The following is a 144179-nucleotide window of genomic DNA, read 5'->3' as shown; positions in this document are numbered from 1 at the left end:
AGCTCTTTTATTGCTCTCAAGCTTCATCCACCCGGGATGAGTGGAGTTTATCTTTCTCAAATTAACGGCGTTTCCCAGAGTAGAGCAGAACAGAGAGGAAAGCCAGTGCCACGCTAGAGCGCTTCCTGCATGCTTTCACGAGAGTAGACTTGCTTCATAAACTTAAAAATGTGTCAACACTGTTTTCCTAGCCTGTGGTTTCCGATCTAACTGGACGAGTATTCGCGGTGCCTGGAGGTTTATGCGCACCTGTACTTGGAAGGAACCTCCCGAGGACTCCGGCTCCGAGGCGGGAGGAGGAGTTAGAAAGATTCTCCTTACCCCTCTTTCCTGCGCTCCATGATTTAGTCAATCAGAGTCTGTTGGGTAGAAGGTAAATTGAGACTTTGACTCCCTTTGTTGCTGATGAAAGCAAGGAGCATTTCAGAGCTTGGAAAGACTGAGCCAAGCCCTTGTTCCATCCACGACCTGCATCCATTCTCCCTTACCGCGTGTGCCTGCATCCGATGTCCTCAGAGCCAGCCCTGGAAGCTAGATATCTTACCTAACTCAGCACTGCTAATTATTTTGGTCACACTATCAGGATAGTGTAAGATGGCTGGCATCCTCTCCTTTTCAAGAAGAGGCGATGTGGACTCGGAGGTCGAGTGCTTTGTGCACAATAACACACGGCAGAGTCCGGAATCAAATCCCTGCCAATCTCACCCCAAAGCCTAGGTTTCTCAGTGGTACCAAGCTGCCGCCTGTACTTCCGGGTCAGCGGAAAGTATCATTGTGCCTTCTGTTTATGTGACTCAGTCAGTTACGAAGATCATGATTCCACTGTCTTTGGTGTGTAGCAGACCAAACCAGGCTCGCAAAGGGTTGCAGCAGAACCCGTCCACAGGCTAACCACAGTGTTGCTTACAGAAGACAGACTTCAGAGCAAGATAAATTCCACAAAGCGCCTTGTTTCTGTGAAGCCAAGCCATGAGGAAGTTCCTTTTTAAAACTTTTTTCCTGTTTATAACATTACACAATCAGTGAAAGAAATCTAGGAAAATACAGGGAAAAAGATAAAAACCACCTATAATAACATTACGGTATATTACTATTTGTACATATATATGTATATATGCATATACATATATATCTTTTAATAAATATATAATGTATTAATACAGCTTATATATTTAATAGATGCATAATATATAATATATTGTATATATAAAATATATATCTTTTAATAAAATTAGATTATTGTTTTATATATATATATGGCTGGGGTTTCTTTTAACCATGACATTGCCTCTGACCATATGGCCAGCCATTAGCCACTCCATGGATCAATTCAGGGTCTTACTCTAGGCCATCTCCCCTTACAGGCAAAGTACTGCTCATGGGAGGATTTCCTTTCCCCCATGTCCAGGGCTGCCCCTAAGTGGGGCTACAATGACGGATAGCCCACTTTGGGCTGGTGCTGGCATCTGGTCCAGGGCCATCTAAGTCTGGTTTGAATTGCTGTCTTTCTTCATCAGTTGGTCATTGGGAATTTGCCATGAGGCCATGGGTACCGGCCGAGGCTTGCCAGTGTGGCCAGGGCAAGCATGCTGGGTTGCGACTGGCTTGCTCCTGGGCCTAATTTCTGCCTTCAGGAGCAGTTAGGCATCAACCTGTATATATCACCTTTCTGGAATGCTTGAGCACTTCTTGAAATTTCCAATTCTATGGCCAGGTGGGCCAGATAACACTAGTTCATGAATGGCAAGTATCAGGTGTCTGGTCACCTGGTGGATCATAGTGAGTTGTCCCCCCAGCACCAGGGTCTAATGACAAGCCAGGACCTGTTACCTCCCAAAAGGAGACGAGTTAGTTGTTGGAGCCTAGCTTTAATCATAAATCTTAAGGTCCTTTATTTCTGATGCTCCACTGAAGCTTGAGATAGGCTCCAAACATGTCCTATCCATCAGCTGGTGAATGGATATGGTGTATTCATACAATGGAATGTTATTCAGCCATAAAAAGAACGAAGTACCAATATATGCTACAAAGTGGATGAAACTTGAAAGCATTATGCCAAGTGAAAGAAGCCAGACACAAGAGACCACATATTGTATGATTCCATTTATATGAAATACCCAGAATAGGCAAGTCCGTAGAGACAGAAAGCAGAAAAGTGGCTGCTGGAGCTGGGAGAAGGTGGGAATGAGGTGGGGAGGGGGCATGACTGCTTCCTGGGCATGGGGTTTCCTTTTGGAGTGATAAAAAGTACTGAAATGATTCAATAGATAGAGGTGATGGTTGCACAACATTGTCAATATACCAAACACCACTGTATAATGGTTAAAAAGGTGAATTTTATATTATGTGCATTTTACCGCAATTTTTAAAAATTCACAAAATTACATATGAGATTTCTTTTTGTAAACAGCCTTTTATTTATCCTGGCGTTTTAAGTTATTATTATTTTTTGCATACCTTTTCTTTATTATGTCCTCAAGCTTTTCAAATGTTCTATAACAGTAGGTATTTCTCTTCTGCCCAGTGTTTTCCAGGAAATCCCCCTTTCACAGCTCTGATTCTCCTGCTGTAAGCTTGCTTACTTTCTCTGCAGACTTGTTACATGGAAATTTCCTTGACCTACCTCCATCTGTACTTTGCCTGAATGTCTGTTTCCCCTCACCTTTTATTTTCCTGTTCTTTGCTTAATTTAAGCATATCTTCAAGTAATTGCAGATTGTCCCATCTGGAAATGACTATAATCCACCCTCAAAACTGATTATTTGCCTGGGTTAAGTATACTTTTCCCTCTACTTTTTCCTAGGCTGCAGTGTTGCTTCTGTTTTCTGATATTTTGTATGTTACTTGATTTTCCTCCCAAGAAGTTATTAGATTCTTCTTGTTATCCATAGTATTCTGAAATTTCATTATGATGTGCTTGGATACAAGTCTTTTTTCATACATCCATTTGTTCATTTATTAAAGTGGGCTCTTTAAATGTGGAGACTGATTTTTCAACTCAGAAATTTTTCTGTATTATATCTTTGCTAATTTTCACTCCATTTTCTCTAGTCTCTCTTCCCAAAATCCCTATTTGTTAGATGTAAGACCTCATGTATATTTCTCTTAGTTTCTTATAGTTTCTCTTACACCATGTCTTTGCCAGTTTTATTTTTTAGGAGATTTCCTTGACCTCTTCCTCCAATTACACTACTGATTTATTTCATTTTGGCTCCACACTTTTAATTTGTAATAGTTTTCAACTTATTTCATACCCATTCCTTTATCAAAACATCCTGCTTTCATTTTATAGATACAATGTAATTCTTCAATGTCTTTGGGAATGCCAAAGTTGTATGTTTATTTAGTTCTTTCCCTATTTTCCACATTATCCTTTCCTTCTGGGATCACATTTTCAATCTGTTTATTATGAACTCTCTTTTTTATGCTTTTTATTGCTCCCAGGTTGTCCATTCATATTTAAGAGTAAGATTCTAAAAGTAGGTTGAGAACTTTATTTATTGGGATAAGGTTGGGTTTTTGTTTTATTTTGTTTTGTTTTGTTTTTTTAGGTCTATCAGTCAGGAAGGCAGCTGTTATGCTGGGAGCCCATCAAAAGCCAGAATGTGGAGGTCTTTTGAGGACAGGGTGGCTATTTCATTTTCCAAAAAAGAAACTATGATTCTTCAGCTTTGGAATGCTTAGGTTAATAGTATTCTATGTAATAGAATTGATTGCTTAATTTACTGATCTTTAAAGAAGCCACATGTTTGCGGCCTCAAGTTTCACCCCCCTTTTGCCATTCTGAAGTCTCCAGTTCCTAAGCCCCGGAGGAGTCCTGCTGGGCATGCCATCTCTCCCTCCCTTTGATCCAAATTCCCACAGGTAGGCACTTGCTGCTTCTTCCTCCTCCTTGCCTGGTCCATCCATCACTTTCCACGGGCTTTCTGCCTCACAGAATTTGGTGGAAATCCCTCATCTGCACATAGCCCCTCTCCAGTCTCTTTGACACTGCAGGTTAATATATTTTTAATCTTTTATTATCCTTACGTTATAGGGAGTCCCAAGAGAGAAGATGTTTTTTTTTCTTTTCTTTTTGCTGTGGATTTAACCTGTCAATTTATTAATTTCTCTCAACTGCAAAATGATCATTTCTAAAGTCACTTGTAATTTTTAAATTCTCTTATAAATCTCTTCCCTACTTATGAGTTGACCTTATATCCCAAAAGCCTGTGCTTCACCACGTTTCATCGTCTCCCTCAGACTTAAAGTTGAGTGAGTGAATAATTTCACTTTTTTTTTTCTAAAGGGACTGATTTAGTTTTACCTAATCCAGGATCGGCCTAGAGTTGCTTTGGAGAAGCATTAACCATTATGTAACAACTCCCCTCTCTCACCTGGGTCAGCCTGCACAGAGTTACTCATATGAAAGTAGCTTGAAAGCAACTCAGTATCTGCATTTAGGAGTGTTTGCCCTTGTGATTTGCAGTTTAGGTCTTACGTTCAAAATGTCTCCGATTTTCTCTGTCAGTGGCATCTTAATATGTGTAGCACGTCTCTCCTAATTTTCAGTCCTAGGAGACTTTTGTTATACTCGAGTTTCTGCTGTTCTGGACAAAGACCGCCTATCATTCTGAAATTTCCTTTGGCATTTTCCCAAAGTGAATTTTGACCATACCACTGACACTGTATTGAAGTCAGATGATTCCACATTTGGTGAAAACCTGTCTGGATATTTTGTGTGATGCAGAAAGACAGAAGTTTTATTTTTGCTTTGCTTTATTTTTGGTTCTGTTGATCTATATAATTTAAAACCAAGTTAAACTAATAAAGTGTATATCTAACAAAAAAATTTCTTCATGATGCAATAATATTGACAGGAAATATAGCTAACACTTAGCTCTTGTTACATGCCAGGTACTGTTCTGGAGAATTTGTGTTAATTCCTTTAATCTTCAAACGACCGCGTATTATTATGTTGTACAGATGAGGAAAGGGAAGCCAGGTACAAACCCAGGCTGTTGGGCTCCAGAAGGACATTTTTGTGGGACGTTGTTTTCTTTTAGAAATTGTCCAGAAAATACCTGGTCCTAAGGAAGAGACATGAATCCTGGAGTTATTTTGGTGGAGAAACAGGAGGAAGAGGTGAATAATTATCTCAGAAATCAGACGATGATACACTTGTTTGTTAGGAATTGTAAAAGTTCTGTTAAAAAAAAACCAGATAGAGGAACCACCAGAGCAGAATATCCAAAGAGACTAAGCCTTCTTAGTTTTAGAAGCAACACCCTCATATAAAAGTCCTCCATATCCTACATTCAATACCACTTTTTGATGTATTATTGAAAAGTGTTGAAAAGATTTTGTACCCGAATTCACTTATCTTCTCACTCATTCAAATATTTTTTATTCAGTTTTATATATATGTATATACATATATATATACACACACACACATTCTTTTTTAAAATATCCTTTTCCATTATGGTTTAACACAGCAGCAGTATTCACAGTAACCAAGACATGGAAACAACCTCAGCGTCCATCGACAGATGAATGCATAAAGCTGATGTGGTACATATATACAATGGAATACTACTCGGCTGTAAAAAAGAAGAATGAAATAATGCCATTTGCAGCAACATGGATGCAACTAAAGATTATCATCCTAAGTGAAGTAAGTCATTCCACAAATATTTACCAAGCACCGCCTGTGTGGCCGATGTCAGTCTAGGAGGCAGTGATGCATTTGGGAACAAACACAGAGCTGACCTCGAGCAGGTTGTAGGCAGGTGGGGCAGCACCAGCAATAAACATCCGAAACGGATGGCGTGCTGGAGGGCGCCATGGGAGGAAGGAAGAGCAGCCCAGGGCAAGGGAGATTTGGAATCCCCAGAGAGGGGACAGGTTTCCAAATGGTGGCTGGGATAAGCCTTTTAGAGAAGGTTAGATTTGAGCTTAGACTTGAAGGAGGTCAGGGCGTTAGGCTTCCTCTATCTAGGGGAAGGCTGTTCCCAGCGGAGGGAATTGCTAAAGCAAGAGCACCCAACGCGTTGGAAAAACAGCAAGGAGGCCCCCGAGACTGGGCAAGGGGGAGAGAGGAACCCCAAGAGGGAGCAGGGAGCCAGGATGCTGTGGGCTTTGTAGGTTGTTTGGGGGCCTTGGCTTCTACTCTGAGTGAACTGGAAAAGCATGACAGGGTTTGACGTGGTCGAACTGAGATTTACAAAGACTGCGCTGGCTGCTGTGTTGAGAAGAGATTACGGAGAGGGAGACAAGACTTGGGTCAAAGAGATTGTCAGGAGACCAGCGCAGTCACCAGGCTGGAGGGAACGGGGACTCTACCATTGCAGGGGAGGAGGTGAGAAGTGTTCAGATATGAATGTGTTTTGAAGTTGGAGCCGGAAGGATTTCCTTGTATTGGATTTGGGTTGAGAGAAAACTCAGGACCCAGGATTGGACCCCCTGGTTTTTGACTTGACCGCTATGAGGACGAAGGGGAAAGTTGTGGGTGGAGCAGGTTTGGGGCTTTGTACCTGTTGAGGTTGACACGTCAGGTAGACATCTGAATGTCAAACAGGCCGTTAGATTATACAGCTGTGGCGTTTGGAAGGGAAGTATGGGCTAGAAATATAAATCGCTCCCATGAATACTTGTCTACAAGTAATTCATCTAGTTTACAATTGGGCATAATTTTTATATGCGGAGCACTTAGGAATTTATATAAAGTGAGAACCTTTAAAATCTATAAACTATCTCAAGTAAATAAAATAATTGTAGATTCTAAGTTTAATAATCATATGGACATAATGTGTTTTATAAATATTTTATAAATATCCCCCAAATTCATATGTTGAAGTTCTAACCCCCAGTATCTCAGAATGTGACTGTGTTTAGAGATGGGCCTTTAAAGAGGTAATTAAGGTAAAATGAAGGTATGGGGTGGGCCTTAATCCAATATGATTGGCGTCCTTCTAAGAAGAGATTAGGACACAAACACATGTGCAGGGAAGCACATATGGAAACACAAGGAGAAGACGGCCATCTACAAGCCAAGGAGAGAGGCCTCAGAAGAAGCCAGCCCTGTCGACACCTTGATCGATCTGAGACTTCTAGCTTCCAGAATGGTGAGAAAATAAATTTCTCTGTTAAATACCCAATCTGTGGTTCTTTATTATGTATTAGTAAAATAATACAATAGATATCTAATTGAATTTGAAATAATTTTGTAGTTTCATTTTCGTATTTTTATGGCAGTTAATTTTTTCTTTTTTTTAATTTCACAGCATTTTGTAAGCACTGAATCTGGGCATTGAGCCTGAGGCTGAAATGGCACTGGGGGTGTGATCAAGACAGAGAAGGCTTTAAGAGAAGGCTTGGAAGTTTAGACTTTCCTCAGAAGAGGATGGACTTTCCTGGTTTTTGATGTGTATCTGTAGGGATGAAACCTTGGTGTTTTCTTTATTTTCAAGTTCTGTCTTTTCACTCTTTTCCTGTCTGGGTGTTGCCTTTCACAGGGAGAGCAGGGGAAACAATTACTTTTTAACTCCTTTCAGAATAAGGCTTTATTAGCATATGTATCTTACCAAAGGCTAGGAGAGTCATTGTAATTTAATATAGTTTATTACCCAGAATCTGGTGTGTACTGTGTGTCGATTTAAATTTGTCAGTGGGCAAAATATTGTGAAAACAGTTGTTAGGAGATTTAACTTAGTGCAATTAAAAGCCAGGCAGTTGGGGTGCAGCATGTTTCTGCCTGTTCATTACTCACAGGTAAACAGATGAGTCACTCGGTAATGTGCTAAATATCATCATCTGATCAGTGTTGTAGAGCCATGAAAGAGAATATGGTCAGCTGGGATCCGTGCCCGGAATTGGCCTTGCAAAGATATGAGGGTCTGGAAAACTGGCCCTGAACTGCTGGTGACATCGGATATTCCTTGAAGGGAGGATAAAATAAAACATTCTCATTCACTCTCAGAGATAAGGCTTAGAACGGAACCAGCTGGTGGAGATAGCACTCACCAGTGGGAGTCTCGGCTCCCTGCGGGCCAGGAGTGAAGCACCCAGTAGTAGCTTCCAGAACATTCCCTGGAGCGCAGCACACAGAAAGCCTTGACTATGTTGGCTAAATAAATAGATCTGATTTTTTTCTTAGGAGTGAGTTTTGTTAGGAGGTAGGGGGAAAGAGCCTAGAATGTAAGATCACCACTTTCCTAGTAAAACTAACGTCCTAATGAAAATTAAATAAATCCAGAACTGAGTATGAGAATCCAAAATCCAGAGTCAAGGGTTAGAGCCAGGAGGAGAATCTCTAGGTGGAGAGGGACCCCCGGGCTCCCTTCTTTGTAAAGGTTTCACTTCTATGTCACTGGGCTCTGCTGCCGCCCTGGCCCCAGGGGTGTACGTACTTGAAAGTTCTTGCCCAAGCCTGGGCACCACTGCCTTCTCCGTGTTCCCGTTAATACAGCTACAGCGGACTGGGCCCTTCAAACAGGGTTCTAGAAGGTGAAGCAGATGAAAAAGAAAACACTGTGCATGTGAACATTGAAACAGGCTTACTTTCAAAGGCTGAGCTCATTCCTTTCCGTCTCCAAAGACCTGGCACAAACCGGGTCAGCCCGTCTGCGTTGCTGAGTCCCAGCTCTTGGCTTACCTTCCGAGAACATGCTCACCCATCAAGATCGTGGCCCCGAAAACCAGGGTCCCTTTCTTTGTCCTATCTGAGGCTCTCCCTCCAAATTTCAGGTTCAAATTTGAGGCTCCCTCCCCTGATGACTGACCCGCGGCCCCCGTTACTCTTTCTCCAGGGAGTCCTCCATCCTTAGAAGCAGAGAGGGGCCCTCTGCAGCACAAGGCACCCGCATCAGCACCACAAGCCAGAGCAGCATCGAAGGGCATCTATCAAACACAGCCAAGGGAGGACCTGCCAGCTCCGTTCCATGTCACACGCAGACCCCAACACATTTGGAGGTAGAGAGGAAAGAAAACAGCTCAGTGACAGACAGCTGCGGCCACCCAAGAAACTAGCTTTGCCTACTTTACAGTTCAACCCCCGGCCTGCTCTGCGTTTATGATATTTGAGCTGGTAACCTGAGGATTGAAGCGGAGAGATTGTGTCTTTAAAGTGGTCGCAGGAATGTCAAAAACAAGTAGCAACTCAGTTTTGATGGTTTTTCACAGGGAGTAGGCAGCCTGGCCTCCAGTGCCACAACCTCCACGTGTCCTTGCGTCCCGAGTCAGGTCCCCCTTCCTGGGAAGGAGAAGGCTGTCTCCGGAGAGCAGGTGGGTCCAATTCTTTCTTCCCTGGTTGGGATCTTGGATGTAAAGCTCTCAAAACAATACTGGCCTCTCACACCTGTCATTCCCGCAGCCGGTTTGTGGGTTTTCCTGGGCCTTTCTGGAGCTGTCATTGGCTAACAGATGACAAATAGTTTCATGTTATAATCCCCCCTCCACCAACTTTTCCATCAGCACGACACCCACCTTTGTAATGGGCCCCAACTTGCCGTTGTCCAAACATGAGCTACTGAACTGAAAACTCAACTTTATGATTTAGTGCACAGGGTGTTTTTTTTTTTCCTAAGAAATTTATCTGATCTTGGCCAGGTTTTAGTTTGTCATTATGCTGCGTGTAATATTCTTAGATTAATCATCCTTCTCACTCTCTTAGCTTTGGTTTACATTAAGTCATGCCTTGTTCAAAAACACTTTATTTCTTCATATTCTGAATACTAATATTTCAGATAGACATGGACAATCTCTTTGAAATGGGTCAGAGAGTCTTTATTTGGCCAGGTAAGGGGTTGAGGAGAAATATCTTCCTGTCATATGTAAGATATAGAAAGTGCTTCTCTGAGTTTTAGTTTAGTTTTGTTTTTTTTAAAGGATGACTTGGGCTATACTTGAGACTTCTTGAGAGTTTGAGTCCGTCTTAGGATAGATCTTGGTTTTCTCGTCATCTGGCACTTTTATCTTTTACTACTTCCTGTCTCAATTTTATTCGGTGCAGGGCAAAAAAAATGTCACAAAACTTTAACACAAAAACATTAGTCAGAGACGAACTCTTTGTTCTTTGCCATAAACCTAGGAGAGAAGGGAGGTTCAGTATTTGGATTTTTCTCCTTTTTCTTCCTATTAAGAGCTCTTCTCCGGAAACAGCTGAAGACCACTGACTCTCCTTAATCCCACCTGTCTTTGAATCTTTGTGACTTTTAGTCTAAATAAAGTAAATGTCCTTGAATTTCAGTTCAGTTTCTAAATGGGGAAACCATGTGCAAAGTCCCTCTGCGGGGCTTTTTGGTATTTTAAACTTTTGTTCTCTCCTAGATGATGACAGTTCCTCAGTGAGTCTTGACAATAATTTCTAAATTAGCCTTGTCTGAACTTGTGCTTGGTAATCTCAGGTATTTAATTGTGAGTGTCACAGATTCCTAGCATTTCCAGTGCAGGTGTCAGATTAAAAAAGACAGTTTGACATCCTCGTTGCGTGGGTCATTTTAGTCATTTTCCACACCAGGAGTAAGGTAATTAATATTGTCCCCTCACTGCAGGGCTAGAGTAGTGACTTTGTAAATGTGACACTTCCATATATGGGCTGTGATGCACATTCTACCGGCTATTTATCTAATGTGGGACCACAGAGGGTACCATGCTTAGAAAGCCATACCATGGAAGGCAATGAGATAATTCTATCAAGAAGCGGGACAGCCAAAGCTAATACACAGTCCTGTCTGCTGAAATGTTTATGTTGCATAGTTCTTGAAAAGTGAACGGAAACCATGCTTTTAAGTTGGATTAAGGGAGATTGTGTTCTGGGAGAAATCAGATGCGCAGTGTTTCAAGGAGAAGAGTTTGGAGCTTAGAGTCAGATTTGTTGTTGTTCATCTTCTTACAAATTGCTTCCCAAAGCTCACGGCTGGTTTTGAAATCCATCGGAGTTCTGGACGGAGTAGGAGAAGAATCAACCATGGGAAATAGAGATTTCTGGGTACCGATTCTGAAGTTGTTTCACAGTCAACATTTTTCAGTGCCTCCCAAATATTTATCCCTTTCCGGGCATCAGAATGCTCAGGTCTCTACCCCTTTCCCAGTTTGAATTTCGCCTGAGAATTTAAATAAGCGATTAGTAGATTGCTTGGTGAGCAAAGGATTCAGAGGCAAGGGAAGTGAACTGTTTCAGGAGAGGCTGTATCCAGGCGCGGGAGCGACCTGTTACTAGTGCCTGAAGACAGCAGCCTGGCCATCTCTTCTGACTCCATCTGTGTCCATCGATTCCCCGCTTGTCCGCATGGGTTGTGCCTCATCATTCTTGTCAATCCCTGGTTATTTGGCCTTTCCTCTGTTTCCAAGTTCTGGATGTATATTCACCCGCTGGCCAAGCTGTGCACATGAAAAAGTTTATTGAGCGCTTGCCTGCCAGGCTTTGGCTCCCAATCTTTCTCCAATCAAGGCACCATACAGTTGATTTTCTGTCTCTTTATTAAATCATATCCTAGTCCCTGCCTTCTGAGATTGCCCCATATTCAGTTTAATTGGATTAGAGAGAGTTTCAAACTCAGTTTAATGAATGAAAGTTTACTGGGCATATACCATTGAAACTGAAAACATCCAATGTCTCTTTCAGAGGTATTCAAAAGGAAATCAGAGCCCGGTGAAGATGAGTAGAATGGAAAACTGCTTCCAATTTCCTAAGTAGCATTGCTTACTTCATGGAATCATATAATTACGATTATTTTATATTACGGAAAAATTTCCAGTCCATCACATTTCTCACTGTGAAAAAAAAATCAGTGAATGGTGCATTTTGGACAAAATTTGAAATAGATGAGCTATTCCTTTTCTGATTACCCGCATGTAGAGTTGATGGCCATGGATAAGAGAAATCAGTGGCCAACTTCAGAAGATCCCAAATTAATGTTCTCAAATAGAGGAATACGTAAGGATCTGAATTTTTTTCCAGCTTTACTGAAGTATAATTGACAAATAGAATTGTAAGATAAAGTGGACAATGTGGTGATTTGTCATGTGCATACGTTATGCAAGGATTCTCCCCAATGAGTCAATTAAGGCATCCATCACCCCCCATATTTAAATTTCTCTTGTGTGTGTGAGAACATTTAAGTTCTACTCTCTTAGCAAATTTCAATTATAAAACTGTTATCAATTGTAGTCACTGTACTATACATTGGGTTCTCAGAAATTATTCATCTTATAGCTGAACGTCTGTTCCCTATTTTCCCCACCCCCCCAGCCCCTGGAAACCACTTTTCTACTCTCTGTTTCTATGAGTTCAACTTTTTTTTTTGAAGATTCCACATATAAGTGATACCATGTGGTATTTGTCTTTCTCTGTCTGGCTTATTTCACTTAGCGTAATACCCTCTAGGTTCATCCACGTTATTGCAAATGATAGGATTTCCTTCCTTTTTCTAAGAATATATATATATATAATTCACTTATATATACATTATATTTATATATATATGTATCTCACATTTACTTTATCCATTCCTCTATTGACACACACTTATGCTGTTTCCATCTTTTGGCTGTGTGAATAATGCCACTAGGAACACAGAAGAACAGAAACTTCTTCGAGATAATGATTTCCTTTCCTTTGGCTCTATACCCAGAAGTGGAATTGCCAAATCATATGGTAGTTCTATGTTTAATTTATCCAATGTGCTTTAGATACATAGAAGATGCCTTTGGCGCCTACCATGTCTATAGCCCCTTCTGGGGAGTTCAGAGGAGCAGAGAAAGGCAGCGAGCAGAGCCTCTAGGCAGTGGAAGCCCTGGGTGAGTAGAAGCAGGAAGGAGAGTTGGTTACTCAGGCATGGCCTTGGAAAGCCTGGATCTCCAGAACGACAGAGCTGTAGCGTGGAGAGCCAAGGGCAGATCCCACCAAAGGGACTGAGGACGGCACCTCTAGAAGTGTGTTGCCTTTAGCTTCCCTGCCAGGACTGGATGCAGTCTGGCTGTGATGCCACCGCGGGTGCCCTCCCCAGCCCAAATGTCTGAGACCGAGGGCACCTGAGTGGGTCCCGCTCCTCACTGCGTAAAAGAGCGAATTTACCAGCAAGTGTCAGGAGCTTCAGGGGATCAGGGTCCTAGGAGGGTGGCTTGGCCTGTGGCGAGGCCTGTCCTGTCACTGAAACGTTGGGGCTTCACTTTCTCATCGTACGGCAGTTTTTGGAAGAGGGCCTCTCGTCTGTAGGGGCTCCCTGTGCGCGAGGCACAAGGCTGAGCGCTTTCCGCTTGTCTCTTCCTGTAGCTGCAGCAGCGCTGTGCAGCGGGGTCACGGCTGGTACCCCACAGGCGAGGAAGCAGGCACGGAGGGCCCGGGGACTCGCCCAGAGTCGTTCACGAGGGGAGGGATAGAGCCAGGTTTTGCATCCGAATACGATTAAATACAAAGCCAGTATGTTTAACCACTGTGTTGGGCTATTCTGTGGTCTATTTTTGTCATTTATGCTTATCATGGGTATTGATATAGGAGTCTCCTAGAGACACCATGGATTGAGAGTGTCAAACATGAAAGCAAAACACTTTGTGTTTTTATTAGGATGTCATCCTTCATGTATGAAGATAAGGCTCAACTTTGCGCATACAGCATACACGTTGAGCTTTTTTTCCTTAAAAACAGTAGGAGAATTTTGCTTATTCATCTATATTCTGAGTGGATTTCACTTGTCTTGTGCCCAACAGCTTATGTGTTGCAATGCCTGGCATTTAAAGAGGAGCTTCCTGAAATAAAGAACGGAGGTGGGTAGCCTAAGGGGAGAGTAGGGAAAGACTAGAAAGGGGATTTTCTCTTCGCATCCAGTGAATGTGATATTTTCTATTCCAAACAGTAAGTCTAATTCACCAATTGATAGGTCAGGGAATGATTGGATAAAGATGGACAGAGAGAACCACTGAGTTGTCCATAACAGGGTTGTGTGTGTGTGTTATGTTGTGTTCACCAAGATAAAATCTTCCCAGCCAGTTCCCGTGGGTGTTGGGGTCCAGGAAACGTGTGTCAGGATTGGGGGGAGGGGTCACAGGACTAAAATGCATATGATTCTCAGGGAAGAATTACTGGTTTTACAGTTAATGGAGATGGAAATTTGCTTTTAATTCGACATTTTTCTTTTCTTCTTTATACTAAAAACCTTACTTTATAATCTTATTACAAAGGTAACATACCTTCATTTTATTTTGTTTTTTTTTTTGGCTGCGTTGGGTCTTTTTTTTATATATATATAAATTTATTTATTTATTTATATTTTATTTTTGGCTGCGTTGGGTCTTCGTTGCTGTGCGCGGGCTTTCTCTACTTGTGGCGAGCAGGGGCTACTCTTCGTTGTGGTGCACGGGCTTCTCATTACAGTGGCTTCTCTTGTTGCGGAGCACAGGCTCTAGGAGTGCAGGCTTCAGCAGTTGTGGCTCGCGGGCTCTAGAGCGCAGGCTCAGTAGTTGTGGCGCACGGGTTAGTTGCTCCGCAGCATGTGGGATCTTCCCAGACCACGGCTCGAACCCGTGTCCTCTGCATTGGCAGGCGGATTCTTAACCACTGTGCCACCAGGGAAGTCCTAAAATCTTGACTTTCATTCTTGGTCCCTTGATTGTTCCTCCAAAGCGCGAATAAGAAATTTCCAAAAAAATAGAAAGCCCAAATCTAGATCTTGCCTTCTCAACACTTGCTGCCCTTGAGGGAACTGACTTTTCACTGTCCCTGCACCAGCCCCTATTTGCCAAGGGACAGCGAAGCTCTAGGTGGACCCCTCTCCTCCCTCCCCTGCAGGCTCTCATGGTTTCAAATATCACCTCTTGACTCCAAAATCTGGATTTCCAATCTCAACAGTCCATGTCATCAATCTTCTACAGAAAATGCACTGTTCACTCCACTTTCCTCTCTCCTTCTATCGTGCTAAGACATCTCTATTACCAAATGCCAAGACTGTGACAACATCCTCTAGACTGGTCTCCCTCACTCTAGGGCCTTCTTCTAACCCATCCTTTATCCTGGGATTAGTTTTAATTTTCTAAAGCAACACTTTGAACGTTGGCCTTTTCCTTGTGCCTCTTTGGTGCCTCTTTGATGCCTCCAGGGTAATGTGCTAACACTTGACCCTGGAAATCAAAATGCTTTGCAGTCTTGACCTTATTTACTTGATGGACGCACCTTTCTCATTGCGATCCGGGTAGGACAGAAACGATTCGCTTTTACTGCAAATCCTCATGCTCCCCTGCGTCTCTCAGCCTCTCTCGCTGTTAGACTGGGCCCAGGTGGCTCAGTTCTGCCTGAAGAGACGTGGGTAGAAATAAGGTTTGTCATTTCAAGGCTTGGCCTCGACAGCCCCTACCTGGCTCTCCAGTTCTCTCTTCATGTTTCGTGGTGTCTCCAGAGGCCACTTATTTAGAAGGTTCAGCTACAATATGGTGGCATCTCCATCAGCCTGGGTCCCCGAGTGTCCATGTGGAGTAGAGCCAAGTTGACCATTGTTGGATGTGTAATATGAGTAAGAAATAGGTTTGCTTTTGTGTTAAGCCTTTGAGATTTTAGGCTTAGGTTGTTAGTAGACCTCTTGATTCTAAGTTAAGAGGCAGGAGCACTCTTTTTTTTGGCCACGCCACACGGCTTGTGGGATCTTGAACTCCCTGACCAGGGATCGAACCCGCATCCCCTGAATTGGAAGCATGAAGTCCTAACTACTGGACCGCCAGGGCAGTCCCTAGAGGTGGGAACACTCTTGAGCAGTTACACCAAGATGTGTGTGCATGTATGGGGTCAAGGGTGCATGGGGTGGGGAAAAGCTTCTTACACAGCTAATAAGTGGCAGGGGTGGGATTTGAACCCGGGTCTCACTCTACCATCTGAGAGGCACACTGCTCTCGAGACACTGAAGACTCAAGTCTGCAGGGCTAGCCCACAGAACTACCCGAGTTTCCCGGAATGTCTCTGGGGCCCTCATTCGGTTCCCATGTTGCTGACTCCCTTGCCTCAACTTACCGCCTTGTGCCTGGTTAGGTCTTTCTAGGTTCAGCAGTGGGTGTCACTTCTCCTGGGAATGTTCCCTAACCCGAAACTGAAGACATGAGTCTTTTCCCTCTCACAGCATCCTGGATATGTATCATAGTAGAGTACTTCCTGTCTGCTAATTATCTACTTCCTGTGTTCACTGATGAAGTCACTCTGGGCAGCATGGAGATCCTACCCCTGTATTCCCACTGCCTCCTTAATTTGCCCATCCTAAACCTTTGACACGTTTGTTCAATAAATGAATGAACACGTGTCTGAATGACCACATCTAGAAGATGCCTCCCTGTTATTACGCTGTCTTGCATTAGAAGAAAGGTGTGCTAAGTGTTTGAGATTCTTTTTTTTATCATGGTTACTTCAAAGGGTTGCAATTTTCTTCTTTCCATTACCTCTGGCTATAACTTATTGACAACTTCAGCCTAAAATAGTATCTAGCAGCTTTTCACTGTGCCTGTTTGGGGAACTTCCTGACGGCACATTTCAGAAGGTGAATTACTTATAAATGCCCTTGCTCCATGTCTTAAACAAGTGTCTGCTTTCTGCTATCTTTTACGGTTATTGAAGGCACTAAAGATTTTAAACCTTGCCTTTTTGACCTGAATCTGAAAATGATGGCTTTCTCCTCCCAGTTCTAATTCTGACACTTGGAGTGACAGAAGAGGGAGCTCCGAGTTAGGTAATCGTGGCCCACCTTTGGGGAAGCTTCTCCTTGCTCTAGGCCCGGATGATGGACGGCTCAGTAACTCTTGAGGATGGAAACGAATCTGCGAGGGAGCAAGGATCCATCGGTGTTGAGCTCCTCGCCGGAGGACCGTCCTGGGTGTGGAGGAGGTGACTGCCAGCGTGGGGAGAGAGACCTCAGAGCCCCCGCCTCCAGCGTAATGCCCGGACCTCCCAGGCGGTAGGTCCCCTTGCCAGTGGTGGTGAATCCGTCCTCACTGGCGTCGCCCATCCAGAAAAGGACGTTGTGGTGCAGAGGGAGGGGAAGCAGCAGTCTCTTGAGCCCCCTGGTCCACACCCTAAGCCCTTCACCCGTGGAGGGCTTCCTTGGTTGTACCCAACACAGGGAAGAACGGGCCGGGCCCCCTTGCTTCTCCCCTGCGGCAGCGTGCACGCCCTGATCTGTGGTTGCCCGAGAGGCTGATGGAAAGGGAACGGGGGCCCTCAAACCAGGCGCAAGATTCAACCGCTCCCAGCTCGTCCTTCTGAAAACCACCAGATCCCAGGACCTTGATGCATGGCCGAAGGGCCGCAAGAAACTGGTGAGACAGAGGCCCTGTCGCAGGTGGAACCGCCCACAGCGCGTGGCCTGGCTCTGCCACTGGGTTTGCACAAGGCCAGGACAACCGGTCAGTTCAGGGAAGGCCGTCACCTGTGCCCTCAGTCAGCGGGCCGCTGGCGCAAGGCCCCTTTCCCCCTGTCCCTCACCCCTGCTGACATCCACACACACCGACGGTCTAAAACTTTGCAGGAGAACCCTTGGATTTTTCTTCCTGGGAAGGTCTTCTAATGTTCACCCTGGCTTTCTCCTCTCGATTTACAGAGACAGTGAGAACCACAGAATTCAAGTTATTCCCTGAAGGACAGAGCCGGGATGGGAACTCCGGCCCATCCTCCTGCTACCGCATCAACAGACCACATCTACCAGCCGAAATGTGGTCCCCTGGCCACACCCCCTTTTTGTCATATAACTGCTCCCTGACTTTCTTCTTCCAAATGACAAGGGCTTTTATTTTATTTGGTCATTTATAGTTTTTACAGTAATGCTAAATTAACGTTCAGAATTCTGACAAAGAAAAAAAATAGCAGATAAACCAAAAGCACAGCATTTATATTCTTATTATTTTTATCACTAATTATTTTATTATCATACTTAAACTATTTCTTTAAAAATTATTTTAAAATTATTACATTATTATCATTAATTAGTTTTGATTGGTGTAAAATTTGCTTAACATAAATTTAACCATTTTCAAGGGAGCGACTCAGTGGCATTTGGTACAATCACAATGTTGTGCGACCATCACCTCTATGGATTCCAAACCATTTTCATCAGCCCCAAAGGAGCCCCCATACCCACTGGCAGTCCCCCTCCCCCCTTCCTTCTTCTCCTTGGCCTCTGGCAACTATTAATCTGATTTCTGTCCCTATGGATTTACCTATATTTGATATTTCATATGAATGGAATCACACAATATGTGATCTTTGTGCCTGACTTTTTCGTTAATTATTTTAAAGCACTGTTTTCTACTTTAAGAAGTAGATAAAGTGGAAAACATTAAACTTAGTAGGATTATTGTGTTCACTCCGTAGTAGACTTTCATGTTCAAGGCTGTGGTGGTATTTTATTTATTCTTTTTAAATAAGTAAATAAATGTATTTATTTATTTATTTATTTTTGGCTGCGTTGGGTCTTCGTTGCTGCACGCGGGCTTTCTCTAGTTGCAGGGAGCGGGGGCTACTCTTCGTTGTGGTGCGTGTGCTTCTCATTGCAGTGGCTTCTCTTGTTGTGGAGCACGGGCTCTAGGCGTGCAGGCTTCAGTAGTTGTGGCACACGGGCTCAGTAGTTGTGGCTCGCGGGCTCTAGAGCACAGGCTCAGTATTTGTGGTGCAGGGGTAAGTTGCTCCACGGCATGTGGTATCTTCCTGGACCAGGGCTCGAACCCATGTCCCTGCATTGGCAGGTGGATTCTCAACCACTGTGCCACCAGGGAAGTCCCCTTTTTTTTTAAAACCATGCTGTACTTTACATCCCCAGGACTAATTTGTCTTATTACTGGAAGTTTGTTCCTTTTGACCCCTTCACCCATCCCCCACTCCCCGCCTCTAGCAACCCCAATCTCTTCTCCACATCTATGAGTTCATTTTTTTTTAAGATGCCACACATAAATGAGATCATTCAGTATTTGTCTTTATCTGGCTTATTTCCCTTAACATAATGCCGTCAAGGTCTATTGAGGTCCAAAAAATAAACAAATATTTCCTTTATCCTTGATGCATCCCTCTGCCTGGGCAAACTAGTACCACTGCCTTATATGTATTTTATTACTATTATTATTATTATTATTAATATACTTTATTTTTAGAACAGTTTTAGATTCACAGGAAAGTTAAGCAGATAGTACAGAGAGTTAGTACAGAGAGCGTATAGGAATATACTACCCTACGCCCTTCACACAATTTCCCTTATCATTAACATCTTACGTTAGTACAGTACAATTAATGAGCCAGTATCAATACATCATTATTAAAATCCATAGTTTATTCAGATCTCCTTAGTTTTTACCTAATGTCCTTCTTCTGTTCTAGGATCCCATCCAGGATGCCACATTACATAGAGATGTCATGTCTCCTTAAGACTCCTTGTAGCTGGGACAGTTTCTCAGACTCTCCTTGTTTTTGAGGACCTTGGCAGTTTCAAGGAGGACTGGTCAGGTTTATCATAGGATACCCCGTTACTGGGATTTGTCTGATGTTTTTCTCACTATGAGACTGTTGTTACAGGTTTTTGAAAGGAAGGTCACAGATGTAAAGTGCCATTTTCGTCACATCATATTAAGGGTACAGATCAACATAATTTATGACTGTTGATCTTGACGTTGGTCACCTCGCTAAAGCAGTGTTTGTCAGGTTTCTCCACTGTAAAGTTACTCTTTGTCCATCCCTTCCTGACTTTTAAATTTCAAAAAATCTTACACCCGTGACTAGATTGCACTGCTTATGTAACCAAGTGGATGCTTTGTGTAGACACAGCCTTGAAGGTTTGCGTGGCCTTGCTGTCTGTTCTGTAGTGCAATGGTCCAAATGGAGGCAAACATATTCAGAGGTTGTGTGTGCCCCAAACTGCAGCTGTGGTGCTGAACACGGGGAACGAACCACATTGACAGGAAAACCAAAGTTTCTGCTGGAACGCTGGACACTTCCTGGGAACAGCCAGCAGTTCTTCTCTGCTTGAATTCTTATTTAAAACTCTTCCCCGTTTTATCAGTCATGGAATCACAGCCAGTATGAGAAGAAGCAGGAATGCAGGAGCAAATAACAGGGTCAAAGTTCATGTAGTCATTCAACAAACGTTCTTACAATGGGCCCGACATTCAGCAAGGGCACTTCATCTGGATAATTAAGCTCCCTGTGACAAACAGGGATTGTCCTTCTGCAGTGTCACAAACAACGCTTAACAAAGCGAGGGAATCCATTTAATACATGGTGTATAATGGAAAGCCCAAAAGTATAGCTGCAAAACCTATGAAAATAGTCATGCTGTTGTTTCCATGAAAATTCAAGTAATGAGGGACTAACTCAAGGCTCTTGACACTGAGATTTAGGAGTAAACCTTTGCCTGGATGTTTTCAGTTAGAGATAAAGGGTAACAAGGTCGATTTGGATGGTGGAGAGATTATGCCCAAGGTCCCCTTCACTATACTTGGTGATACCTCCAGAGTTCTTTGGTGAAAAACTGGAACATAGTACTTGCCATTCATAAAAACTTCTGAAAAGAGAGGACAGTAGGCACCCCTCCTTATCAAATAAGACTGAGAGGGAATTGAATAAAGTTAACTGGGTAATTGGAGACTTTGCACAATTATGTGGAAAATAACTTTCTGGGCCAGGAGCTTCAAATGCAGCACATCACTCCACTGACCCACGCTTTGGCTACAGCACCAGAGCATGGGAGCAGGGAGAGAGGGGAGGGAGGGCAGAGTATGTGGAGGAAGAGAATGTCTGGCAGATAGGCTGGGTAGTTTGTGTCTTGGGGGAGGTCATTCTGGGGCTCATTTGAAGGCACAGGTGACAGGTGACGAGCAGCAGACAAAAGCCATTGAATAGTAAACACACTTAGAAAGGTGGTCGAGAGGAAGACAAAAAGCACCAACCTGATGGCTGATTATCACCACCCTGATCATCACAGTATGATTAACTTGTACAGGGCATTCTGGTCTCCAAGGACTGTCATATCCATTTTCTCAATAGATCTTTAGGAATGGGGATTTAAAATTGGTCAGTTCATTTGAGTGACGTAACTGTTACAAACTGAATGTTTGGTATCTGCTCCGAATTCATATGTTGAAGCCCTAACCCCCTAACGTGACTGGAATGAAATGTAGCTTCTGAGGAAGGAACTAAGGTCAAATGAGATCATAAAGGTGAGGCCCTGATCCAGTAGGATTAGTGCCCTTATAATAAGAGTCATCCGAGAGCTTGCTTTCTCTCTCTCTCCCGGTACAGACACGCCGAGGAAAGGCCACATGAGGTCACAGTAGGAAGGTGGCCATGTGCAAGCCAGGAAGAAAGCCCTCACCAGAAACCGAACTGGCTAGAAACTTCGTCTTGGGCTTCTGGCCAACGTCTGTTGTTTAAGCCACCCGGCCTGGTATTTCGTTGTGGCAGCCCAAGCAGACTAAGACATTAGAGGCAGATGGAGCCTTTCAGCTGGAGCTTCAGGACTATGCCGTACTCGCCACCGGAGGTGAGGAACTAGGCTCAGAGTCTTAAATCAAAACCTTATATTGGGGGGCTTCCCTGGTGGCGCAGTGGTTGAGAGTCCGCCTGCCAATGCAGGGGACATGGGTTCGAGCCCTGGTCTGGGAGGGTCCCACATGCCGCGGAGCAACTGGGCCCGTGAGCCACAATTACTGAGCCTGCACGTCTGGAGCCTGTGCTCCGCAAAGAGAGGCCGCGATAGTGAGAGGCCCGCGCACCGCGATGAAGAGTGGCCCCCACTCGCCGCAACTAGAGAAAGCCCTCGCACAGAAACGAAGACCCAACACAGCCATAAATAAATAAATAAAATTTTAAAAAAACCCAAAAAAACCTTATATTGGGGTACTTTGCAGTCACTGCCCAAGACGTGTTTCAGTCTCCTTGGAGAGGGTGAAACGAGCACTGTGGTGGCTTTCGGTTAATGTCTCTGGTCCACCCGGTAGGGGGACCGGCTTATCTGGGTTTGTCAGGTTTCATCACTGTGAGCCCACCTCTGTCCCTGGCAAACCCAGACAGCTGGTCACCCTGCCACCCAGTAATCTGCCCTGCATATCTTCATTTTAAGCACCTGGTTTATGAATAATCTGGATTCTTTTTAGTCTGAAATGACTAACTGACCTTAGAGTGGGTCTCTCTGCCTGCTCCCGTAGGGCGTTCTAATGACGGAGCGGGCTGCAGGCACAGCTCCGCTGGGAACCACCTTAACATACCAAGGTCAGGTATTTGTCAGGAAACCAGGAAGGCCATCGCTACCATCTAGTGATCCAATAACACCATTGCTCTCATCGGCTGGTCACACTAACCCTGCAGAAAGCAAAATGCCCCAAAAGCTGGGACTTGGGACCAGAGAAAATTATGGTAGAAAAATTGGAAAGCTCCCAGGCTTGTGGGCGAGTTGGGGAATTCCTGAAGAGGAGTTCCTGGGAGAAACTGAGTTGCATCAGGGTCCCTAAGGCCTGGCTCTAATGCTCGGAGCAGGAAGGACGCTCCTGGAGAGGGGAGCAGGAGAGGGTGGGCTGATCCCATTTCTCGTGGAGTCGCCTTTGGGACTGTCAGCTGCTCCTGTGACTCCTACTAGCTTTGATCTCCAGGACAGGCCAAATGGACCCCTTCCATTTCCTTGAAATGGTAGGATTTATTTATGTCTATATCATCTCTGTAGACGTGTATGATGTGGGTTTCCAACACTGTGTTTCTTCAGCTGCGCTTTCATAATTTATTCTGCCAGGCTCGGCCTATCCTTGACATACCAAGCCATTAACTTGAAATCAGAAAAGGTCTGTGAGGCCTCTACATTCTTTCCTCTGATTATCAGGCCCTACGCTAGCTGGAAATAAAGTCACCAGGCTGGAAGGGGAGAAAGAATTGGTCTAAACGGTCATGGAAAAGTCTAAACAGAAGATTTTCTTTCTCTCTCCACTTGGAATGATTTATTTTCATGGTTTTATGAGACTTTAATGAGGAAACCTTATCTCTATGCCTGGTAATTATCAACCAAATTTCCATTTCCTGTCAGAAAATCCACAATAAGTAAAACAAAAATGGTGGAATCGGGAGACTCTTTGACCTCTGCGACCTGTACGGCTGAGGAAAAACTCACTGCCACACGGAGAAGGTGACAACGAAACACGTGCGTGACTTCCCTTGTACACCGCTGCTGCATCCGGACTGACGTGTAACTCAGTCAGTTTAGTGTAACTCAGTGCAAGCAGACGAAGTTGCCCTGGTCCTTCTGAATGCTACCCCACGACATAGCTGATGAGAACAAAGGAAAGTACAATTTCCCTCTCTATGAGTTAATGTAATTTCTAGGCTGGTAAACAGTTCCTTCTGCTGGATGAATGAGGTCACACCTGAAGCAAAGGCCTGACAAGACGCTATGGACTTTGCATTTTGAAAAGCTGAGTTTGGGGTTTTTTGTTTTGGGGGGTTTCTTTGGCCACAAATCTCAGCTCTTGCCTGTACATAAAGAAGCTACCATTTGGGTCACTCAGTGAAATTGCCATGATTCAAGCCATAAGGACGGATGCTCCCAGGATCTTGGGGTTCAAGCAGAGCGCTTGTCAAACCTCCCAAACCTCTAGGATGGAAGAGGAGCTCAGACGAGCTCACGAGAAAGATGGGGGCCCGTGGGAGCGTTAGGATCTTCTTAGAACTCTAAGGTGCTACAGCACCCAGAGCAGCCAGGAAGTCGGAACACATCAAATCTTTATGTTCAGTTCCAGTTTAGTTAACAAGGTGAGAATCTCTTCTTCTTACACTTTTCTCTAGGTGTAAAATTTGTCATGCTCCCAAATAACCTATGGATTTCTTTCTGCTTGTTCTGTCGTTTGAAAAGAATTATGCTCATACTTTATTGTATATTTATTAGCATCTGGGCCAGTGATAAGAGAACAGTGATAAGAGAACCTGAATAAGAATGTAATGACTTACTTTAAAGAAATACTCTTCAAAAAAGTATTTTCAAGTCACTGCAGATAGGACTGGATAGGCTTGTCTCAGGTTCAACAAAGTGAACTCCAGGAGGAAGTGAGATGGCTCTCGTTTGCTCTTGTCCCCCCTAGAGCTGGGTACCAACTCCCTCACCCCACATCTGCATCCCTCCCGTTCTTCCCTTCCCCACAGGGGTAGGTTGGAGCAGGATACCAGAAGACAGAGCTGCTCTGTAGCACGGGAGTGGCCACCAGCTTCAGACATCGCTGCTATTTTTATTATCTTTTCAGTGGTTAATTAATTTATACCCTTTGACTCTATATATTGGAGGGGTATTCATGTCTGGCAGGCTTTTTGGGCTAATGAATGAGCTGGGTCAGGCCTTTCTTTCCTCCTCTTTTCTCCCTTGAGGAGCCATTACAATTTAATCACCCTGTTAAGATCACAGTGAAGAACGGGGCTCTTGACACACCAGAATTAGCCAGAAGGAGCACACACCAAGATCAAGCACTTCTGTAAATTAAGACCCAGATGGTACACTGATCTAGAACCATACTGTCCAATAGAAATATAATGTGAGTCACAGAAGAAAATTAAAATTTTCTGGTAACCTTATTTACAAAAGAAAAACGAAACAAGTGAAATTCATTTTAATATATTTTAGCTCACAAAGTATTTCCAAAACATTACTATTTCCACAGTTATTGGATAAATTAGCATTTATCCAATGTAAAAATGTTAATTAAATCTTTTCTACTTTTTTGCATTAAATCTGTGAAATCTGGTGTGTCTTTTATTCTTACATTAAATCTCAGTTCGGACGAGCCACATTTTAAGTTCTCAGTAGCCACATGTGGCTAGCGGCTACCCGATTACACAGCATGAATACACAATATTTATCTGCTCCAACTAACTACACAACCTCAGTCACTTACCACTTGCTGTGCTGGGTACACAAGTGACTTAGCAATGGTGTGGAGTCGGCCCCAGAAAATTCTGCTTCCCCTGTTCTCTCCACTATCCATTCTGAAGCAGAATTTAGAACAAGGGTTAGAATTCAGATAGGCACAGCCCATCTCTGCCTTCAGAGAATTATGCGTTAGTTCACCTGCAGCCTGTAAAATTTAGATCCCTGATTCTCAGAGTTGGGGCTGCAGAAGAATCAGCTTAGTTAAATTCAGATTACTGGGCAGAACTCCATGCCAATCGATGATGGTTTCTGGAGGTAAGGCCTGGAAATCACCGCTCATCAAAATCACCAGGTGATTTTAATTCTCCCTGAACTTTGAGAACCACAGACCCTCAAACAACATATGACGGGGTTTCTCTAGAAACTTCTGGTTGCTGCTCATCCAGGCCTTTGTTCGGCTTCCCGCGGCAACTCACATCACACACGTCCCAGGCCCACAGAGCCTGCTGGGAAGGCTGTCGGTCAACTTCCGCCCTGCAGGTTATCATGGCCCGGCTCTCAGCCAGTTGCATCCGGAGACCTATATAACACCCACGACAACTGAGATACATCTCTGGGATGTATTTTTAAGACTCCAACTCTCCTTTTTGAACTTCTACCCTCTATTTTTGTGTGTGCCAACACAGCTGGGCATGTGCAACACATTATGCTTATACAACCGCCGTCCCCAGGGGCTTTCAGGATGTTATTTATAAACATCTTGTCATTAATCTTCATGGCACCCTTGTAAAGTAAATAACTAGTGAGATTGTCTTTATCTGGCAGGAGGGAAATGGAGGCGTTCGAGAGTTGATGTGTGAAGAAAATTGGGGTCTATGGTATAAACGGTTTGTAAAATCGCTTCTCTTTTTGGTGACCACCATGTGCCTTCCCTTCCCTGACCACTGAGCTCTGCCGTGGTCATGGAAACCCATTTGGAAACACTTCCGATAGAAACATTTTCCTGGACGTGTGCCAAGTCCCTGCCTCGGGTGAAGAGAGAGGATCCTTCTATGTCTATGTTGGGAGACTTCAGGTGGGAGGTATGTTCTTCTGTTTTGTATTTATTTGGAAAGGAATGATCTCTAGATCCCAATTCCCAGGAACCAAGGGGTAAGCATTTGAAATGAAGGGTGGTATCTTGCCGTGCTTACGTCCTCTTGCTCCCCAGCAGAGCTGGCGGAACATGATTAATTCAGGGCTCCCTGGGTGCCCCGAGTCCCCCACAGGGACCTCTGGGTGCACAGTTCCTCATGTGGCCCCAAGGCCGTTTCTGTCTGTAGACTTGAGGAATCTTTCTGTCAAGAGAGACAGATGTGTGTGTATAACTACCTCAGAGAAGGTGTCCTTTAAAAAAGATTTTTAAATTGCTTTATTTTGGCTGCCTGATAATCCTCTTTCAAAACATATACCTTAATACATTTATTTTCTTATGTGTGTTTTCATAGCATAATTTTGTTCTCTGTCTTTTTAAGCTCTATTTTTTCAATTACAAATTCATTATAGAAAATTTGTAATATATAGAAAATATGAAGAAGAAAATCAAAATCACTTACAATCCTACCACCCCCAGAAATAAGAAATACCTTATACTATTTTGGTGTAATTTTTTAAGGTTTTTTTCCTGGCTTTTGTTTTTTTGGGGAGGTACATATTTGAGAGGACATGTGGGAAGTGGTATTTAAAAAATCACAACATGGGTACTAGGAATACTACTGGATATATAATTGTTTCTAAGTCTTTTTAGCAGTTAGAGCTAGAAAATATATATTTAAAGATAAAATCCCTAAGAGTTTTTATTGACATTTCTTTTTTTTTACTTTCCACATCACTTTTTGAAAATTATAATTTTTTAAATTGAAGTATAGTTGGTGTACAGGATTATATGTTACAGGTGTACAATATAGTGATTCACAATTTTTAAAGGTTATACTCCATTTATAGTTATTATAAAAATGGGATATATTCCCCATGTTGTACAATGATATTTCTAATTCAAGTTCAGGACATAGGAGTTTTATTTACCCTCTTCCAGTTTATATCTGCATCTCTTTTCTTCCACTCTGCAAATCCTGGTTCTCAATGACACAGGAATGATATAATTAGAATATCCCATGTTAACTCTCATGCTTTACTCTACATTACTTACACAATAGTCTCAGGACAAGAGTACAGATATTCCCACCACCAATAAGACTACTGACAAGAGTTAATGTTTTTTTTTGCAAAGTCTCTCCCCATTTATCTTCCCTCCATTTAAAAAGTTATACCATATCTACATTGCCAAAGCACATAGACACTGCACACTGCCCTCTCTCCCTTGTTCTGTAGTAACTATTTATTTCATGTTCATCACTAAGCCTTATGTCCATGTGTCCTTGGTCAGTTTGGTTGTCTGAAGCTTGTTCTCCAATAGATTCATCAGAAAAGACTCGTGGGCACAGTATTTCCTAAATTCTTTCCTATTGATAACAATTTGAACCTTTCATACTTGAAAGTCAGTTTTGCTGGATATAAAAATCCTTGACTCGCATTTTCTTTTCATTAGTATCTCAAATATATTAGTCCATTTTCTTCTGTCCTATTGTGTTGGAAAAGGCATTTTTATTATAAATCACTTCCTCTTTTTGCTTAGATGCCCACAGGATTTTTTCTTGGTCTTAAAATCCAGTAATTTGTGGGTTTGATATTAGTGGTTCTGGTTGACAGTCTCAGATATGTGAAGTATTCTTTCAGTATATAGTGTTAGTTTTTTCTCTTTTTAATTTCAAAAAAGTTTCCTTGCATTACAGTTTTAATACTTATTCTATTCCTTTGCTTTGGTTTTCTTCTTCTTGGATTCGTGTTACTATATATTCAGCGTTCTTTACTTGTCTTCAGTATTTGTCACTTTCTCTTGAGTCTTTTTTTAAAATCTCTTAATTTTGATTTTTAACCCTCCCTTTTACCTTATATTCCTCCTAAAGCATTATTTGTTGTGATTATTAACTCTCTGGTCCATCTAGCTTAGATTTTATTTCTGAAATTATTTTTATCTCTTATTCTTTCTTTAGTTCAACCCTTTCTGCCTTCTTATAATTTGATTTATGTTGTTCTTTCGTATTGTTTTCTTAATGTATTTTGCCTCATCTTGAAATAGTAAGTCATGGTTTCAGTCTGCTTGGTGATCAGGTCTTTCTGGCATGATTTCACTGATTGTTGGACTATTATTCTGCTCCTTATTACCATTTAAAAATAGTATCTTAATATGGAATTTGACTTCAATACTTTTTACATTTTTATTTGAAATTAGTTTTTCTAAACTTTAGAAGGAGATGTGGTTCAGGATAGTCTTTCTGATTTTATATGGTATCTTCTTCTGTTGTTTTCATGTAGTATTAAAAAATATGACATTTCTGGCTAGAAATTCCTGGCTCTCTTTTTTTCTGACATGCTTATCTGGACCTTCTCTTTCTTTCATCTCTATTGTCCCTTTCTTGCTGGATTTTGATTTAACTTTCAGCAGCGTCTCCTCAGTTTAGGGTCTTGTCCCAGCATTGAGACCTGACTGGTCAGTTTCAAGGGCTTCTAGTGGATAGACTGCCCTCCACTGGGAGTGGAGGGGTCCTTCTGAACACCACCTGGTTCTGGAATATGGTGGAAATTCAGCTCCTGCCTGTCCTGCTGACACCACACTGAAGCCAGACTTTCCTAAGCAGCAGAAGGGCAGGGGTGCAAACACAGTTATTCCAGGAAGGGGATTTCATAAACACCGCTTTCCTCCCTCTGAAGGCTTTTCTCCACTTCCTCCTGTCATCCACTCCTCACTTCTCAGTAGCAAAGGCAGATCAGACTCAGAAGGCACGGGGGGGAGGGAGCCGATGACTGGGACTCTTCCTCCTTCTCCACATGCTACGTCTTGAGCGTCCAAGGCTCTGAACCCCCTTCTGCTGTCTCTTCCAAGCCGTAGGGAGATGACAGTACAGGCTTGTGTTAGCATCTTGTTGAAAAGTCGAATTAAGCATGGTGAAGACAGGGCTCATTTATCTTTTCTTCCTTTCTTCCCATCTGCTGCACTTCCTCGTGTTCATGGCTGAAGAGGGGGCCTGTTGAAATGTTGAAAAAGAAACCCCTGCCCTCTGGATTCCGTGTCACACATTAGTCATTTGTCAAATCCTTCTACTTTCTACAAAATGTTTCCTAACTCTGGCTTTTCCAACCCATTGCTACTGTGAAAAGCTCTGTCCAAATTTAGGTGACCTGACCAGAGTGTCCTAACCTTTGCCCCTCCTTCCTTCCTTCCTTCCTTCCATAATTCATTCATTTCATCAGCCAATTATCAACTATTTTGTGCCAGACTTTGTTGGTGCTGCAGATTTGGTTTGGAGACTCCAAAAAAGAAGATTCAATCCTGGCATTCTGCTTAGCTTACAGCCTAGTTGGAGAACACTTGACAACAAATTATTACAAGGCAATGTGACTTGCTTTGCAATAAACGAAACAAGAAAAGAATGTGAAAGCACAAAAGCCTTACAGAGAATCTAGGCTCTGAAGGATAAATGAAAGTTTGCTAGATGGAGAGTGGGAAGGTCCATCCCAGACATGGGGCCAACGTGAGAGAGTTGACAATGGCACATTCAGGGGCTAAGCTGAGAAATTTGAGATGAAGCATTGAGAGATGTAGGGGGAAGTCACACTGTAGAAAAGGATGGGAAGCAGAATTTGGAATTTAATTCCATAGGAAAGAGAGACAAGGGTGGTTTTTTAATCAGGTCAGTAATGTGATCAGCCTTGCTTTTGCTGCCAGATAATCCCGCAGGCCGGGCAAAGAGCCGACAGGCGTGGGGACATCAAATGGCCAAGAGCAAGATCCCAGAGGAGGCAGTGGGTGAGGTTCCTGACACCAGCTCCTCTGCTCTAGAGCTGATGCCTTCTTTCAGTAACAGGTGTTACTCCTGTTTTCTCTGAAATTCTCTCCATGCATTGCCCATAGCAACTGGAACGTTTTGTTCTACAGAAATGAGAATTCAACTGTGTTCAAAAATGGAAGAAATGACATATGGAACTATATTCAATATCTTGTAATAAACCATAATGGAAAAAAATGGAAGAAAGGAAATGACTCTATTGTGAGTTCTGTGAGGACAGTAATGGTCTTTTTTCCTCTATGCATCTCCAAAACATAGCCCAGTACCTGGTGTGAAGGAGGAGCTCAAGAAATCTTTGATGAACTAGATTGACTACTCTGAAAGCAATTTGAAGGGTCTATTAGTTTCCTGTAACAAATTACCAGAAACTGGGTGGCTTAAAACAACAGAAATGTATTCTCTCATGGTTCTGGAAGCGAGAAGTCTGGAATCAAGGTGTCAGCAGTGCTGTGCTCCCTCTAAAGGCTCTAGGGGAGGATCCTCACTTGCCTCTTCCAGCTACTAGTATTTTGATGGGTGGGGTTGCATGCGGCTGGTGTAGAGAGTGTACAGCCGGGGGGCCTAACCTGGTCAAGAGGAGTGTAAGGAAACATTTAGCCCAAGTTCTAAGGCAAGGGGACACTTACTAGATGAGGATGGGGGTACTAATCAAGGAGGAGAAAGTGATGTGAGGGAAGTGCCCTAAGGCAAGAAGAGCTTACAGAGTGAAAGGGAGAGTGACATGAGATCAGGTAGAGAGAAGGGCGGACATGTTGCCAGCCCCGATGAAGCTACAGGTGTGAGATTAAGACGGGGGGAGTCAATGTCGGGGTTTGGGCAGGGCCGTGACCTGGTCTGACTTGCATTTGAGAGATACCCTCAAATGGGAGAGAGGAGAACGAGCTGGAGCCAGCCCTAGGCATCTCAAGGAAGCCTGTCAGGAAGCCCACACACAATGATACGCAGAGCTTCTGGCTGGGATGCTGGTGAGAAGGGGCATGTGGGCTGTTACTGGTTTCCAGGGTGAAGCCGTAAGGGTGTTCTGGGAGAGACTGAGTATATTTGAGTGGTAACATTGGCTACAGACTGAACTCAGGCCGCCACAGGGATCGTGGTTATTGCATTTTCATGAAATATTCCAAATAGGCAAATCTGTAGAGATAGAGTGCAGCTTACAGGTTGCCTGGGAGCCAGGTGGGGGGAAAGGGGGAGTGGGTGCTAACATGCTCGTGGATATGGAGTTTCTTTTTGGGGTGATAAAAATGTTCTAAAGTTGATTGTGGTGATGGTTGCACAACTCTGTGACTCTACTGATGCTGTTAAACTGATACTTTAAAGGGAAGGACAGCATGTGAATTGAATCTCGATAAAACTGTTTTATTTTTAAAAAGTAAATATGCTTAGTATATTTAAAATCTAATCTCCTTCCTTCCTTCCTTCCTTCCATCCATCTGTCAAGTTTATAAGCTTGAGATGGAATATGCTTAGTCCATGAAATGAAGTATAATTATATTGTCAGCTGGGTGATAAGAAAAAATAACAACCCAAAAAGGAAAGGTTTGTTTAATTTGAGGAACTACAGACAAAGAGAGAGAATATCTGCTGTGTAAGCAAGTCTCCTCAGTGATATTCATTCTTTTTCTCATTCAACACATATTTATGGGACATTTATGAAACATTTGAGGTACTGCACTAGGTGCTATTTTATGATTTCAAAGCAACACACAAGCATAACTTCCATAGCAGAGCCCTGAGACCAAGTTTCCCATGTTTTATAACCAGGCTGTCAAGGCTACCATCTCTCTTCCTCCTAGTAAGTAGTTTACAAGAGCTGACTTTGGTCTATCACAGATTGCTTACAAAGATTAAACACACTATCACATTTGGAAATCTCTTGATATTTACAGAAATGTAAAACACTTTCACAGAAAATTCATAAAAGAGCTGTGTGTCTTGAAGAGCTAGTTTGTCTGATAGCACCGTTGGGGATCTTAGACTCACAGGGACTTGGGTGTGGAGAAGCCTCTCCATCACTGGGGCTTACAGACCCGCTTCGGTTTAAGAAGGGCGGGAATCTGACCCAGCTGGGATCAGTAGCCAATGCCAGCCTGATGGCTCCTGAAAAAACTGGCAGGTTATGAAGTTGCTGTCAGGAGACTCAGGTCTACCAAGGTCAGATCAGAACCCATCTCTCCTGAGAGCAAACCCAGACCTTAGAGTCATGTGACTTAAAAGTGCTGTCCACGCCAGATCCTCTGAACCTGCAGCTCTGGAAGACCACATGAAGACTGCAGTCCCAGGAAGTTTGCGAACTGCTGTCTGTGGCTGAATTCAGACCTGCTGTGGATTTCCAAGAGCCCTTTAAAAGTAAAGAAAGTTGGGACTTGAGCCCAAGTCTGGGCTCTTGAAGGCTAGAAAGAATTTCCTGGGCCTGCTCTTATTAAGTCTTCAGAAGTTCACTGAATTGGGTTCTGGCGATTAGGCCTATGGGCAGGGAAAGCAGCCATTCATCTTATCTTTAATTTAAAGATCATTCCTTTCATCTATCTTCGGTATTTGCAGGTCAGTCCAATTACCTTCCTCCTGGAATTAGCGATGAAGTAGTAAAATAATCCAGGAGAAAAGGTGTGTGTAATAGTCCTAGCAGATATTATTCCGATGGAACAAAATGTGTTTAGAGAAAGTAGAATTTTCCTTGGGAAAATGACATAACTTTAAAACAAAAATCAAAAGAAAAAATTCTGGCCAAATAATTGAGCCACTAAAATATATGCATTGCTTTAGGTAAAAAGTTTTTTTCTCCATTCAGTGTCTGAATTTTCTTTATTATTTACCAATAGTCATGATTCCAAAAGTATCTTATTCTCATTTATCTATGCAAGACTACTTATTGAGTAACTACACTTTGTCAGACAAATATCTGAAATTTTATTATGTAACTTGAAGATGTTAAGGATGAGGGAGGGGAAAAATTGGTAGAACAGAGCAGGAAGGACAAATCCAAGACCGTGTATCTGTTTGTACCCCTCTGGACTTGGATGATCCACTTTTAATTGAATCATTGGGTTTCTTTTAGGTCTCCTTCCTTCACAAGGGAGCACAGTGGGCTGCACTGGATTCATTAGAACCCAGTCCTTTAAGGAGAAAGAAAACTTTGAACAATAGATGCCTATTTCAACAACCAGCGCCAATGTTCTGAAAGCACTAATTGGCTTTCAGCCGGAGAACAAAGGCTGATTTGCCTTTCCAATTGATTCGATGGTCTGCTGGCAATTTAAAAACCCATTACATAAATCCTTAGAAATCTTTTGTGAAGATAAAACTGATATTTTTAAGCAGTGATCCTTTGCTCTCATGATTCAAGGCCCAGGAACGGTTCCCAACCTTCATGAATCAGGGTGAGCATAGATTTTCATTTTTCAAGGTAAACAACACATAAGGGCTTCATCGTCCTGACGAGACCTGATCTTTGCCTTTTCCTGACAAAAAGCCTCATTTGCAGATGTGCCTCATTTAGTGCAAACTCATTTTTAATGCGATGATATATGTATATGACTCTGATCATATAGAAATGCAGTTATCCCTTGTTTTGCAACAAGAGCTCCTACAGCAAACTTAGAAGACTAAACTAAAAACATTTCGTCTCAGGCTCGGTGCCTCTTCTCCGGGGTTTCTTAAGGTCTCTGAGGTGGCACTTTGACCAAACTGTTTCCTAATCCAGGGGCTAAGTGCTTAGTGATTGGGATCTGACTCCATCACGTTGCCTCCGTTCCCCGTGCCCCACCATTTTCCTTGGAATTCTGGGTCACTCAGGGGTCCACTTTGCTGTGGTGGTTGAATAAGCAGTGCTCCAGGACGCTGGTGCATCAAACTTAAGCTTAATTGCATCACCATTTCAAGCAATGAAGTGAGATTTCTTTAAGTATGTCCACACATCATCATCAGCCAGACACCCCTTTCCCCGCCCGTGATGATGTCAGGGGTCGCTGGTGTCTACACTCTGTATGGGGTCCAAAGGGAGGCAGCCTCTGGGTGAGCCTTCCCACAGGCAGACAGGCAGGCAGGCAATCCGATGCCTGCCGTGTGCACGTTCACAGCATGATACGCTACGAGAAGGCTCACAGAAGCCCGTGTCTATTGTAAACTTTTCTGCTCCTTAAGGCGGGGAGAAACTTTCGTGCACTCAAGACTTTGGGAAGGAACGCATATCTTTCACTTTGTTCCATGAATCCTGCAGTTCCCATTGATTTTGATTGCTGGGTGGGCCAAGCTAAGATATGCCCTTTCTGGGACTTTGTATAAGGTGAAGAAACCCCACGAGCTGAGTTAGAAATAGCAGCTACTGCTTCACATGGGCCTTTGTCCCAGACGGAAGGAGCAGTACGGGATGGTGGCCGTAGACCCTGACAGTGGCTCCCGGGTTTAGACAGGGCACAGACAAGGGCCTGCTTTGTGCAGAGCAGGACAGAGAGGGGCCGGGAGTCCACGGAATACCCGCCCAAGGTCTGGTCGCTACAGGGGTAGGCCCTGCTTAGGTCATCTGAGTACATGGAAAGAAAGGAGAAAATAACCTATAGTTGAACAAATGAAAAGCTAGGAGTTTCCTTACCTCTGGAAAAAGCAAAGTGTTTTTGTTTTTGTTTTTGTTTTTTTAAGAAATAGGGACTTTTATGTATAGAACCATCCAAGACTAATATATTTACAATTGTATGGCCTCGACTGAATTGACGAAGCTATTAGTGAAATAGGAAACGGCAAGGCCTCCCCCGCGGGGCACACACTGTGCTAGGAGTTCAGGACAGCAGCGCCAGCAGGACCAAGGCCAACGTGCAGGCGCCCGGCCGCGCTGCCAGGGCCGAGCTGGCCGGGTCCTTCAGCATGCACGTCACCCGGGACCAGGACCCGTTGTTGGGCAGGGGGGCGACACCTGCCACGTTGCACATGATGTTGTAGACATCCACGGATCTGATGGGAGCGGCTCTGAAGTTGGATTTGAAATCTGAAAGGGAAAGGCAAGCAAAGGAGTTGTCACGGTCACTCCTGGGCAGGGCAGAGACAGGGACTGAGTCACAAGGTGGAGGAATTACATTCAGCATCCAGGCATCTTGGGACTGGAAAATCCGCCTCGCCCGTGGGGCCTGGGCAAGGGATTGTGAACCTGGAAGGAGATCTGGAAGGTTCTAAGTTATGATAGGAGGTTGCTTTCTATGGCTCGTGGAGATGTTTCTTTGAAAGACAGATCAGACAACAAACTCTCTCTGTGCATAACTGTGCTTCCCTTGTGACAACAGAGCTTTCCCTGGGGACCCAAGGGCCGTCTGAAGCTGCTCATTTCTGCAAGCGCTGCGGAGCCGCTGTGGTCACAGAAGGCTGACGGTCCTGCCGGGCTCCCCAAACCCAATCCAGCTGCATACGCTTCTTCCAGGACACCTCTCTGGCAGGGACTGGTTAGCCTAGGTGCTCCCCAGTTCAAGAATGTTTCCCATTTTCCTGCCACATGGAGGTCCCAGGACTGGATGGAACCTGAAATTATACAGTTTCCTCAGTGTGCCTAATTCACAAGCAAAAGCAACGGTCTCCTAAATATGTTTGGAAGATCAGTTGAACATTCCCTGGGAGCCTTTCACTGGCAGATAAAGTAACTTAGCTGTGGGGAAAATAAAGAAACTGGTAGTGGAGTTAGAGACCTGAGTGAAGGCTCCAGGGAGCTCATGAGGGAGACGGCTGAGCCTCTACCCACGGCGACACGGGCCCCCGAGGGCCTGGCTGGCTATTCACGGCTTAGCAAGTAAGGGTGCTGAAGGAGGGACTTCAGTGCAAGGTGGACCCTCTCTTTCTCCACAGGAGGCAGAAAAGATGCTGAATGAAAAGTGTTTGTTTAAAGAGCGAGTATGAGACTTTAGTAATATTCATACGCAGCTTCACTTCTAGGTTCCCAACCAGAGCTTCCAACAAAGTACCCAAAACTTAAGAAGCTGTATTCAGGAAGGAGCTTTATCCATCAATAAAGGCCCATGCATGTGACTTTTGTCCCTCTAAAAAAAATTTTTTAAAACAGGTAGTTTGGGGGCTGTAAAGCCAAGTTTTCTATCTTAGAAAATAATCTTTATAATTGCTCTGCTAAAATGATCACATATACTTGATTTAAAAAGCAAACAAACACCAACAGCAACATAGCCCAGAAGTGTCCACACCAAATTCTACTCTTGTATTAACCCTGAAATTATAAATACAGAAGGAAGCTACACACTGAAAACTCTGCCACAGCGTATGTTAGACCCAGGGCAACTTCCCAAGTGGCGGGTTTTGCTTATTTTGAAGAATTAAAGTTGAATTCAGTAATAAAGAGGTTCACAGGCTCTACAACCAGCCTGTAGCCACTTACTAGCTGGGTAACCTCAGGGGACAGGCATGGAGGTGGTGCCTAAATCCTAGTTCCAGCCACACTGTATGTGCTCAATAAATGGGAGCTGTTGTTAGTAATAGAATAAACGCCCAGCAGGGGAAAGTACGGATTGAGAACAGTCACCCTATAGGTTATTTGCAGGGTTCACTTTACTTTTAGGGCAGGGAGGGTACGAGTCAGCATCACCTCAAGGTAAACACTTACTTTAAAAAATCCAGACCTCCCTGGAAAGGAGAATGCAGAGGTTGCCCTGGAATGCCAACCCTTCCAATATCAAGGAAAACTCTACAATCAGAGAGGGTGGTGGCAACGCTTCCCCAGAGAACAGTCAGCTGCAGCTGAGAAATCGGTGGCAAGGTTGCCCCAGGGACGTGGGAGCGACTGCTCTCCCTCTGACTTGCCGTGGACCTGGATGTGAGATCATCCTGCCACATCACCTGGTGGCCATGTCCTGTCACATGGGAGGGTGGCAGACAATAGCATATCCAAGACAGCCGTCCCCAGCCTTTCAAACATCTCCTTCTTTAACATTTGGCAAGAAAATTTGAGATCAAGCTCTACTGACAAAAAAAAAAATGTTAGAAAAGATCATCTTTTTATGTTGAAAGTACAAAATCAAATCCGGTACATGTAAGCAGGAAGGAGGATTGGGGTTTCTTTCCCACTCCATCTGGTTCACGGCTTCCCGGTCTGCAGGGCTGGGATTTTGGGCCCAATGAAGAGATGATCCAAACTGGAATGAGAGCTTCTAGAAAATTTCTGAACAGCAAAACAATACCTGATCCAATTGGGAGAGGCCAGTCAAGCCCTGTTAGCTCAAGATGGTGTCTGAACCTGGAATGGGAATCCAAGTTATTTCCATGGGTTTACATTCTTTGGATATTTTAAACTGTTTCTCCTAAAGAGAGAAGGTTCTGGAGGCTCCCGCTGTGCCTGACCACCTTGGGCTGCTTTCCAAGTGAGGCTTGCTAGCTCGCTGGCAGCTCACTGAATCACACTCCTGCTGTCTGATCTCGAATGTGGAGTTCTCCACGGCAAGATTAGGTTGTTCAAATTAGAAACTGGGATGAACCAGAGAGCGGCTATCTTCCAGAATTACTTCCCTTTCTCTTAGCTGGACCAGACTTCCTGGCTTCTGAAGCTGTACCTGGGCGGCCGGCCGCAGCGGTGCTCAGCGTCCTCCGTGAGCGAGAAGTACCTACAGTTAATCAGGAGGGAGGCACCTTTATCTCAAAGTGCAGCTAGATAGCTACGAAAGGCCTCGCTCTTAAATTTTCTTCTGAGTAAACAGTCAGTGTGTAAAGCTGTTCAGTCTTTCATGAGAATTAGAGCCAGAAACGTGATGGTTTGCGGGAGGCTCTCGAGGCTCTATCTGCCTGCAAACATTTTTGCAATTAGCCCAGTCCATTTTCATCAGGGGTCGTCTTTCTGTCTATAAAAGACTTAGGCTTTTAGTTTTAAAGGAACGGATGATGGGGGCCTTTGCTAATGGACAAAATCTCCCCACTGAATTTAAGCTATTGCAGCTTTGGGTACTTTGTTTAAAATTTTCGGTTTGACGCTAGATGTGCTTCTGCTTTAAAATCTGCCCGAGACTCTTACTCAGAAACACTCCAACTGACAACTGTTTTGCATTCATGATCTGATCCCTCTCTTCTGGGGAAGGAGGAGGCAATGTCTTTGAATGAGCGCCCTGCTGGCTAATGTTCCCCCATATAAAGGCCGTGGCCCTGGAATGTCTCTAACCTGACGGAGCAGCTGTCACCTCAACAACATCCTCAAGGCTCCATCCTGAGTTCACTTGGCCTTTGAGCTGCGCGGCTCTAGCCCGGGGCTTGGCTAACAGGGAGGGCCTGTTAACTGTTATCGGTTGATGGCATCATGCTGGGGCATCCTCTGAACTCGCGCTTAGGCCAATGTCATGACCCCAGTTGTGCTCTCTAAATGTTTGCTGCTACTGGTGCTGCTGCTTACTCAAGGACATGGGAACCTGGATGACACGTGGGCAATGATTTGGACCGACATGTTCCCTAAGCTCAGGCTCCCAGAGGCGCCCAAGGAGGGTGCAGAAGCTGACACCTCGTAGTTCTCAGCAGCTATTTTGTGGTAGGTAGAGTGACCTGAGGCGGATGGAATGAAGGGGGCTGACACACTTCTCTGTCCTGTTACATCAAGGAGAAGGGCAGGGCTTCCAGGCGTGATCTCTAACCTGTAATTTGAAAGGAAAGCATGGACTTTCATGGGCTGAAACATTTTGATCAACATCCAGAAAAAGGAACTTGGAATATGGATATTGGGGTAAGCTTATTATGTTTAATAAGGAGTGTGGACAGCAGGAAGGAAGATTAGTAGCTCACGAGCCAGTCCACTGATTGTTGATGGCTGTTGACGGCTTTTTACTCTATTGTTTTTAAAGGGGGTATTCAGATAGTAGTATGATCATTAGAGTGTTTGATAAACTTTTCTAAAATGTGAATTTACAGTGCTGTGTTTATTAAAGCAAATAACCAAAGAGGCTCTCTCCATCTCCCCTCTCTTCCTGCCCTGGGAATGTAGGTCAAGGAAGGCACAGTAAATTTGCTTTCATCCAAGACATCCCGAGTCATTCTGGCTCATTCTCAAAGTCAGTTACAGAATCATTTCCTAGCCTGCCCTTGAGCACATCCTAGCTTCTGGTGGGCCCTAAACCAAATGACCTGCACAGGGGTGGGTGCTCTAGCCAGGGAGGAACTGTGGAAGAGTCAGACCCTGTGAAGCGATCGCGTCAACTTCAGGACGCGCAGCTGTCAGTAACCTGGCGCCTGATAAGCTTTCCTGGGCATCAGATGGCTGTGAGAGAACACTTTGATGAATTAAGTAAAAAATGAATCATAAACATGTGGAGCACTTTTTTCACTGCGCTCGAGATTTAAAACTTACAAGGAAAAGTATTTGGCCACGTTTGCCAAAACCAAGAAGCATTTGAAAGCCAGCCAGCCAAAGACACTTCATGGAGACCGGCTGGGTTTGCTCAGCTTTGCTCATAAAGAGGGTCCATAAAGAAATCACTCCAGCTTTACTAGTGCCGTCAGCCCCTGCTGGCTGACGCTTCCTTAGGGAGGGATGACTAAGAGAATTTGGTCATGTCTTCCTACCGGGTCCGAAGGCCAGGAAGATGCCCCTCATGTCCCTGAGCTCGTTGTCGTAGCCGTGCCATCCGCGCTGCCAGCCTTCCCTCTTGCCAGTGCTGTTCATCCAGAATGGAAGCGTCTCTCGATTCTGAAATCAAGCCAGGCATTTACATCGCCCTGTGTCCAGACATCCGGATGAGTGAGCATCCGGTCCAAACTACCACCCAGCGGACTTCCTGCTCAGCGGTCTCAGTCAGGGTCATCCGACCTCAGCTGGATCACTTCCTACTCCAGGTAGCTTGGACCTTTGGAGACGGCCCATTAAATTGCCAAAGAGCTCTAGTTCTGAAGGTATCTCCTTATATCGGGCTGGACTGTACCTCGTAAGCAGTTTTAGAGTCACTAAATATAGCACGTCAGAGACAGAAGGGACGTGAAAGTCTACCTGTGGTATAATAAAAAATACAGTTGGCCTTTGTCCGGGGTTCCCTGGCCCAGAATGCCTAAACCCTTGGGATGTCCTGAGTGACGGGAGTGTTTTGTTATTGGAAGTGAGCCCGGGGCTGCGATACCTGAGCTTATGCTAACGAGGTGACTCACTGGGGCAGGGAGCTACAGAGCTTCAGGATAGGAACTGCTCACCTGAGGAACCAACCCCAGGAGGAGAGGGGTAGAGCTTTCAGCCACATCCTCTGACCTCTGAGATTGAGTTCAGTCACGTGGCCATGACTTAATGACCCACACGCCATCGCAGTGAAACCCCATATAAAACCCCGGGGACAGCGTGGTCCAGGGAGCTTCTGGATTAATGAACACACGGTTGTGACGGGAGGGTGGCGCACCCAGAGAGGGCCTGGGTTCTCCGCACCACTCACCCGCATACCTTGCCCTGTGCATCTCTTCCACTTGCCTGTCCCTGAGTAGCATCCTTTGTAATAAGATTGTAATCGTAAGCATGGCAGCTTTCTGAGTGCTGTGATTCATCCCAGTGAGTTATCGAACCCGGAGGGGGGTTGTGAGAACCCTCAAATTCGCAGCCAAGTCAGACACAAGAGTGGGCAGCCTGAGGACCCAGGACTTGCGGCCAGAATTCAGATGTGCAGGCCGTCTTGTGGGACGGAGCCCCTTAAAGTGTGTGTCTGCTCTAACTTGGGGTGATGTCAGAATTGAATCGAATGGTAGGACACCCAATTGCTATGGGAGAATTGTTGCTGGAAAACACAGCGTCTAATCGAATCACTTTGTTTCTTTAGTACAGCACGGAAGCCCTGAGGCAGCCGGCTCACCACAATCCCAGGGCGCCCATCGCAGGAACCACCCGTCCTGCTTTCTTCCAGCTCCACCCCGGGGGGTGACTCGGAGCATATTAGTCCCCTCCTCTCCATTTAGTCAACATTTGAAGATAGCACCCGTGTTCCTCTGCTCCAGGCCTTGTGTATCTTCACTTTCTTTGACCATTCTTCACTCAGGATGGCTTCCAGAACTGTCACTGCCCTGTCACCCTTCTTTCCTGCAAAACTAAATTTTCTTAGACTGCAGCTGCTTACTTGAGAGACAACAGGCTTAAAGAAGGTTTTGCAAATCCTAAGGAGGCTGCAGCCAGTTGGACACAACCTGAGCCCTTCTTGGCGGACTAAGCCTTCATTTCCAATATTCCAATCATCTTCTTGCTCAGCACAGGGTTTAATATTACAAGTTTTCCAAATGCAGGAGGTAGAACTGACTGGTCGTGATGACTGAGTGGAAGCAGAAGAGCTCAAGGACCAGGGATTTACAGGTTGGCTCACAAGACTCGTAACAACACGTGTATTTTGTGTGCTGTACGGTGCACCAAGAGCCTCCCCCAACATCCACTTAATCATCACCACCTCCCACTGTGGATGGTATTATTTTTCCTACCTTGGCACAGAGAGGTTAAGTGACACTCTTAAAGTCACACAGCTGTTGAGAGGCAGGGCTGGGATTGGAACCCAGGTCGACAGTCTCCTGGTCCTCATGTGCCTTCCAGGACCCCATAGCCAGAGGTCGCTGCAGGGCTCCTGCCAGCACTGGACAGTGGGCTGTCCCTGTCCCTTGCCTCTTGACTCACTGAGTGGTGGCCAGTTACAGAGTATGGAGATGAGATTTTGGAATAGGATGTGGGTTAAATTCCACTTTGCCACTTTCCAGCTCTGTGATCCTGGGCAAGCTGCGTAACTTCTCCAAGCTTCAGCTTCCTTGCTGGATGTGATAATACCTGCCTCACAGAGATTCTGGAGGATAAGCTGGCTGTGTGCTAAGCCCGGAACACAGTAGGTGCTCGATAAATGGCTGGGGATGGCCACCAGATGCCACTGGCTGCGGGGCGAGGCGCTCAGGTCCTGTGCAGCAGGGTCAAACCCTCCTTTGCTTATTTAGCTGTCATATCGCATTGCACACCCATCCAGTCTCACCCCATAAATCACTCCCTGGCATTACTGCTTTCCAAATCACACTGTTTCATTGACTCTCTGTTTCCTGAATTGCCATCATCCCCTATCCCGCCTTCTCCAGCTGTAGCTTGTATTTTTCAATGGGAATATATTTATTAACTTACTGCATTTCTGACTTATTCTGTTTTTTGTTCTTTGTCTGTGGTGATGATCACAACACATCCCAATTTAATCTCACATGCTGCCCCCCCTCCCCCAGTCTTTAGTGACTCCTGAAGAACTAGGTAGAACATATCACTAGTGCTGTCACTAACCATGAACCCCATGGGATATACGTGTCCCGTGACCAAGGGGCAGGTGGAAGAGAGATGAGGACTGACGGCCTGATTTTAAAATTCCAGCTTAATTCCACAGTTACACACACACAGCAACAACAAATCTCAGCCCTGAAGGTCACTGGGGGTCTGTCTGATCATAGGTCAATCCACTAGTTCTTATTAACACGACAGGTTGCTCCAGTGAAACAACTATTCTTACTGATTTTAAAAAGTAATAGTAAACTGGCTGGTTATGTGAGAAGCTAAGTGACTGAACGGATTACATGACACAATCTAATTACATTATGTAATTAACCTCAAGAAGGTGCAGGGACGATCTCCTTCCTTGTCCTCTCCTGGTGGCTTGCACCGTTTCGCTGGATTCTGTATCCCCACATTAGCATCGCAGCGCAGGCCTGTGCAGCCGTGACACACACCACACAGGGGCAGCCCTGCGGGTGAGGCGCCCCAGACCTCCCCGCTCCAGAGCACAGTCCCCAGGCTGGGGGTCCTCAAGCTACTGGCTGAGCCTCACCCCTCCTGACCCTACCAGGCCCAGGGACCACCACACAGCGCCACCTAGTGACATCCCGGGGAGGTGCCCGAACCCTCCAGGAGAGCAAGCGTAGAGGGGTCTGTGTGTGAGCGTGAGTGTGAGCGTGAGTCTGTGTGTGAGCATCTGTGTGTGTGAGCGTGTGTGTGAGTCTGTGTGTGTGAGCGTGAGTGAGCGTGAGTCTGTGTGTGAGTCTGTGTGTGAGCGTGTGTGTGAGCATGAGTCTGTGTGTGAGTCTGTGTGTGTGAGCATGAGTCTGTGAGCGTGAGTGTGTGAGCGTGAGTCTGTGTGTGAGCATGTGTGTGTGTGAGCATGAGTCTGTGTGAGCGTGAGTCTGTGTGTGTGTGAGCGTGTGTGTGTGTGAGCGTGAGTCTGTGTGAGCGTGAGTCCGTGTGTGTGAGCATGAGTCTGTGTGTGAGCGTGTCTGTGAGTGTGTGTGTGAGCGTGAGTGTGTGAGCGTGAGTCTGTGTGTGTGAGCATGAGTCTATGTGTGTGAGCGTGAGTCCGTGTGTGTGAGCATGAGTGTGTGTGTGTGAGCGTGTCTGTGTGAGTGTGTGTGTGAGCGTGAGTCTGTGTGAGCGTGAGTCCATGAGTGTGTGTGAGCATGAGTCTGTGTGTGTGTGAGCGTGAGTCTGTGTGAGCGTGTGTGTGTGAGTGTGAGTCTGTGTGAGCGTGAGTGTGTGAGCGTGAGTCTGTGTGTGAGCGTGAGTCTGTGTGAGCGTCAGTCTGTGTGAGCGAGTGTGAGTGCGAGCGTGAGTCTGTGTGTGAGCGTGTGTGAGCGTGAGTCTGGGTGAGCGTGAGTCTGTGTGTGTGTGAGCGTGAGTCTGTGTGTGTGTGAGCGTGAGTCTGTGTGTGTGTGTGTGTGTGTGTGTGTGAGAGAGAGAGAGAGAGAGAGGAGCCACTACGAGGAGGCCACCAGAGGCTCTAGCGCAGAGCGCAGGCAGCCCTGCGGGCCCCCGGTAGCGGCCCCCAGGGAGCTCTGAGCGGCGGAAGGGCTGGCACAGAGGAGGCCCTGCGAGGCCGGGGGACCTTGTGTAGTGACCGCACGTGGGGAGAGCGTGAGAAGAAAGCACCGTGAGGCTGGCGGAAGCAGTGAGGCGGTTTCTACCCGAGGTTGGGCCAGTCCCACAGGGTGACCGACTGTCCCGGTTTGTCGGGGACTGAGGGGGTCCAGGGATGCAAAACTTCCTGTTTTAAAACCAGGACAGGCCTAGGCGAACCAGGACAAGTTGGTCGCTCTGTAATGAACACTCTCTTGTCAATTCAAATAAAATCCTCACCAAGTCCATTTGTTCAGCACCTTCCAGTACCTTCCGGGACCCTCCTCTGTACCTGGGAGGACAGCAGTGCCGGGACGCCCCCCTTCAGGAGCCCCTAAACTAGTTCGTCACTTCCAACAGGAAGGACGCAGAAAGAGTTCACAGGAGGAACACCGCAAGGAATGGTTGTTATTATGTTTATAGACGTGGGTTCTTTTATTTGGTGCCTGCGTTGTATTTTAGTGCCTCACTCCACTACCAGCTCACCATGAAATGTCTACCGGAAGCTTGCTGAACTGGGGAAACCAGGAGATTACTTATGAGATCAGAGTTGTAGTTTCTAGACTAGATCTTTGTCTCATTCATCCGTGGCATTAAAAAAAAAAAAGTAGCCTTCACTGTTTACCCCCAAATCAGCAAACCAGTTAACGAAGTCTGTTCAACAATTACCTGGACCTATCTCTTTGACTTGCCATGTTTGGATTCCTTTCTGCTGCTGAGCTGCGATGTCTCGGTAGCACAGTCAGAAACGGGGGTGGCACTGGGAACGAGGGTCGGGGTGGAAGCGGGGATGGAAGGCTGGCAAGAAGCAGAGGGTGGCCTGAACAGTCTGTAGTCATTACTGTCTGTCTGCACGTGGCAGAGGCACTTGCTTCCATAAACTGTCTGGTCATTTACCAGCTTTGTACTGTTGCATTTGGGGAATATATTAGCCCATATAGTTCTTGCCGGCTCCTTCCGATTTCCCCTCGGCGTAGATCAGAAAATGGTTACTAAGCCACAGAGAAGAATACTCCTGAGGGGGCAGGAAATGCTTTCCAGCTCCAGGAAAACATCTGGACTCCCGGTCTTGCCTTGCACCCCAAAATGGCTTCTCTTGGGGCGGCCAAGGAGGTGGTAATCCGTTCTTCGTGGGTTCCCTCCCACGCCGGAGGCGCCGTTCGGGGTCTTGTCTGGGTCCCCCTGCTCCATCTGGGTGACCTCTTCTCCCGTCTTCCCCCTTGAAACTCTCCGTCTACACTGCTGGATCCCAAGCCGGCTGTGCACACAGTGCCCTGAGCGTATCCCGGCTCCCACCTTGGGTATTCGGATTCAGCAGGTCTGCAAGGCAGGGACTCTGTCTATTTATTCATCGTCCCCCAGGTGACTGGGATGCATCTTCTGGCCTGGAAACCGCTGGGAGTCATTCCCCTGGCCCTGTCCTGCGCTGTGTTCAGTGAGTAGCCATCGTTTCCTGAGAACGCTTCGCATTATGCTGGGGTAACACGCTGAGGTCAGAGGCCGTGCCTCAGGCCCCTTCGTGGGGTCCCACACAGCAGCGCAGGGCCTCCCTCCCAGAGAGAGCACAGGCCCTCCCCGCGGCAGGCGCGGAGTCCAGCACGGATCGCTCACACAGGCTGCTTTCCAAAGAGGAACCTGGGCGGCCGACCGGCTGTTCCCACCTGCCTTCCAGGCTCGCTGGCCGGCGCCAGGTTCACTGTTGGTTAAACATTTTGACCATCACCCCTCGGGTCAGCCACTAAAGGTGTAATTCCTGTCGAGGAGCAGGGTCAGGGGCCCGAGGGTCCCCTCCTCCTCTCTTGATGAGGCCTCTCACCCATCTCTAGGGCACTGGGGAACAAAGTTGAAAGCTGGTCCGATTAAAATCAATAAATAAAATGTGAACACCTGTCTAAGGTGTGTGAGGGGCCTGATACAAATGAAATCTATGTTATTCCCCTAGGACGGGGTTATAATAGCGACTTCCCACGCCCTCCACGTTGCAATAAACTCACATCATCTCAGGCTGGAAAAGGCACCCAGTGATGTAGCAGAAGTGGCTTCGATTGGAACTCTTGTGGAAGGGAGTGCAGTCTGGCTGGCTCTGGGCTTTTGCTGCTAGGGTTAAGGTCGAGCTAGGCGTCTATTACAAAGCACTGTGTCTCGTCATTTTAAACCCTCCTCCCGAGAGGCTTCCTGTGGGGACGACTCCTTGGAGCCCCCCAGGAATGGTGGTCATGAACCTTCAGATGTGTGTTTGCCATGCGCCACCGCAAAGGCTTGTCCCCCAACAGTTTCTCTTTCTCCATCTTAGAAGGCCGCCTCTTTCTAGAACAGAATTTAATTGCTCAGGCCTCAGGCCCTGGTCTGACCCTGGCAAGCCAAGCCCGCTGCCACACGCAGCCTAATCTTGGACATGGAAAATGCCAGACAGCAAAATCAGCAGGGACCAAGGGCGGCAGAATTCCTTGGAGTGGAGGGAAGTGTTGGAGGAGAGCGCCGAGCGGATGGGCTTTCTTTTATTCTTTTCTCCCCCCGGACCACGTTTACTGAAGCGTGCCAACAGCGAGAAGGGTGTCCATGTGCTCTCCGACATGCGTACTAATGACCCTAGTCACCCCGGAAAGCAAGCAGCTTCCAGCCCCCAACGCCAGCCTCCTGAAGCTCCACTACTTGGGCCTGGACAAAACCACTCCAGCTGCCACTAAAACCCAGAGGCCACATTCTCCAGCTTGTCTTGATTTCCCCAAATATTTTGGGTTCAGGCCTAACTGCCATTCAACCCCGGGCCTTAGAATTGAGCCCAGCATTTCATATCCTTTGCCAGTTTTCAAAGTAAATCTTTCCTCTGGAGACAAATTCGGGCCTCCCTTGGAAGCTTGGGCCTGAATTTGCCGCATTTCCCTCCACTCAGACGAGAGTCCAGAAGATCAACAATGAAGCACCCTGTCTCACAATCTTTCGCCAGCTTCTGGCTGCATCTGGCTGCCTTTTTTGAGCACGGTGGCATGAAGTGGGCACTGCTCAGGAGAGGCCGCACGAATTAGCCCCTGGAGCTGAGTAGGGACTGGGGAGAGCTGATGTATCCGCCCGCCCTTGGGCCCCAGCTGTGGGCTAACTGAAGCTAGGACAATTGCCATTAGTGGTTTCAACACCTTTTTTTCTGTTGAAATCTCTTCTAGGGCTACTAATAATTAGCCAAAGTTAAAGGCCTGACTCAGCTTTCCTCCCTGTCTACTTGGTCACTGATTTACTAACCTACAAAATAAACAACCTGTCAACAAGTAATCAAGAGCCAACTGTCTCAATTATTTATGAATTCATCTCTTAATTCATATATCACAAACATGTACCGAGTTTCTGCCGTGTACTAGGTTCCACAGAGGAAAACGAAGGTCAAGATGCCACAGACCTGCCCTCAGGGAGCTTCCACCCCAGGAAGGAAGAGTTCAAAAGCAGACAAACAAATGCAGCACCTGGGGAGTGATTCAGGATTTTGTGAGATTCCAAGATGGAGGAAATTAGGGAAGAGTTGGGTATTTCATGGAAGAGATGGTATTTGAGTTGGGCTTAAAAAACAGGCAGGAGTCAGGAAGGAGAAGGCATTCTGGATCCTACAGATGGTTTATTGGGCTACTGATGGTACCAGAACCCACTGAGTACAGGTGTGGACAGCAGGTCAGGAGAGCATGAAGTACGTTGGGATCCAACCACTTGACATCCAACGCTTGAGTCTTGCATTAGAAAAATCATTTTCACAAATATGAAAATTCTGGTTCAAGTATGTGCAAATCTCCCATGTTGGTGAGAGGAAAGGAGAGGGCTGGTTAGGAAGAGTTTTTTGCATTGTGACAAAAGCAAGAAAAAAATGAACGCCAACGTTAGAACTTTTGTGAAGGAGCTGAGACTTATCTCCAGACCCCACTAGGAATCAGAAGGGTGAGTCCATAATTCCAATCCACGAAATCAGAAATACCTTGAACATTTTAGTGGAAGATTTGAAGGCTCTTTGGAGAACCGGATGGACTTCGTGCTTAACAGTAACATCTGGGTTGTAATTCTTTGTCACTCCTAGCTCTGTGACCTTAGTCAAGACATTTAAAACTCTGAGCCTCACTTAACTCAGTAAAGTTGGGATAACATCCACAACGCAGAAACAGTAAGCAGGGGACACTTAATTCAAGGTAGCTATTATTACTGTTGCTGCTGTTGTTGTTGACCAACATTTTTAAAAGACAATTTTCTAGATACATTTATTATCTGAAAAATGCACAACAACTGGATGCACATGTCATTGAAACTTCTGGGGGGCGGTAGTGGGGAGCGCATTCTAAAGGTTCTAACGATCCGTGATAAAGAAAGATTAATTTTACAGTACTGTCACTGAGGAAAGGTGTATGAAAAAACACTGATGGTCTCTGTATTTAGTGGGTAGACATAAGAAATATAAGAACTGGGGGGGACTGCTCACAGCCCCAGATGCTCGAACTCTGTTCTTCTTGTGAGCTGTGCGTTACAGCACCCCGAGGATTACGGAGCACGCCCCCGCCTTGCTGAAATTCCCGATGGTGTTCCCTTGCACTTAAGGTGGGATGTGAAGTCTTGCCCGTGGCTGGGCCTCCTCAGGCCCCGCCGCCCTGGGCAGCCTCAGACGTGTCGCTGTCCCTCTCCTCACTCCCCACACGTGCCACTGGGTCCATCCCTTCAGTTCCTCTAATACTCAAGGCCCTTTCCTGCCTCAGATTCCTCCAGCATCCCGCTCCGTCGGCCAGGAAAGCAACCCCTTCTCCCTGCCCCATCGACGGCCACTCATCCTTCAAGTTCCAGCCTGGAGGTCACTTTGTCAGAGACCTTCTGCCCCTCATCTGAGTCAGGCTTCCTCTCCTCCCAGACCGTCTCTTTCATAGCCCTCTTTCTCCATTGTAACACAGTGCACTTTGTGACTGCACGCTTATTCCTTTGTATGGCATGCGTGCTTATTTAGTATTTGGCTCCTTCCCTGGGCTGTGAGCTCCATGAGGGCAGGAGCTCCCAGGGGCGCCTTACTCTCACTGGAGTTAGAACTTCGGTAGGTTACTTGGAGCAGGCACTCGGCAGATGTCTGTTGAATTTAGCAGATGAGTGGGTTTTTTTAGGTATGTGGATTTTGGAAGAATGTACTTGAGTTTGGCGGAAACTACCGACAGAATTTCTCCACTTCGCATTTTGCTCTGTTGTTCCTATCTATCCCATATGCCAAGGACATTTAGCATCACTGGACCGGCCTCCTGAGGGCCCGTGGACCACCCTTGACATTGTGACCACCTCAGTCTGCCCCGGCCCCTTTCCAGGTGCCCCCTGGTGGAGGGATGGGTGCAGAGCATGGGTGAGTGAAAAGGGCTGTGAGAAAACCACATGGGCTGGGAGAGCGAGGCCACCTTGTGCTGGGCTCAGATGCTTCTGTGAAGAGCGTGACCCTCGCCCCCTGGCAAGGACAAGCAAAGAGAGGGTCTACAGAGGATGGGGACCAGGTCTCAGGGAGACAGAGGGGTGGGGCCTCCATTTAGGGAGCCCTGTTTCCATCCTTGAAGAAAGGAGCTTGGCAGGTGTGACAGGCGGGGGCCTAACCTAGGCAGGTGGCCTGTGTCTTTTGCCTCTTCATGGTTAGTCCTCTGGGAGGATGAACACCTTCAGGTTTCTGCCCCTGCAGGGGGGGAGGCCAGAGGAGGGACTGGCCGTAGTTGGAAATCTAGTCGGTACATTAAGCAGCACAGTGAGAAGCAAACTGGGGGAGCCGCTGGGCAGGGAGCTTGCTTGTATGATGCCAGCCGTCACGCCGGATACTTGTGCAATTCCAGGTGACAAAGTCAACAGGTTTCCCTCTCTTTATCTTTTTCAGTGACAGCTCTCCAAGTGACCATTAAGAAAAGAAAAAAGAACTCAGTTGCGTCTTCCTGTTAGAGCAGCTGCCTTAGAGTCCGCAAAACTTAAATAGGTGGCAAAAAGTTGGTGTTTATATGGGAATGGCATTTTTGCCAAGGAAGCCAAATCTTGTATGTTTACGGGATGGTGGTTGTAGGGAAAAAGGAAGGGGAGGTGGGATTCTATTTTAATGGCCCCAACCAGCATCGATTTGTCCTGACTCAGCTGTTTTCCTAATCATGTCAAAGCCAGAAAAAAAAAAAAGACTCCTCTGCTATCCAAGCCTGGACCCAGAGAAGTTGCTTTCAGGGCTGAGAATTCGCCCTGCTGCAGATGCAAAGTGCAATCCAGGCCGTCCTCACCCGGGCTGTGCACTGGTGTTCAGGTTACAGAGCAAACACAATGTTCTTTTACCGTGTGCGGAGAGATTTTGCAAATAAGGATGTGGGAGATTAATAGTCCTGGCACAGTGCAGGAACAGGGAGCTAGAACGGCGTTCTCAATTCTCTATAGTCAAGAAGGTATAATAAACAACAGAGAGATGTAAAAGAAAAATGTCTAAGACAGCAGGGAAAGAATGGGCACTCGTTTTTAGGATTTTTCAGAAGATAAAGAGATAAAACCCCAATATTAAATCTAAGTAGGCTCAGAAATTATAATTTTCATATATGAATCTTAAAAATAAAAATCCGTAAATTTGAAGACAGGAGTCAAATGATTAAGGTATTCAGTCTAGAAAACTAAGGTACCACAAAAGATGGACTAAAAAAATACCTAAATTTCTCTCAGGACCAGGGACCGGCATGATTTTCTAAAGAAACATTTGTGTTTTTATGTTACAGACACTGTAAGTTACATTGATATAACTGATTGCACTTTCTTCCTTGAGTTGGCAGCTAGGAAGCTCAGAACCACCTTGTGTTCCATTCTATGTTATGGTAAGTGATTTTCAGGACTAACAATACCTACAATGCAGAGTCATGGAGAGAAACAGAAATAGTAACTAGGAGATACTTAATCCCAGATGGCTATTATTATTGTTGCCGATGTTGCCAACCAACATTTTAAGAAGAAATTTTTCTTGACAGATTTTTTATATGTGCAAAAGGCAGAATAACTTTACGTTCACGCCATTGAATCTCTGGGGGAGGAGTCATTCTATAGTATGTAATGAGCCAGGCATGATAAGGGAAGATTAGTCTTATAATACCCATTATTACTAATTAGAGCTATGTGAGGTGACATTGACAGTCTCTCCATTTAGGGGGTTAACACTAGTCCTTCAGAACTAATTTTATTTTTTCTCAACCTATTATCTTCCTTCTGATTTCTTTCTTTAAAAAAAATTTCTGGGGCTTCCCTGGTGGCGCAGTGGTTGGGAGTCTGCCTGCTAATGCGGGGGACACGGGTTCGAGCCCTGGTCTGGGAGGATCCCACATGCCGCGGAGCAGCTGGGCCCGTGAGCCACAATTGCTGAGCCTGCGCGTCTGGAGCCTGTGCCCCGCAGCGGGAGGGGCCGCGATGGAGAAAGGCCCGCGCACCGCGATGAAGAGCGGTCCCTGCACCGCGATGAAGAGTGGCCCCCGCTTGCCGCAACTGGAGAAAGCCCTCGCACGAACCGAAGACCCAACACAGCCAAAAATAAATAAATAAATAAAAAAGAAAATCCTTTAAAAAAAAAAAAATTCTGCATCAAGTATTTTAAAATTACCTCAAATCTCCTTTTTGAAATAATTATATATTTTTAAAAAGCTCTTCAAGTCATTGCCGGTAGTTAGGCATTCTTCCTTTCCGTTCTTATGGCTTCTCTCAGCTTCTTAAGCCATAGGATGAAATACCAGGTAGCCCTTGCTAACTGGCTGACTCTTAGTTCTGATTTACACAAACAAATGTGTGTGTGTGTGTATTTGTGTGATACATACAAAAGTAATATAATATGCTATGATATGATATATATGATATGATGTGATATATAATATATAGTGTACAATTACCATATCGCGTCACTCTCAACAGACAGTGGAATATGCCAGTTTCCTGCAGGGGAGCAGGTGCTTGGACCTCAGCAGGTGGACGTTGGGAGGCGGGGCGGGTACGAGGGAAGTGGAGCCGGGGCAGGAGGCGGCATCGTCAGATTCATCACTGGGCTAAGCGGCCACCACCAGTCAGAACATTAGCGACGGTGCCGTTTGTCCTCGCTCTCCTCTCCCCTCCTTTTCTCTGCTGATCTAAGTTTCAGCCACCTTGTCTGCCTGATTCCCAGCTGCTGTATCACACTGGTCTTGCGATTGTGGTCCCCTGGCCCGCATTTCAGCACAGTACCCTATCTTAGGACCAAAGCGGACTCAAGGCGGGAGTCTTCTAGCCACACTGGTGAGTTGAGTGATGAGACCTAAAGGGAAGCTTGCTGGTGGGTTCTGGGCTGAGGCGGATTTACGGTGCAGTTACAGAAGCTTAAGCATCAGGACGTCTCACTTGCATGGGTTTCTTCCAAGTCCCTGTATCTAATGTTATATTCATAATTATTATTTTCTTAAAGAGAGACCTCCTCCCCCCAATTTTATTATAATCATGAGAGTCCCACAAAACTTCTATCTGCCTCTGATCCTGGGATATATATTTTGCTCCCTAATAAAAGTATGAGATGTACAAGAAGAAGCCACATCCCTGCTTTCCTGCTTTGGGATGAACTGAAGGATGTGATGCTTGGAGCTACAGCAGTTATCTTGTGCTCTGAAGGGAAAGCCAAAAGAACTGCAGAAGAACCGACTCAGGGCCTTGATATCGAGTTGCTGGATGAACCACCCTGGAACTTCTTACCTCTAAACTTCTAGTTATGTGAGATAATGAATCTTTATTATTTACGCCATTTATTCAAGCGGTCTATGACTTACAACCAAGAGCATCTTGACTGATACCCCAAGTTTCCCCATCACTGTGTTTTAATCACTCATTGGGAAAACGTGCATCGTCTTGCTAGATGTGCTAATGCCAAGATACTGTATTGACAGTTCAGATGCTTCCAGACTGAACCTTCTCTGACAGCACTTACGGCTGGAGCAACTTCCCTGGTGACTGTCCACCCCTCCTGGAGGAATTGCGATGGCTCCTCATGAGTTGTCCACTGTCTTCATGACACCCTCTGGCTTTGCCACTCTCCCTATGTAAGCCAGTTTTTCCATAAATTACCTCAAATCACCTCTGTACTCTTATAATCTCCCTCCCTGCCATGGACCAGCCTCTCAGTGTGGTTGATTTCAGCTAAAATATGAGAAAGTAAACGATAGAGGCACATAGTCCTACAGAGAAATGAGTGACAGTTAACTGTGGATTAACCCTCAGCATCTATTTGCTTTTAAAAACTTAAAACAATTTTACCAGAATATTCTAAATTGAAAAAGTTGCAAAACGTAAGCCCTTTTGTACGGCTTGGGAAGTTGGCTTTTATGGAATAAAACTGAAGAGGCACCTGCAGTCAGGTGACCCACTTGACTGCACGTGTGTTCAGTGCAAAGTCCTAAGAAAACCACTGTAGATGAAAATGCTGTGAGCCTAGAATAACCTCACTCCAGGTGAACGTCAAACAGTGTGATAAAGTGACCAGAAGCATTAGGGCGCTTAGAGGAGAGAGCGTTAGGGGGCAGAGGGACCTTCTTGGAAACTTCCAAAATCACACGGCATAGGAAGCCAAAGTCTGCTGACCAGAAGGACCCAGCTTGGCCGCGGAACAGTGCAGCTGACATTTCTGACCAGTTCTGCTTTGCTTCCTCAGCGACCAGCTGCTTCTCTGGTCTGAGAGCACACAGGAACAACTCAGTCCTCCTGAACGACTGAGGTTTACGTCAGGGAATCCCCGTTTTCCACACCTGGGTCGCTAGACGTCCACTCATTTTGCCTGATCAGTATTTCTGCTGATCGCCACCTGCCCTCACTCTGGCAGATTGAATACCACTCTTAGGCCTTACACAGTCGTCCCGCGGTATCCACAGGGGATTGTTTCCAGGACCCCCTCGGATACCAAAATCTGTGGATGCTCGAGTCCCTTATACAAAACAGCATAGTATTTGCATATAACTACACACATCCTCCTGCATATTTTAAATCATCTCGGGATTACTTATGATACCTAATATAATGAAATGCTATGTAAATAGTTGTAAATACAATGAAAATGTGATGTAAATGGTTGCCAGCACCCGGCAAATTCAAGTTTTGCTTTTTGGAAATTTCTGGAATTTTTTTCCCCTGGATATTTCTGATCAGAGTTGGTTGAATTCTACAGATGCGCAACCTCGAATTTAACTGTACGTTTTTGGCCTTGACCAACAACTCTCATGTGCCAACATCTGCTACTCTCTTTTACCCTGTAGTCTGACCGGTTTGTAACGCAGCTTCATACTCATACCGACAGTGACCCAGGCCCTGTCTGCGGATTCCCCTCTGGGGTGCCTTCCCAGCTGGCCGGGTATCAGAAGCTGACGCAAGGGCCTGGTAAGCTTGGAGTCCAGGTGGGCAAGGAGGAAGCTGCTGAAATCATCCGGGTACCAAGCAATTAGGGTTTGGGCCCAAAATGCAAGATAAGCTCTGTAAAATCAAGTGGGCAAACCAGAGACCTGGACCTGTGGACTTTTGTTTGCCAATCATTTCTCTTTAAGGTGAAAGCAAAGCCGAGCCTCTCCTGGCTTTTCGCTGCCCTAAAGCAATTGCTTTGGTTCACAGTAACTGTTCCACTTTAAACTGAATAGGTTACACTGTAAGCCTGGGTAATTGAGTTAAGGCCCATTTGTTAAAATACAGCAAGTCTGGAGCCATGAAGTCTAAACCATGGCTCTGGGTCGGAGTCTCCAGTTTGCGTCTACAAAGTCACCTGACCAAGCCTTTGGATTCTCTAAATAAGGAAATAATACAACAAATGAGACTTAAGCAAAAACGAAATTTTTCAGGTGGAAAAGGTGAATAATTATTTACCTTTGGCTCTTTGATAGAATTTGTATAATGAATATCTTGTCATATGTTTTATATTTACCTCAGTTATGAACCATCCTTCATCGGCCACTAGGGTCAAAGGAGAGACAAATTTCCCTTTCTTGTAATAGAACCTGCTCGGGATGGCCTCCTTCTCGTAGACAGTCATGTGCTCCACTGTTCTCAATTTGTCATATATCTGCAAAGATAACCAAGAATGACCAGGTTTGCATTCTCTCTCTTAAATGTATGTGAATATTTATTGCACCTGGAGGAGAGGGAGGACTTTATAAAAACTTATTTATGTCAAAAATACTATAGTAAAATAAAAAGGTGAATGAGAAATTGGTCTTCCTGATGTTAAATACCACCAAGATCAAAGAAAAGCATTTATTCTTTGACTAGACCTAGAGCATGTCCTATCTACACCTGATTTTTTAAAAAATAAATTTATTTATTTTATTTTTATTTATTTTTGGCTGCGTTGGGTCTTTGTTTCTGGGCGTGGGCTTTCTCTAGTTGTGGCGAGCGGGAGCTATTCTTCGTTGTGGTGTGCAGGCTTCTCATTGTGGTGGCTTCTCGTCGCGGAGCACGGGCTCTAGGCGCGCGGGCTTCAGTAGTTGTGGCACGCGGGCTCAGTAGTTGTGGCTCACGGGCTCCAGAGTGCAGGCTCAGTAGTTGTAGCGCATGGGCTTAGTTGCTCCGCGGCATGTGGGATCTCCCCGGACCAGGGCTCAAACCCGTGTCCCCTGCGTTGGCAGGCGGATTCTTAACCACTGCGCCACCAGGGAAGCCCTACGCCTGATTTTAAAATACTAGTGACTGTTTGCCATTAATTACACTGCTAATTTTCTGATGAAGATGTAAACCCTGTACCTCTTTCCAATATTTAGCAGCAGCTTAAGTCTTTATGACTAAAATTAAAATCAACCGGCTGGTGTTGATTTGTTGGCCCTTAGCCAAAGCAGGCATATATTCCTGGGTAGAACTGAATATAAAATTGAGTTTATCAATTCAACTCTGGAAAATAATTAGTCTTTAGGCTGTTTAGTAGAGAGTTTCTACTGGCCCCAGGAGTTATGATTTCCTACTTAAGAAAATCCATAATACTTAAGGAAAGTAGGGTGCATTACTAGAAAGATTTTGGATAAGTGAAAACTCTGATGGTACATAACGGGTCTCACTAACTGTTGTGTCCATCACGTGACAAACTGTCACCCAAACATAGCCCCAGTTCTGAATAATCTACCAACTGCTTTAGGCAGCTTGCAACTGCCTGACGTACACACCACATTGGAGGAAAGAAGCTCTTCCCAGCTCGTGAGCTGCTGATACTCTGGCATCCTGGAGACGCCATGTCCCTAGGTGCCAGATAGGAGATAACGGATGACGTTCCTTGCCAGGAAAACAGAACTTCTCTGCAAGAAGCCATTTACTGTGGGACCTGCCAACGTGTAAAATATTCTTCCCAGTTTCATATTTAAGGAGTTCACGAGAACCCTGTGCAAACATATTCAGCACCTCCACTTGCTGGCCGTGGAGCCTGAGAAAAGGGGGCACCCGTCAGGGGAAGGAGACAAGGCTGGGGAGAAGCCGCATTGTGGGCACCGAGTTCCTCAACCCCAGACAGACAGATCTCAGACTCTCATGTGGGAGGGAGCGGCCAGGGCTGGGAGGAAGGTCTCTCTCTGGGCCAAAAGGGACGGACCCCAGCCTACACCAGTGCTCCACCAATACCAACCACGTCTCTGCCGTGGGGAAGCAGGCCCAGCCGAGGCTGATTCCTAGCTCCCTGCGGATGCACCGCCCCTGGCAGCGGTGGAGGCCTCCCCCAAGGAGGAGAGCCGTTTTCTCCGGGCGCGGAGAAGGCCCAGGGCCTGTGCTGGGAGACGACCAGGCCACACGGGGCAAAGCAGGCCGCCGGCGGTGCCACTTGCTCCTTCACCTTCTCAGCGCGGTTTACCCGCCACTCAGAGAGAAGGGCTGTTCGGAGGGAGGGGGAAGTAGGGGCCTTGTCATCCGAGCGTGCCGAGTCCCCGGGAGCCCTGCCCCACGTGATCTGCACGCCGTGGGAACTCCGCCACACCCTCGTGGGGACGCCCCCCTCGGATGGTGATACCGCCATAGGTGACACACACATCGTCCCTGCAGCGGGCCCGGCGTGCTTCTCCGTGCTTCACGGCCGCCCGGGAGGGCGGCGACAGTATCGTCAGCACACACAGCAGAGAAGCGGCAGGAGGCCGGTTAGGGAGCCGCGCAGCTGCGGAGAGCTGGGGTCTGGACGCCGGCCGGCCGCGTGGCTCCGAGCTGAGGAGCCGACCCACGGCGCACACGGCCTCCGCCTGTGTCCGTTCGTCACCTTCTTCTCTCCAGTCCCTGATGAGCACAGATCAGACTGGCGGCCTTCCTCCAGAGAAGGGCCTTCTGTGCAGGCTTCCGCGGTCCCAGCTGCGCAGGAGAAGTGCTGCATTTTGGCCAAGAATGAAACGGCCCTGTAAGGGGCTAAGCCCTGAACGTGCTGAGCACCACACGCCCTCGTCTCGTTTCGGGTCCGCTAACGTTCAGTGCCCGTTCCAGAGAAGAGAAGACACAGGAGGAGGAACCGCTGGCCAGAGGCCACTCGGCGAGGAAGCGGGCAGGTGGGTCGCCTGCCTCCAGAGTCCCGGCTCCCGGGGCTGCTCTGTGCTTCCGCCTTAAAGCTACACACAAAGACTCAGCGCAGAGCCATGGCCTTTGAGGGTGTGCTCTGCCCCCGTCCCCCCCCCACCCCTTCTCCCCCCATCTTGCCTCAGAGTGCTTCCCGGGCGCCGGCCACAGGCTCACAACTGGCCCTCGGTCCTTCACCTGCTGCAGGTCACGGAGGCTGACGTACTTATCCAGCTCAATCACTTTGTCCATCCAGAAGATGTCAGTCATGCCGTGATCTGAGAAGATGATGACGTTGAGGTCGTCCTGCAGCTCCCGCTCCTGTGGGGAGACAGAGGCAGTCGGGACGGCGCCCGGAGGCGGAGCCTCTTACACCGGCTGTCTGCCAAAGAGGTGTTTTCAACTACAGGTTCCAGGAGGAAGCCTTCTTCCGCAGTTCTGAATTTAATCGTCTGCTTGTCTGCCCTGACAAGACACGGTTCAAAAAAAAGCATGGCAGAAGTGCTGCGGGGAAGGGACGGGAGAGCTCAGTGCCCAGCCGATTGGTGCCGAACGTAACGCACACGAGGCGCCAGCCTTTTAAGACAGCCCTTCTGTGTTCACCCTCTTTGGGTCTCTCAACCAGCTTGGGTGGGAATACGACAACTGTCACTCGCCCGTTCTACACATGTGAAACATTAACCCCACCAGAGTTTAAAAAAATAAGATTTTAAGTCAGACAAAGACAAATACCATATGATATCACTTATATATGGAATCTAAAAAAATGATACAAATGAACTTATTTAAAAAACAGAAATAGACTCACAGACAGAAAACAAACTTATGGTTACCGAAGGGAAAGTGGCGGGAGAGGGATAAATTAGGAGTTTGAGATTAACATATACACACTACTTATATAAAATAAACAACAAGGACCTACTGGATGGCACAGGGAACCATATTCAATACCTTGTAATAGCCTAGAATGGAAAAGAACCATATATAATCTATCTATCTATCTATATATCTGAATCACTTTGCTGTACACCTGAAACTAACACACTAACACAACACTGTAAATCAACTATACTTCAATAAAAAATAAAATTTTAAAAAGTTTAAAAATAATACTTTGCTTAAAGTCATTCAGTTAAGGGTATGGCAGGATCAGGGAGAGAACCCAGGCCTGGGTTCCACACCCACACCAATCTGGTTACCAGACTGAATGGTTTGGTAAAGCATCGGGCCATCTCGCCAGCTGAGCCAGGCGGTAATGCAGATCTGGGTCATCTCAGTGCCACTGGCCTGGCTGTAAGACAAGGGAGCTCGTGGTACCTGGGGAGGCGTTGTGTGAAGAAAAGAGACCCCTCAGACCCTTGAGCTGGCCCAGTCAGCTCTCAGCAGTAAGAAGGAAGATGTCGAGGGGTGTGACAGTCAAGGAGACAGAAGAAGAGCGACAGAGGGAAGGTTAGCCCCGTGGTCCTGGTTTTCGGTCACCTGGATCCACTTGGTCATGTACTTCAGGACGGTGTCCACAGCCCTCAGGGCTTCCTTCCTCTGCGGTGACGAGGGCCCGTAGTGGTGGCCTTCCACGTCGATGCGCTCGTAGTAGATGGCTACCAGGTCCGCCTGGCCACTCCTGCGGAGGGGGCGGGCAGGGTGAGAGCTGAGAGAGGCCCTGCCAGCTTTCTCCCCTCCCGCCCGGCGGTCCTGGCGGAGGCATGGGCGTCCTCCCACCCCTGCCCTGTGGTCCAGGCACAGCTGATACCTTAAAAAGAACAAGGGGGTTCTCCAAGGGAGAGACAGGAGTACTGCACCAAGACGTGCCAGTCCCGAGCACCCTGGTGACAAAAGTCAGAGAGCATGCTTATGGGTCACCTCCCCTCTCAGCTCATCATGCCCCAGGAGTCGGAAGAGGTGGCAACAGGCAGGGGACAGTTCTGATAACTCTCCTCACCACCGGCTGTCATCAGAAGATCAGAGAAAAGAGAAGCGATCATTCAAACAACGTCTCCTCGGATACGGAGGGTGGGAGGGAGACGCAGGAGGGAGGAGATATGGGGATATATGTATATATATAGCTGACTCACTTTGTTATACAGCAGAAACTAACACACCATTGTAAAGCAATTACGCTCCAATAAAGATGTCAAAAAAAAAAGTCTCCTCCATTATTGCTGGTCTTCGAGGAAGCCTCTAAATAAAACACTAGACTGTAGGTTTCACTGACCCGCAAGAATAAGAACAAGCTTTACCAGGCAACCTTGCAGGAGGCAGACAGGTTTGTGTTTGTGTTCAGGGCCTGACGCCTCTGGGGACCCAGGAAGGGTCAGCTCCAGGGTGGGCACAGGGTGAATTCTAGCACTGACCACACTTTCTGCATCCCAGAAAAACGCCCCCCTTGGCCAGGGTACTGGTGGTAAAAATCCAGCTATTGAACCCTCCGTGCGAAGCTGAGACTGAGTGGGAACTAGTGACAGACCTGGATTAGGAGGCTGAGGGAGTCGGGGAGGCGAGAAAACACCGTGCGACGTGCCGCCTCCTCCGCGCAGCGCACAGCTTCCCGCTGTGACCGCCCTGCCCACAACGCCCCCCGGAGCACCTGAACAGAGCGCTGACGCTGACGACGGTGACGGTGCAGGCAGCGGTAACAGCAACTGACAGAAGAGGAAGCAGCGGAAAAGGAATGAAGGCTAACTCCTCCGTGTGGACTTCAAGGGTTAATAACTAATCCTCTTGGCAGACGGCCTTATTTCTCCTGAAACACTCTATTTAAACAAACACACAAGCGAGGTGGCCTGGTCTCTCCTGGTGTGGTCTCCCCCGACACTTGGACTGAGAGAACGTGTATCCTCAGCGCCTGTGGTGCCTTGGGCCTTGCGATGCACAGAAGAGGAAAAAGAACCTCACAGTAGCTCCAGAGCGTGGTTTGCACAACCCCGCCCATCCTTCCGGTCTCAGGAAGATGGTGCTTCTTCCAGGAAGCACCCCTGATGCCCGGGCTCAGCTGGGTGGCCCTCCGGGGCACTCCCACGGCTTTCCTGGTTCATCTCTGGGTTGTGATTTTTCACACTGTGCTGTAATTGCCCATTTATGTGTCCTTCCCTCCCCTCTAAATTGTGGCGTTTTTCACCCTGGGATGCATTCATTCTCCATTGTGTCTCAGCTCAGCCTAGGATCTGGCATACAGTAGGCGCTCTGTAACTGTCAGTTGAAGGTATAATAATAGTAAGTGCTCAATAAATGATAGTTATTCTAGGTCAGGCACTATGTTGAGGGCTTTTCATACATTATCCTAATTCATCCTCACAGCAACCCTATCAGGCAGGAATACATTAAACAGGGAGTTCAGTACTGTCGCCCACATCACACAGCTCGTGAGAAGTGGAGCCAGCACTGAGACCCAGGTGGAGCTCCAACACCCCGACCCAAATACTCTGAGAGAACTCAACAGCCCGCACCAATGGGGAAACATTCTGCTAAACCCAAATGACCATGCGGAAATGGTTCTTATTCTGCTATAAGAATCCCACCAACCCCAAGAAAGTGGGGCGTGAGACAAGGCAAAGGCAGCAGTGACACTGAGTCACTTTCATTTCTCGGCATGAGCTCTATGTCTGCGGCTTGGAAGTGCCTCTAAATTCTGGATCTGAGATGAAAAGCGTCCCTAGAGAAAAGCATTTGCAGATTTTGCAGATGAGGAAATAGGCCAAAAAGGACTGTAGGCCTCACAGACCTCTGAGACATGGCTAGGACTGGAAATGTGAACTTCCCACGTCCAAGGTCAGAACACATGATTCCACCAGCCCGGGCTTTTGAATGTCCACACCGACTCCATTCACTACACGGGGATCGGTTCCAGAGAATGTTCAGCCTGGCGTCTTCCTTCACCATGGTCATACTTGCCAAGAGGGCACAACTTTTAATGATGCTGTGATGTTCTCGTACCCTGAGGTGTACTTCATCCACAGTTTGGAGGATATACTGGTTTCCAGTTAAGGGAAATTGCTAGTCAAGTGTTCTTTTCTCTTTTTAGAACAAAACAGACTGGCCCTTCTTTAACAAATACCATGTCCACCCTCCTCCACAATGGGGACTGGGGTAAGTTATTATTTGGTTGTTTCTCACAAATAATATTATCATCATTCATACTCGCTACTCTATGAATGACTAATACAAATGCCCCCTGCATCTACAGACAGCAGAGAACAAAAAGTCACTAAGGGTTCCACACGTGTGCAGGCGGTAGGGAAAAGTTCTAACCTGGGAATGGCATTTTCATACATATCCCTAAACTCTTTTGAGGCCCATGTTCATTACACTGAGGGACTGATGGCATTTCCTCCACCACGTGTGACATAATGGAACTTTCCACAAAATCATGCCCTCGGATATGTCTCCGCATTTAGCTGCCTTTTGTACTTGTGCCTGTAGCGTCCCAGATGCGCTGGTTCACACAGAACATCCTATGTTTACGTGTGTACACTTCCAGGGTGGGGCTTGTATGTGGGAAAAATTTCACAAGGTTTACTGGTTGCACTAAAGCTCAATGAAATGCTTTCAGGTCACTACATTTTAGACACTTCACCTTAATACAGCAGCCACTGGGCTGGTTTCTTTAAGGCTATTTGCCATATCCATAAATCTCCGTGTGATCAGAAAGCTAGTAAGTCTCACAGATTTGCCTGATGGCTTTGTGTTAGGAGGCTGTCAACCCCAGATGCCAGGAACACTGGAATTGCGATGCTTGAGATTCGGGGATTTATACACATGCTTTTTGTGAAAGACGTCTATGTTCGAGCTCGTTGATTCATGAGGGACCTGAGTCTTCAAGGGCTAAGAGCTCTTGCCTGTTGGAGTTTAGCTGACAAATTCTTGGTGGCCAGCTGTTTTCCACATGGGTCTGGTCTCCATCACTGGTCAGCTCATTTGTAACGGAGCGGTTGGGTGAGGAGTGATGGGTGGAAACGCTTGCAGATCTGTTATTGGCCATTTATAGCTTTCAGCCCAGGAACCATGCCAGAAGGACATGTGGCCATCAGCCCAATTACCTGAGAGCTGCAAGGGGCCCCCAACCCTGGACTTCAGGGACACCCAGATCTCCCATCACCTTAGGATCCTGTCCAGATTTCTTTTCAATGTAAAGAGTTCAGAACGTCACATCCATTTTCCTTACTGAAGTGGGTTGGAGAGAATTAGGGAGAGAGAAATGGAAGTAGTTTAAAGGAATGGTTGCAGTTGCTGAGTGTTAAAAAAAAAATTGAGGGACTTCCCTGGTGGCACAGTGGTTAAGAATCTGCCTGCCAATGCAGGGGACACGGGTTTGAGCCCTGGTCCGGGAAGATCCCACATGCCGCAGAGCAACTAAGCCTGTGTGCCACAACTACTGAGGCTGTGATCTAGAGCCCATGAGCCACAACTACTGAGCCTGTGTGCCACAACTACTGAAGTCCACGTGCCTAGAGCCCATGCTCCACAAGAGAAGCCACCGCAATGAGAAGCCTGTGCACCACAACAAAGAGTAGCCCCCTCTCGCCGCAACTAGAGAAAGCCCGCACGCAGCAACGAAGACCCAACCCAGCAAAAAATAAATACGTACATACATTAAAAAAAAAAATTGAAAACTTAGAAATAAGTCAGTTTCCCTGACACACTCTTGTGTGCTATTCAGACCATTACTGATTTCTGCATTTTTCAAACTGGGTGTGATAGTTCCATGTGGAAGAGAAAAAAAAAAAAGGTTCTATGTTCTAATATGCTAACAGGCTTTGTACATTTCCAAGAAGATGGCAGAGTAGGCAATTTTTCCAAACTTATTCCATCAAAGAGCTTCCTTCTTCTGTCAAAAACTTATATCTTCGGAGAGTCAGGCATTCACTATATCATGATTAGAGAAACGCTGACATTCACATTGCTTCTCTATTTTCCATCAACACAAAGAAGAAAGTCCTAAACCCCTGGGGACTTCCTTGCTCTCAATTCAACGTTTCCAAAGAGTGCCCCTACCTAAAATTATTCAACGCACAATCATTCTCTACTAGAGGGTAGCAATCACCGTGTGAGAGGCTTACTACCTCTCTGAGACATATTTCACCTATACCAAGCCTTCTTAATCCACTTTAGCATTCATTATTGGTCCTGGAAACAGGAAGAACAGTGGCATGGCTAAGGATTTGGGACACTTACTTGAAGAAGTCAAGAGCATCGCTGACTGCATTGGCAAAATTGATATCCGTTGGGACATTTTTATATTCTAGGCAGTAAGTAGGTCTGACACCAAGAATCTCAACCTCACAGCCTAAGAAGGAAAAAGATGGTAAATGGTTACTTTCTTCAATAATCAAGGTAGGGTTATGAGCCTATTTTAGGAAGCAAATACCATTAGTCAAAACAAAAATTTGTGTTCCTTTTCATGAAATAAAAGAATGTATTATTGATAAGTGGTGTATTTAACTCTAATTTTGTTTAACTGGAGCAGAGGCTCTTAAATATCATTCCTATACAGCACTGGTATCTCATGACAGGGACTAGCAAAAATTGGTTAATGGTTGTCCTTCCCAATTTGAAACAACAATAACAAAAATTAGTTAGTACAAAGAATGTCTCAATTAAAACTTTTTTCTATAGATTTTTTTTTAACTACTAATTCTTCTAGTGCATCTTTGCCTATTCTAGAACCAAGTATGAGGTAATATCTGATTAGCCTGGGAATAAGAAACTAAAGACTTCACTAGTCTAACTGGACTCAGAAGTACTGCACTGATGGGCAAGTCTAAAAATCACTGAGTTAAGGCAAGGATCCTGAGCCATGCCCTTACCTCTCCCAAAATGAAGTAAAAGAATGAAAGGCATTCAGATGTTAGGAGCTGCTGTGGCCTTAGCTTTTCTGCCCCAGGCCCCTGAACAAGTTGAAATGGTTGCCCCGAGGAAGAGACATCCAACCTCATTATCAGAAAATAGGGCAGGAGAGGAATGTGCCAGTCTCAGTTTGTTAGTTGGGTGTATTTATTGGGCACCTACTATGAACTAGTCACTATGTTCAGACATAGTGTCTCCATCCTGTGGCATCCCAGAATCTAGCCGAGTAGGAGGAGGATTCCGTGCAAACAGTGTAATAGTTGACGTCTAAAGTGAAGTGCACATTTACTGGGTGGTGAGGGAACTCAGACGAGGCACATTTAATTCAGATATTATTTCCTTCTGGAAGCTTTCCTCGAATCCCCGTGTTGGGCTCAGTCTTACAGACTGTGTCTGGCCGATGCGTTGGGGTTAGAAGTGGGAAGAAAGGGACGTCCAAGCAAAGACAGTAGCAGAAGCAAAAGTTCAAAGTGAGAAACAATAAGGTGTGTGTGTAGAACAGCAAGCACGGTAACGTTCCCAGGCAAGGGGGGTCTGGAGACCAGATGGTGAGCTTTCTTGTAGCCCAGAGAAAATGATTCCCACTTACACTTGGTATGATCCTTATGAATCCTATAAAATAGCTGATGGTGCCTTCATTTTACACAGGAGGAACTGAGTCGAAAAGGTGAAGAGACTTCCCCATTGTCTCAGGGCAATAATGAGGAAGAGCTAACATTTGAATCTAGTTTTATCTGACTCCAAAACTTTAGGTATTCTTTTAAAACAGTATCTGACGAATTCAGACGTGCAAGGACAGACATTATGGACATTAAGGACAGACAGACATTTTTCCATACTATTAAGATTTACTCAAGTTTATCGAGAAATAAGTCAAAATAAAAGAACCCAAGAATCAATAAGATAGGGTCTTAAAATAAATAGCAGTAAACGATGAAATCACAAAATATAGTTAAGTATTAGTAATATTAATGTAGTTATGTGAAAATATTTTATTGAAAAATAAGGTGCATATTTTTAAAAAATGTTTAATGTAATAACCTGGATCTAAAGTTCCCAATTATTTCAACAAAAATGAAAGGAAAAGCATTTTCATTGTTGTTGGAGGGAAGGGATGGTCAATATATAGTGTTCATTCTATAGATTAGTGTTCAGACATTGATTTAAAAGTTTGGAATATACAGAAGAAAGTTGTATGCATAACTTCGAAATTACTAAAGGAAGAAAAAGAAGCATACAAAATTAATCAAATATCAAAGTACATGAAAAGTAAAAAAAAGGAAATATCTAGGAAGCACTAATATTGAAAGCATAATAAAAGAGAAAATCAAGTATATTCATTTCAAAATAAATGTGAATGGGTTGCACTCTACAAGAATGTCAACATGAAGTAACTATAAACTATTTTTAAAATTTACAGGTTAAGTAAAATGACACAGCAAGGTTAGATATAAAAGAATAGACCAAATAAACTCCCCCAAAAGTAAACCAAAAAAATCAGCTCTATCAATAGTATTAAAGTTGATTATGGTCTCAAAAGCCTGAAACAGCTACAAATCCACATTAATAGTTTAGAATGAAAATGAGTATTTATATATCATAAATATACACAAATATACATAATTATTATTAAAGAATTCTTATAAGAATGGAATTGTTATAAAAACACAAAAGTTGGAAAAACTGATCATATCCTCATCCACAAAGAAAATCTCATTAACTTCCAAAAAAGCAGAAATTATATAGCACAATGCATATTATCTGACCACAGGTAATAAAACTGTAAATTAATTATAACAATTAACTAAAAATAAATCCAACTCCTTATAAATAAAAAAGAAAACCTTTATGAAACGATGTAAAGAGGAAATGAAAACTTCACTGACAGGCTAGTTATTAACAGTGAAAATTCTACATTTCAAAACTTCATGGGGGGACTTCCCTGGAGGTCCAGTGGTAAAGAATCTGCCTTGCAGTGCAGGAGGTGCAGGTTCAATTCCCCGTCAGGGAGCTAAGATCCCGCATGTCGTGGGGCAACTAAGCCCGCGTGCCACAACTACTGAGCTCACACGCCTCAACTAGAACCCGCGCGCCACAACTACAGAACCCACGTGCCCTGGAGTCCGTTAGCCACAACTAGAGAAGAGGAAACCCACACGCCACAACTAGAGAAGAGGAAACCCACACGCCACAACTAGAGAAAAGCCCGGGCACCACAACAAAAGATCCCACATGCCTCAATGAAGATCCTGTGTGCTGCAACTGAGACCATATGCAGCCAAAAATAAATAAAATTAATAAATAAATAATAAATAAATCTTAAAAAAAAAAAACTTCATGGGACAACTTTTCATTTAGGTCCAAAGCAAATCAGGAGCGCTGTCATCACCGCTATAATTTGTTACTGTTATAGAACTTCTTATCAAGGCAATTAACAACAAACAAATTTAAAATGAGTGCTGGAAATCAGGAGGCATGCATGAGTGTTCCTCTATGGGAACATTTTTTTTTTTTTTTTAAAGGATTTTCTTATTTATTTATTTATTTATTTATTTATTTATTTTTGGCTGTGTTGGGTCTTCGGTTCGTGCGAGGGCTTTCTCCAGTTGCGGCAAGCGGGGGCCACTCTTCATCGCGGTGCGTGGACCGCTCTTCATCGTGGTGCGCGGGCCTTTCTCTATCGCGGCCCCTCCCGTCGCGGGGCACAGGCTCCAGACGCGCAGGCTCAGCAATTGTGGCTCACGGGCCCAGCTGCTCCGTGGCATGTGGGATCTTCCCAGACCAGGGCTCGAACCCGTGTCCCCTGCATTAGCAGGCAGATTCTCAACCACTGCGCCACCAGGGAAGCCCTGGGAACATTTTTTTAAAAATTTTGTCTGTAACCCTTGGCAAAATACTCATTTTGCTTCATGACACAGTACAGAACACACACTCTCACAGAGGAAACAGAAGTTTCACTAAAATATGAGCAAAGCACGCTAATACTTTATTCTATTCTATTCTGTTTTATGTGGGTTTTTTAAAACACTGGTTAACGATCCACAAATTGATGTCACTGTCCGTTATGAATCAAGACCAGTGTTTGAAAAACACCAATATGAGGCACACAACCAGGAGTGGATTTCTGGGTCACTCTGCTCCAGAGTGGCAATGTTCGGCAATATTTATATAAATTTTATTGTATACATGCTTTTCCTTGAAAACCACTTCAGAGAACATATTCTAAGAAAATAAATTTGTATATACAAGCACCTTTATTACAATATAATTTAGAATATAAAATTAAGAAGCAATTTAAACATTTGGTAATAAAGGTATGGTTAAATTACACACATCTAAATAATGAAATACCATGCAGGCATATAAAATTATTATACCATTTGTATTTACTGCCATACTATTTTAAGTGAAAAAAGGCTAGTAAATAGTTTGTGAAGGATGATCTCATTTTTGTAAATATTTAAAGCATATTTAGGGCTTCCCTGGTGGTGCAGTGGTTAAGAATCTACATGCCAATGCAGGGGACATGGGTTCGAGCCCTGGTCCAGGAAAATCCCACATGCCACGGAGCAACTAAGCCCATGTGGCACAACTACTGAGCCTACACTCTAGAGCCCGAGAGCCACAACTACTGAAGCCCACATGCCACAACTACTGAAGCCCACGTGCCTAGAGCCGGTGCTCCGCAGCAAGAGAAGCCACCGCAATGAGAAGCCCACACACCGCAACGAAGAGTAGTCCCCGCTCGCCACAACTAGAGAAAGCCTGCGTGCAGCAATGAAGACCCAACACAGCCAAAAATAAATAAATAAATAAATTTATTTTTTTTAAAAGCATATTTATGTCTAAGAAAGAGTGGAAGTGGGCTTCCCTGGTGGCGCAGTGGTTGAGAATCTGCCTGCTAATGCAAGGGACACGGGTTCGAGCCCTGGTCTGGGAAGATCCCACATGCCGCGGAGCAACTAAGCCCGTGAGCCACAGGTACTGAGCCTGCGCGTCTGGAGCCTGTGCTCAGCAACAAGAGAGGCCGCGACAGTGAGAGGCCCACACACCGCGATGAAGAGTGGCCCCCAGTTGCCGCAGCTAGAGGAAGCCCTCGCACAGAAACGAAGACCCAACACAACCAAAATAAATAAAAAAAAAAAAAAAAAAAAGAGTGGAAGTGAATATAACAAAATATAAGACAGGGTAAAATTTGTGCGGCTGGCTTGGTAGACTTTTTTTGGCTAAACTGAAGCCATTCTGAACTTCTTTCTTCCTTCCCATCCCTTACTAAAGAAAGAGGAAAGCTTTCTCATCTGCCCAGGGTCCCTTGTGAGTAGGAATGGTCATGTGACTCACTACTGGCATTGAGATCTGCTGAGATGCTTAGAGTGGGAGGCTGTGCTTTGATATGAAAAAATTAACATGAGTTGCTAAGCACTACCTCTTTTCTTCTTCTGCAGTTTGGAATGTAGGTTGTAAGGACATGATCCCTGGACCGGCAGCAACCATTCTGAAACCATGAGTCAACAAGCATGAAGGTAAAAAGTTAATATGCTAATACAGAGCAGAAGGATAGAAAGAGCCTAGGTTTTTAAAATGACATTGTTAAACAGCTGAACTACATAAAGTACATACTTCTTATGTGATACAAATAAATTCCTATATGTTGAGTCACTGTTGGCTAGGTTTTCTAAAACTTGCAGTAGATAGTTCGTAACTGATACAGAAGGATCATAGTTGACTTTTATATTCTTATTATTGCTTATTGAATTGAACTAACTTTCCTAAAATAAATATCTGTTATTTTTGTAATAAGAAACCAAAAACATATTTTTAGTGATAACTTCCAACTTCCTTCTAATATACCCATTAGGACACAAAAGTTCTATTGTATGAATATCCAGTTTTTTAAAATTATGAATAATGCTGATATAAACATTCTTGTACATGTTCTTTGATGCACTTAGGTATGCATTTCTGTTGTAATATGTGTAGGAGTAGAATTGCTAGATTTGGGGTATGCGTATGTTCACCTTTATTAGATAACGCCAAATAGGTTTTCAAAGTTGCTATATTAATTTGCTCCTCCTGGCACTATATGAGACTTTGTTACTCCACCCTTGTCATCACTTGGATGTATAACTATTAATTTCCATTTAAGAATGACTTTACTTGCATCCCACAATCCAAATATCCATAGTTACTTCTTCTTTGAACCATGAGTTATTTAGAAGTCTCTGGTTATTTTACAAATATATAGAATTAAAATTTTTCTTTTTATTATTGATTATACTTTAATTACACTGTAGTCAGAGAACACATTCTGCATGATTTCATACAGTTCCAATTTGTTGAGAAATGCTTTATGGCTAAAATATGGTCATTTTTGACAAATGTTCCATGTGTACTTGGGAATAATGTGTATTTAGTGGTAGTTGGGTACAGTGTTCTAGTAATATCAGTTAGGTAAATATGTTAATTATGTTACATAAATTTTCTGTATCCTTCTGTTTTTCTTTTCTTTTTTTTTTTTTTTTATTTATGGCTGTGTTGGGTCTTCGTTTCTGTGCGAGGGCCTTCTCCAGTTGCGGCAAGTGGGGGCCACTCCTCATCGCAGTGCGCGGGCCTCTCACTATCGCGGCCTCTCCTGCCGCGGAGCACAGGCTCCAGACGCGCAGGCTCAGCAGTTGTGGCTCACGGGCCCAGTTGCTCCACGGCATGTGGGACCCTCCCAGACCAGGGCCCGAACCTGCGTCCCCTGCACGGGCAGGCAGACTCTCAACCACTGCGCCACCAGGGAAGCCCTGTTTTTTTATTTTCTTATATTATCAGTTACTGAGAAAGATGTCTTAAAACTTACTATCGTGAATTTACCCATTTCTCCTTTGGGTTTTATCAATATTTGCTTTATTTATTTTGAGATTGTGATATTAGGAGCATGAAAATTTAGAATTATTACAACTTCTTGGTAGACTGAACTTTATATCAATGTGAACTGTCTTTCTTTATCTTAAAATTAGTCTAAGCTTAGAGTCTGCACCGACTGATGTTATAGCTGCACCAGCTCTCCTTTGCTGAGTGTGTGCTGTGTCTTTTAAAAATGCTATTACTTTCAACTTTTCTGCGTACTTACATTTAATGTACATCTTTTATAAGCAGCATATATTAGTTTTTGCTTTTATCCAGTCTGATAGTTGTTTTTCATGTAAATTTCTATTAAAGTTTAACATAGATACATACAAAGTGAATAAATGATAAGTGTGCTGTTCATCCTGACAAAGTAAATGCAGCTGTGTAGCCAGCACCCAGATCAGGACACAGAACATAACCTTCACATACAGGCACCTCCTCATGCCCCCTTTTAGTCACTGCTCTTCCAAGTGTAAACACTATTCTAACACTGTAGATTAGTTTTACCTGCTTTTGAACTTTATATAAATAGACTCATTCAGATTAATTGGAGTATTTAATGAAATATTAGTTAAAAAAAATAAACGTTTACTTGCAATGTACTTAAGGAAATTTTTATGTTTAAATCAGCCACCTAAATACATGTCTTGTATTCATTACACATTTGACAGTTTTTCTCTCCTTTCTTAATTCCTTTTGGATTATGGATGTATGATTATTATTGTTCCTTTTCCTCTCCTCTATTACCGTGCTATTTGTATATTTTAATTAATCTCTTTCTGGAATAGTGCCCTAGAGATGATTTTTAAAAATTGAAATATTGGTCAATCGAAATCTAATATAAATTTGCACTCCCACAACTTCCCAGGCAATGCAAAGACATTTGAACACTTTAACTTTGAATTTTACATTTCTCCTACCTTCTGTGCTTCTGTGGTCATGTATTTCCATTCCGTATGGGTTTTTAATCTAAAAATTATTATTACTACTATTATTATTAATTTAGTTTTTCCTACACATTTACCCTTTCTGTGGCTCTTCATCCCTTCCTCCATCTCTGTGCTTCCATTTGTGACAATTTTCCTTCCACCTTAAGAATTTAGCATTTCCTCCACTCTAAACGTGCTGGCAATAAATTCTCTCAGTTTTCTGTCTCTAGAAAAAGTCATTATTTTGCCTTCCTTTAAAAAAAAATTTTTATTTATTTGGCTGCGCTGGGTCTTAGTTGTGGCACGCAGGATCTATTTCCCTGACCAGGGATTGAACCCGGGCCCCCTGCATTGGGAGCATGGAGTCTTAACCACTGAACCACCTGGGAAGTCCCTTGCCTTCATTTTTGAGGGATATTTTCACTGGATATAGAACTGATCATTATTTTTCTTTTATCATTTGGGGATATCATTCTATTGTCTTTCTGGATTCCAGTATTTCTGTTGGAAAGTCAGCTGTCAGTCTTATCCCTGCTTCTTTGAACAATTTTCTATTGCTGCTTTTAAGTTTTTCTCATTTCTGTGGTATCAGCAGTTCTGAAATTCATGGGTTTCACAGCACTTCTTGAGTCTATGATTTGATATTTCTTGTCTGTTTCAGAAAGTTCTCAAACTTTATCTCTCAAATATTACTTGTGTCTCATCCTCTCTCTCTAATCCTCCTGTGGCCTTTTCACTATGTCCCATATGTCTCGAACATTCTTTTCTGCCTTTCTCATCTTTTTGCCTATTTAAGCTGGAGAGCTGTCTTCAGTTATAGAGTTCACTTTTTTTTAAAATGATTATTTATTTATTTATTTATGGCTGCATTGGGTCTTCATTTCTGTGCAAGGGCTTTCTCTAGTTGTGGCAAGCAGGGGCCACTCTTCATCGCAGTGCGTGGGCCTCTCACTATCGTGGCCTCTCTTGTTGCGGAGCACAGGCTCCAGACGCGCAGGCTCAGTAATTGTGGCTCACGGGCCTAGTTGCTCCGCAGCATGTGGGATCTTCCCAGACCAGGGCTCGAACCCGTGTCCCCTGCATTGGCAGGCAGATTCTCAACCACTGCGCCACCAGGGAAGCGCTAGAGTTCACTTTTTAAAAAAGTTCTAGTTTACTAGTGCAAGTCTCCATTTTGTCATTTAGTTCTTTTATCATAGCTCTCTTTAAAGTCATATCGGTGTCTGGACCAGTGGGTTTGAGTCTATTGTCTACTATTTTTCTCTTGATTTTTCAGTCAAGACTTGTCTGTTTATTTCTCCTGAGTTTCCAGTCAGGACTTGTTTTCCCATATTCTGGTTATTTTTTATAACTGAATGCTGCATATTGTATATGAAAAATTGTAGATATCATTTGACACTCCATATGTTGTTATCTTTTTCTAGAGAGCACAGGCTTTTTGCTTACGAAGGGCACCTAGGCTATAGGCAGACCATCTTAACCCAGAGTGGATTTAGTCAGGGATTAAGATGACTCGAAGCTCATCTTGGGCTTTATGAAGGCTTCAGTCCTCCAGAGGGTTTCATCCCTAGTTTACTTCTAGCTCCTTCTTACTCCAAGGGCATTGTCCTTTATTGTCCCAACTGAAAGTCTAGGATGTTTACTAGATCTCTTCTGCTTGGCGGCCCGTGAACTCCAATTTTTGTCATGTCCCCCGTCCTGTGATTCTGTCAGAACCTCAGTTCAGTTTCTTAGTCTCTCAGCTGCTGCTTCTGTGATCAGTGTTTAAATGCAGGGGAGACATGGTGCCAATTTCCAGATACACCTTCTCTAGGTCTTAGTCTGTCTCTGATCCATCACACTGTGTGCATGTGCACGTGCACACACACACACACACACACAGAGTCCAGCAGCGTTTTCAGTTGTTGCTGGTGAGAAGAGTTGTTTCAAAGTAGCTTTGCCTGTCATTGTACCAGTGGAACCCCAAATTTCAATAAGTGATTTTTTTAAATAAAAAGTTACATTTTATTGGAAATGCATCTCATAATGAAAGGCATAGGATGCTTTTAAAAATCAGTTTGTATATCCATGGATGAATATGATTGATCTCTAGAATGAGACAAGCTCAGAATCCATTCTATTCCTATTTGTTAAATCTAAGTGATAAGAAAGTTGTTTACATAAATAAGTAGATGGAAATAGAAGAAGTCTGTCATCTAATTCTTTGAATGGCTTCTTTGAATGCCAACATTCACATAGTGATCTATCATCATAAATTTTTAAGTAGTGTTTCAGCTGACAACTCAATTAAGTTTTTCTTAAATAATTTAAAAGAGAGCATTGGAAAATACTTGACTATTTTTACGTTTTGTTATTTTGTCACTAGATGCATTCTTTTCTATACACCTACACCAACATTTTGAACTGTTTCTTTGTTTGGCCCTGGAGGCTTTTATATACTGAGGCAATGCACCTTAGTAAGGTTCTTGATTGCTGAGGGGTACTCCTTTCTTATATAAAGTAGGAAAAGGACATGTTTTTAATCAGGACAATTTTTGCAATATATATGAAAGTTGCTGATCTTAAAACAGATTCCCTTAAAATTAATCTTGCTCTTGGAAATCCTTACAGTTTGAAGACCCTGAACCAGGAAACTAGGCATTAGTGCTGCTACTATAAGGGAACTGTAAAGTTCAGAAAACAGCAGGGCTTAGAGTGGTGCAGGCAGTTGGAGGTAAGATATGACTGATAGCTGTCATTTATTCTCAGGGTTGTTCCCCAGCTGAAGCGCTATAAGCTGAGCAGAGAGAGGGAAAACCTTCACTGCAGAGCAAACGGAGCATTATTGCTTACTGTCTCTTCAGATAAGCAGAGAGCCAGACAGTGGAGTGAAAAGATTGTGTCTCAACCCAGCACAGATGCCCTGACGCTGCAGACACAATTAATTTGGATTGAAGCTACATACCTTCATGTGGCCCCGAGAAGGGAGAGACCGGTACCCAAGTTCACAAAAACTGAGGCAAGTGCAATCATTCTGCGCTCTCTGTCCTGAATGGTCTCTCCCAGGTGAAATCTCCAAAGGCAAAAACAGTCACCAGACCTCTAATCTTAAAACCCAGAATGAATAAAAATGACTGGCAAAGGAAACAGCCAGCAAGCAATGACAGATGCCACGATGCAATGGAACATGGAATTAGTGAAAGTGGTAGATTTAGAGAGAGCAAGGTTCATTATTCCGGAAGAATTAGTCTGGGGGCTTCGTGTTGTTTTCCTTAGTCTTTACCTGATGGAAATCATCAGACTGGAAGGGGTGTGCTGTGTGGATCCCACGAGCTATTTCTCTAATCAGGAGTCTGTGGGGCCCTTTCTGGACCCACCGTGGGCTCAGTCTGTGAACCTAGGCGCACTGCTCAGCCTCTTGGGCTGTTGCCTCCAGGCCATTTTCATGGCCTCCCAGGGAGTGTGGATCTGGTCAGCTGAGGTCCTTCAGGTCAGCCCACCGTGCCTGAGGAAAGCAGGGATTCCTGAATCTCTGCACAGGGGTCTGTGGGGAAACAAAGGCAGTGGCCTGGCTTTTGCAGTTTCAAAGACCAACCAGGAACTTGGCAGTAAGATTTTGGTTTCGCCAGTGCTTCAAGGGCAGGCTTCAGCTTTACTCCATCTTATTTCCTCATTGCTCCCAGGGAACTTGAAAGGGAATTGCCCTTAATTAGGGCTCACTGTTCAGGTCCTCATCTTATCTCTGTCTAGAGTCTGCCTTCCTGCTGGATAGTCCCACCTCAGCAACCTAATAAATATATCCTGAGCAGAAAATACAGAGTTAGAGGGAACTTAAAGGACAACCAAAGAGGACCACCACTAAGCCCATGCATCTTTGTGCCAAAAAAAATTTTAAGTCACTTCTTCTTCAAAACACTTAACTTACATCTGCTAGACAATTATTTTACTATATCTATTTTGTCATGGCAACATGACTGTCACAGACCAACATATTGTCAAAATAAATATGCAAATCTATGAAGACTATAGTGTGAACCACGTCCCCGTGGACACAGCATCCGGGCACAACGAACAGCTTTCACGGCCCTTCACGGCAGCCTTACATCAGTGCCTTTTATTTTGCAGCTGAGAAAACAAACGCCTGAGATGGGAGAAGTGACTGTCCCAAGGTCTCCTTGCCACCTAGTAATCAGCTTCCTGGCTCTGGTACTTTTCCACTGCTTTCCTGACTGATCCTTGCTTCCTGCCAACTCTCTCCAAGGAAGTTGAGCCCATGAAAATCTTATTTCTCTAAACTTCCTAGAACACAGGTCCCGCCTTCCAAGTGCCGCTCGGCTTCCAACTTCCACACACCTTGTGACAATAACCCCTGTGAGCTGCATTTTATGTGATATGAGGCAGGTGTACTGCGGTTGAATATGTGTCTCAAGAGAGCTTATTAAAACAGCTAAGTCAATTAACTCTTAGAAACATGTAACCTTTTCCAGGAAGATACATCTGAGGCACAGGAGCTTATGGGGACAAGTCCTTGGGGAAAGTGTGGCCTTTGATCTCAGAGACCCTTTCCCAGGTCAGCCGGGCCCACAGGGCTGGGAGGTCTCTTCTGATCTGGGGAGGGGGGTGGTGGGCTGGCCTGAACACAGGATGCCATGCGGACTGGCCTTGTGCACAGGAGCAGACAGATGAGATGAGAAGCACTCATCCATTAGAGCAGATTCTGGAAACTCAACTGAAAAGGACTTACTGGGCATAAAAGGTGACTAATAGGAACCTGAGGGCAGAGGGGCGTGTGCCTAACCCAGGCTGGGTGTCTGCTTTAGGAAGGCAGTGATGAAACCTTAGCAAGGCATCATGAGGCCAAAGGTGAGATGCGATCTCTGCCTCTGTGAGTCAGCTTTAGATGGGAAAGTCTCTGTCCGAGGGTCAGGGACCGCACTCCTCCCCAGCAGGCCCAGGTGAGGACTGAGGGACTCCTGGTGCCCCTCATATCAGCCACGAGCAGCATCGTTGGGTCAGAGGCACATGCCTCAAGGTCATCTAAATCTTGCAGATGATTGCATGATTACAGTGACATCATGCTCCCCAGGGGGAAGGCATCTCGACTGCTGCACACATGGTGGTCCCCACCAGAGCCTCCTCCCGGAGCAGGTGGCTTCCTGGTATTTGGATCCAAGAAGCCTGGGCCTCCTCGGGATGCAGGATGCCTGCAAGCCCTTGACCCCAGGCTCAGCCTTGCCAGCGGCTTTGCTAGAACTCTAGCGCCGACCCAGGGATTCCTCATCCCCCAGCCCTCCAATTCGAGGCTGTGATCTCCAGGTCTTACAAACTGCCCTTTTCCTCCCACCATGTATCTGGGGGAACCTTGGTCTCCCCAACTTCTGAGGTGGTTCTGAACCACTTCCAGGAATGGCTGGGAGCAGGAGTGAGTGCTGCATGTGGCCCTGAAAAGCCAACGCTCTGCACACCTTGGGCAAACAGCCCGAGGGCCGCCCCAGTGGCCACACCTCCCAGCAGTCAGCGCTGCCTCTGCACAGAGTCCTGTGTGCACAGCTCACCCTGCCCGTGGCTTCTGCCCCCCAGCCCTGAGACATCAAAAAGCCAGACTCTGTCCTCTTTCCCTCCTCTGATGACCCAGTGGCCAGATCCCTCCATCCACCCCTTTCCCGGGAAACTCCTTTCCTGTCCCTGACTGGCCATGATGGTCTGTCTCAGAATTCTCATGGCGATTTAAAACAGGACTTGTGTTTCACTCTGTGGCCTTTGCTGCAAGTGTGTATTTGAATCCCTGATGTGACCTTGCAGCATTATCTTGAGCCAAGAGTGACCTGGCCAGAGCTTCCCCCTCCCCCCGTGTACCCCATGTGACGCATTAGAAGGACACAGGCTGAAGCTCCCTTTTAAGAATCTGGGGGCAAGGGTGGGGTTACTATATAGCTATTAACCATATGTTCTGGTCAGATACTCTGTATATTCTATCTCATTTCACATGCCCAGCAAGCCTGAGAGGTACACGTAGTCATTCCTGTGGGACAGATAAGGAACCCGCCGCACAGAGAGATTAAGTGACTGTCCCCAGGTCCCACAGCAAGGAAGTGGCTGAACTGGCCTCAGCTGTTTTCTCTCCGGTCTTTACGTTCCCCTGAGGTTCCTCAGGGGCTCCATCCAGTACAGCAGGGAGAACAGGAGGGGAGAGGCCGGGAGGGGACAGAGCTCTCTGCACGCAAAGGGCTCTGGTGAGGTGAAAGCACCACGTCTCTGTCCCACCCTAAGGAATCCCTCTGACAGCCGCGGCCCACCAGCTGGGAAAAGCACGCAGAGGCGGCTGAGCCCCCTTCCCACTGACAACGAGGGCGTGTTTGGTGCCGAGGGGGAAAGTGGAGCAGACCTGGGGGTGGGTGTAGGCCTGCCTCGGCCACCAAAAGCCAAGCCTCCAGCATTCTCTACCGGGGACTGAGTTTCTACAGGAAGTCCCGACTCTGGGCTTTTTCCTTCACTTTGTCAGGATCCCTCCCCCTGAATCCCTCCGCTCTCACCCTGGGCAGTGGGGGGGGAGTTGAACTGGCGAACCTGGGATGGCCCGTGGGAAGACCCTCCCCGGCCTCGGCCAAGCTCAGGGAGGGACCCTGCACGGGGCGTGGACTCAGGCAGCCCCGGCAGCAGCCCAGGCGGCTTACTGTGTCCTGGCTGTGTGTTCTGGGAACTTCCATGCCCCCGTCTGTAAAGTGGGGATGACAGCAGTCATGTCTTAGGACTGCTGCGGGTATTGAGTAAGATTATGTCTGCGAAGTGCTGAGTTCACTTCAGATGCTCAAACTACTCATCTCTTTTCCTTTCCCTGCTGATGTCAGGTTTCACACAGGCCAGCGCCAACGACACAGGGTGACCCTGGGGACTGGGGCGGGGGGGCGAGAATGACGGGAGGAGGCTTCTTGGGACAGTGCAACCGGCAGAGATGGGAGTGCGGGGCTGGCAGCCATGCCAGGGCTGTGGGCACCCAGGGCAGGCACGCCAGGTCTGTGCACCGGGCCCACTGCAGAGGGCCTCTCGCTGTCGTCCTCAGCCCCTCGCCCCACTCCAGAGACGTCGGAGCCTCTGAGGATGCAGCCTGGGCTCTGATATTTCACAGTGGCCTCAGGGGATTCGTAACGTACCCAGGGTGGAGAATCAGCCCTAAGGAGGGAGAAACAAGGACACAGATGTCCCTTAAACGGCAAGAAAGAAAGACCCAGCGGGAGTAAAAACGGTCATGACCTCATCCAAACTGGATTACTTCCCAAAGGCCTCACCTCCAGACATCACCACATGGGGGACTAGGGCTCCAAGGTACGGATCTGGGGGGCACGTTTCAGTCCCCACCAGTGTCTGCACCCTTATTCAGAGAGGCAACTGCTGATCACAATTACCCGTTTCAGACTTTCTGTAGCAAAAAATAAACTTCCATTGGGTTAAGCCACTGAGACTTTGGGGCTTATCTGTTTCTGCAACTGATATGACCTAATACACCTTTGTTCCTTCAACGCAAGTCCCTTTACATACCAGAGCCTAAGTCCCTGGTTCTTAAGATCTGGCCATTTCCAGCTTCCGATCTCTTCACTCCTGCCTTAGTCACTCAGCTGCAACCTTGTCGTATTCTTTGTAGTTTCAGGAACACGACATGCCCTTGCCTGCTCGTCTTTGAACCTTAGCACACACTCCTTCCCTCTGCCTCAGATGCTCCTAGAAATCTGTCCCACCTGCGCATCCATTACCGGGTCTATTACAGTCCCGGCATCATCCACGGTGGATGGTGACTGCTGACTCCTTGTCTGGCCTCCTGACCTGAGGAGACGTGCTTGTTCATCACTAGAATATACGAACTCCCAGCGGGAGTCAGACGGTTCACTAACCAGAACAATAAAAGATGTTTTGGTTTGTTTTTTTTTTTTATGTTACTTTTCCTGTTTAATTGAAAATCGTCTTTGCGGAAAAAATCATGGCAAATTTTATTCTTTGTACACTTTGTGTCCTTCAAAACCAGTATTAGATGAGGTACAATGACCACTGTCGCTATTCAAGCAGACTCTCCAGCAATAGAGGGAAATTAAAGGCTACCCTGGGGTTATTATAATGGACCTTTCTTGAGACTAAGTTGAAAAATGTTCAAGAAATTAACAGCTACAAAGTTCAGAGCTTGCCAGTGATGCCCCAGATAATAAATCCAGACGCTGTCTCTGCCGCCCCGCAGTGTCGCTCGACAGTGAGCCCGGGGATGGCCACTCCCCTCTTGAAACCATTTGGTTCCTCTGGTCTCTGTAACAAGAGGGGCCAACAGATTTCAGCTGGTGTCGCTCTCCAGTGGCGCCTCCCCTGCCTCTCAGGTGACATCAAGCCCCTCATCAGATGCCTTCAAAGGATGGCATCACTCTCCTTGTACTTTTCCCAGCTCTTCTGGCTTTCCTCCTGCTTCCCGAGGAAGTTCATCTTTGGTTCCTCCGCAGACTCACTCGCCCCATCTGATCGTTAAGCGTGAACTTCCTCCAGGCTGTGTCTGGGGCCACCTCCTCTCTTCACGTCGGCTCTCCCCCCGCTGACCTTCCTGCCCACAGCCTCACCGGCCCCGGGCCCTCCCGAGAACCACACATCTGTGTATCTCCAGCTCACTCCTCGAGCTCCAGGCACACGACGTGACATGTCTCAGAGTCAACGCAGACGTTCCTCTGCCTCCCAACCACTCCTCTTTCAATTTCCCAGGATAGGCAAAGACACACCTTCCCTCCTTACAGTCCTGTAAGCCAGAAACCAAGTGTCATGCCCGTCACTGCTCGATCCCTTAATCCCAAATCCAGTGCATCACCAGGCCCTGGCAATTTTCATTCCTAAATATGTCCCCAACCCACCCACTTCTCCCCACTTCCTTTACCCTCATCCACACTATTCTCACCTCTTTCCTGGGTCTGTGCAGTACCTTCCTGACGGGTTGGTGGCCCCTCATCCAGCCCCTCTGGATGCCTCCGTTCCTTTCTCCACGGTGCTGCCAGAGAAATCTTGCCAAATTCAAATATGGTACTGTCACCTTCTTCCTTAAAACCTTCCAGTGACTTCTTACTCCTCTCAGGAGAAGAATAAATTCTTCAGCTGGCCCATGGAGCCCGGCCTGGCCTCAGCTTCTCTCCAGCCCATCCACGCCACATCCACCCCTTAACATATGCCGTCCGCTCGGTCTGGATGCCCCTTCCCGCCAGCTCCCCCGCTCCCAGCCCCTACCCTACCCATCCCCTCAGGGGTTAACTCACGCCACCCTCCGGGTGACACCAGATCCCCTATTAGATGAGGTCATAAGGCAATATACTTTTCACTCTTATACTTTAAACAAGTGGACTTTTCATTTCTATGGGCAAGTATTAGATTATCATGCGTCCCCTTGACTGAATGGATGGCAAGTTCTCTGGGGGGCTGGGGGTAGGGTGGGGAGAGCCCGTATCTGGTGTTGCTCACAGTCGTCTCCTGAGAGCTTATTACAGGGCCTTGAGTCACACCCTTTTAAGATGTTTTATGAAGAAACAGATTTGCCATGATTTGTGAAGAATGGAAGTTTGTCCCTGGATTTCTCTTTAAGGCTTCCTAGTTACCGTAACGGAGGCTGCTGAGAAACTATGGGCTCTTTTGGCCAAGACACCACCCTGCAAAAGGAGACTGGATGTGGCTGGACAGCTCGGAAGACTTCCGAGGGCCGGGGAAGTCGCCCCTGCAGGCAGCAGTCCAGAAGGGTACCACCTCCTCAACTTCCCTGCAGCAGAAATGGTTGATGCCTAGAAATCCTGCAGGATGCTTCTGAAGATAGACCACTTCTCTGAGACAGCCTCTAACTTGCAGTGTGAATTTGTCATCTTCTTGTTGCTGACGCAGACAGACAACAGCAATGACGCAGACCTTACCCAAGTCACCAACAAACAAAGGAAAGGACTCAAGGTGAATCTGACCCAGAGAGTCTTAGAGAATTTTAACCCAAGCCTACTCTTGGCAGACAACATTAACTAGAGGAGTTTGGGCTTCACTGATACTTCAGTGAGTTTCTAAGAAGTTTCCCTCACGTTGAAAACAATCAAATCAACTAGACATCATACATGTGTACGTGCTGCCACGTCAAAGGCCATCGGGCAGGCCTCATCACTGCAGCCTCTTGTTTTACGTGAGCACAGAATTGTGTGTATAGTATGTACGTGTTTGTTTTTCTAATAAAAAAAAAATCCATAGTTTTTATCAGTATCCTAAGGAGGTCTTGATTTACAAGTGTAGGAACCAGCAAACTACATACAGAATAAAGCCTCTTCTGGTCCTAAAATTACATACATCTTAAAGCTTAATGCCAAATTGGTGGCAGTGTTGGAAAATTTAGTGACAATCTGGACCCCCTGTATTTGATTGTTAAATATTTGCCTGAAAAAAAAAATTCAGTTTTTAATGCAGATATTTGGAGTCATGTAGATAGAGTCCAAGACCTTGGCTGTAACGTTAACCCACACATTTGCATGATTGATGCTGGGCTCCTGACCTCCTCTGAGCCTAAGTGCATTCATCTAAGTTCAGCCCAATGGAAGGTTGTCAGGGACCCAGCACAGCAGGGAAGAGGAAGATTCTGTGAACAACCACAATTCCTGATCCGTAGTCAGTACGTGCCTCCTCACGCATCCAGAGGAAATCCTCTTGATTTTAACAACCAAAACTTGACTGGAGCTGAGTCAGATACCCACCTGTTAACTCCCCAGCCAGCGCACCTCTGGGAAGTAGGGGAGGAGAAGCCAGCTGGAAATGCGTCTTTCCCCACATAAAAGGTGTCTTATTTGTCTCAACACCTGCACAGGACGGGAAGAGGCCAGCAGAAGACCCCAGACCCACACCCAACACCCTCCCGGGGCCATATGAATGGTTGCCCCAATTCCTCCTGACTGCTTGGCCATAAGGAGTTAATACTGCAAAATCATGACTGAAGATGTAGAACTGAGAGTCTTCAGACCCTTACTCCAAAGAGTTTTTAAACTACAGACTCCTAAAAGGCTGCTGTTTTTTGTTCCTTTTTTTGTATTTCATGATAGCCATAAGAATAAACTTAAAAACTGCTGCCATTATGTAAGGGAGCATCGAATGTCCAAGGAGTTCAAACTCTACTTCCATGCAATATCTTATCTATATTTATCCTCCTATATTCCCCCACTTCACCTCCTCCCCCAAGGCATCCTTCTCTTTGGGTTGCTCTTGATATGGAGTGAATATTGGAGCCTCTTCTTTCCCCCCACTTCAATGAAACTCCTTTGACCTCAAACCAGAGGGATGGAATAGGGGAATAAAATTAGTGAATGACACACACTCAGCTCTCATCCTTTGCAGAGCACCCCTAGGTCCTGGTGACGCTGGTCCTGGCTGATTTTGGGGAGCCTTCCCCCCCAGATATTTGAGTTAGGGCCTGGGATCATTCCCTGAGGCACATTTTCCTCTGCACAGTTCCACGGCACCATTGGGTGGGGTAATAAAGGGTCTGTTTACGATATTAAATTTCTCAAGGCTTGAGGTGGGGTCTTTTGGACTCTTTACCAGTGATCAATTTTTCAGTCTGCTGCTTTATCTACCTGACAGGAAGACTTGAACTACTGCCATTTCTAAATTGCACTTCTAAATATTGACTTAATGGCAAGACTCAAAGTGTCATAACACAGCTCACTGGAGCAATAAAGATTTTCCAGGCCTCATCAAGAGGTCTGTACAATGTCCGGTGGGGAGTGGAGAAGGAAGAGGAGGATTTGAGAAGAAAAATAAAACCGAGTCATGTTTAGAAGAAATGTCACTGCACTTCACTAAATCTTGCAGAGACAAATGAACACTCACTGGGCTCTGAGCTGTGGCCGGAGGGGACCAAGGTGGAGGGAGAAAGGACAGCAGTGATGGTTAATCCCTCAGCTGTCAACCAGCAAGAATGGAGGGGCCAGAGCATGCCTGGCTTGGGCTGGGCGGCAGGGCCTTCAGAGACAGCTGGTTCTCAGGGAGCCTTTATTTGTGGATCCAGTTTAGAAGGACTGGACAGTGTCTAAGAAACAAGAGACTTTTCATCCAATTTCTATCAAGACTTCAACACAGCCAGATGGTTAGCTAATCTTCATTTAGATCACTGAGGAAATTCTAGGAGGTTATCTGTTTTAGCTTCTGCCCTCCTGATAGGTAACACCATAAACTGATCTCAAGGCGTGTTTGTCACATCACATTAGCTGTTGAACTGTGAATCAAAGAAAGCGATTGGCCATTTCTTGCCCTTCAGGAGCTATTTTGGAGGAGCGACAAGATATTTTACATTCACGTTAGCATTGAGACTTTGTAGCTACTCAGTGATACATAAATTCAGATTGCTGATTATGATTAAGGAGCCAGACTCTCCAGGATGAGATAAAGAGTGATGTTCTGTAATACAGCTGAGAGAAGTCTGAAATATGGCAACTGTCTCCTTTAAGATCTTCCCCCCCTTTCCACGAGCATTGGCATCCATGGCTACCCAGAAGGCCATCAGAGGAGAGTGTATGTGGAGGAGGCATGTGGAGAGCTGGGAGGAGATGCCAGGAGAGGTGGTCTTCAGAGCAGGAAGAGTTCAAGTTCCAAGACACAGAAAGTTATATTAACCGGATACCCTGGAAGATGGCCCTTATGGAATCGGGACAATATTCGTCTTGATGGTCCTCAGGTTCGTTTTGAGGTGGTCCCTGAGACCGCGTGTTCGCTTCCTGCCCCTCCTAGGCCTATGCCTGTGGGCCCTTGTGTTTGCTGATGATGATTGCTGAGAATGACCTCAAAGTGCAGCAACATCTTTTGGCTCTGGATCTCATCACATTGGGCTGAACCTGAGCTTGGCTCCTCTATCAAGTCTGATTAGCTTGGCTGATGCACCCACTTGCTTTCTTAACCTTACGTCCAACTCCGTGAAAAGTTGAGCCTCCATTTAAGGTAGAGTTCTCTTCAACCCTTCCCTTGCTTGAAAGCTTCTTCTTATGTTAGCCCAGGTAGCCGCTATGGACCGAACCCCAGGCGTCCTCTGAAGCAACTCCAGCACTCCCCCGACACTGCATCTGCCCGCAGAACCAGCCTGTCTGTCTGTTCTTCTGCCGGGTTTTGAAGTAACGCAGCTGCCCTGGCCGTCCCGGGCTCACCTGTGGATGCCAGTCTCTGCTCTGCGGCAGCTTTCGGGGCACTCAGCACAGCGCAGCTGTGGGTCTGCTTTCCCTGCTCTCCATCTGTCCTTGCTTGACGCTCCTCCTCCGAGAGCTGGCATAGCCTTGAGCCCCCGGAGCAGCTCTCCACGTGACCACCTCCAACCAGCATCCTCCAAACTCTCGCTCCAGGCCCACGTCCTCGGTGTGGGCCGCCTGTGACTCAGTCTGGGCTCACTCCCCCTTCTCGCCACACTCCCCCGCCCCCCAGAACCCGCCACGCTCTCACAGTTCCATCAGGCTGCCGCTGTCTCAGCCCAGGCCAGCAAGATCCCTCCAGATGCTTCTCCCCACTTATCCCTTAATTTCTTCTAGGCCTCCCTGATCTCTCCTTCCACAATGACAATCATCAGTATTACACCATGAAGAATTAGGAAAAACATGTCTACAGCCATGTGCATGGAAAAGTTATATTGTCCGCTCACTAGGAACACATCCTACCAATGGGAAGTCGGTGGTGAGTTGAGTATTCTGTTGTCACTGAATCCTGTCATCCTTAATGACAGAGTTTGGCTGACAAGACGCGAGTCTCCTGAAGCCTCCTCACAGCAGCCAGGGCAGTCTGCATGAGTGCTTACCTCCCTCACTGAAGTAAGTTAAGTACTTTAGTTTCTCATTGATTTAGGATGTACAGGAGGAATATTAATATAAAGGGACTTCATTTAATGCACAACCAAAACGTTGTGAGAGCTTTGAATCCTCTTTTCAGTATTGTAGGGGAGCTCAAAATCTGTAGAAATGGTACTCCAAATTCTTTTGTAAAGCAAATAAGCACCCTATAATTTATCTCTCCAGTGTATCCAAAATTTTACCCACGAAAACGCATGATATACTGCAGAAATATTGCTGAACCAAGGGAATTAGGAAATGGCATTACGTCTGGTCTGATGTAAGAGAGTTTGAACCAAAATTTAAAGAAACATGTCCACAAGACATTTCTTGAACAAAGACCCCATTTTCTAAATCCTGGCTTGGTCTCCAAACACGTCTACATGCTTTGTTCTCAGAGACTCCAATGGTGCTTTGAGATTTGGAAGGTTGGACAGGCCTGGATGTCAACACACTCACCTGGCCAGTAGTACATGTAGACCTTCCTTTTGGCCTTGGTCAGAGTGATCCACAGAGGTTCTGATCCATTCCACCAGAGAGGCATCAGGCTGTCTCTGTTGACCCCTATGTCAAATGACTTGTTGGTGGCGGGGTCCCACATGTAGTTCCCGATCATCTGATGGACCTCACAGTGGCGACCTACGTTAATGAAAACACAAGGCTGTCAGTTTATTGCTCTGGTATTTTTACATTTCATCTTTATTTTCTGAATTTAAAAGCCATTCAGGCTCATTTAGGGAGCACAGAACAGCATAAATAGTTACTTTTGATTTTTTTTAAAAAATCTTCTCTCTTAGATTGTACCAGAAAGGCAAACAATCCAGTAAGAAGTCCAATATTGATTGAGGATGGGGACATTCTGAGTGAAGTTAATTTGCCACGTCTGAAGCTATTTTAAGTTAAACTGAGGGCATCAGGTGTAAAATCTGACTCATTGTTCGTGGCTTGACGTCTGAAGAAGAATCAGTGTGGACACTGTAGATTCCCTTGGGACGTGGGTTATATTCTCAACCCAGAGCTCTCCCTGCACCCTTTCCACACCCTCCTCCCACCAGATCACAAATCTAGATGTTATGGAGTTTGCTCCCTTTTTTCCTGGATAAGAGGAGCTATCACTTCAGCGCTGAACAATGATAGAACCTACGACATTTGGAACAGGATGGTGAAAAATAGATTCTACTTTTTTGTTTTTTTTTGGAGGGATACTAAATTTTATTTTATAACAGCTGTATTGAGATATAATGCACTTGCCATAAAATTCATCCTTTAAAAGTATACATCCAGTGCTTTTATTGTATTCACAAAGTTGTGCAACCATCACTACTGTCTAATTCTAGAACATTCTCATCACCCCCAAAAGAAACCTCATGCAAATTAGCAGCCACTCTCCATTCCCTCCTGCTCCCAATCCCAGGTAACCATTCATCTACTTTCTGTCTCCATGAATTTGCCTATTCTGGATATTTTGTATAAATGGAATAATACAATATGTGGCCTTTTATGTCTGGCTTCTTGCATTTAGCATAATGTTTTTAAGGTTCATCCATGTCGTAATATCTATCAGTACGTCATTGTTTTTTGTGACTTAATAATATTCTACTTTGAAACACAAAGCAAGAAAACAACCCTCCCAAAGGAGCGTTACATAGAGAGGAGGGTTGCTTCTGTTGGTTACAGAAGTGAAAGACACAGCACTTGGAATCTTTTGAAACATTAGGTTTAAATTATTTACTTTGGAGCAATCTGTTACATCTTTAAAGTAAAAATAACACAAACATTGGCACGTGCATCAAAAATTGCTGCAATTTTAGTGAGCGTCATTTGGCATCGGGCTGAAACACGCTTCACAGAGCTCACTGACTGTGCTTAATCAAAGTGGCTTTTTTTGTTTGCTTGTTTGCTTGCTGTTGTTCTGTCTTCTTGCCAGCAAGCCCCCCCAACACCCACACTTTATTTTTAATCAAAAAAAAGGAGAAACCGTAAAATAAAATTTTGAAAATTTGTAGACCCAAAATATCTTAAAGGAAAAACCTTTTATTTCATCACAGAAATCCACGCATTCCACAAATGATGCTTTCAACTTAAAGCCCAGACAGCCAAACAAGACGATTTTTACCCAAAGCTGTAGAGTTAGTTTTTTGACCCTGACTGAAGCTTTCACATGTAAACTGATAAAATTTAAAAATAAAAACTTTGAGAAAATGATCCAGTGATTAAGGAACTTCTTAGTTTTATTTATTCCTTCAACTAACATTTATTAAATGCTCCTATGAACTATACATTGTGATAAGTGTAGAGACTCAAATCTGAATAAATGTAGTCCCCATCCTCAAGTGCATTGTTATGTAATACTCAACAAAGTGTCCTCTGCATAAAAGAGACAGGTCTCCTGGGAGGGGCTAAGAAGGGGACCACGTTGTAGTCTTTTTTTTTTTTTAATAAATTTATTTATTTTATTTAATTATTTTTGGCTGCGTTGGGTCTTCGTTGCTGCACACAGGCTTTCTCTAGTTGAGGCGAGCGGGAGCTATTCTTCATTGTGGCGCGCGGGCTTCTCATTGCGGTGGCTTCTCTTGTTGCGAAGCACGGGCTCTAGGCGCACGGGCTTCAGTAGTTGGGGCAGGCGAGCTTCAGTAGTTGTGGCTCGCAGGCTCCAGAGCGCAGGCTCAGTAGTTATCGCACACGGATTTAGTTGCTCCGAGGCATGTGGGATCTTCCTGGACCAGGGCTCGAACCTGTGTCCCCTGCCTCGGCAGGCAGATTCTTAACCTCTGCGCCAGCAGGGGAGCCCAGGTTGTCGTCTCACTTGGAGAATTCGGAGGGTTCTCACCAGCTCGGGTGCCGAGGGTAATTCCTACTATTAAACGTAGAGGCACCCTTCTTACTGGTTCGTGTTCAGGATATGTGTTATCCTTTTTGGTGTATCAGAGTTTAACAATATTAAGGGAACCTGCCTCATGAGTAAAAGTTCTTATCTATTTCCTTAACCCAAAATACTGCATCCCTTATCTAAAAATTTCTATCATCCTAATGATGCTCACTCACCCTTTCCACGAGGCAAGGTAATCATGATAATAGTCGTGGGAAATGTGTCCTTTAGGGTCTTTCTCTGTAGTTGCTCTCTAGCGCTCTCCCAAGGGCAGGGAGGGCATCTCACCTGGTGCTGGTGTGTACAAACTCACAGGAAGGGTGAAAATTAGAAGGGGGTATGAAAAGCGTTACTGAAGTCAGCAGACCAAAAGGAGCCTCTGAATGAATCGCCAGGAGAGCGTCGGAAGGGCTACAGATATCAGATACGGGAATAGTAAGGGAAGGTACCAAGTGGGTGTGTGTGTGTGCAGGAGTCTCTACTTTTAACTGGAACTGTTTCAACTATTCTAGAAGGAATGCGTGAAACCCAAATCTAAGCAGGGGCCTCACATGATTCAGTTTTCAAAACGTGCTACATTCAGAGAAGCAGGAAGCAACTGAAAATATTTTTTTAAGTACTTATAACCTTTACTTGTATATCTCAGAACCCCACAATATCATCTGATAAAATTTCCCTCTTCTTTTCAACACTCACGTTCAACACTCTAGACCCAAAGTGTGGTGCAGGCTCTCTCACCCTCCTTCGCTCTTTTCCTCATGGGTAAAATATTATGGCCTCCTTTAGATTGTAGAGCTGTATTATGACTGGATTGTGGGGTGGGGTGTGTGTGTGTGTTTGTGTGTGTGTGCGTGTCAGAGAGACAGAGACAGAAAGAATATTCTCCCAGAGAATTTCTGCTAAACTAAATTCTCTACCTCTTATACTTATTTTTTTTAAACACCCGTAAGGCCTCATTGAGGAGAGGTAGGATCTATGTGTGCAGTTAACACACAGTTCTACCGTATTTTTACATTTCAGATGATGAAGCCTTGTTTCCTGTGGTTCTCTGGCCCCTTAGCTTTTCTCATAATGGGTCTTCTCTCCTCACTATTAGGTAGGATGTAGCATTAGCTTTCATATTTTCTTTTCACACCAATTGGTTGTGGTGCCCGTAGACTCAGGTGAGCTTCCGAGACTTGAATTACGGCATTCTTCAGGGAAGCGTCTTTGAGACAAGGCCTCCAGAGACGGCTTTGGCTCCTGCTCCCACCCAGCATCCTGGCTGGTCCAGGCTGGCCCGGAGAGGCACATCCATTCTAAGGGGAACTCAGACCCACGGAGGTAAGTGATCCATCCCCACTCCCCCGAGACCCAACCCCTCTCCAAAGGCTGGACGTGGGGCACCAGCAAGGAGGGTCCTGCCCACTTCCTGTGAGTGAATGGTGCGAAAGAAGATCCTGGGACCAGTGGTTTTCCTTATATGATTAAAGGGTTTCCAGGTGTAGAGGGAGCTGTTTCAACAAGAAGGTCATCTCAGACCCCTGTTTAGAAAGTGGGTTTTATTCTTTTAGTGGATTGGGCCTTGAGTTGAAGTGAGAGGGTGTGTTCTTCAAAGGCTGAATCACAGATTCAGTGCTAGTCCCCAGGGGCACCCCTTTGTTCTGGGAAGCACTGCCTTTCATGGAAGCCGGCAGGAGACGTCCGCTCTCCATCTCATCATCTGCTCGAATCTTCTCTCCCAGCTGAGCTGATTTTCCTTCCCATGAATATATTAAGGCTGGTAGTCTGTGTTCCTAACAGTATGAGTCTGCTCTTCCTCAAGCTGGTTTCTTTACCTACCCAGGCCCTCTCTTGCTCTTTGGTTTTTATTGCTTGGCTGAAAGAACACAGCACAACACAACATGATGTACTGGCTTCTGCAGCCTACAAGCTGTGGTCTCCATATTTCTGCCTGACCTGTATCTATTTCTATGCATCTGCAACGTTTCTTGATTTTTCTCTGCTTTGGGCTTTCTAAGCAGACCTTGCTGTAGTTTGATTATTTGGACCCTCTGCTCAAGGCGTCAGTAGAAACTTTCCTGACACCGTCACAAACCACAGACCTCAGGTGGTTTTCGGGTGTAGGGTAAGGAAGGTCTACTTGCGCTCCTCCCCCTCCTCTTCCTCCTCCAAATGCAGCTCGGTGGGTCTTTAAGATGTGTGCCAGGAGGCTCAGTACTCACTGTGAAAATGCAGGCAGCTCCTGGTACAAACATTTCCAAACACAGATGAACATTTTTCTCCCTTTCCCCCCCTTATCCCTAAGACCGAAGAGTTTATAGACTTATTAACATAAAAAGTGGCAGTCAGCCCGATACTTGACGGAGCTGTGGACTCTTAACCCATCTGTAGACCCCACCTCAGCTCAAGAGCTCCTGCATTTGACTGGGAGCTGCTAATGGCTCTCGGGCGGGCGGCCAGGGCGGGGCCACTGTTTGTCTCTCTCAGTGGGAGCTGATGCAATAGTGTCCATACCTAGAACTGCTGTTAAGAAAGCAGCAGGATATGACACCTTCATTTTTTATTCCTCAAAGCCTTAGACAGGTGTGTTCTGATGTAATGACCATCACCAGAAGTTTCTTAGCAAGTACCCATAATCCTCTGCACCATATTCAATATATCCAAACATCTCAAAAATGGCTGGCATTCACATCAAATGAGATGCTTGAGGATCTGCCTATTTTACCTGGAACTGGGAATCAATAAGTTTGCTGCTAGTCTTCAATCAGTCTTAATCTTTTCTCATTATTTTCAAACACTGAACGTTAATTCCCTTTATGGTTTCTTGCTTCATTTATTCTTTTTTTTTCATTCACTCAACATGTATTTATCAAACAATGTTTACATGCCAGGTATACAAAGATCAAAAGATGTGGTCCCTGTCTTTGAAGTGCTCAGAGCCCAGTAGGGGCAACAATAGTGGTTAAGGGGACAGGTCTTGGTGTCAGAGTGCATAGGTTCAAATCCAAGCTCTACTATTCACTATCTGCATGACCTTGGACAGGTAGCTTAGACCCCCTGAAGCCTCAGTTTCCTCATCTGAGTAACGGGCATAATAATAGTTACCATGAGACATATACATAAGCAGTCCTCTCTCTGCCTGGCAGTATGGGGCCATAGAAATGACCATGCTAGCTGAAACCATGCAAAGCTATCTTAATAATCAATGGGGAAATTACAACTGTTCCATGACCTTTAAACTTATTTGTCAAAATATTTTAAAACTCTCTTACTGTAGGTTATAAAGAAAATAGTGAAATTAATATTTATTAGTACACTGTAATTTAAAACATTAGGAATACTGAGAGTTAAAGAGTTTTACTTATTTAAAAAGAAAAACCTTATCAAGAAAGGTGTGAACAGTGCTTGACTTCCTCCCAAGATATAAAACAATACAAGGGAGCATCTTTTCTATACTGAGGCAAATTTTCAGACCCTTTCTAAGTGTGGATCATCTTCAAACATTTTATCCTGTGTGTTTTCAATGTCATGAAATATGTCTGAGACTTGTTTTAATGTGAAGTAGTTTTGCTGGTGTCACTTCCTCTAGGACATCTTCCTCCTTTTCATCACAACCCCTTTCTTCGTCGATAAGTTCGCCTTCACTAAGCTCCTCTGGCTGCATAGTGAGTCTCCAATAGTGCCAGTGTCAACATTCCCATGGTCAACTATTTCCTCTATGATTCCAAGTCCTTTTGATTCAAATCCTGCAAAGTTATTTGCACAGTAAATGCAAAAATTTCTGCCACACCACACACATATTACTTGCTGTCACTTTCTGCCATGATGCTTGAATGTTTTCAGTTGCATGTTCTATGTCATATTTCCTCCAAAATTCAGCTAAAGAAATTGCATGATCTCCCACTGTAGCCTCAATAGCCTGTCCAAAAGTCCATCTAAGATAATAGGCTTTAAAAATTGAAATAACTCTATGGTCTATTTGCTGGATTATTGAAATTGTTTTTGTCATAAAAAGAAAATGTTCAAATCTTCAGGTGTCCAAGAGAATCAGGGTGACCTGGAGCATTATCCAACAGTAGTAGTTCATTAAAAATTAAATTATATGCATTTATCACTGGAAGACAAAGAGGCAACACAATTATATGCTTTGCTGTCTGTGCATGAACTAAATAACAGATGGGCAGCAACCAATCAGCAACAGACCTTGAAAGACGTGATGTGATTGGTCACTGATTATGATGCACATTTGTTATTTACACAGTGATTTCTGGACTGATGAGCTAGGAATGAAGTTTATATTTTATGCTGCAATAGTTACAATTAAGGTTGCCAGATTTATTTTAGTTAATATACCATGGTAACTGAAATTTGAATCATGTTGTTATAGAACTGGTATTATTTAGCTAAACTGCAGTAACTGGATTTTGTGCTTATCCAAACAGTACAAAGGGAGGACCGTGCGTGTGTACACGTACACATGTAAACACATATATGACTACGTAGCATACAGTAAAAACTGTTACGATTAACTTATTATTATCAGGGTAGAGAGTCACAAAACAAATGTAATCTAGAGATCAGCTGGAGCCTCCTTTCTTTTGAGCTCTCCACGTGATCGGTCCCAACCCTGTTTCCACCAGATTCTTGCACTTCCCTGTGATACTCACTAACTTGCAGGCATCTCTACTTGTAGCTTCCTGCTCCCATAACATATGGCTCCCCAGAAGTGAGGCTCAGTGCTTTACGGCATTACACAAAGAAACCCACTCACGTGACACAGTCATGAGGGGGGTGAACTTTACTGGGGATTCAGTGGGGTGCGGAGGGGAAGATTGAGAACAGTGCAAAGAACTTCAGATTGAGTGTTAGACATCCAAGTTCTTAGAAGTCTTTCCGGCTACCCCCTCCAGGGCTCCCTCCTTGGCCCCGTACGGGGAAGATCCTCGCCGTGTGCATCTTACTGACTCATCTCTGCTCCATTCTCTGTTCCACAGCACCCACTTCCGAAATTTCCCTCCGGGCGTCAAAGTTTTCTCAAAAGCAGTTAGGCCCCCCAGAGCTCCTGCTCAACTCCTAAATTTGCACAGCTCATTAGCTTATAGAATGCTAAAAAAATATGGGGGTGGGGGGGGCAGGAAGAAAATAAGGAAGGAAAAAACCAAAAGAAAGTGTTTCCTTGAACAGGAACCGCAGACTTTAGAAGGCCATTCTAGTCAGAGTTGGCAGGTTTATTTTAGCAAAAAAACAACAACAACAAATAAAAAAACGTTGGAAGCTTCCCAGTTAAATTTGAGTTTCAGATAAACAATTTTTTACTGTAAGTATGTCCCAAATAGTCCATGGAACATACCCCTGCGAAACAATTATTTGTTGTTTATCTAAATTTCTAACTGAATACCCTGTACTTTATCTGGCATCTCTGGAGAAAGCATCCTTTATTTGTTCCTACTTCACAGTAACAGTAAAGGAAAATAAGTGGAATCAGGAGGTGTGGGCGGAGCCCAAAAGGAACGTAGAATGAGGAGTGGCGGAGACTGCCTGGAAGAATCAGAGGAAGCTTCTAGAGGAACTGGGAGTTGAGAGCTAAGTAGGACGTTTCCGGGCACAAAGAGCACTGCGGACAGAGGTGATGGCATGTGCAAAATTATGATGGGATTGGGGGGTGTGGATACTTCTTATTCAGGTAAAATGTAGAATCTTGCTCTCCATCACTCAGGGTTCCCTTTCCTTGAAAGGCGAGATGCTCTTAATGATATGCTGAGCTAATACAATTCAAGACAGTCAGAGCTTCACTCAGCCAAGGTCCTGGCACAATACATCGATGGTCATTAAAGGGGTGATTTGCAAAGGGGTGGCCAGTGTCCTGGGGAGCCAAGAAGACATGGTGAAGCAACCCAGGCTTAGTGGTCGCAGAGAGCCGCTCCCACCCACCCTGCACCTGCCCCCCAGGCTTGAAGAGCAAGGGCAGCGGGTGTGGCCAGCAGGGAGCCTGGCGGAGATCGATACCCCGACTCTGCTGTCCTCCCGCTGTCCAGCTGAGGCACTCCACCCCCTGGGGCTCCAGGCAGGCCAGGGAAGGGGGGAGTAGGGCAAAGAGGCAAACAGACAATATCCAGCACAACCGCCAGAGAAAATCATAAGACGTGGATTTCTCAAGAAAATCACGTTGACCTCTTGGGCAGGAGTCCTTAATTAAACATGGGCGACGACCTGAGCCTGAGGTCCCCGGCGGAGGGTCTCATGAGTGTGTATGATGCCACACACATCTCAGAAATGGAAGGGCCCTCAGCTGGCCTCCTGGTCTATCCCTCCACCTGTAAACTCAGAAGCGAGGAATGACTCTCTGCATTTTATATATATTAGCTGCAAAAGGGCTGCATATTTTGCTCACTGCCCCAGTGCTAATAAATGGTGTGTGGGGTGCAGGGGCAAAGAGAACACGAACAACTTGAACTTGAATCACCACTCTTTCACCTTTCATGGCTGCAATAGATTTAGTGGTTACATTTGTATTCTGGAACATAAAACTATGCTGATTTCAAGATGAGACCTCTTGGCTGTTTTTTAAAACCATTTACTTATGTCTCTAAACACACATGCAGAAAAACAACTACATAGCGAATGGTATCACTAAACACTCAGGTTCCACAGCCAGTGAGGAATTTCTCTATTATACAAAAGGCTTTCTTAATTCTTGGTGTATAAATCACCTTTACAAAGTAATATTAAAGCCATTCGTTGTGTTTTTCTGACGTCCATGTGTTTCCATTCGATGAATATGGCTGTGTCTACTAGATAGCAAAACAGCCGGGTGAAAAGTGAAAAATTAAGTTATATTTTAGGTACATCAATTTAGCCAAAACAGAGAGATATAAATACAGGTTACAAAATATTAATACAGACCTTGGAAATGATTCTTTCCTTAGAACATATACATTTTCACCCAGAGGCAGCACTCAGGTGAGTTCTGAGTCCACAGCTGCAGGCAGGCCTCTGGGGCCACCCGCTGGAAGTCCGGGTTACAACCATGTGTGATGGGCACACGGAACAGGCTGCGGGCAACCTGTCCATCTCTGGGAGGTGACGGGTACGATGGAGAGAGGACGGACATGTGGTCAGACAGATCAGAGCTGGGGTTAAGGGGTCTTCCCCCCTTCTAGTTGTGCGAATTGAGGCTAATCTTTAACCGCTCAGAGCCTCATTTTTCCATCTCTAAAATGGGAATAACATTACTTCCCTGGCTGGATTGTGGTGAGTATTAAAGATAAAAATAGTTAACACGTGTGTAATGTTTACTATGTTCCAAGGATTGTTCTAAGTTCATCTGTTACAGGTTGAATTGTACCCTCCCAAAAAAGATATGTTGGAGTCCTTAACCCCTAGTACCTCAAAATGTGACCTTACTTGGAAATTGGCTCTTTACAGAGATAATCAAGTTACTGAATAAAATGAGGTCAGAGGGTGGACCCTGATGTCCTTATAAAAGGGGAAATTTGGACACAGAGACAGACATGCGCAGAGGGAAGATGATGTGAAGCCACAGGGAGAAGACGGCCATCTACAAGCCAAGCCAGAAGCAGCAAGAGGCAAGGAAAGACCCTCCCCTAGAGGCTTCAGCGGTACCACGACCCTGCCAACACCTTGATTTCTGACTTCTGGCCTCCAGAACAGTGAGACAATACGTCTGTGTTGTTCTAAGGCACCCAATTTGTGGAATTTAAAGCAGCCTCAGGAAACTAACGCATTTAATCTTCACGACTGCCCTACGGGATAAGTACTATTGGCAGCCCTACTTTACAGGTAAAGTAACTGAAGCCCAGAGAGGCAGCTCGCCTAAATTCTCACACCAGTAGGTAGAGTGGAGCCAGGATTCAACCGCGGGAGGCTGGACACAGAGTCCTCGCTCTTAACCACCACGACGCGCTAACACTAGTTCACCAGTGTATGACCCGGCACCCGACACAATCCTCAGCCTTAATAAGCCCACGCAGAGGGAGCTGCTGCCACTCTGTGCTTGCTTTCATGCCGTCTGTAGAGCTTCTGCTCTCAAGGACAGGTTGACGCCAGGGGACCGTTCAGTCCAGGTGTCAGGTTCCGGGGATCGGCCCACTCAGGAAGCACTTTACCTGGGGCACCGCATGGATGGGCTAGAGGCCAAGTTAGACTCGGGAGGGGTCATAACCTGAAGGCCGAAGGCCTGAGCCAACTTGACGGGTGTCTGCTGATCAGCGTAGGACTAGTTACCAGCTCTTGGCCACCTTCCATGTATCTGAAACTAGGTGCTTTGCGCTTCCATCTTATTTAGTCTTCAACACAACCCTAAGAGGTAGATAATACTGTCCTCATGTTGCAGGTGGGAGAACTAAGGCTCAAAGTGGCTGAGTGGCAAGGCTAGCGCCACGCAGCTAATAAGAGAATAGAGTCCCAGTTCAAAGCCAGGTGTCACTGACTTAGTGCCCGCGCTCCTCCCAGCAGCTGCTCCCTTCTGGTGCTCACCAGCCCCCCAGGGCTTGGTCATTTTAATAGAAATTGCCCCACAACCCAGGACTGCCTCTAAGACTCTCACCAAGGTAACCACACGGAGGTGCTCAGATCTCCAGAAAGCCAGATGCTCCTGCCTCTTGCAATGGATTATCATGCACAGACTTTACCATAAATATCTCTGAAGGAGGGAAGGCTGCCAGACGAGGGATACGAACAAAGCGGATGGGGATCTTACCCTCCCTCTCCCTCTGGACGGGGTCCAGCTGTGGAATGAGAGGCTCCCGAAGGTCTGAAATCTGGAGCTCTCAAGTTAATGGGTGCATTTTAGAGAGTGAACGTATGTATATACATCACCTCAAATTGACATGACGCCAAGAGGTAACTACACACCGGATCCAGAGCCGGGCAGCCTGAACACGTTATGTAAGCCAGACTTTCCCACCACTAGACTCCTCTCTGAGCTTTTCCTTGAGCATTTGGAGGGTCTAAAGATGAGTTTAGACCCTGTTTAGCCTAGTGAATTTTCAAATAACTACTTGATACCCAAGAGACTTGAATTAACAGTGCATTGCTCAAAGTTAACTACCTAACTTACAAATCGAAATTTGCTTTATGGATCACCTCTGCTAGGAAATATATCTTATTTTCTTAACTTGTTCAAAGATAGAATTTGGTATGTTAAAGAAGCGGTTTCCAATGAAATATGCAAGATCAAGCTGAAAGAAAAGTTCACAATTTGCACATTTTTAAACGCAACTACTGATGTATGTGCCAGACACAGTCCTGATCAAGTCTGAGTCACAAATATTGCAAGACCAAGATAACAGGCTTTGATTATAGTGTGAAGTATACAGACGGCAACAAAAATAACCCCAAAATGTTAAAAGGGGAGATATTTTTTGATTAGAGATATTCATGCTCATAGTTTTGAGGTCACTGGACTCAAAAGAATGTATTGTTTTATTTTTCTGGCGTGTACTAGCTTGGTGCAATTATTTAACAACTAGAATACAGGGACAGAAACAAAAATTATTTTCCTGAATAAGGACAAAAATGTAAGTTTGGGACTTCTTGTTTTAAACACTCTTTTTTTGGGGAAAGCTAATTTTTATCAAAGTTTAAAGAAATTTCCAGACAATTTAATCTATCCTCACCTCTGTGCAGAGGTGGAAAAGAGCTTGAATTAATGACTGCATTTAAGATGGAATCCCTTTTGAAACACACTCCCATTGTACTAAGTGTTTCTAGGGACTTCTAAAGATGGTAGGTGTTTGGAGGGGGAAAGTCCTTATTCCCAGCCCTTATTCTTCCATACACGAGAGAGACCCAGCCAATACCTCTATCCACAAGCTTCTCCACTCTCTCCCCAGTCATAAAGCATCCATCTCCTCCCCACCCATTCAGCCACCCTCCCCTCCCCAGTGACATCCTGTCGGCCACATTCCTCACGCTACTGGGAGTGGTTACTTTGGCATAAAACAGGCTCCAGTCCCCTCCTATCCTGTCTGCCTTCAGGTGGTGGAAGGCCCCTTTTTCATTCCCTCCCCGTAAATTCACCCAGGACAGGAGTCCTCCTTGCGCCAGGGCAGGGGGTTTCTTTAGTTCTCCAGCTGCCCCGCCTGTGACTGGGGCAGGGGTGGGATAAGGATGGGGAGTTCAATGCTGTAAAAAAAGGGGGGGGGCACATTTTGGTCTTGGATCCAAGCCACGTTCCCCAATCCATCTTTTCAATTGGTGTAGAACCTGGAATGGCTGATGGGTGAGCTCCAAAGACAGGTACCAAAACATTATTGGATCAACCATTAATGTCAGGAATTGATAAAGAATGATCAAATTCAGCTATTCAGGTGTGTGAGGTAATCTGCAACTTTATTGGCTCAATCTAGTGTGAACCAACCAATCTACAATAAACAAACAAACAAAAACCTATGTGTGACGTATGATGCTGGCCCATCAAGTTCACTGCCTTGGGTCAGGTGTGACCACAGAATAGTGGGACCAGTCTCCCAAGTCACGAGAGGAAAAAACAGTGCAGGTCATGGTTGTAGCCACAGCTTATCTGCCCTGATCAACGAGCACCAGCGATCGGCATATAAACAGACAGTGTTTGGAGCTGACGCTGCACCTGGCCTTGGGTGCTCTTAACATATATAAAATGTGTTGAAAGATAATTTGCCTTAGGGATGAAACAGTAACTCAAATGAGCGATTCATCACTTGAATTAATGACTGCATTTAAGATGGAATCCCTAGCCAATCACTTGGCTAGGTGTGAGAAGTATCTTTTTGATGTATTGATAATTTCCCAGTCCAAACAGTAGACACCTTTGGAATAGAGGAGCTTTTTGAGTTAAAAATAGAAGCATCAGGGCTTCCCTGGTGGCGCAGTGGTTGAGAATCTGCCTGCTAATGCAGGGGACACGGGTTCGAGCCCTGGTCTGGGAAGCTCCCACATGCCGTAGAGCAACTAGGCCTGTGAGCCACAACTACTGAGCCTGCGCGTCTGGAGCCTGTGCTCCGCAACAAGAGAGGCCACAATAGTGAGAGGCCCACGCACCGCGATGAAGAGTGGCCCCCGCTTACCACAACTAGAGAAAGCCCTCGCACAGAAACGAAGATCCAACACAGCCAAAAATAAATAAATTAATTTAAAAAAAAAACAGAAGCATCAGGAAGGATGAAAACTGGCAGGAACTGAGGACCTATGAGAAGCACGTGGCCTAGCGGAAAGCATTTGGGGGCCCAACAGACCAAAGTCTGTCCCTGCCCGGGATCTCACACAAGTCACTGAACTGCAGTGAGCCTCAGCTTTCTCCTCTGAAAAATGGAAATAATCATACCTTTGTCCAGAGTTAAATAATTTGGGGTAGGCAAAACTTTAGCACAGTGTCTGGCACGTAATAGGCATTTGGTATATGCACACCACCATCTAAATCCCCCTGTAAAGGGCAACCCTGTCTCGTATTTACGTACCAACTCCTGAAGCAGACTCTCAAATCCCCTTGAAGGAAAAAAAAAAAAAGCACTACCACTCATTACCATTGCTCAGGAAGGTTTGCAAGGAGTGAATCCCAAATTCAGAAACTAACCACGGGGCTCTGGATGGCTGAGAAAGTGTCTCCCCTGCGCCTGGGAAATGCCTGGCCTGACACTGCCCTCTACTGGCCGTCACAATAATCTCCACCACCCGCAGCCTCACCCACGGTCTTGCTGGGCGCCACGCACCTTTAAGAGCCTCGCGTTTTGTCCTTGCATCTCACGATGTAAAGGCGCCCCGGAATTTCTAGAGCTGCTTGTGAAGATACTAAATATGCTAAGAATTCAGGCCGAGGCAGAGAGCGTGGCGAGCGGGGCCAGGTGGCCACACCCCCAGGGCAGCCCCCTTAAGTCAGTGCAGCAGACGTGAACCGTGCGCCCTGCGGAAGGAGGCGGGATCCCCTGGTCTGGACTTGATTCCTTCCAGGTCTCTGCTGTGTTTCCACGTCCGCATCCCCATACTCCACCCCATCCTAATCCTCGTTTCATTTCACTTTTCTTTTCGGGGTTGTTGCTCCTGTTTGGTATTTTATTATCCTTGACCCCAGCCCCCTATCCCCCTGGCTTCTCTTCTTTCCTCTTTCGGTTAAGGTCAGTGATCTTTTCCTACCCCAATCCGTAATGGTCACTGCAGTGGACATTTAACTTCTCTAGCACCCTTTGTTCTTTTAGGAGCAGCTACCACTGCCCCTTGGGAAATTCCTTCCCTCCACCCCCTACGCGTGGTCCTTTCAGGAGCTTACAAGACCGACCTCTCTAGCGGCGGGTTAGTGGGCATCCATCCCAAGCTGTGCCAGTTAGAGCGCCCACCCCTGGCCACAGTGACAGTTGCTCTAGGATCCAGGCTGGGCGGGTCAGAGCTGTGCGCCCCGCACTCATGCTGGGAGACCCAGCTGGGAAGAAGTGCCCCCAGCGTGAATACACGCTCCCTGGGGGGGAGAAATCCAGGCTGCAGTAGGGGCGAATGTGGACCATGTGGGCTGTAGGAAAGGAGCAGCGGAGGCCGAGGTGGCGGTACGGTCCCCGCAGGGTTGTGCCCTTAGCTCTGCTCCTAGCTCCCCCTGTGCCGCTGGGTGCAGGGACTCCAGAACCTTCTCTCTGTCGAGAGTCACAGGCTTGGATTTCCACCACGTGCATCCTTCACCTTTTCCGGGACTCAGCTCCCTGGAGCTGGCACACGGGCTCTGTGGGCCTTTCTGGGCACTTTGCCCTCTTCCCTCTGAACTCACAGTGCCTCGCCCGGACATGGCTGCTGACTCAGAACCACTTTCGGTGGAGGCCCTGGACCTGGGTGGTGCGTGGCCTCTGAGCACCAGGTCTTAGCAGTCTCGCGGGGCTCCTTGCTCCAAAGCCTACTCACCCATGGCAAATCGCACACATCAGTTTGCTTTAAAAGTGCTCATGGTCTAAGTCTAGGTTCGCCCCTGCTGAAGAGCTTAGATACAATTTAAAAGTTCTCTATTATGGAAATTTTCAAATGTCCAAAAACAGTATGATAAACAACAACAGAGAACATTCTGCCCTGGTTTTGTATGTTTTCCTTCCCCTACTGGAATATTTTTAAAGCAAATGCCAGACATCATATCTTAAATCTTAAATACTTCTGTGCCTATCTCTCATACTGAAGAACTTTTTTAAAAAAATGACACTTTTGTTTCATACCCAACAAAATGAACGATAATTCTTCGACATCATCTAGTACCCAGTCCATGGTCAATTTTCCCTGATTATCTCAAAAATGCCTCCATGCAGTTGGTTTCTTTGAATCAGGGTTCTAACAAAACGCACATAGTGTATTTGGTTATGACTCTTGGTCTCCTTTAATCTATAAGGATTCACCTCTATTTTGTTTATTTATTATTTATTCACCATTTATTTATTGATGAAACTGAGTCTTTTGTCCTGAAAACGTCTCATATTCTGGATTTGGCCAATTAGAGCATCGTGGTGTTATTGACATGTTCCTTCAGCTCTTGTATTTCTTACCAACTACTAGTTTGATCTAGAGGTCTGATTAGATTCAGGTTCAATTTTTTAATGCAAGAATCCATTACAGATGGTGCTGTGTACTTGCTCCTGCACCACGTCATGTGCTCAGAACATCTGGTTGTCTCGCTTTTTGTTAAGCTTGATCTGTGGGTTTGGATGGTGTCAGGCTAATCCATTTACTATAAAGTTTCCCATCAACCTTCACATAATGGTTTTAGCAACCACTGATGATCCTCACCTACATCCATCCCTTTTATAAGGGTTCCCAAGTGAAACTATTTTCTGAAAACACGTTCTTTTTTTTTTTTTTTTAATTTATTTATTTATTTATTTATTTATGGCTGTGTTGGGTCTTCATTTCTGTGCGAGGGCTTTCTCTAGTTGTGGCAAGCGGGGGCCACTCTTCATCGCGATGCGCGGGCCTCTCACTGTCGCGGCCTCTTGTTGCGGAGCACAGGCTCCAGACGCGCAGGCTCAGTAATTGTGGCTCACGGGCCCATTTGCTCCGCGGCATGTGGGATCTTCCCAGACCAGGGCTCGAACCTGTGTCTCCTGCATTGGCAGGCAGATTCTCAACCACTGTGCCACCAGGGAAGCCCAACACGTTCTTTTTTGATTCTCTCTTTGCCTGAATGTCCCTTGCATGGAAGTGGGTGGGTGTATCAGTTATCTACTGCTGTGTAACAAACAACCTCAAACCTTCAGTGGCTTAAAACAACAACAATCATTTATCCCACTCACAAATCTGTAGTTTGAATGGAGGTTGGAAGGGAAAGCTCTTCTCTGCTCTGTGTGCCATCAGCAGGGGCAGCTCAAAGGCTGGGGGTGATGAACACCTGGGGGCTGGAATTATTTGAAGGCAGTTGATGCTGGCTGCTGGCTGGCACCTGAGCCAGGGCTGTCAGTTGCTATACTACACATGACCCCTCCGCGTGGCTGCTTGTCTTTCTCGAAGCATGGTGACTGTCTTCCAAGGGTGAGCAACCCAGGAGAGCAAGGAGAAAATACTTGGCATTTTTATGACCCAGACCCAAATGTCACATAGCATCACTTCTGTTGTACTCTACTGATTAAAGCTGTCACAAAGATCCATCTAGTTTCAAAAAGAGAGGGCACCAGAGACTGTCTTAGAGATATTCTAGTATAAATACCCATTTCTGGAGTATTTATTATTTTCAAGGCACAATGTCAGGTACTGTGACAAGCACAAGATTAGTAGGACCTGATCTCTGTCCTTAAGGGCCCTACAATTCAATATGGACCATAAGACAAGTATAAAAAACGTCACCCAACACTGATGTGAAAAATGCCAAAGGAAAGTATAAAGCCCAGTGGGGTCTGAAGAAGGAAGACCTGTTTTGGCGCTCCACCCAGGGAACCTTCAGTTGGTCAACTCTGAGGGACACTTATAATTCTTGTAACTCTGAAGAAAGGAGATGACAGAGGCTCAGAGCCTAGAGGAATTTTAACTGAGTTAGAAATTAGAATAAAGGAAGCAGGAAGGGCAAGACGTAAAGAACCAGCTCTACTGGATAGTGAGAGAGGAAGCTCTTAGAAGAGGCCCTAAGTACTTTTATTGAAATAAGATAGGATATCAATCAATCAACCAATCAATTACAAAATAATAGATCTTAATGCTTTAATCCTAGGCTAAGCTACCGAAATATACAAGGTACTATGTGCCTGCAACATGCTTAGTAATAACCAGTGAGAACCATATGAGAACAGAAGCTTTTACTATGTGCCAAGCACTGTGCTGAGAGATTTCCAGAACAATATCATTGTATCTTCACATTAGCCTTATGTGGCAGATATTTTACAGGTGGGAGAACCGAGGCTCAGATAGGTGAAATAAGTTACCTAAGTTTCCCCTGCCAGGATTGGAACTAATCTGTATTTAATTTGCACCCCAACAGTATTTTAAAATATGATGTTTAAATGTGGTACATGCACTTGAGTTTACTGCTCCTGATCCAAGATACACTGGGAAATTCCCAGGGGACATGGAAGGGGCGAGGTGGTGACTTCAGACACTCAGCGTATTGCGCAAGTACCCAGGCCTTGGGGTCCACAGAGTCCATGTGGAACCCCAGTTCCATTGATCACCTGGCTGGTCGACTTGGGGGCCTCCCAATTTCCTCCTCTTTAAAATGAAGGAAATGTAACCCACACACCTGCTAATAACTCTGTTTGCTCTTGTCTCTTGTTTTCACCCCACAGCAACTTTGAGGCAGAAATCGTCATGTCTATGCACACACTGGAAATAATCCACTCCCATGAAAGCATCAGTGAACAATGTACTCTTTACCGAGGGTTTCCTAACAATACACTGTGCGCAGTGCTTACTCCGAAACCCCCGTGAGATACAATTTCCAAGTCTCTCTTCTCGGCCTCGCAGCTCCCAGGACCCCACTCTCTCTCACCCCGCACCCTGCTCAGTTTTGGTTCCTGACTCCCTCCCACCCACATCTGTCCCCTCGGCCCCTCGGCCTCTCAGTCCCTCTCCTTTGTCTTTGGCAAAGGTCTTCAGCTCATTCCATCCCAGTTTCCAAACCTGCAAACCCACACCCATCTCCCTGCTTCAGCAAACTAAAACCCACCCCCCTTCCCAATCAGCGAGGACTATAAACAACCCGTTCCTTTCTTCCTCTCACAGGGATGGTAGAGAGAGAATTCATGTAAAAGAATCGCACAGTAATCCCTGAGTTGAGTTTGGGATTGACGTGTACAAGCTGCTATTTTTAAAATAGATAACCAACAAGGACCTACTGTATAGCACAGGGAACTCTGCTCAATACTCTGTAATAATGTAAACAGAAAAAGAATTTGAAAAAGAATAGATACATCTATATGTATAACTGAATCACTTTGCTGTAAACCTGAAACTGACCCAACATTGTTAATCAACTCTACTCCAATATCAAATAAGAATTTAAAAAATAACTCCTGAGTTAAAGGCAGCTGTGATTTTCATAGCAGCCCTGTTTTCTCCCTTCTACACCACTACTGAGTTGATGCCAAGGGTAAGTGACAGAAAAGCCCTAGGCTTGGGGCTACCTCTGCAGAAGAGGGCACTTTATCACACCACTGGGAGAAAGCAAAGCCGGTGCTAGAATGGGAATGTATAAGTTATCAACTTGTGGGCCAAAAATTAGGCACTCTCTCTAAATGGAAGCTCCACCAACTGCAAAGCTGGAGCTGAATTCTCATTCCGGAGTACTGAGAAGTAGGAGCCCACTTGCATCAAATCTGGTCTGCACTCCCGCCCACAGAGGGCCAGTGCATATGTGAGAAGAGAACTAGAAGACCTGGGCCAGACCTGCCATAAACCATCACGCCACGCTAGCACCACTGTCCCTCCAGTGGCACAAGGTCAGGTGTCCACACAAGTGGCAGGTTGTGTGTGGGTGGGATGGAGGAGAGGACAGGTATCAGGCCACAAAAGCCAGTACAAAACCATCTTATGAGCCGTGTACCATTGTTACCTCCACTGAACAGAGACTAGGAGCGGCTGAGTATCCCAAGGTCACGTAGTTGGTAAGGGGTAGAGCCAGGAATCCGACTCCAGGACCAGCGCCCTTGGCCATAGACCAAGGCCTCGCCAAGCATCATCTTTACCATCACAGCCAGCAGGTACCAAATACGGAGTCTAAGTCAAGTAGGATACTAGGGGCATCACCAGAATTCTTTTTTAACCCTCACATCGACCCTGTGAAGAAGATACTACCATCATCCTCTTTTCACATAGGGGAGCAGATAGAAGCCCAGAGGAGTCAAGTGGCTTATTCAAGGTGCTGAGGGGCCGGGAGAGAAGGTGTGTGCAGGTATCTGACCTGGGGTGTAGCTCCTGAGTGCCGTGCCACGCTGCCTGTCCCCCGGGCCACAGGAAGCACACCTCCCTCTGCCCTGAACTGCAGGAAGGAAGGACTGTGCTGGGGACCAGAGCTCTGGGCACCACTGGGTGGGGGCATGAGCTATGAGTGATGAATGTTCTCAGGGTGGGGGTGAGGGGTCTAAGGAAAACCCTGTTAGAGTTGACTGAACCTTTTTCACAGTGACTCAGTGGGAAATTTCATCATGAGAATTAGCACAGGATTATGAAAGCATCAAAGCATGAGCAACAGATATCTGCATACCACCTTTGCTGCCCAGGCCCTGAAGGTTGTCACTGCGGGGGGAGCATGTGGGCCAGAGGAAGGAATCTGGGCCTTGGCCTTGAGAGACCCCGCCTTCAGCTACAACCTTCTGAGGCTCAGTTTTCTCATTTCTAAAGTGGGACTAAAAGAATCTCACCTCTTTGGACAAGATTGAGAAAAACTAAGGATACAAGAGTCAATAAATATGAAAATGTTTGAGAACTTTTTGGAAGAAAGATGCTACATAAACGTGGTGTGGTGTTTGTGTGTACTATGCGCACGCCATGCTTGTATATGTTATTGCACCGAGGGATTTTTTGCTTCCTATTAGTACTAAACCAGATTTTTTACCAATATCTTCTTTCAAGGAAAGTTCCAATTTAAGCCCTCAGATTTCCCATAGACTAAGTTCAATCAAATACGAATTTTTTTTTAAAAAAGGCCAAACACACAGAGAAATAAATCGTGTGGCTCAGGCAAGTAGTTCTCAGCCAGTGTCCCTTGCCTTCCTTCCCTAGTGAAAAATCATTGCTGGAAGCAACAGCCCGGCCAGCGATGCTAGTTTCCATCCACCCTTGCGTCTAGGTGGAGCCATGACCCGTGCTTTGGTCAACGCAAAGAAGGCAGAAGTGGCAGATTCCATTTCCAGGCCTGGCCCACAGAGACCAGCTCTGGGATCCTCTACGGGCTCCCCTGTCCACGAGCAGAATGTTGGTGCTCAGGGTGATCCTGGAGGCCACGTGCTGAATATGGCAGAGCCTTCCTCAGTCAGGGTCCAGGGACCTTTCAGGAATGACAGCACAGAGCAAAGTCCCACCTCAATCTACCAGCTTGATGTTACGGGAGTAAGAAAAAAAGATCCAGAGGGTCAAGGCACTGCGAGTTTGGAGTTTAAGTGTGCAGGAGTTGGTTCTACCTTAACTAATCCGTCATTGTGAGGGTCAGCAGAAACAAGAAACCACAAATATAGCACCAAGGGCTTTAGAGTTTGGAATTGTCATATTTAGAATATGAAATAAGCCTTATGACGTGTTTAAAGAAACAAAAGAGAATCAAAATTATTGAAGGGCAAAAGACTATCAAAAATAACCAGGCAGGATTAAGAAGGAATCAAACAGCACTTTGGACATTAAAAATATAATCATTTGAATTAAAATTTGGTGGTAAGCTAAACAGCAGAATAAACATAGCTGAAAAGATAGTGAAATGGAAGACATAAATGAATGACCCAGAGGAAAGAGATTAAAGAGAAAGAGATTAAAATATGAAAGAAAGACCTTAGCGGGCTGAATGGTGGCTCCTCAAAAGATTCGTCCACTCAGAGCCTGTGGATGTGACTGTATTTGGGGAAAGCTTCTTTTCAAGTGAAACGAAGGATCTGGAGATGAGATCATCCTAGATTATCCAAGTGTCCTTATAAGAAGGGGAGACCCAGACACACAAAATGGAGAAGGCCGTGTGGAGACGGAGGCAGAGATCAGAGTGATGAATCTACAAGTCGAGAACACCGAGGAATTCCGGCACCACCAGAAGTTGGGAGAGAAGCACAAAATGTTCTCCCTCAGAGGCTCTAGAAGGAACCAACCCTGCCAACATCTTAATTTTGGATTTTTGGCCTCTCGAACTCTGAGAGAAAAAATTTCTGTTGTTTTAAGCCACCTAGTTTGTGGCAATTTGTTATAGCAGCCCTGGGAAACTAAGACAAAGGCTAAGAGATAAGGAGAATTAGAATGAGAGGTTCTATGTTACATCTAATAAGAGACGCAGAAGGAAGAAGAGGGAGAGTGGAGGAAGGGCAACATTATAAGAGATAACAACTGATACTTTCCCAAACTGATGAAACACACAAATCCTTAGATAAGTAATCCAACACATCAAAAAGCAGGTTAAATTGTAATACCGAAATTCATACCAAAACAAACTGTAGTGAGAATGCTGAACATCTGCTTCTTCACAGTACATACCTGGGAGTAGAATTACTGGGTCATGGGTAGTATTTTCCCAGGACAGTTCTGGTTTACACCTGTTGTTCCTGATTCTTAGCTCCTTTTCCATTTTCAAAAGTGTCCTGACTTGCAGAGACTTTGAATGTCACCAAATCCCCCCATAGAGACAAAGAGAGCAACACAAACATCCCATGGACAACATCCATGACAAAGCTAAGTGACAAATTCTCCCTGTGAACCTCTAGGTAAAAGCCTGTGGGAACAACCCAACCAAGGCTACCAAGAGCCACCCGGTGTCAGCAGCCATGCAGGGCAGCAGAGGCAGAGCTGCGGAGACCCTCTTCTGGAACCGCACGGCCACCTTAGACCTTTTACACCTGTCACCTGTCCTAACTTGCAGGACCCCTTGTCCTAATTTGGATTCTTAAAAATGTAGCATTCTTGCCAAAAAAAGTTTAATGAATCTAACCATGAAGAAAAATCAGACAAATCTAAAATGCAGCCAGTTTACCAGATAACTGTCTGGGCTTTTCAAGTATGTCAACATGGTGGAAGTCCAAATGAAACAAAAAGGCAAGGATGTCACTCTTAATGGAGAGCGGCAACGGAATGGACCGCTTGAAACTTGATTAGATTTTTATTTTAGAAAAGGTTATAAAAGATATTTTGTTAGCAATTGGGAAAATCTGAAAATAATTGTGGTCATATGTGAGAATATTCTAGACATGCCGCATTATTTGCAGAGCAGGGGAGATGAAGTGTCATGATGTTAGCAATTGACTTTCAACTGGTTCAGCAAGCACAAAAAACAAAATAAAACAGAAACCTGTATTTCTCAAGTGAGAATAAAAGCAAACATGCCAAATGTTAACAATTAGAGAATCACAGCACACAGATACTCATAATACTATTTCAGCGTTTTTGTAGCTTTAAGATTTTTTTTTTTTATTATAAAAACTTGGGAGATATCCATATGATGGAATACTACTCAGCAATAAAAAGGAACAATTATGGACACGCCACCAGGTGAATGAGCCTCAAAAATATTATGCTCAGTAAAAGAAGCCAGACCCAAGGGACCACATATTGAATGACTCCATTTATGTGAAATATCCATGAAAGGCAAAGTTAAAAAGACATAGATTAGTGGTTCTCTAGTGCAGAAGTGGTGACAAATGAGAAATACCAATAAATGTGCATGAGGGATAAGACCTCATGAGGGATGAGACCACCAAGATGAGAAGAGAGAACAAGCAAAGACCAGAGAACAAGAACCAAACTCTTCTTGGAGCCTCAGTGTGAAGGGTTGGCAAAAGAGAAGTCAGTGGAAGTTACCAGAAGGGGAGATTGAGAGGAGGATGGAAACTTGGGACCCAATAAAGAGACAGTCTGTAGAAGGCAGGGATGGTCAAAAGGTAAAATTCCACAGAGAGAGGTTGAAAGATGGCATTGGATGTTGCTATTAGAAGGTCTTGGGTGAACTTAGGAAGAGCAGTGATGGTAGAAGGATGACATCAAAAGTTAGACTGCCATTCATACATCTGCCCGACCCTGCTTCCACCCTCACCCTCGCTGGTCCCTATTCTTTGCCCCAGTAGCCAGAGTGCTTTTCTAAGATGAAAGTTATATCACACCACTCCTCTACTCAAAACCCTCCGGTGCCTTTCTCTGCACTCAGAATAAGGTCCAGAGTCTGCATGACCTCCAGGGACCTGATGTGGCCTTGTGTTAGCTCAGGCCCTTCGGGAAGGAGACACTGAGAGAAGATTAGACATGCATGAAGTTTACTGAGGGAAGCAGCTGTTACAGATGAAGAGGAGGAAGCAGAAGTAGGCGGGAGAATCCTCCACTTGTGAAGGTCTAACATTTACGAAAGGAGATGGAGAAGGAAGGGACTGGGAAGAAAGGGCCTCTGCAAATGTAAGAAAGTTTGGCCAGATTGATGGGGGTCCTTCAGCCAAAGTCACCCATTAGAGGAATGGGCAAAGGTAGGACCCCGGCCCTGCTCGGTCATTGGTTAGGATCAGCCTGGGAGAAGTGGGGCTTCGGCACCAGCTCAGTGGTGGGCCCCGCGGGCAGCAGGGGGACCGTGGGTTAACCAGGCTCCCCGCAGCTGGACGTCGGAGCCGAGCATTTCTGTGGCAGCCACACGGCTCGTCAGGTCCCAGGCCTCGCCTGCCACTCTCCCCATCACTCACTTTTGTTGTGGCCACCCCGGCTCTGGGCGCTCCCTCCAAGATCCCCAACACGTGCCTGCCTCTGAGCTTTCGTCCTTGCTGTCCCCTCGTCTGGAACTCTTTGTTGTCACATATCTATGTGGCAGCCCCCTTACTCGCTTCAGGTCTTTGCTTGAGTTCTGTCTCATCAGAGAGGCATTTGCAGACCACTCTGGATAAAATGGCCTTCTCAGCATTCTCGGAGCGCTTAACCTTTTTCACATTTTTCCACAGAATTTTTTACTACATGACATTATTTGTTTGTCTGTGGCACTTTACAGGAATGTAAGTTCCATGAGGGTGGAAACTCTGCCCTGTTTTGTTCATGCGTATCTCCAGTTCCTGGAAGAGTGTACCTCTGGGCTCACGAAAGGCACTGGATGCTTTTTGAGTAAAAGATAAATGAAAGATGAACACCTCTCATGTCCACATAGCAAGTGCTCTGGGAATATTTATGTAATGGATGAATGAGTCAGGCACTGTTCCAGGAGCTGGGGATACAGCAGTGAACAAGACTCCCCACTATCACAGAGTATACATTCTTTAATTAAAATAAAAGACTGATTATTGGATGCTAGAGTCTAATAGATCATTTATGGAAGCAGAGGTATCTTGTCATAAGTCTCTCTGAGCTAACATTAAAGGCACATGCTCTCATAAGAGCCTAACCCAGGAAAGAATGTAACATGGCCATGGGTTGAACAAGCCCAGTGGTCTTTGCTTTCATTCTCACGTTTACGTTTCGATTCCAGGAGTCAAGCGTTGGTTTTCATTGTGCCTGAAGCCTTTCCCCGTGGTGTCTCCTTGTGAAAACGTTAACTGAGCTCAGCTGCGGTGGGGAGATTCCGCAAAGCAAACATTTTCTTAAAATACCAACCCTATTCTAGTTAACAAAATCAAACATCATTCAAGTTTTTTGCTCCAAGTAAAGAAGGTTATTTCTTCACCAACTGCCGTTTCTACTCCTCCCAATATTATCTGAAGCTCTGGAAACCTATGTTCCATGTGTGTCATCGTGGGCACATGATGAGAAGCTTCCATCCTGAAGCCGCACCTTGGCCTGACCACTCTATGTTTGCTGGTGGTCGCTAGGAATCCCCTCCGTGGGAGCACAGACGGGCATCTCTTGTAAGATGTAAAGGGAATTCAGGAGAAGCCACCTGTGAAAAGTGATGTCAAGTAGCTCCAGAGGTTGGAAAATTTAGGAACAATTTAGCTTCAGGGAGAAGCAATTCTGATGAGAAAAGATTCAGGAGAATGTATTACCAATTAAATGGTGGAGACATTTCAAAATAAAGACATCAAACCACAACTGTGAGATTCATTGGTAATCCACTGGGCCCACTGACAGGGCCATTTTTGCATTTTATTTGTTTCCGTATGTGATAGAATAGGTACTGATACCATGTAGAAGTCAACATCTGGTCTTATTAACACTTGACTTGAAACTGAATCCATCTAGAAAGATCGATAGGAATCGAAATGACAGGCAAGGTGCTTAAGCAAGCAAATGTATTTGCCATTCTTTTAAAAAACTTCATTTCCTGTATTTTCCATCTGTGACCCACCAGGGCGGCCACTCGGCCTGTCAGGCTGTTTCAGAGGTTTGGAACCCAGCAGCTCTGTGTGCCTGGCGGGCCAGCAGGCCCTGCGCGGGGAAAGTGGATTGGAGTTGGTACAGTAAACAGTTCCCCCTGGCTACACCAGAGAATTCTTCCCTCGCTGTCCTTCTTTCCCTGCCACCGCTCTACATGGGGGTTATTCCAGTGAAACAGAGGGGGATGGAGTCCATTAGGCTTTTCCCAAAAAAGAATTAAACTTTGTTCCTCAGGGAAACTGGTAGTGAAGGATGTGATTTTAAGTAGAAATTTCTGGCCTAGGCTTCTAATCCCCCAAATCCTACCTCAAGCCAGGCCATTTTCCCCCTTTTTAAAATCATAACTCTGAATCTTAACAGGGCGAGGCATGGGGGGCAAAAACTACATTCCTGCTTTGAAAAATAAATGTATGGTCGTCTGGCTTCAAATGCTAACCGCAGCCGCAGTGCCCGTTTGGTTCAGTAGCGACGCAGTGAAGAGGGGCACGGATCAGCTAACAACACTGCCTTCCCCTTGACATGAGCCAAGGTCAGAAGGTTCGGGGGAAGCAGAGCAGAAGTGGTCACGATGACAGATAAGAAAGAGGACCTTGCCACAGCATTTGAACTCACTCCTCGGAGCCCTAAACCCCTTCATTTTTTTCAGAAAAGCAACTTGAAACCAGAAAGACTTTGAGGCCAGCGGGTTTAGAAATCACCATAGCCGGACTTGAACCAACATCTCTTGCTTCTAATCCATGACCCTTCTCAGGCAGACAGCATCAAGAGACAGGGAGGAAGTGACCAGGCCAAGCCCAGATCGGCACACGAACACAGAGAGGAAGGGGACTCATGTGAGGGGAGAAGTGGTTACGTCTGGCCGTGACCTGAAAAACTATGAAATATGGCGAAGTCAAATACAAGGTAATCTTCTTTGGGCAGAAGCATTGCCTTTTTATTTCACGTTATTAAGAAATTCATATTCTCCTGCTGACCACAAAACCACCTGGAGGTGGAAGCTGGGCAAATAGGATACCTTCTACCTCACACCATGTCGCCCGAGGGGACTGCTGTTTCTGAGAACTGTCCCAGACTCTCAGTTATAAATGGCTTAAACTCCCAAACCTGAAATCTCTTGGGAATAAGATTGAAGTTGTTTTAAGCCACCAGAGCTCTGGATTACTCACCAATTTGGAATTTAGTGAAACGGTAAACCATAGGAGTTTTAAATTGGGTATCTACTTGCCTCTTGAAATATTTGACAGAGTTTGCAAAATACTTAATTCTACCCATTTCTGCTTTGCATTCCTAAAACCTGTCCTGGGTTGGGTATGGATTGGGGCTGAGGAGAGAGAGTCGTAGGGCAATGTCTGAGGCAATCTTTGCCACGACCATCTGGATTTTTCATCTGCTGTGAAACTAAAAAGGTCCCCCTTGATGGCCTAGCAGCAGGGACTGCCCTTCTGTAAGGAGTGAGGAGTAGGATGGGGCAGAGAATAGCTTAAAAGGAAACTGGCTGAGTATTTAGGATAAAGCAGCTTCCAAGTAATTTTAAAACAAACACAAAGAGACACTTACAGAGTTCCTGCTAAGTGCGAGGGTAGACGAGACGCTTGAGTGGGCGGGTCCTGCCCTCACCGGGACCACCGTGCCCTCCCAGGCCCCCAGAACCAAGCATACTTACATGCAGCTCGTCCGGAGCAGCACCTCGGTGGCCTGGGTCAGTGTCCCAGATGGGGCTTCTCAAAAGAAGCCTGTTTAAACTGTTCCTCACAACGGTTCAGCCGTGGCCATTTGAGATAAGTAGCTAAGTGTCTGAGGTTGAATCCTCTCTTTTGTACTCAACCCCAGAAGCGCTTATTGTTCGTATTGTTCATTGAGACACACAAAGGAGGGTTTAAAAACAGAGTTGTCCATGAGGCTGCCTAGTCTGGAAGAAGCTTGGAGGGGCCGTGACACATGCACTGTGGAGTCTGTGTGTACAGGCGTGTGTCATGTGCGTAACGCAGCTACAAGGTCACTGTCTGAGGGACGGACACTTAGATGGCCACACAGGACGGTGCTGCTCTGAGAGCCACTTCTTTGAAGGCAGGAAGTCCTAACAAGAGCACAGGATTTTGTACTCACAGTTCTGCCATCCTGGGGCTCTGTGAGCTTGAATGAGTAAGTTAAGAGCTCACACATAAAAAGAAACGAAATTGAGTTATTTGTAGTGAGGTGGATGGACCTAGAGTCTGTCATACAGAGTGAAGTAAGTCAGAAAGAGAAAAACAAATACCGTATGCTAACACATATATATGGAATCTAAAAAAAAAAAAAAAAAGGTTCTGAAAAACCTAGGGGTAGGACAGGAATAAAGACGCAGACGTAGAGAATGGACTTGAGGACACAGGGAGGGGGAAGGGTAAGCTGGGACGAAGTGAAAGAGTGGCATGGACATATACACACTACCAAATGTAAAATAGATGGCTAGAGGGAAGCAGCTGCATAGCACAGGGAGATCAGCTCGGTGCTTTGTGACCACCTAGAGGGGTGGGATAGGGAGGGTGGGAGGGAGGGAGACGCAAGAGGGAGGGGATATGGGGATATATGTATAGCTGATTCACTTTGTTATAAAGCAGAAACTAACACAACGATGTAAAGCAATCATACTCCAATAAAGATGTTAAAATAAATAAATAAATAAATAAAAATTAAAATTAGGACATCCAAAAATAAATAAATAAATAATAAAAATTAAAATTAAAAAAAAAAAAGAGCTCACAGCCTCGGTTTCCTCGTCTATAAAACCAGGATAACTACGCCCACCTTACATGGTTTTCTGAGGACTGACTGAAATACTACTTGAAAGCACCTGGGGCTAGGCGCTTTAGACACATGGATGTAGGAATCCGGCAGACGTTTGGGAAATGTACATCCTGTTCCCTCTTGACTAAATCTGGCGGCTGTAACAGAGGAGGACAGTAGGAGTGCTGCAGAGACAGAGGCCTCCATCGTCCTCACAGACTCTGACTCCACCAACCAGAGGCTGCATGGTGAAGACGCTGAGTGAGGGACTGGGCTGGGGGAATGCAGAGGTCCTCGTTCTGGTCCTGGTTTATCCACTTCCTGGCTGGGTGACCTCACACAAACTGCATATCCTCCCCAGACTTGAGTTCTCTCGTCTGCACATTTGCCCTTACGTAACTCCCAAGGTGATTATAAAGATCGTCTGAAGGTATCAAGATTAGAAAGGAAGAAGTAACTGTTTTTATTTGCAGGAAACATGATCTTGTAGATTCTTGTGATGCAGAGAATCCTAAGGAACAGGATAATTTCACATAATTCTATCAGAACTAATCAAATCCAGCAAGGTAGCAAGATGCAAGATCAACACCCAGAAATCAGTTGAGTTTTCATACACCACAAAAATGAAATTAAGAAAATAATTCCATTCATAATAACATCAAAAAATAAAATGCCTAGAAATATTTTAAAAGAAGTGCAAGACTTGTGCACTGAAAATTATAAAGCAGTGTGGAAAGAATTTGGAACCTGAATAAGTGGACGTCTCATGTTTATGGATCAAAAGACTTAATATTGTTAAGTTGGCAATATTTCCTAAATTGTTCTATAGATTCAACATAACACCTAACAAAATCCTAGCTGGATTTTTTTTCCAGAAGTTGAAAAGCTCATCCTGAAACTTATTTGGAAATACAAGTGACTCAAAATACCCAAAACCATCTTCAAAAAGAAGTAAGAAGTGGGAAGACTTACACACCCCTATTTCAAAACTCACTACAAAGCTACAGCAATCGTGATAGTGTGGTCCTGGCATAAGGATGGACATAGGAAGTAAAACTGAGAGCCCAGGAATAAACTCTTAACATTCATGGTCAGTTGATTTCCTACAAAAATATCAAGAAAGGAATAGTTTTTTCAACAAATGGTGCCAGAGCAACTACCTCACACCATACACAAAAATTAGCTCAAAATGTATTTCAGGGCTTCCCTGGTGGCGCAGTAGTTGAGAATCTGCCTGCCAATGCAGGGGACACGGGTTCGAGCCCTGGTCTGGGGGGATCCCACATGCCGCGGAGCGGCTGGGCCCGTGAGCCACAACTGCTGAGCCTGCGCGTCTGGAGCCTGTGCTCCGCAACGGGAGAGGCCGCGATGGTGAGAGGCCTGCGCACCGCGGTGAGGAGTGGCCCCCGCTTGCCGCAGCTAGAGGAAGCCCTCGCACAGAAACGAAGACCCAACACAGACAAAAATAAATATAAAAAATAAATTAACAGACAATACCCAATTATAATGAACACCAGGGAATATTAAAAAAAAAAAAAATGTATTTCAGACCTAGATGTAAGAACTAAAAGTATAAAACTCGCAGAAGAAAACACAGGAGTAAATCTTCATGATGTTGGATCAGTCAATTATTTCTTAGATATGACACAAAAAGTACAAAAAGAAAAGACTGAGATATTGGACTTCATCAACATTAAATGCTTTTGTACTTCAAGACACTTCAGGAAAGTGACGACAGGCTGGGAGAAAAATGTTTTCAAATCATATATTCCATAAGAAATATATATCCAAAATATATAAAGAACTCCCAAAACTAATAATAAAAAGACAACCCAATTTTTAAAAATGGATAATAGAATTTGAGTAGACATTTTTCCAAAGAAGTTATCAAATAGCCAATAAGCACATGATGTTAAGCATCTTAGTTCTCAGGGAAATGTAAATCAAAACCACAATGAAATACCTTGTCACTCCCACTCGAATGGCTATAGTAAAAAAGGAAAGACAATGACAAGTGTTATTGAGGATGTAGAAAAATGGGAACCGTCATACAGTGGGAATATAAAATGGTACAGCCACTTTGAAAAACAGTTTGGCAATTTCTCATGTTAAATGTAGAATTACCATATGACCCAGCAATTTCATGCCTAGGTATCTACCCAGGAGGAATGACAACATATGTCCACACAAAGGCTTGTACATGAATGTTCACAGCAGCCTTATTCATAATAGCTGAAAAGTGGAAATGACCCAAATGTTCATCAGCTGGTGAATGAATAAACAAAGTGTGGCCTATCCATACAATGGAATATTTTTGGCCAATGAAAAGGAATGATGTCCTAATACAACATGGATGAACCTCAGAAGCATTATGCTGAGTGAAAGAAGCCAAATACAAAAGAACACATGGTTCCATATATATGAAATGTCCAGAAAAGGCAAATCTTTAGAGAAAGAAAGAAGATTAGTGGTTACCTAGGGCTGGAGGTGAAAATGGGGAGCAACTACCCAGCCCAAGTTTTCCTTTTGGGATGATGGAAATATTCTAAAATTATATTGTGGTGATAGTTGCACACCTCTGTAAACATACTAAAAGTCATTGAGTTGTACACTTACGATGGATAGATTTTATGGTATGTAAATTATTCCTCAATAAATCTATTAATAATTTTAAAAGATCACTTGAGAGCACAACTATAGAGATCCACATATAGGACCTCATTAGCATATCAAGACTAAGTTACATTCCTCAGATTCCCAGCTACACAGTCAAATACCAGCCCCCAAGTCCTCCAAATGCAGGCTTTACCTACAAAGTCTTGTCCAGACTTTCCATCTCCCTACTGGTCTCCAAACCCGCTGCTACATGCAAAGCCCCTTTTTTGTTTCTTCATTTTAATTTTTCTGTTTGATAATACTGTCCATCTCCTATAGAAACTTTTCCTTTCCTTGATTACTCTGACCCTGTTTGACTCCTGGTTTTCATTTGAGGTCTTTGCTAGAATGTTCTGTGATAGGTCTTTACTTCTTCCTTGTCTCCTTTCCTGTCTCTTCTTCTATGTCGTGCTCCCTAAACGTAAGAAGGTCCCCCAAGGTTTCATCTTGACCTCTTTCCCTTCTCTTGACACAATCCTCCCAAGGAGCCTCATCTACTCACAGAATTTCCACCTCTATGAGGACAACTCTGAAATCTGTATCTCCAGCCTTCATGGCTAGTAATCACCACCCAGGCGTCTTGCAAGTGCCCAAAGTATGAGACTTAGATACTGTATTGATGTATTTTATTGAAACATTAGCCAGTATATTCCCTCCCATCATGTTTCAAGTAGGTGTCCAGTCCCTTTTGTCTTTGGAGAGCTGATATTACCTGCTGGACACGCTCCTTCCTTTGGGACTTTTTATCATCTCAAAACTGAGCTCATTTAAACACAGGGTGAACATGACTTCAAAGGGGAGGGGAGGAAGGAAGGCATATATGCCTTGAGGGAAGCAAGGAAGACAGGAAAACAGGACGGGCTACGTAATTCTGGGGACTTGACTCTCAGGCTCCTTCATTCTCACCTTGGATTTGGATGGCCTCTCCCAAACCCACACTGCTCAGAAATGTCAGAGTAATCATCTCAAAGCCCACTTCTGCTCTCCAAACGCTGCCCATCATTCCCGCCTCTGCCCCTTGACTTGAGCAACGCCATTCACCCTCTCGGCCCTTCTGCCAGGTTTCAACCTGCCCAAATCCTTCAGGCTTCACTCAAACACCGTCACCTCAGCAAACCTTCCCTCTTCACCACACACCCTTAGAAATGGTCCCCGCACCCCCTGTGCCTACTCTGTCCTTATTCTGTCCTGGCCTATGACTATTTCTTTCTGCACACACTGAGCTGCTCAGCTTAACTGCAAGCTCATCCAAGACAGAGGCCATGTCCCTTCAGAACAGCACCTCTCGCCTAGGACGTGATCATATATCCCCGCATAGGGAATGATCAGACACAAATGTACTTCATGAACATACGTCAACATTACATGCTGTTGTAATTACCAAATTCTGTGGTTCAGACAGTAAGTGGTAAAGGAGCCAGCAAATGGATGAAAATGAGATCTCAGAGCGCCATCCAGCTCTGAGATGTTACTATCTGTGGGTCAAGGCCTTGTAGAGGCGGGACATCTTGTTTTGGCTTCAAAGAGAAAGATGGGTGGAGGGCAGCTGGGTCCGGGCTGGGGTGGAGGCTCGGGGGTTCCAAGGAGGATGGGAGTAGAGTGCTTCCAGAAGTAATAAGTAGTGTAAGCAGAGGGAAGGAGTGGGCGTGCTCACAGAGGCCTCCAACCAAAACAGGGAGGTCAAGAGGTCATCCTCCCAAATTCCACTCCCGAAGGGGGTTCACAACTGGCCAGCAGAACCCTGATGATCCCTCTGTTTGAAGGGTAGGAATCAGTCTGTTTCCACTGACGGAAGCTCCTGAGGTGAGATTCACCACACAGCTGGCTGATCAGTTCAAAAGGCTAGTCAAACAGGTGGTTGAGAACTGAGTAAATAAAGGCATTTTTGTCTCCATTTGATTATTTTAGCTTTTAGCAGCTGTTAGCACAGTCTGAGAGTGAAGTCTTTGGGCTGTGACTTTCTTATCTGTTCCATCAGAGCTTGGTGAGGTCACTTAAGGCTTGGAAGCACAGCAGCCAGCCTCCGATGACCAGCCAAGGCCTGGGGAGTGGCGGGGTGGGGGGTGGGGATGGCTGAGCTGAGTCCAAGCACCCTCCACCCCCAACACACACAATCTTCTAGGCGCTTCCACCACCTTCCTGACCGGATCTTTGATGAAATCTACACACAAAGCTTCTTCGAATCCCATCTCCACTTCGGCTTACACATCTCGGGAGACATTAAGGAGGGTGAGAAAAAAGCAAAAGCAACCCAAGCAGGGAAGCCCAGCCAGGAAAGAGAGGAGCGCTCAGAGAGCACAGGCAAAGTGGCCGGCGTGGATAAACAGGCAGGAAGGATTGGAAAGGATTCCTCAGCTTCCATCCCTGTACATCTGAGGGAGGCCAGACTCCGGCCTGACTCAGAGGCCTGCGTTTGGTGAGGTTCTGCCCTTATACAGTTGCTGGAGCCGAATCTTACGCCCCAGTCTCTGTTCTGCACAATGAGAAAACAAATGCACTAGCATTCCTAAGCATCTTCTGCTTTTCACATTTTGTAATTCTGAATGTCTCTGGGGGAAATTTTGGATTGGGACGTAGTGGGTTTTGTTACATAGTTCCAAGCTCATTCATACGGTTTTAGTGTTCTGTTTTACACCGACAAATGCACACTAAAATGGACTATGAAAGTCACACACAGAAACGTACAGGGAGGGGTGTCATGTTTTGGGGTGAGGCCAGCTGGCTAAGCTGTGGGGGAATGGGCCAGACTGGGAGTAACCAGAACCTGGAATTAGATCCACCCACAGAGCCCAGCAAAACCGGGAGAGCCTCGGGTGCTGGGAGGTCCAGGCCAACAGGCTGAATGTGGCGGGGGGCTCGTTTGGACCTGGGAAGGAGAAGCACAGCCCACGCGAGGATGAAGGAGGGAACTCAGACGCCTGCAGAGTATGGCTGGAGGAATCCAGAATCCAGTGAGGTCGAAACAGCAGTTTGTTAGAAAATAGTGGGACCTCAGCAGATGAGGTTCAGCAACAGGACTCCAGAGACTTAGAAGACAGATAAATAATATAAGGCTTCCACCATGGGATCGAACACAAGTCCAGTTCCTGGCGCCGAACCAAAGAAGTGCGACAGACACGAATCAACTGTCTCTTCTGAGCAAGCTCTGGGCCCAGATGCTTTGACTGCCCACGCTCCACTACACTCACTGTGAGCGAGTGTAGACCAGCAGCAGGGTAGACTGCCAGACGGATGGCCTGGACGCCAGCAGGCGGGCGGCCTTCAGAGGCTGGACCCAGGTGGGGTCCGGTAGGCGGTCTCTCGTCCCCCCTCAGAGGGAAGCCCCTGCCTCCCTGCCCACACTCTTTCTGCCCCACCAGGGCTTGCCAACCTGCTGCCCGTCAGACGTTTTTGTTGGGCAACCTGGGGTGAACAGACAAGGCTGCTCTACCCAAGGGGATGGGCCGGGGGACCAGGCCCCCGAGCACACCTGTAACCCTCTCACGGCCCACGCACGCAGGTGCAGACGCTCTGCTGCAGACGCTTACGTGAGTTCTCACGATGAGCGCACCTGTCCTCCTGACTCGGACCTGGCACCACAGGAGCGCTCACTCTTAAAGGCGGCCGCCCAGGGGAAGCTGCTTCATCAGGGGGTGAAGGCTCGGCACTCCCCTCACCACAAGCCTGTCTGTGATTTCAGCCTGGGCAGCCCTTCGTCCAGATGAGTCTGCCCCACGTGGCTCTGTGACCTGTTTGTCAAGCCCTTGCTCCTCTCCTCGCTCCGGAAAGCGCCAAAGACAGGAGTAGGTTATGATCAAGCACGAGATCTGACGCGAGCCAAATGCTACACACAGGACGCAGAGGAACCCCAGACCTGCCCTGGGTCCTCGCCCGGGAGACCGTGGACACAATGGCCTTATTCACGGACGGGGACTCTGAAACCCCAGGAGGTGTTGTCTAAAGTGTCTCTGAAATAAACGTTAACATGCTGCCCCAGGCTCCCTCGGAATCCGTTCTAAACGTTCTTTAACCCGTTCAGTGCGCAGCGCTGACGAGGAGGCCGGTCCCGAGAGCAGCCTCGGCAGGAGGCCTGCGGTCCCATCAATCAGCAGTGGGGAGACGGGAGGGGGGGTGAGGCAGGAGACCAGCCTGGTATGGAGACCACCCGGCTCCAGGAAGGGAACCTCCTAAAAGAGGGTTTGCTGTGCTTATAGTCAAAGACTTTCACCACGGCTCTGCCCACCAGCCTCTCCGTCCCCTCCTGCACGGAGTACATTTCCAGCAGCCGAATGAACACCCTGGCATCACAGTGGAAACCAAGAGAAACATACTTTTTGAAAAGTGGCACTTCAGTGTCGAGAGGTCTGATGATGGGAGCTGAAATAATGACGTGCTGGGAGAGATTATTTTTGTAAATTCTTGGAACGCGCTTTTTTCTCCGGGCTTGAGCTGGCCAGCCGGTTTCTGCAGGCGGCTTACTCAGGACCCATTACACACACCATAGCTTTAAGTGGAAACGTGAAAAGATGTTGTTAGGTGTCTCTGGGAAGTAAGTGACAAAACTGAGACAAGAGTTCATGCAGATGAGAAGACAGATTTAATTGTGTGTTTGTGAGAAATGTCCTCTACCAGCCGTGGGGCAGGCAGAGAGATGAGAAGTCCAGATGCTGGGGTCCACTGGAACCCACAGGAGCAATTTCTCTCCTTGATCCCCATGATTATTCTACATGTTTCTGGAACTCTCCTTTAAGAGATTGTCTCTGATCCCCTAAAGGGCCAACTCCAGGTGAATATCTTAATCCAACCTGAAATCTATTCTGATGAAAATTTACTTTGTCAAATAAACAGCCATCCAAACTTTCCCATCTTTGCTTATAGGAGCCCCAGACTTCTGAATTTCTTGTAGGCTTGGAATTGATTCAGGGTTCCCTTCTTTTCAGCTCTTCCATATTCACTCACTACCCAATCAGCAAGTTCTGCCTCGAGGGCACTCCTCAAATTCAACTCTTCACTTATAGCCCATCGGAAAGAACAGATGCTCCAACATTTGAAGTAGAAAAAAAGGAAAGGTAGAGCCTACTGAATTATCTTCAGTTTAGCTTTCAAAGCTTTCTATCAATTGCATGTCTTTTTTCTTTTTTTTTTAAAACAAATTCACCTCTCTCTCTCTAACCCGCTACCCTATACCAGGATGGTGAATGGGTTTAGCACCCTTCCCTCTGTCTTGTTAATGTGTCTCTGACTTTATTTCTCTGACTTTACTTGTGCCATGTCCCTCATCAGAGTCTTTATAGATTTTTTTTTAAGATCTGGCCCAAAATTTATCTCCACTAAAAATCTTTCCAGTCATCTTTCAATGTTTATTCCTAGATCCACCTTCTCCATGGAACTGTTCAAGACCATTATAACTCCCAATAAGACCTGTCTCCCTGAGTTGCAGACACTTAATCTCTATGCCATTTGTTTAAATTAAGACCTACAAGTTCCTTATAAAATGCACCTAATATCTATTCAGTGCATAAATGTTAAATATATTCCCGCCACCTCTATGTGAGGATTATATATCCTGAACTATTGGCGTCAAGCTTGGCAATATGATTTGCTTTGGCCAATGAAACGGGAGTAGATGTGACTTGTGCCACCTCTGAGCAGAACTTTTAAGCATCATTACACTGTTCACCATTTTCCCTTTTCCCTCTGCCATGCGAGAAGCACGTCTCATTTAGAAGTGGCTTTTTCAGCCTGTGTCTCAAAATGAAGAGGAAATGGGGCAGTTAATCCTTAAAGTCCGTGCACATGAGTGAAAAAAAAATCTTAGTTGTGGTAAGCCTCTGATAGAGCTTGTTACTGCAACATGATTTAGCCTAATCTTATTGGTAAAGTGGGTAATATGTACAATTTTTATCACAGTGGTTTTACACAAAGTTTCTCATTCTGTCCTCACAACAAGCCTATTGGGTAAGTTTTACTTTCTCCATTCTACTGCTAAATAATATTAAAACTCAAAAGCACTTGTTCAAATCCTGCAAGTCAGAAAGTGAGAGAACAGATGAAATTAGATCTTTGGCAGCAAATCCACAGCTCTTTCCATTATACCATGTACTGTGGGTTGAACTGTGTTCTCTAAAGAGTTATGGTGAAGTTCTATCCCTCAGCACCTGTGAGTGAGACCTTATTTAGACACAAGGTCTTTGCAGATGTAATCAAGTTAAGATGAGGTCACGAGGATGGGCCCTAATCCCGTATGACTGGTGTCCTTATAAGAAGGGACACACAGGGAGAACGCCATGACAGTGAAGCAGAGATTGGAGTGACACTTCGATGTTATCTACAAACCAAAAATACCAATGACTGCTGGCAACACAAGAAAGCTAAGAGAAAGGCATGGAACAGATGCCCCCCTAGAGCCTTCGGAGGGAGCGTGGCCCTGCCGGCACCTTGATTTCAGATGACCGGCTTCCAGAACTATGAAGGAATAATTTCTATTATTTTAGGTCACCGCATTTGTGGTAATTTGTTACAGCAGCCTAGGAAACCAAACACCGTGACCACCTCAATTTCAGGGCATAAACCATCAGAAATTCTCAGGAAGTAGGTTTGGGGGTGCAAGTGGTGTGTCTAAAGAAGCTTTCATTCTTCCATTGGCTGCCCAGTGTCCGCATCCTGCCTGTGTTAGTTTCCAAGAGCTGTCGTAACAAAGTACCACAGACCAGGTGACTTGAACAACAGAACTTTATTTTTCACAGTTCTGGAGGCTAGAAGTCCAAAATCAAGGTGTCATCAGGGTTGGTCTTTTCTACAGCCCTCTCTCCTTGGCTTGTAGATGGCCACCTTCTCCCTGTGTCTGCACATGGTCTTCCTTTGGCGCCCATCTGTGTCCTATCTCCTCTTCTTAACAGGACATTAGTTATGTTGGATTAGAGCCCACCCTAACAGCTCCATTTAACTTAATTGCCATTTTAAAGACCCTATCTCCAAATGCAGTCACATTCTGAGGCACTGGGGGATAGGACTTCAAGATATACATCTGTGTGTTGGACAAGGAGGACACGATTCAGCCCATAAACCATTTCATGTTTTCAAATATCTAAGGAGCCTCTCATGAGCCTTAAGCAATCTGGAGTGGAGACTGAGAGCGCAAGACGGCCTGACCCTTTAAGTCGCCAGACCCATCCCTGGGTCTGACAGCCAGGACCACACAAAACGTGGCCTTCGCTGTCCTCTCACAGCTGTTCACACGGTTCTGAACCATTTGCCTTGTTCATGCTTCACTGACGCCTCTGCCTTCTTGGCTTCGGCAGTCTTGGCTGGAGTTAGGCTCTGTCTAGGGCTACGCTGATGACTAGTGTTTTGCTGCACCCCCTACACCCCAGGCCTTTGAGGCCCAGCACCCTCCTCATGGGTGACTCTCCTTTCAACCCTCTTGCAGCCCCTGACCTTATAGTCAAAATGTAAAACAAAACTGATAGACATATTTTCAGGTTATATAAGATTATTAGGCATAAATGGTAATCGGTTCACCTAAATATCTGTTCATTGCTTTCATAAAGCAAAGCATAATTTCAGTCTTTTCCTCTGCCTGCTAGTTTAGTAGTAACTAAAATCAAAATAATAATCAAGTTCCCTGAAACTCTGAACGCTTTAATCATTATTATAATGCTTCTTCACTAGGATAAGTTTTGTTTGAAGACAGAGCATGACAAGTGAAGGGAGGGTGGCCAGGGAAGGCGTACCCACTGCAGTGACTTCGGGGAAGAGATCTAAAAAACAGCAACAGAGCGAGAATTCCCTGGCGGTCCAGTGGTTAGGACATGGTGCTTTTACTGCCGAGGGTGCGGGTTCAATCCCTGGTCAGGGAACTAAGATTCCTCAAACTTTGGGTCTTTCTGGGGAAAAGCATTCCAGACAGAAGGAACAGCAAGTTCAGGTGTCCTGGGATGGCCACCTGCCTGGAACAGGTGAGGAAAAAAGGGAGGAAATGGTGGGGAATGAGGCTGGAAAGGGGCTGGGTGACCTGGGGCCAGTTCTGTAAGAGCTTGAATCTACTGGAGGGTCTGAACAGAGGAGTGACACCATCGGGCATGTGTTTTAAGAGGACTAGTCTGGTTCGCACGTGAGACAAACCGTAGGGCAGAGAGGGTGGGGGACCAGGAGCTGTTGGGCAGCTCTAGGCTACCGAGGGTGCGCCCTCTAGGCAGGGCCCCAGGGATGGAGGCAGGAGAAGCAGAGGCTTTGCGATCCATCCTGAAAGCAGAGCCGACTCAGCTGTGGGAGAAAAGGTGGTGAGGAAGATGAGGAGGAGCCAACAGAAGGGACCGAGGAGGAATCAGTGAAATAGGAGGAAGCAGAGAGAGGAGGGTGTCCTGGAACTGAGGGCGCTATCTGGAAGGAGGTCACCAAAGCGGAGGACTGACCCTGGATTACCAGGAGGCCGCTGCTGGAAACAAAAGCATGACGGGGTTCTGCAGGAGAGAGGGTAAGCAGGGAGCAGCGGGCACCCCAGACAGAGGCATCTAAATCCAAGGAAGCCAAGCCCTGGGCTGAAGAGCCCCGAGCAGATGCTGACCCAGGGGCAGGAGAGGCCACAGTGCCCCGGAGAGAGGCCATGTCCATGCTGCTGGGGCTGTGGGCGTGCAGAGGCCGCCACAAGTGAAACTGAATTCTCCAGAAGGCTGAGGATGTGGGCTTTTTTTCAAAACATGATTTCTCAAGTACTTTCTGCACTGATTTCCTTTGGTCCAAGTGACAGCCGGTTTTAATTTAAATCGGCTATTTTCTTAAAGGCAAGGGAAAGCTTGCCTTACCCGGCAATCCCTCACTCCAGAATGTGGGGCCTTGATATCTGGGAAGAATTTGCTTCACGTGTCATTTCTAGGAGGGTGGTCAGAACTGCATCGGCACAGATATTAATTCTAAGCAGTTAACATCCTTGGTTTTGCTTTGATTCCACTAGAGGATTAATCAAGTGCCTTTATCCAGGCTCTGGCTGCTTCCCGGACTGGTCATAAGGGGACCTCTGTCCTGGGTCCCAGGTCATATACAAAACCTTCTGGGCACGCCAGGATTCGGGTCGGGGCCCTGCTGGTTGCTGTATAAGAACTGGCCTCTGAGGCCTGCCCTCCAATCTCAGCCCTGCTACTGAGGTTCTTAGGTGTCTGCAGTGAAGTACCCAGTCTCCCTGCACTTTATTTACCAGTTTCTAAATGTTAACATGATAATAACATACTGTATAGCAAACATCTCAGGATATGTTCATCTCCTGGCAGATTATGTTCGGGAAGATTAAATTCTAGACCAGCTTCCCTGCTACTCAGGACATTTCTGGGCCACCTTCCCCAAACACTTAATCAGAAGTGCTCAAGAGTTACAAGCAAATGTTGCCATTGGCTTTGGCAAAATGATGCTACCTTATGCTGCCTCAAAACACACCCGACGTTTTCTCTTATGCGTGATCTGCATTGAACAAATCACTGCTTTTTGTCCGTGGATGTTATGTTAAACTTTACTTAAATCAAATGGGGATTTACCTCAAAGAGAATAATTTTACAAAAAGATCCACAGTTAAAGATTAAAACAGTAAGCTTCCCCATAGCAGTTACACTGTGGTTATATTTTAACTAAAATTACGTTGATCTACAGACAGCTCTTCAGAAAAAGAGCTTACGCATAAAGTAAGATATTATGATAAACGCCATGTTTGGGGCTGTTTATTCCAGCTCAGAGCTCACCTCCTTCAAAATGCTTTCACACGCTACTCCGACTGGAAGAAAATTCTCCTCTCTTCTGGTCTTGCATAGCATATTAGGAAACTACCCGCTGGTCCTTTGTGCAGTAGTCTGCTAGGGCTGCCCTAACAAAGTACCACCGACTGAGTGGCCAAACAACAGAAATTGATCTCTTGCAGTTCTGGAGGCTGGAAATCTGAGATCAAGGAGTCGGCAGGTCTGCTTTCTGGTGAGACCTCTCTCCTTCGCTTGCAGATGGCAGCCTTCTCACTGTCCTCATGAGGTCTCTTCTCTGTGAACGTTGATCCCCGACGTCTCTTCCTCTTCTTAAAAGAGCATCAGACATAGTGCAGTAGGGCCCCACTCTAAACAGCCTCATTTAACTTAATCACCTCTTTAAACACCATGTCCTTAAATATGGTTACATTCTGATGTACTGGGGGTTGGGATTTCAACACATGAATTTTGGAGGGACACCGTTCGGCCCTTGCTACTCATTTGAGATATTAGTAGGTACATGATGTGTCTCTCCTGCTCAACTTGAATGTAGGCTCCCTGGGTGAATGGCCCTGTTTTAAGATTCTATGCGTTCCCAGTAATCAATTGTTTGATGGATCTTCTTTTTTGCGGCGGGGTCGGGTTGGGGGGGGGGGGCGCGGGGCACCAGTCCGCACAGCTTGTGGGATCTTAGTTCCCCGACCAGGGACTGAACCCAGGCCCTGGTCAGTGAAAGCGGGGAGTCCTAACCACTGGACCGCCAGGGAATTCCCTTGATGGATCTTCTTGATCACTATTGGAATTCTGTTCACATTTGTCCTGATGCAAACACATTTTGAAGGAAAAAAAAGAACAGTCACGGTGGCTTCATGTCGATGACTGGGCTGGATGATTTCCACGGTTCCTCACACGTCCTGTGACTGTTCGTTTCCCATCACCATCCACGTGGCTTCCCATGGAATTCTCCTCTCTAAAGATCAGTCATTTGCTTAACTTCTAATATGTAGGCCTCCCAAGAGGTGCCAGTCCTAACTTTTTCTAATTTCACGTCTGCTTCTGGCAACAGCTGAGATTCCGGCCGGATGAGGACCCAGAAGCTGAGGAAACTGAGGTTCAGGGCAGCGCGACGGCTTGCCCAGTCTTCCCGACCCTGCAAGGACTCCAGCCAAGCTCTCCCAGCTCCCAGGCCAAGTTCCTTCCAATAACCCATCATTCCTCATTATGCAAAGAGAAGAACACCAAGGGCTTTATGGCTTATGGGCAATAATTCATGTAAGGAAGTGAGATCACAGTCTGTCTTATAAATTCTGAGGAACCTTAAGACAGCATATCTTTTAGTACCAAAAGGATCTAGCATGATTCTTTCGTTGGTTCATAAAATGTTCATATGCTCAAACCATATGTTTAACTACTATTCCCAATGGATAGATCCTTCCTTATATGAAAAACAGAGGAATTTTTCAACATCAGGTGGAAAAAGAAGCATAGATATTGGGGGAAATAGTCTAGATTTCACGCTGAGTCAGTCCCAGGGCAGTGGAGATGGCAGCATCCTGATGGCCAGGCCACCCCAGCCCACAATCCCACTCCAAGCCTTTATGTCCAGTCAGTAGGTACAAGACAAGTCACACCCAAAGACACTGGCACATGAACATGAGTCTTGCTGGACACATCCTACATACAATATTGCTTCTATAAAAGTAAAAAAGCCAACTTAAGTACCAAGCAAGCTTTCAAGTCAGATCATACATTTTACCATCAAAAACTCTAAAGACGTAAGCCGTATGGAGAGCCTGTGGCTTTCTCGGGCTAGACTCGGTTTGAAAGTAAAGGTAAGATCTTTGTCAAACATTAATGGGACCTGCACTGTCCCTCCACGAGGAGGGCCCTTCTGTCGTGCCTAGACCAGAGAAAATACCCACAGCCTGACAAGAAGTGTCTGCGTGACTAAGGCTTTGTGCAAATTAGTCCTTGTGCTGATATCAGGAACGTGGATCTGACAGACAAAGGGCCGAGTCACTGGTTGCGTTTCTCCGCGGAGACTGTAATGGTCCCTTTTTGCTCGCTGGAGTCTGACTTGCTAAAATGGATTTTGTTCCTCTTCCACTGAGATTGAGAAAAGTGCACGTGGCAGTTCGTGAATCGAGCCTCGCAGCAGGGCTCTGAGAGACAACTGGTGTCGGGGTGGCCGCAGGTGTGAAACGCCCTGGACAGAGCTGAAGTCGGCCTGTGACACACAATAACCTCTGTGTGTGGCCCGCAAACGGCTTCCCTGCAAGGGCAGATCCGTGCCAAGGGAGGACCAGGAGACTTTTGTTCATCTTCTTTATCTGAGAGATGCTGATTGTTTGTCTGTTGGGGGAGATTTTTGAAAATGAGCAGATAAATTCCTTGCTGTGTGCCGTCTGGACTTTTTTTTTGCTCTCCATGCCTTTATTTCTAATTCTCCAAAATCTCTTTCCCCATTAATTTTATGGCATTTTTATGTACACATGCATACCGTATCTATGTATGAAGTCAGAGATAGCAATTTGTCTTTCCAGGATCCTTGGGCTTCGCTGTCCTGTGAAGATCCACAATGAGATACAAGAGTTCTCATCCCCTTCCTGTGAACGTAATTTATAGTTTTCCCTGTGCTCAGAGCACACAGCTAAGCCCTACATAAGCATCAATAGCAGCGCATTCTTACCAGCCTCCCCGGACAGCTTGCTAAATTCTTTCTGAGCGCCTCTTGCTGGCCCTTAACGAAGGTTAGCTGATAAACAAACCGGAAGCTAGGAATCTCACTGTGTGAGCACAGATAGAGGATCAAATTCGTGGAATCACATTTGGCGTGCTGGCAATCCCAGATGAAGGTCATTTTTAGGCAAAAGTCAGCTTTTCCAAACCTAGGCACAGTCTGGGTTAGCTGGGGGGCTGGGTTTTGTTTTGTTAACAGATGCTAGAAGTTAAAAGTGGGAATCTGAACTACACATCAATTTTTTCTTCTCCATGTCATTTTACCTGGCCCCAAAAGGCAAAATAAGGAGCAAGTAGCATTGCTAAGTAATACTTCAGGATATGACCTGAAAATTCCCTCCGAGTCATCCAGGAATCCCACATGTAACTTTCATAATCTAGCACATTGACAAACAAGCCAAAACAGCTCCAGGATGACAGATGACTGCAGGGCAAAGGGACAGAAGGAATCTGATACAAATGAAGACCTGCTGACTTTTTAAATTTGAACTTAGAAAATACGGAGTAGGCTAGAATTTTTTATCTGTAAAACAAATAACCACTTTAACAATCATCTATTCATGTAGTTCTCTGTTCTCCACACTGAGAATCCAAAACAGGTCCTGGGGATAACTTTTGGAAAACAACACACCCATGAAAAAAAAAATCTCAGCCAAGAACACACACTTCCTGTCTATCTCTGGTGTCCCAAAGGATGAGGGAAACCTGAACATTTACATGAGACTCGAATGCCAGGAGCTAACTGCTACCGCTGGACTCCAGCCCGCTCCTCCCCGCCCGGGAGAGGACTCAGTACTCACCAGTCATTAGGCTGTAGTAATTGGGGTAAGAGAGACTGGGAAAGTCTGGGGTCAAGTAATCCACTTTTACCCCCCTGCTCACAATCTCTCTGAAACCAGGCAAGGACTCCAGGGCCTCATCACTGATGTAGTCAGAGCGAAAACCATCCAGCAGAAACACCAGGAGCTTCCGGCGCGCCGGGGCTGGCTGTGCCAGGCTGAGAACAAGGACCAGCAGGAGGGCCCCGAGCTTCTCTGCCATGCTGCCAGGAGCCCGCCCGAGCACGGCTGGCACAGCCGTCCCTTTGCAGAGACTGAGGATGGAGAATCTGTAGCTATTCTCTCTTCTAGGGGCTGGACCTTGACTGCTGGCCTTCCTGAGCCAAGTTCACTTTCAGAATTTAAAGGTACAGCACCCCCTTTTAAAAACATCTATGCTCACCCTTTACTAGAAAGCCCGGAGATCAACCCCTTCGGAGAAGCCAGGTTCCCAAACAACCCAGAATTAACACCAGGGGAGAGAGTGCAACCTTATTATTTGGGGCGAATGTTCCAGAAATACAAGCGCCCACAGAGAGGTGGAATTTTAGAAGATGACAGAAGTCAACACTAACTCTGCAGCTGGGCTAACCACAGGGAGGAGCCAGGGGAAAGGGTAATCTCTTAATTTGCTGTCATCCCACGTCTCTGCCCGATTTAAACTCTCTCACTGACTTTTTCGCTTACAATTTAGTAACGCAAACCTCTTAACTCAGGATGTAAACAAGAGACCATAACATTCGTCTTGGGCATATCAGTGGACTTTTCAGCAGTGCCTCCATCTTCATAGCATTTAAAAACAAATTATTTGTCTATGTCTCAGCCACTTACTCTTTTCGTATGCATCTCTATACAGCGCTTATTGTTTTACTTTTCAAGTTGCCCGTGTCCAAACCCAGCTGTAGGAGGAGATGCCTCCCAGCAGAGGCATAGAGCCAGAAAGTTCCACAGGTGAACAACAGAGGTGGGGGTCATTATGGCAGATTGGTCTGAGGTAGCATTGCCCCAAGAGGGCAGCAATCAGACAGAGAGCTGGAGGACGAGCGTTTGAGATGGACAAGCACAGCCAGAGATAACCATGAGGCTTCATGCCAAGAAGGACCAGGCAGAGGAGGGACCGGGAGGCTGACCAGGAGGTCGGTGAAGGGCAGCAAACACAGGTGGGTCAGGAGACAAAGCACTAAGTCCAGATGCCTGCGGTTCCCTGGGCTGGGTTTTTCATTTGGCAGAAAATTAAATATAAAGGCTTATAAAATGTGCATGGCCCATAGCAAGCCCTTAACAAATGCTATTTTTAGCATTATAAGGTTGCTTGGATCCTGGTGAAACTTGCAAGGCCCTGGGCAAAGCTTCACAGGGACTGAGGGCGGTCAGACACCAGCCGCTCTGATCTTAATCAATTCTACAATGGCTGTCACCCTACCTCCGCCCTCTGCCTGTGCCTTGTCTTCTTATCCTGTTCTATTGCGTTTAGAGTCAAGCCGTCACATGAGACCACTGGTCACTTTCTACATTGTGCTGGGGAAAAAAAAAAAAAAAAAAACGCCTTGGCCAAATTACCATTCCCATCTCAGCTGGCTGAGACAAGGATCAGACTTCATTCTCCCAATAAAAGTAATGCTTTTCACAATTAAAAAAACAAGAGAAAGAAGACAGCTTATTCTTAATTTTTTTTAATTTGAAAACACAACGTTATTCTTATCTCTTTGAGTTATGCTGTACTGTTATTCTAAACGGAAGGAAAGAAGGAAGGAAGGAGTGAAGAAAAGGGAAAGGTGCTGAAGCTGACGCGCCGATGGGCTGCCCTGGCCGTGACCGTCACACACACACTGAAAGAACTTCCTCCAGTAGGGAGGGCCTGAGGAGGCAGCAGATAAAGCTAGATGCGCTGTCAGTTCCTGAGTATGTCCAGCGTAGGGGACTATGGAGATGGCATAATAAGGCAAACCCACATGGACTGCCTTGGGGGTGGCCCCTGAGCTCCCTTGGGGAGAGGTTAAGGACGCCAAATGTTAAAGATGAACATAAAAGGGGCATCCACTTTCCTCCGCCTCTAGCGGGAGGCCCAACCCCAAATACGGCTCCCTGAGTGCCTCACCCAGTTGTTGAGGTGGGGAATCCTTAACTAACAAGCTCCAAATTAGAGTGTCCACAGATCCCCAGAGGACCCCACGGCTCCAGGGATAGTGCTTGGATGCGTCTGGGTGTGGGCATTGCTGCTGTGCACTATACTGTTTTATGATGAACATATTGTCTTATGATAATGTTTAGAGAGTTTCTCTAAAGCTTTGGATCAATAAATTACTGTAAATAAGCCTCTTTAATATACATACCAATATATGAAGGAAGAAAGAAACACACGGGACGGAATTCAAACCAAGGAAATCCCAGCACTGCCTCCACTCAGACTCCCGGTCTTATATTGCCCTGTGGCCTAGAAAAGGTTGGAAAGAAAAGCTAAAAGCCAACAAGGAAAGACAACAGATTAGAAAATGTGGTTATTATTAAGTGCCCAAAGTCCTGTGGTCCAAGACCTTGTATGTCTGTTATCTGGATGTCCTCAGTTGGGGGTGGTCATCAGCATCTAATATGTAAAAGTGCTCCTTGCCACTTGTTTTTCAAGGGTTGACAATGCTATAAAGGTTGCTGCCCACAGGAGTTTAACCCAGATAATGCAGAAAAATGAAAACTTTCCTCCAGAACTTGGAATGAGCTTTATCCTGAAAGCTGTTCCAGGTCTTGCTAGGGACGTGCACGAGCTCTCAGGAATGTGCTGTCCAGATGGGTCAGCACTCTGGCACCCTGCCTCCATGGAGACACAGATGAGATGGAAGGAAGGAGTCCTGGGCTTAGAGAAAGAAGACACGATTCTAGAGCCTGGGTTCTGGCAGGCATTCTGCAACTGTGTGATTCTGAGAAAGTTGCTGCCTTCCCATGCTTTAACTTTTCCCCCCGAAAAGTAACAGAGGCTTTAAGATCCTTCCCAGAATCAATTAGAATTCAAAAGTTGTGACCCAAGTCAGCCCATGTTAGCCAACATCAGCCTTCACTGATCCTGTTAATCCATCACATTTTTGCCAGCCCATGTGGGCCCATGTCAACCCTTACCTTCTCTAGAAATCAGCAGTCTTAGATCCTCAAAGTTCTTGCCCTAAAGCCTGACCATGGCAAGTGTCCCACCTGCCCTCTCTCTGGTCAGGCCTTGGAATTAGAATCTTAATACATTTTTAAAAATTGAAATCCTACAGAACGTGTTCTAGATTCAGGATAATATTCATCTAAAATTAAGATTAAATAAAGACATTTTCAGATAAATGAAAGCTGAGAGAATTAGTCCCCAACATACCTGTACTACAAGAAATACTAAAGAATGTCCTTCAGGTTGAAGGGAAATAATACAAGATAAAAATTAAGATTTACAGGAAGGGAATAAAGAGTATTAGAATTGGTAAATATATGGATAAACATAAAAGAGTATATATTTTTCTTTTCTTAATGTCCTAAAAAAATTGTTTAAAGTAAAAAATAACACTATGATGGGATGTATAAATTTATAACTAATGAAGAATTAAAAGATATAAAAAACAGTAGCTTAAAGACAGGATAGAATGTTTAAGTGGAATTAAATTGTTGTGACTTTTTTTTTCATTTATGAAATGGGAAAAGTCAGATGTGAAGAATAAAATCTAAAGTGATCAAAGAGTTAACTCTAACTAGATTGTAACAAGGATACATATTGTAATGCCAAGAGCAACCACTAAAAAATACTACGAAGAGGCATAGCTAATAGAGAAGTAAACTACCTCAACATAATAAAGGCTGCATATGACAAACCCACAGCTAACATCATACTCAACAGTGAAATGGGAAAGCTTTTCCACTAAGATCAGGAACAAGACAAGGATGCCGCTCTCACTACTCCCATTTAACATAATGCTAGAACTCCCAGCCAGAGCAATCAGGCAAGAAAAAGAAGTAAAAGGCATCCAAGTTGGAAAGGAAAAGTAAAATTGTATGCAGATGATACGATACCACATATATAAAATCCTAAAAACCCCCCCAAAAAAGTAAAAAAAAAGAACTAGTAAATGAATTCAGTAAAATTGCAGAATACAAAATTAACATTCAAAAACCAATTGCTTTTCTGTACACTAGCAATGAATTATATGAGAAAGAAATAAAGAAAACAATCCCATTTATACAATAATAGCATCAAAAATAATAAATTATTTAGGAATAAATTTAACTAAGGAGGTGAAAAATCTGTACACTGAAAATCACAACACATTGATGAAAAAACTGAAGACACAAATAAATGGAATGATATACTATGTTCATACATCAGAATAATTAATATTGTTAAAATGTCCATACTATCCAAAGCTAGCTATAGAGTCAATGCAACCCCTAACTAAATTTCAATGGCATTTTTCACACAAATAGGAAAAACAATCCTAAAATTCATATGGAACCATAAAAGATCCTGAATAACCAAAGCAATCCTGAGAAAGAAGAATAAAGCTAGAGGCATCACACTTCCTGATTTCAAACTTTATTTGAAAGCTATAGTAATCTAACCAGTATGGTAGTGGCATAAAAACAGACACACAGACCAATGGAATAAAGCTGAGAGCCCAGAAATTAACCCACACTATGCAATCAACTGATATTTGACAAGTGAGCCAAGAATACTCAATGAGGAAAGAATAGTCTCTTCAATTAATGATAGGAAAACTGTATCTTCCTATACAAAAGAATAAAACTGCACCCCTGTCTTACACCACTTGCAATAATTCACTTGAAATGGATTAAAGACTTAAATGTAAGACCCAAACCCATAAAACTCCTAGAAGAAAATATAGGGGAAAAGCTTCTTGACATTGGTGTTGGTGATAATTTCTTGGATACGACACTGAAAGCACAAACAACAAAAGCAAAAATAAATAAGTGGACTACATCAAACTAAAAAGCTTCTGCACAGCAAAAGAAGCAATCAACCAAATGAAAAGGCAACCTATGGAATGAGAGAAAATATTCACAAACCATCAATCTGATAAGGGGTTAATATCCACAATATATAAGGAACTCAACATTTCAATAGCAAAAAAACAAACAATCCAATTTAAAAATGGGCAAAGGGCCTGAACAGTCATTTTTCCAAAGACAACATACAAATGGCCAACAGGTACATGAAAACATGTTCGATGTCACTAACCATCAAGGAAATGAAACTCAAAACCACAAGATGTCACCTCAGACCTGTTCAAATGGCTATTAGCAAAAAGACAAGCGATAACAAGTGTTGGTGAGGATGTGGAGAAAAGGGGACCCTTGTGCACTGTTGGTCGGAATGTTAAATTGGTACAAATCTTATGGAAAAAAGTACGGTGGTTCCTCAAAAATGAAAAATTGAACTACCATATGGCCCAGCAATCCCATTCTGGGTATATATCTGAACGAAATTAAATCACTGTCTCAAAGAGATATCTGCACCCCCATGTTCACTGCAGCATTATTCACAATAGCCAAGACATGGAAACAACCTAAATGTCCATTAAAGAGTGAAAGTATAAAGAAAATGTGGTACGTATATACAATAGAATATTATCCATAAAAAGAAGGAAATCGTGCCATTTGCAACGACATATAAAGACCTTGAGGGCATCACATGAAGTGAAATAAGTCACAGAAAGACAAATACTGTATGTTCTCACTTATATGTGGAATCTAAAATACCAAAATCATAGAAACAGAGTAGGATGATGGTTGCCAGGGGCTGGGGGTGGGGGAATTAAGGAGATGCTGGTTTAAGGGTACAGACTCCCAGTTATAAGATAGTTATAAGATAAGTAAGTTCCAGGGATCTAATGTACAGTATGGTGACTGTAATTAAAAATTCTCTATTATATTCTTGGAGGTTGTTAAGAGAGTAGATCTTAAATGTTATCCCCACAAAAAAAGGTAATTATGTGAGGTGATGGAGATGTTAACTAACCTTATTGTGATAATCTTTTCATAATATATATCTGTAGTGAATCAAAACAAAAGAGAGAAAGAACACTCCGCAAAGGATTAGAATTAAAGGTAAAAAAGAGTAAAAGGCAGCACTGAAGAAAATTCTCACAATAATCATTCTACTTGTTCCTACTAGGAAAGTAGTTTTATCTGTGCACACTCTAAATTAAACGGTCTTCAAGAACATACTCCGTATATAAAAGGCAGCTAACTAATCACACAGATTAGTTACGCAGATACTACGCGGACTATCTAAGAACTGTGAGCCCGACTCCTAATCCCATGCTCTGGTCCTAGCTGGCCATTTCATGGTGGGGAGCAGGGCCCCTCTCTTGATCACTGTCAGCAGTCACTGAGGGAGAACCCACGATCAGCCTGCAGAGGGGGCCTCCGACTCCCACGTCTCACCCCTCCAGAGTACAGACAAGGGCTGAACTCACCCCACCAAAATTCTAGTCTGCAGGACTGGGCTATTATATATCTTCTGAGGCTCCTCATATAATTTTGATCAAAAGCTAGGCTTGGGAACCACTGCTGACAATGACAGGCAGCAATGGACAAGCCTGAACAAGGTCACGTCATCATCAGATCTGCATTTTAGAGAGCAGGCTCTGGAAGCCATGGGGAGGCAACGTCAGTGCCGGTGGAAGCAAGAATAATAACATCCATCTTCCTTGATATTAAGAACTTTACATGCAAAAATTCACTTAGATCGTCTGATAATTTTGTAAGGTAAGTATCTACACCCCGAAAATGCAAAGAAAATCAAGGTTCAGGGAAGCCTAATGTCAAATAGCCTGAAGTGTCAGAACTGAAATTCAAGCCCAGATCTCTTTTATAGCTTTATATTTTAGGGGAATACATTCAATTTGTGAAATTAGGAAGAAAAATCAAAGACTGTGTAAAAGAAAAAAATAATAAACCCTAAGTATCTTTAGCTTATCTTGATTAAACTGAGAGGGGGGAATAGAAAACCACCATTAGAACACTGCAGAAATAACTGTCACAGGCAACATCCACTGACGGATGCTAAAATTAGTGGGAGAACCAGAAAGTGAGGAAGTGTACAAACAGCAAAAGGATGGGGCACACCAAAGGGACATGGAAGCCAACCTGAAAGAGCTCCCAACTGCCAAAACCAGAATAAAATAAATGATGCAGTACTGGAATATTAACCCAAAGTATAAAATACATACACAAGTCCATACTGGTATAAACAAATAATTGAACAAGCAAATAAATAGGGAAGAAGTGACAAATCTTCCTTACAAAAGAATTCTAGATAATACATGCCGATGCCCTCACGGCAAGAGGTAGTACTTAACCCCTACCTACTCGCCATCAAGGGTAGGCTAGACCTAGTGACCCACTTCCAAAGAAGAGAGTAGGGAAAAGGGAAAAGCAGTGACTGTGCAGTGGAGAAATCTGGCAAACACATCACTCAAGTGATGGAGGTTAATATCACCAGTGATGTCATGCAGACCTGATGTACCCCCTCATATAGCAAGATGAGACTGCCACTTCTCTCTGTGGTATTCTTTCCAAAACTCCAAAACCCCAGTCTAATCGTGAGGAAAACACCAAACAAGCCCAGACTGGGGGGTATTCTACAGGATAACTGGCAAGGACTCCTTAAGAATGTCAAGGTCATGAAAAACAATAGATCAAGAAACTGTCACAAACCAGAGGCAGCTGAGGAGACATGACAACTATATGCAATGTGGCCTGGGATCCTGGAACAGAAAGAAACATTAAGCAAAAATCAGTAAATCCAAATAAAGTTGCTTAGCTATTAGTATTGCACCAGTGTTAATGTCTTAGTTTTGATAATCGTACTCTGCTTCTGTGTGATGCTAACCTCAGGGGAAGTTGGGTGAAGAGCTATGGGAACACTCTGGCTTATTTCTGCAATTTTTCAGTGAGTGCAAAACTTTTTCAAAATAAAGTTTAAAAATTGACATTGAGGCTTCCCTAGTGGCGCAGCGGTTGAGGGTCTGCCTGCCGATGCAGGGGACACGGGTTCGAGCCCTGGTCCGGGAAGGTCCCACATGCCGCAGAGCAACTAAGCCCGTGAGCCACAACTACTGAGTCTGCGCGTCTGGAGCCTCTGCTCCGCAACAAGAGAGGCCACGATAGTGAGAGGCCCGCGCACCGCGATGAAGAGTGGTCCCCGCTCGCCGCAACTGGAGAAAGCCCTCGCACAGAAACGAAGACCCAACACAGCCAAAAATAAATAAATAAATTAATTTATTTATTTTAAAAAAAAAATTGAAATTGAAATCAGAAGCCTGGCATCAATAAGACAAAAGTGTTTTTGAGAATACAAAACAATGGAGAAACAATTGCCCTTGTCTAGAAGCTAAGAGAGAAGGTTATCTCAAATATACACAGTCAGCCCTCCGTATCGGCAGGTTCTGCAGCCCTGGATTCAACCAATTGTGGATTGAAAATATTCAGAAAAAAAATTCCAGAAAGTTCCAAAAAGAAAAACTTGACTTGGGGTTAGTAGATGCAAACTATTACATGTAAAATAGATAAACAACAAGGTCCTACTGTATAGCACACGGAACTATATTCAATATCCTGAGATAAACCATAATGGAAAAGAATATTTAAAAGAATGCATATATATTTATAACTGAATCACTTTGCTGTACAGCAGAAATTAACCTAACATTGTAAATCAACTATACTTCAATTATAAAAAAAAAAAAAGAAAGAAAAGGGAATTCCCTGGAGGTCCAGTGGTTAGGGCTCCGAGCTTCCACTGCTGGGGGCCCGGTTCGATCCCTGGTCGGGCAACTAAGGTCCTGCAAGTCACGTGGCATGGCCAAATAAATAAATAAGTACAGGGGAAAAAAACTTGACTTTACCACTCACTGGCAAATACGTATGTAATATTTACATTGTATTCACGACTACTTACGTAACATTGGCATTGTATTAGACATACGAGTAATCTAGAGATGATTTAAAGTGTACAGGAGGATGTGCATAGGTTATATGCAAGTACTACAGCATTTTATATAAAGTACTTGAGCATCCACGGATTTTGGCATGGGGACAGGGGAGGGTCCTGGAAACAATCCCCCGTGGATACCAGGGGAGGACTGTACATACTACCACCATGAGAATGAAATCTGGGTTATTCTGCATCTTGTCATGGTAAAGCTTCTAAGCCTTCTTACTGAAAGAGGCAAAAGATTTTCTGTATATCAAAATATTTGTTCTAGTGGTTCCAATGACAGAAAGCTTATAACACTGTGACCATGAAAAAAAAAGTTTGTTAAAGGAAATCATGGATGCTGTGCTACTCCACTGTGCTCTAGAGAAGCTGTCATATGTGACAGAAGCTGTCATATTATATAAGGAGATATATACACGGATATTTATTGTTGCAGTGTCAGTAATGGCAAAAAAAAATTAGAAATAATCTAAAGGTTCATGAACAAGAGTATGAATAAGTGATATCAATATTCATAGAATAGAACAGAACACTATACAGCCGTCCAAAAGAATGAACTAGACATAAATGTCTAGTTCTTGAAGATCTCAAGAATAATGGTGAGTGAGAAAAACAAGTTGCAGATGGATACACACAGTATAGAATATTAACATAAAAACATGCAGCACGATATTCTATATAATAATAGTACCAACACCACAGAAATGACAAACACCAAACTCATGATTGAGGTTTCCTCTGGAAAGGAGAGAGGAGAATGAAATCAGAGAGAGGTACACTGGGGCTTTCAACTTTGTTTGTAATGTTCTATTCATTTAAGAAACAAAACAAGGAATTCCCTGGAGGTCCAGTGGTTAGGACTCTGCAATTTTACTGCCCAGAGGGCCCGGGTTCAATCCCTGGTCGGGGAACTAAGATTCCACAAGCCTCAGCGTGGCCAAAACAAAACAAAACAAAACAAAACAAGAACATGAAGTGTATATATATGACAAAAGGCTACAATTTCACAAACGTGAGGGTTGGTACAAGGATGTTGTTTATATTATGCTCTTGGATTTTATGCAGTCCAGAAACATAATATAACTTTAAAAAAAAATCAGCAGGCCCTGGTGATGAATTGAACATGTGGGTGGTAAGGGAGAGAAAAGGGTCTTGGATGATTCCCAAGGTTCTGCCTTCAATGACGCAGTAGTACATTTGTCAAGATCGGTGCTGTAGGAGAATCGCCATCTTTAAGCAATCACCTCATCATATAAATCAGAAAAAAGAGGGAAGTTAACCTAATTCAAACCATGATCCAAGGTAACAAAGGAACTTTATCTTCAGCACAGAACTAGGGAAGTGATCTCAGCAGAGCCGTCAAGGGTGAGCAATTCTGAGTCCTGGCTCAAATACTCTTGTACAAATGACCTAATGTTCTCTCTTTACATCTTTGCTGGATAAATAGAAATCATCATGTATGCTGAGGAAAGTAAAATGGATTATTTAATAATTACATAAAAGTTGAATGTAAAAACTCATGTAAAACCAACAGAAACTCCTCAATGTTTTTCTTTTTAAGAAAACTGAAAAAATGGTTAGTCGAAGGAATATGTTTGAGTTTACATTAAATATGTGAAATATGAAGGGAAAATACAGTAGCATGTAAACCTTGATAAAGAATTGGCCCATCTTGGTTGCTGCCAGATGGGAAGAACTGCTTTGAAAAAAGTAACTAGAATCACAGAATTATAGAGTTGTGATTGGAGAAATAATCTAGTGGTAATCTGTTAATTTCGAAGAAGAGAAACCTGCACGTCAAATAAGTATAAGCACTTGCCTGAAGGATCGCAAAGGTAAATAACGGCAGAGTCCAGAGTAGGTATAATCTCCCATATTAAAGCTTTTTAAAATTTCAACTTTATTTATTCTGCCTCTCTTCCCACCCCACTCCCTTTCATTGTTTATCTGCCTGAAATATATTTATTTCCTGCTTGTAATGGTCCACAATCCCTTATTTGAAACCCTATGTGGGGCCAGCTATGTTTGGGAGTTGAGCGTTTTTCTGATTTGAAAAGGTACCATGGTGCGTGTAGAATATATCACATAAACACCTGCAGCTTTAGAAGCATCACCCGATGATCAAATCCGTTAATACTTCCACAGAAACAATGTATACACATTCACACTAAGTGGGATAAATAAAGACCATAAGTAGCCTCCCATTACATCAAGGTGAGTGCATGCCACCCAGTGAGTTCAGATAAGATCAGGATTTTCCTCAAGTAAGTTATCAAAATCTCTACATTTTCAGAGCCTTTTGAATTCCAGAGTTGTGGATAACGGCATAGGCTTTATGTTTGGGAGAAAACTCTAAATGTATTAGGCAAAGATATATACTTTGCTCTTAGTCTACAGGGCGTGGTGGGGCCACGTCTGTGCAGAGCGTGGTTAGAAGGATGGAAAGCGAGGGGTGGAGCCAGTCCCACGGCGGCCTGGGGCCCCCGCCAGCTCCACGTCTAGTCCACGGTTTCCCTTCAGTGAACCCCATTTCCATAAGGGGGTCTCAGGGAGATGGATCTTGGCACCAACAACCAACAGTAAGACCAGTAGCTGTCAAGTCACATAAAGTGCCTCTTTTCTACCCAGGGCCTCACTGGTGGGTTCCAGAAAGAAGTCTCCAGTCCCCCTCCTTGAGAAATTGAAACGAATATTAATGATGCATCTGCCTTAACTGGTTCAGGCGGAAGCAGAAGTGGCCCAGGTCACCTAGGAAGATACCTTCTAGACCTATGTTCATCCAGGCAGAAGAGTTTGGTCTTGGTTTGACCCAAGCTCTCCCATGACTGCAAGGGGCTGACCCCAAACGTCCAGTTACTTGGAGTCTATTCAATGAAGAGATCCACGGATTGAAGCAATTTGCAAGTATGAATTCATTACAGAGACAGTTTATCTTACTGAAAACAGTGACTAATTTTGAACACCAGATGCTGTTATTATGCAAAATATGTGCAGCACTCTAACCTTATGCTGTACAAGAGCTAAACGTACATATCACAGAGAATGTATATTCCAAGCCAATGTTTGCTGCCTGCAACTGAAGTTTAATTTTAAACCTGGTTATAGAAATCTATATAGAGGAGTTCAGCCAACTTATCAGTTAATTGGAGTAGCCTCTTGATCAAGATGACACCATTTGCCAATAAAGCAAATGTGTTTACTTTAAAAAAAAAAAAAAAAAAAGGAAGTACAGTCAACAAAACCTTTAAAGAGCCTGATGGGGATGTCACTTCTAGAAATATGATGAACTAAATAGCAAGACTGACCTGCCTGCTGGAAACAACTGAAACGCCAAGTGCTTTCGTGGCGGAGAGCCTTTTACCTCCTCGAAACACATGAGCAACACGGCACGTCCCTGTTAGTGGCCATGGTTTTTGCGCTAATTCTTCCAGGTTGGAATCAGAATCTCTGCGTGAGTGTAAGAGGCAGAGGTGAGGTGGGCGCGTGTTATCATCCAATAAGCCATCGCACCCCTGAGATCCGCCACACAGGGCAGCAGGCTCAAGTCACTCGGCTTCCTTCCTACTGGGCCCAGGCTGCAGCCACTGGAGCCCTGTGGCTGATCTGTCTCCACGTCGCTTCGACTACGCTCACATGATCTCCACGCTGGACATTCTACCTCACGGAAAGCAATCTCTTTAACACGGAAGTTGCATTTTTTAAACCAGGAGATGTCAGGAGCAAATCTTATGTCGGGAAACCCAGAACTCTCTAACAGAGCAAACACGCCCTGGTTCCCATTTCAGAACAATATTGTTGGAGGACACATGGTTGCCACAGGGCTTGTCTGGGGGAGCAGTGGCCTGTGTTTTAGACCCTACATGACAGCACTTGAAATCTTTGGGATTCTACGTTTTTATACAGAACCAGTTCTAACAACTTATTAGGCTTTATCTCCACAAAGTTTACCATCAGGGAGAAAGAGAAGTTTGTTTGTTTTTTTTTTTTTTAACGATAAGCTGCCAATGGCTAAGTAAAAAGGACCTTCGCGTTGAGTGGCAGGAGTGACTATGGAAGAGGGAGCTGTGGGTGATGGAGAAGTTGTTCGCTGAGGCCTGCATTGAGGGTGAGCGCGGGATTTGCCCCCTTCATTGTCCACCTGTTACGTCTGCCCTGGACACCATTTTAAAACACGAACAGGATTTCATCTGTCTGTGAGAAACATGAGAAATGGCCTCAGTTCTTCAAAGAGCTGTCTCCCTCTAGTGGCCAAAGATTTTTTTTTTTAAGCCTCAGAAGCCTACAAAGGAGCCTGTGTCCCCTAAGAACATAAAACCACTCATCTTGGTGGGGAGTATGCAAACAAGCCTTGAATTTGGAAACATCCTTATAGCATGTAATTTTGTAAGTTTCCTCACTATAAGTCAGGAATAATGCCAGTTTCAAAGGGTTATTGTGAGAAAGTGCCTGAGCCCCATCAGAGGAGATCAACAGAGGCGCACCACAGGGTCGCCGCTGGGAGGCTGGCGAGACACACTCGCTGGCGACGTGCTGGCTTTGGCACGGAAGCATAGAGGTCCAAGAGCAAACGGTTATGTGTCATGAACCCTGCTTGTCACTTCCAAACAGCGGGAACCAAGAACCCTCAGATCTTCAGAAGCCAAGACTATGGATGTCCAGGTTGGCTGCAGAGACTGCTCGTGACAAACTGGGGATGCTCCGTGGTAGGCAGAATGATGCCCCCATAGATGCCCATGGCCTAAGCCCTGGGACCTGGGTATAGGTTACATGGCAAAGATGCAATTAAAATTGCTAGAGGGCTTCCCTGGTGGCGCAGTGGTTGAGAATCTGCCTGCCAATGCAGGGGACACGGGTTCGAGCCCTGGTCTGGGAAGATCCCACATGCCGCGGAGCGACTAAGCCCGTGAGCCACAATTGCTGAGCCTGCGCGTCTGGAGCCTGTGCTCCGCAACGGGAGAGGCCACGATAGTGAGAGGCCTGCGCACCGCGATGAAGAGTGGCCCCCACTTGCCGCAACTGGAGAAAGCCCTCGCACAGAAACGAAGACCCAACACAGCCATAAATAAATAAATAAATATTAAAAATAAAAAAAATAAAAATAAAAAATAAATAAAAAATAAAAAAATAAAAAAAAAAAATTGCTAGAGACAGCACAGGGAACTCTACTCAGTACTCTGTAATGGCCTATACGGGAAAAGAATCTAAAAAAAAGAAGAGTAAAAAAAAAAGTGGATATATGTATAACTGATTCACTTTGCTGTACACCTGAAACTAACACAATATTGTAAATCAATTACACTCCAATAAAAATTTTTTAAAAATAAAATAAAATGGGCTTCCCTGGTGGCGCAGTGGTTAAGAAAACGCCTGCCAATGCAGGGGACAAGGGTTTGAGCCCTGGTCCAGGAAGATCCCACATGCCGCAGAGCAACTAAGCCCGTGCGCCACAACTACTGAGCCTGTGCTCTAGAGCCCGCGAGCCACAACTACTGAGCCCACGTGCCACAACTACTGAAGCCCGCACACCTAGAGCCCGTGCTCCACAACAAGAGAAGCCACGGCAGTGAGAAGCCCGTGCACCGCAACGAAGAGTAGCCCCCACTCGCCGCAACCAGAGAAAGCCCGCGCATGGCAACAAAGACCCAACGCAGCCAAAAAATAAAAGTAAAAAAAATTTTTTTAATAAAATAAAATAAAATAAAATT

At 45.2% G+C, this 144179-nt stretch overlaps 1 protein-coding gene across 3 annotated transcripts; it reads right to left on the bottom strand.

The window, feature by feature from the left end:
• Positions 1–31303: 31303 nt before the first annotated feature.
• ENPP6 (ectonucleotide pyrophosphatase/phosphodiesterase 6) lies at positions 31304–129831 on the bottom strand. 3 transcript variants are annotated; one of them, XM_007177855.3, is made up of 8 exons: positions 129477–129828; positions 85021–85200; positions 63252–63363; positions 58563–58704; positions 57225–57404; positions 54499–54636; positions 39296–39419; positions 31304–34754 (listed from the first exon to the last, which is right to left on the bottom strand). In XM_007177855.3, the coding sequence occupies exons 1-8, from the start codon at positions 129715–129717 to the stop codon at positions 34549–34551; spliced, it is 1323 nt and encodes a 440-aa protein (XP_007177917.2). In that variant the 5' UTR covers positions 129718–129828; the 3' UTR covers positions 31304–34548. The 3 variants fall into 3 exon arrangements, with proteins under 3 accessions (XP_007177917.2, XP_057393382.1, XP_057393381.1); XM_057537399.1 differs by lacking the exon at positions 39296–39419 and having other exon boundaries at positions 129477–129831; XM_057537398.1 differs by lacking the exon at positions 57225–57404 and having other exon boundaries at positions 129477–129830.
• Positions 129832–144179: the final 14348 nt, after the last annotated feature.

Source organism: Balaenoptera acutorostrata, chromosome 21 (genome assembly GCF_949987535.1).
Source record: "Balaenoptera acutorostrata chromosome 21, mBalAcu1.1, whole genome shotgun sequence".
Taxonomy (NCBI): domain Eukaryota; kingdom Metazoa; phylum Chordata; class Mammalia; order Artiodactyla; family Balaenopteridae; genus Balaenoptera; species Balaenoptera acutorostrata.
Note: the sequence above shows the minus strand (reverse complement) of the source record. Positions and strands in the feature narration are given on the sequence as shown.

Bases quoted from the DNA above. Each gene is read 5' to 3' on its own strand.
- ENPP6 (XM_007177855.3), bottom strand. From the start codon at position 129,717: ATGGCAGAGAAGCTCGGGGCCCTCCTGCTGGTCCTTGTTCTCAGCCTG. The intron at 63,364-85,020 runs GTGAGTGTGTTG...TTTCCTTCTTAG, and splicing joins CTACATGTACTACTGGCCAG to GCTGTGAGGTTGAGATTCTT. The intron at 34,755-39,295 runs GTAGGAAGACAT...TTTCCCTTTCAG, and splicing joins CTTCCTGGCCTTCGGACCCG to ATTTCAAATCCAACTTCAGA.